Source organism: Balaenoptera physalus (genome assembly GCF_965194825.1).
Source record: "Balaenoptera physalus genome assembly, chromosome: 10".
Taxonomy (NCBI): domain Eukaryota; kingdom Metazoa; phylum Chordata; class Mammalia; order Artiodactyla; family Balaenopteridae; genus Balaenoptera; species Balaenoptera physalus.
In genome coordinates this window covers 61,388,594-61,510,489 of record NC_138889.1, presented here as the reverse complement: position 1 = coordinate 61,510,489, position 121,896 = coordinate 61,388,594, and the positions used below count along the sequence as shown (strand labels likewise).

At 40.0% G+C, this 121,896-nt stretch overlaps 3 protein-coding genes and 1 pseudogene across 7 annotated transcripts; 2 read left to right on the top strand and 2 right to left on the bottom strand.

The window, feature by feature from the left end:
- Nucleotides 1-12,863: 12,863 nt before the first annotated feature.
- MRPL48 (mitochondrial ribosomal protein L48) lies at nt 12,864-62,701 on the top strand. 4 transcript variants are annotated; one of them, XM_082411332.1, is made up of 8 exons: nt 12,865-13,020; nt 22,985-23,037; nt 24,048-24,085; nt 35,697-35,785; nt 50,070-50,239; nt 59,557-59,659; nt 61,150-61,239; nt 61,788-62,701. In XM_082411332.1, exons 1-8 carry the CDS (start codon nt 13,000-13,002, stop codon nt 61,860-61,862), a joined length of 639 nt encoding a protein of 212 aa, XP_082267458.1. In that variant the 5' UTR covers nt 12,865-12,999; the 3' UTR covers nt 61,863-62,701. The 4 variants fall into 4 exon arrangements, with proteins under 4 accessions (XP_082267461.1, XP_082267458.1, XP_082267459.1 ...); XM_082411335.1 differs by lacking the exon at nt 61,150-61,239 and having other exon boundaries at nt 12,864-13,020; XM_082411334.1 differs by lacking the exon at nt 22,985-23,037 and having other exon boundaries at nt 12,906-13,020.
- On the bottom strand, nt 25,187-28,393 carry LOC309637169 (large ribosomal subunit protein eL13 pseudogene; annotated as a pseudogene). Its single transcript has one exon. The product of its transcript is annotated as a large ribosomal subunit protein eL13 pseudogene (transcript).
- Nucleotides 62,702-70,356: 7,655 nt separating the features above from the next.
- COA4 (cytochrome c oxidase assembly factor 4 homolog) lies at nt 70,357-73,344 on the bottom strand. The gene is made up of 2 exons (XM_082411347.1): nt 73,205-73,344; nt 70,357-71,009 (listed from the first exon to the last, which is right to left on the bottom strand). The coding sequence occupies exon 2, from the start codon at nt 70,995-70,997 to the stop codon at nt 70,743-70,745; it is 255 nt and encodes an 84-aa protein (XP_082267473.1). The 5' UTR covers nt 70,998-71,009; nt 73,205-73,344; the 3' UTR covers nt 70,357-70,742.
- A 15-nt stretch (nt 73,345-73,359) lies between these two features.
- Nucleotides 73,360-118,477, top strand: PAAF1 (proteasomal ATPase associated factor 1). Its single transcript, XM_082411305.1, has 12 exons — nt 73,360-73,525; nt 74,690-74,730; nt 77,653-77,756; nt 81,696-81,785; nt 94,251-94,349; nt 94,978-95,128; nt 102,722-102,916; nt 108,121-108,212; nt 109,550-109,665; nt 111,213-111,295; nt 116,527-116,609; nt 118,017-118,477. The coding sequence occupies exons 1-12, from the start codon at nt 73,479-73,481 to the stop codon at nt 118,092-118,094; spliced, it is 1,179 nt and encodes a 392-aa protein (XP_082267431.1). The 5' UTR covers nt 73,360-73,478; the 3' UTR covers nt 118,095-118,477.
- The last annotated feature ends 3,419 nt before the right edge of the window (nt 118,478-121,896 follow it).

Below are 121,896 nucleotides of genomic sequence, written 5' to 3'. Positions count from 1 at the left end.
GCACTTCACACGAACGCCCCGGTACCAACTGGCAAACCGCCCTTTCCTCTGGGTCCTGATAACCCGAGACTAAGAGAAACACTGGGAGGATAAAAGCGGAGGCCAGGGCTTCCCTGGTGGCGCAGTGGTTGAGAATCTGCCTGCCAATGCAGGGGACACGGGTTCGAGCCCTGGTCTGGGAAGATCCCGCATGCCGCGGAGCAACTAGGCCCGGAGCCACAATTACTGAGCCTGCGCGTCTGGAGCCTGTGCTCCGCAACAGGCCCGCGATAGTGAGAGGCCCGTGCACCACGATGAAGAGTGGCCCCCGCTTGCCGCAACTAGAGAAAGCCCTCGCACAGAAACGAAGACCCAACAGAGCCAAAAAAAAAAAAAAGTTTGCTGCAAAAAAAAAAAAAAAGCGGAGGCCAAACAGCGAACTGCCCCCTCAGCCCGTCTCGGTCCCGCCACACTCAGTATGGCTGCTACTGTCGGAAGTGGGGGAGGGATACACCACCTCTCGTACGCCCCAGAGGGGCGGGCCCTAGGAGCCAAATGAGCTTAAGCGGACCAATGGGGAAAGGCAAGGGGCGGGAACTCGCCAGGGGCGTGGGCCAGAGGGCCGCCGGGGTCCCTTGGGTGAGGCGGGTCTTGCTGGCATGTTGTGGTTGCCACGTTATTCCCAGTTCTTGTGGCTGGATGAGCTGATCAGTCCTCACCCTATCCAGTGCTTGTCCCTCCCCTTCAAAGCCAGCCCTTGTCAATGCCCAGCTGGCCCCTCCCTCGCCTTTGAGATGACTCATCTCTATATCCCAACAATAAGTTGGCGGCGCCAGGTGTGGCCTAACACGTTTGAACTTAAAACATTCTTTTTCTGATTATAAAAATATATGCATAATTTAGAAAATTGGGAAATTTGGGAAAGCATAATGAAAAGAAAAATGCTGATACCCCACCGGCCAGAAATAATCATGACTGATTTGTCATTCTTCCTTTTTTTTTTTTCTGTGTATCTATTTTAACACAATTGGGGTAATGTTATATAAAGTCATGTATTCTTTGTTACAAAGTAAGTATTTTTCTTCGTCATTTTAATTGAATACATAGTATAAAGTATTCCATGGATGAACGTGCCATAATTTTTGTATTTCTCCAATGGGCAATTAAATACTTGGAGATTTAAGTGAATAGCAGATTAGGGGTGGGGCAGGTAGAGAAGGAGAGACAGCTAAGAACTGGCTACTCCACAACTTCATCTTCCCTTTGTAGAGTTGTTCCACAAGAATTACAAGATTTTAGAGCCTTTAGACACTTTACAGTCTTAGGATTCTAGAGTATTACAATCTTTTTTTTTTTTTTTAATCAGTCATCAGTTTTATACACATCACTGTATACATGTCAATTCCAATCGCCCAATTCAGCACACCACCATCCCCACCCCACCGCAGTTTTCCCCCTTTGGTGTCCATACGTTTGTTCTCTACATCTGTGTCTCAACTTCTGCCCTGCAAACCGTATTACAATCTTGAGAAACTCAGAATCATAATATCTTGGGGTGGTAAGGATCTCTGAAGAAACAAAACCAAACTTTCACCAAATGTAGGAGTATCTAATAATCAGAGCCTTCTCAAAAGTTAGGTCCTTTTGGACTTCCCTGGTGGCGCAGTGGTTAAGAATCCGCCTGCCAATGCAGGGGACACGGGTTTGATCCCTCGTCTGGGAAGATCCCACATGCTGCAGAGCAACTAAGCCCCTGCGCCACAACTACTGAGCCTGTGCTCTAGAGCCCGCGAGCCACAACTACTGAAGTCTTCGTGTCTAGACCCCGGGCTCCGCAACAAGAGAAGCCACTGCAATGAGAAGCCCTCACACTGCATCAAAGAGTAGCCCCCGCTCGCCATAACTAGAGAAAGCCTGCGTGCAGCAACGAAGACCCAATGCAGCCAAATAAATACATACATACATTTAAAAAAAAAAAGTTGGGTCCTTTACATTTAAGATGTCACCTCTTACTAGATGTACTCAATCTTTCTCCTGTGTTAAAATGGCTGTAACAACTCTTCACTGCCTGGTCAAGAAATATGTTAGGTCTTCCAGCCCTAACTTCTGGTAGGAGCTTTCCTAGTTATCTAAATGTTGTCTTGCACTACAGTTTCTAATTAGGCAGATAAGCAGGATAGAGAAGGGGGAGTTTTCCATGATTTTATTCACTTATTTATTTACTTGACAGGAGAGAAATAAGTTTTGATTTCTTTTGTTCTCTCCCACAGGACTTTCCAGTCATAAAGGGACTGACTGCTCAGGGGGCCTGTAATAATGATAAACTGGCCTGAATGTGGGTCTCCAAGTAGCAATTATCAAATGAGATAATGTTGAGAGGTAGAGGCTGGATGAAAAGAGCATTGGGCTAGGAGACTAAAACCTGAGTCCATTTTCTAGCTGTGTGATGTTGAGCAAGTCATTTCGATCCTCTGAGTCTTAATTTCCTCATCTTGTGATGAGGATGTAAGTCCCTCTTTATGTTCTTTATAAGATTGTGGTGAAGAATAATTAAGAAAATGTCTGTGAAGGTGTTTTAGGAAAAAGAAAGCATTGTGTTGCTGTTATTATTAGATGGCATAAACATTTTTTAAAGAAAGTTTTGAAACTTTTGAAGAATCATAATCCAGAAAAATTGGGGGAGAAGATATGGCAAAGGTCAAGTGGCATAGTAACTCCCCTAGGCCTATATGGCTGTGCATGTAGGGGAGTCCTTCATGAGGTCAGTGACCACTTCTTACTTCATGACAACATTATCAACAAAGGGTGACTTCTGTTTTACTCAGAAGAATTTACCTCTTTGGCTTGGAAGGAACAGAGTTACCTCAAGTGATTTAAGGTGGAGATTTGTTGAGCATTTCATGGTAGGGATATACTTGCTGGAGGACCCTGAAATGCTGAGCAGTCCAGTTTCAGGAAGAGTTGGAATTCAGGAAGAGAGGGTGGTTCTAGATTTGAGAAGGGGCTAGGGCCCACAATAGAGTTGGAAGGTCTGGCCTCCTCTTAGCCAGACTTGAAGAATAATCTGTTCACTTGGATTGAGCTTTAGTTTCCTCATCTATAAAATGGAAAGAATAACGAACTGCCTATGTATGGCAGAATAATGGAATCCAAGACCATTAGAGATGGAAGGGCCTTCAGAATTGTATATACATATAATGGATTAAAAGGGAGCTGTTCTAATTAAAGAAGAAGGCAGGAGTTTTGGAGGGTAGCCCTATCTACTTGGCCTTTCCCTTGATCTTAGAGCTCCTAGTGTATCATCCTTATTGTACAGTTTTGGATATTGAAGTCTACAGAGAAGTGACTTGCTCGAGGTCACATAATGGTAGTGCTGGGACTTGAAAACAGGTTTCTTGAACCCCAGCGTGATTTTCTTCCCTGAATATAAGCTGCTTCCTAAAACATGATAAGAGTATGTATAAAAGGCTGAAACTGACAGAAATAAAAGTATTAAGACTCCAAAGGATAAATGGGTAACCAGCAATTCAGAAAGGAAATAAAATTGTATAACAAAGCATGGGAAAGGTTCAATCATACTAACAACAGAAAATGAAAATGAAAACTATGCAATTTATACTCTATCAAATTTGAAAAGATTTTTGATATGAAATTTTTTACTTAAAAAAATTTGGAAAGTTTTCAAATATGTTAATATTCAGTGTTTCTGGAGGTGTGGTAAAACAGGAAATACAGAGAAATAAAGTGATAGCAATTTCACAAAATATATCAAAAGCCTCAAAATGAATCTATCTGGAAGTAATTCTGCTTCTCATGATAGCTATCATTAGGAAGTAATTTTAACATGAAAATTTAGTATAATCTATAATATTAAAAGTAGACAATTTAGGATACAATGATACATCTTTGTAATAGAATATTATTCAACTACAATATGATATTTGCAATGAGTTTTTTTAGTAAACTAGGGTATAGATTATGTTATATTATACTGGAAACAAAACTACCTCTAAAATTGGATGCAGACCATATTAAAATTATTTTTTAAACACATGGATAAAAGAGAAATATAATGAAATGTCACTGTACTGGCTGTCTTTGGGTAGTGTTGATTTTGTTTATTTTTTTTTAATAAATTTATTTATTTTATTTATATTTATTTTTGGCTGCGTAGGGTCTTCGTTGCTGCGCGCGGGCTTTCTCTAGTTGTGACGAGCGGGGGTTACTCTTCATTGCGGCGCGCGGGCTTCTCATTGCAGCGGCTTCTCTTGTTGCGGAGCACAGACTCTAGGCGTGCGGGCTCCAGTAGTTGTGGCATGCAGGCTCAGTAGTTGTGGCGCGCGGGCTCTAGAGCACAGGCTCAGTAGTTGTGGCGCATGGGCTTAGCTGCTCTGCGGCATGTGGGATCTTCCTGGACCAGGGTTTGCACCCATGTCCCCTGCATTGGCAGGCGGATTCTTAACCACTGCGCCACCAGGGAAGCCCTATTTGTTTATAATTTTCTATCTTCTCCAAATGTTTTGCAGTAAGTATGCCCTCCCCCCCATTTTTAAGAAACAGTCCTCAGAGACTCAAATAGGAGTAGCATATCATGAGAACTATTTATATTTTGATTAGGAAACTTGGGGCCAAAGATGTTAGTATTCTTCAGCAAGCCCAGTGTTTGTCCACAGATATTTTCTGGTGCCTCCAATATGTACATGCAATAAAGATGCTGAGAGAAACACAATGCTGAATCACACAGGGATTCTAAAATCAAAGAGCATGATCTGGGGGTCAGACAAACACATCTGTAAAGAACTATAATACAAGTGGTAAAGTCCAAAAGGGAGGTATAGGAAAATAGGTTGAACGGAGTTATCAGTGTAATAGAAGCAATGGGTATATAAATAGGAGTGGTTGGAATGGTAAATTGGAGATAGATCCAAGGAAGATAGATGAATTCCAAGGAAAGGAGTATGTTGTTAAATTGGAAGGCTATAAGTAGCTATTGAAGGTTTTGGTTTGTTTTTTAATGTTGTTTTTTAAATCATGATCTCCATGATATATACTTCAGGAAGGTAGCTTTTGGAAATAAACCTGAGTGGGGATGAGACTGAAGGCTGTAGATCAATTAGAAGCCAGCACAATAGTTCAGGTGAGAGACAGTGAAAGTGGATCTTGGGAAGTAGATGTGGAGGTAAGGAGGAGGAGGCATTCAAATAAAGTCAGATAATTGGAGGATAGGATAATTGGAGATGAAGGTTAGAAGTTCCTATCTCAGTAGGTCAAGAAAGTATTCCTATCTTCTGAGGAGTTTATTTCAAAATGAGCCTCCACATCATGATTTTGTAAAATCTGCACTTGTGTCTCCTATCCCAAGCTGCCAGGAAGGAAAATTACACTAGCAGCTATGAGTAGGTTGCTAGCGTGAAATTATGGTTTTTCTGTTTCTGTTTTTTTAGTACACATGTGATATCTGGGGCTTGGGCAGCAGCAACACAAAGGATTCTTCCTAGTCCATAAGAAGAGTTTTTCGTATGTTGAGTAATGGTGTACATTAAAAAGGTGGTTTAGTGCAGGCCAACCTGAAAGGGATGGGAGGAGGCGGGAGAGGATGGCCTCTCAGGTATCCAAGTACCCCAGTATCCCTATGCTGGAGGAGCTTCGTGCTGCAGGTACTCTCCCAGTACCGCTGTGCTGGAGCCCAGGCTGGACCAACCTGAACACAGGTTCTGGGCTTCTAGAAAGATTCTCAACTGAGTTGAACATGTAGCTGCTTGGTGAGAGGTTCTTTGTACCCTCTCCCTCTCTTCTTGTGGGCTTCTAAGATCTCACTAACCACTTGAGCTTCCCTCTTGCAGCCTCTTCCATCATCCTTTCTCCCTCTCTCCAGAGTTAGGTAATCCCCACTCACTCGGCCCAGCCCTGCACAAGCAGAAAAATCCTGGTAAAGTACAGGCTGGGGAGTCAGCACCATTTCTTTCTGGCTTTTTTTAGGTAGCCAGCTCTCTTCCGCCTCTGGCCTTCTATCTTTTTTTTTTTTTCCTTTTAAGTATGATTTTCTTTGTACCAAAACTATACCAAAAAATAGAAGCAGAAGAGTCCTACTTGAAGCTAAAATAGTTTTCAGTTGGAGGTAGCTTAATGCATATATTTTCACTTAAGCCAAAAATTAGAGCTATTTGACACCCTTGGGAAACTTTTTATAATAGGTACCACAGAATTATTACTTTAAAGGAAGTTTAACCTGAGATCAAACATATTCTTTTAAAGGGCCTCCCTTTATTCTCTCTTGTTCCCTAAAGCTTTCTCTGATGTGGTTGTGCTGAGGGCTGGAACAGATATTTTTAAAAGCTTTTAAAGACAACTGGCTTGTAAAAATAAAGCCAGAAAGGCAAAAGTTTCTCCATGCTTTTGTGTGTGTGTGTGTGTGTGTGTGTGTGTGTGGTGCAAGATCTGGAAAAAAAATCTAAAATCCACAATTATATCTAGGAACCTATAAATATTCACTCATTCATTATTCCATTTAACATTTTAGGAACCTCATTGTGTTCTACAAACTGTGCCAAATGCTGGGGATACAAAGAAAAATGAAGAATATTCCTTTAAGAATGTGCTACACAGGACTAAGTATAACATTAATCGGACAAAGATTGGGAGACATCTGTCTTGAGGGGGAGGAGATATTTACAAAGCTGAAGAAGTTGGTGCTTCAGTGCATTTAGCGTCCATTCTTATCTGGGAAAAGACTGACCTCATTGTTAGTTCCTCAGTTAAGTTGCTCGGGGCCGAAATTCATGTGTGTTGTGTAAATGCCAATTCACCAAGTGTTGGTTTGAGATTTAGGATTGGCAATGGAAGGATCTCAGAGCTTCCAGTTTGCTTTTTGCTGTTGTTGACCATAAGAATGGACTTCCACAGCTAATAAAATCTTTGTCATTACCTTGTTTTTGCCATGTACAAGGTGTTTAAGCTTAGGCAAGCCACCTATCTTCTTCCCTTAGTTTTGTCATCTACGAAGTGAGAAAACATACCTATCATCCTACCTTTGGTAAAACTGCATAATGTTCATGTAGGTGGTTTGATTATCTGTGTTAATCTTTGAGGTGGAAAAAAAAAGAATACTCTTTTAAAAATGCTCACATTTGGGACTTCCCTAGTGGTCCAGTGGCTAAGACTCCAAGCTCCCAATGCAGGGGGCCCGGGTTTGATACCAGGTCAGGGAACTAGATTCCACATGCCACAACTAAGAACCCGCACGCCGCAACTGAAGATCCCACACTCGGCAATGAAGATCCTGCATGCCGCAACTAAGACCCGGCACAGCCAAATAAATTAATTAATTTTAAAAAATGCCCACAATCTAGTGGGAAAGATATACAAGTGAGCAAATAGTTACAATATGCTGTGTTGAGGACATGAAAAATAGGCCAGAGAAGTATAGTGGAGGGACCATACCATTCCTGTGAAATGCATGCAAGAGGTTAAATGGGAAAGGTAATATTCGACTTGTGTCTTGAAAGAGAAGTAGGAGTTTTCCAGGTGGATGAGTAAAGAAAGGTCATTTCAGCAGAGAAAATTGCTGGTACAAAGGCAGGGAGGTGTGAGAGAGTATATCATGGTTGAAGAATTACAGGAATTTATGTTGACAGGGGAGTACTATTTGTGTTGAAAAGGGTGGCAAATGAGGCTCGATAGGTAGACAAGTTCTAGAGAGTGAAGGACTTGGGATGTTGTATCCAGGAGTTTGGACTTAATCCTATAGACTACTCTAGGGAGCCACTAGCCATATGTTGCTATGTACATTTTAATTAAAATTAAATTCAAATGCAGTTTCTAGGTTGCACTAGTCACATTTCAAGTACTCAATTGCCATAGGTGGTTGGTAGCTACCATAGAGGACAGAGCAGATAATAGAACATTTACATATTTGCAGAAAGTTCTGTTGGATAGCACTGCTACAGGTAGTGTGTGGGAAGCATTAAACACATTCCCTGTCCTTGGGCAGGGAAGTGACATGGTCATATTTGTCATATTTGTGATTGGAAATATCACTCTGATGGCAGCATTAAGAATGGCACGGAGGAGAGGGAGAGAGAGATTTGTCAAATCATTTTAAAAGTGAAGTGATCATAATTTACTATTTGGTTACCTATTCCTTAGCCCTACTGTCTTAGCTTCCTCCCCTCCAGTATCCCCGCATCAAGAAGGCAAAACTGTCCAGAATTTAGGCCTAAAGAATTTACTTCAGGCAGCCCTTACAGGTGGCATTCAAATGTTCCATCCCTTTTCTTCTATTTCTCCCAATGGGGAGGTCACAAGAGATTTGTTGAGCCTCAATCTATTTCCTACTCTAGGCTGATGGCCCAAGAGGCTTCTAGAAAATAAAGAGAGGGGAAGCAGCATATCATATGCCTGGGAGAATGGGAAACTGGCTTATCTGCCACCTATTTGTAGACGGGTACTCAGTACTCATCCCAGGATATAACTCAGAATGTCCCTTACTGCCCACATCTAATCAGGCACCATTCCTGGTCATTATACCTCCTTAACATCTCTTATATTAATTCCTCTCCATCTCTATCAATGCCTTAATTTAGGCCTTCCTTCTTCTCTCTTATATTACTCCCTTAGGGAGCTTCCAGGTTGATGAACACCTGAAGATTTGGGGAGAGTGATGTGCTCAGAGAAAGTACGGAAGCTCCTCCTCCTTTCCCCATACTTTGCCCTATGCATCTCTTCCATCTGGATGTTCATCTATAGTCTTTATCATATCTTTTTATAATAAACTGGGAATCCAGTTTAAAAAATTCCTCCCTTAGTCTTCTGGCTGGACTCCCTGGCTCCATTCTCTCCTCCACTATTCCACTCTTCACTGGCTGCTGACTGGTCAAAGCTTCCCCGACCCTTTGGCCTAGAATTTAATGATGTGACTCTGTTCTTCCTCTCTAGTCTCTTTTCTCACCATTTTTTCTCTATGTCTACATTTCAGCCAAACTTGAAGTTCCCCAGACATTCATCACTCCCTCTTTTTCAAAACCACATAGTGAGTAAATGGCTGAAGCAGGATTGGATTCAATACATATTCTCCCATCCTTATGTCTCTACTATGCCACTTGTGAAAGTGCAGACAGAAATGCCATTGTAGAGATGGGTTAGAGGTAGGAGAAAAAAGAGCTAGAAGAAGAGGAAGATTTCAATCAGTTCACCAGATGCATATTACCATGGTTCAGGCCCTGGAGTAGATACTGGAGATACAAAGACAAGTCTATAGAAGGATGAAGCAAGAAGGTAGGAGCCTTAGTACCTGGAAAGTAGCCTGTGTTGAGGTGTGTCTTGGTATCCCCAAGAGAGTTTTAGTTTTTAGAGTCTGGAGAAAAAATAAGTCAGAGAAACTACAAAATAATGGATAGGGAAGGATATCTGATCATATCTGTATGAAAGTGTCCTTCTGGAAAGTTCAGTAAGCTCATATACCTTTATAACTCAAGACATAATCCACAAAGCTTGGCAACAATAATATAGGTTCCAATACATTAATAGATATTGCTAAGGTATCTTTACATCCATGTATGCTGATTTCACCTCCCTTTTGGGTCCTTGATTCCTGACCTTTTAAAGTATTCTAGTTTAAAAGGGAAGCCTTGTACTTCGATACATAGAACTAATTGTCCTCTTCTTTTTACCTCTTCCCTTCAGCTTCCTCCCTCCTCTGAGTGTATGAACAACACAAAGGTGGATTTGTATCTTACCAGATAGCATTTACCTGGACTAGACAAGGAAAAAACTCTCTGGCTTAGCCAACTTGCCCTTTTGGAAACCTATATTTGCAGTCCTATGGAGCAGAAGGAGCGCAGGTGCTGAAATTAGCCAGCTCATCACGTACAGTGTGCCTTATGTTAATTAGGTAACTTCTTTGTGCCTCTGTTCCGCATCTATGAAATAAGTATAATGATCCCCAGCTTCACAGTGTTATCGGGAGAATAACATGAAAAGATCTGACCTGACACATTAAGAACTTGAAGCGTTTTGTTTTGTTTTGTTTTTTCCATTTAAAAATTCACTTCTGGGACTTCCTTGGTGGCACAGTGGTTAAGAATCCGCCTGCCAATGCAGGGGACACTGGTTTGATCCCTGGTCCGGGAAGATCCCACATGCCGTGGAGCAACAAAGCCCGTGCACCACAACTACTGAGCCCACGTGCCACAACTACTGAAGCCCGTGCGCCTAGAGCCCATGCTCCGCAACGAGAAGCCACCGCAATGAGAAGCCCGCACACCGCAACAAAGAGCAGCCCCCACTCGCCGCAACTAGAGAAAGCCCACGCACAACAAGCAATGAAGACCCAACACAGCCAAAAATAAATAAATAAATTTATTTTTTTTTAAAATTCACTTCTAAAAATCCCAACAGCTTTTAGATACCCATGCAGACAATAACCTGTGGTGGAGCTATGACTTGTCTGCTATTTCCCCAGGAAGAATGAATTGCAATCTCTGTGTTGCCCCCAATACTTTACACACAATTCTGCTATTTCATCTGCCATACTACGTATTAATTATTTGTTACTTTCTCTTTCCCATGTTTGTGAGTTCCTCAAGGACTGACATCCTGTCTGATTAATTCATTCCAGCATCTGGCACAAGATGTGTAGATCCGACTTCTAACCTCGATGTAAAAGCTGATTGACCCTAAGTGAATTTTCCGACATTCAATTGCCCCATAATAATTGATAATAACTATTTTTTATTTGAGTGGCTGCTATGTGCAATGCATTATGCTCAGTGCATCATTTAACTGTGAATTTCTCTCTTTAGATGGTGTCTTAGCAACTCTTCTCCACAGGGGTTAAGGGCTACCTTTGGGGGACGTAGATTTACCTACATAGCCCTTTGTAGCTCCTTGAAATTTCATCATAGGAAGGATCGATAAAGCAATAGGACAAGGTATCTTGGCAGGGTTTCTGACAACAAAGGAAACTCCCTGTTACTGAAGACCTATTCATATTTACCAGTTTTTACACCTTTTCCTTGCTAAGTACAAAAATAATAACAAAAAGAGTAGCAGCAGCAATAATAACAGCAACAATAAAAATAACTGCATATTTGTTACTTCACTTGACGTTGACTTTGTAACCATGCACTCCATACAGAGTTTATATGTATATCTCTGTAACTCCTCATTGCTTTATAATTGTTTACAACTTGGCCTCCTTACTAATCTCTATGAGCAACTTAAAAATTGTATATATTTAAAGTGTAAAATATGATGATTTGATATACATATACCTAGTGAAATGATTACTACAGTCAAGCTAGTTAATATATCATTTCCTCACATAGTTAGCTTTTTTTTGTGATGAGAGCACCTGAAATCTACTCTCTTAGCCTATTTCCAGTATTCAATATGGTGTTATTAACTATAATCATGCAGTACATTAGATCTCTAGATTTATTCATCCTGCATAACTGGACATTTGTACCTTTGACTAACATCTCCTCATCTCTCCCCTTCAACCTCACTTCCCCAACCCCTGGTAACCACCATTCTGTACTCTGCTTCTATGAGTTTGACTATTTTACGTTCCACATAGGTGAGATCATGGAGTATTTGTCTTTCTGTGCCTGGCTTGTTTCATTTAGCATAATGCTAACGTCCTCCACGTTCATCCATGTTGTCACAAATGGTAGGATTTCCTTCTTTTTAAATGCTGTTGTAATATTCCATTATACATATACGGTTTATACTGTTTTTGATAGTGGCTGTACAAATTTACATTCCCACCAGCAGTGTGCAAGGATTCCCTTTTCTCCACATCCTCACCAACACTTGTTATCTTCTGTCTTTTTGATAATCGCCATTCTAACAGGTGTGAGATGATATCTCGTGGTTATGATTTGCATTTCCCTGATGATTAGTGATGTTGAGCGTCTCTTCATATACCTATTGACCATTTGTATGTCTTCTTCTGAGAAATGTCTGTTTAGATCCTTTGCCAAATTTTAAATCAGGTTATTTGTTTTCTTGCTATCAAGTTGAGTTCCTTATATATTTTAGATATTAACTCCTTATCAGATGTATGATTTGCAAACATTTTCTCCCATTCCATAGGTTGTCCCTTCACTCGCTGATTGTTTCCTTTGCTGAACAGAAAAACTTGTAGTTTGATGCAATCCTCTATGAGCCACTTAAGGGCAGGGACCATGTAAATATTCATCTCTGTCTTCCCAAGGTTCAAAGGATTGGCACAAAAAGTCATGCTAAGTAAATGGTTGATGTGTGTAAAATAAGTAAATGAATGTGTGCTGTGACATTATCTCATGTGAGAAGGGGTATGTCAGAGGGAAAACACTTTGTATAAATGAGACAGTTTGAAACTCAGCTCTGCCTCGGTCGGTTGGCCCTAGACAAGTCTCTTAACCTCCTGCAATATCCTTACATGTAAAATCCAGTGATAATATCTCACTAACAGGCTTGTTATGAGGAGTAAATTGATGCTCTGAGCATAATGCGCTGCACATAGTGGTCACTCAATAAAAAATAGTTATTATCAATTATTATGAGGCGACTGAATGTCAGAAAGGCTCACTTAGGGCCATTCAGCTTTTAAATAGAGGTTAGAAGTCAGATCTCCACGTCCCGTGCTAGACGCTGGAATGAATAAATCAGGCAGAATTTCAGTCCCTGAGGAACTCGCAATCAAACACGGGAAAGAGAAAGTAACAAATAATTAATATATAGTACGGCAGATGAAATAGCAGAATTGTGCGTAAAGTATTGGGGCAACACAGAGATGGCAATTAATTCTGCCCGGAGAATTCGCAGTGAAGGTGACACTCGAGCTGCAGTGGGCGATTTCTAGACACTGAGTCAGAAGCTGCCGGAACCAAGGTGCTGCGGGAGTTGAGTGAGTCTCGGTCGGATATTGTTACAGGACCGGATTGAGGCCGTTCCGTCAGTGTTTTCGGATGCCCAGCGGTCGCGGCTTCTTGGGCCGATCTTCAGCTGGCACAATTACAGGCCGCGCAGCAGCAAAGGATGAATGGAGCTCTGGGAAAGGTAACGTAGGTTCCACGCAAGCTGGGCGCGGGGGAGGTGGTGAAAAGAGCTGAGCTACGAGGTGGCCGCGGGGCTCTCACGCTGCTTCAGACATCCGGGTAAGAGACTTGGGAGAGAACAAGGCTCTTCCCAGCAGCAAGTGCGGCGCCTTGTCAAAGGGTTGCGCTTAGTCGTCTGCTGCCGGGGAGTTAACCCGCGCGCCACGCCCCCCTTCGCGCTACCCTCGCCTCGCATTGGCCTGGAAAGAAAGGAGCCCCGCAATGGGAATTACAGCGGAATAGGTCCAAATAATATGTACGACCTTGAGGAAGTCATTTTATTTTTGCTTTAGGTCATCAGCTTCCAGATTTTTTTCTAAGAATACCGTTTTGACTCGATGAACAGATTGGGATGTGAGGCTACTTGGCGACAAGGGAAGGGTAATAATAAAAAAAATTTTTACTTACAAAACCTTAATTACGTGACTGCAGTAAAACCGTGTGAACCACGTGAAGTTCCTTGTGAAAGTTCCTTGACTTTCCTTTGTCCTCTTAACAGATTTCAGCTGTGCTTTTTCAGTTGTACCATGCTGCTTAGAATAATGACTTTTTTTTAGCAATTTATGTTAAAATTTTATTCGAGGCATTAATTTGGAGACTGTACTCCATGATACACAACATGATCATTGCTGCTCATGGATCTACTGGTCCTAACTTTGGGGCAGCCTCTGAATGTCTCTAGGTTTGTTTCCTTAAGGTCCCAAAACTCACTTCATCCTTAATGAAGTAACTCTCTGTTGTTCACTTTAGCCAAATTGTGAGAATTTAACTAGATCTGGTGAAAGGATAATAGAAAAAAATCAAAGTTTTAAAATTTAGCTGTTAAAGATGGTCAGATTGGTGGCTCCACGCTCCTGCTCTAAGAGCCTTGATTCTGAGGAATGCTGAAAGGGAGGGATCATTGTTCAGGGAATACTGTTTTTGGCCATTCTATACTCCTGAAGAGCCCACGGAAATCTGTCATAGGCTATCACCTAAAGATACAAGGGCATATAGGGCCCCTCTGGGTCTGATGCCACTGTTCCCTTCCACGCTCCTTTGTTACTGACTTCACTCTTCCGTTCTGCCCTATTGCTTTGGCCAGGTAGTCTCTTCTTTATTTACCAAATGCTGAATTCCTAATCTTTCATCTTGTGGAGCTCTCTCACTTGGAATGCCCTCACCTTTTTCACCACCTATCCAAATGCTCCATGGTTTAAGGCCCAGCTCAGGTCTCATCTTTTCCTTAAAACCTTTCAGACCATTCCAGCCAAAGTGCTTGTTTATTTTTTGAACTCTTAGCTGGTATTATCTTTTGGCATCTAATCATATGCAGTCTTGTGACCATCCTTGTCTCAGCCTCTCTGGAAGTGTTAGTTAATGCTTTACGTTTATAAGGAAAACACATGGGATTTGCATCAGACCTGTGTTCTATCTCTTGCTAGCTGTGTGACCTTAGTTAGGCAGGTTATTTGACCTCGATGTGCTTCAGTTTCTTATCTGTAAATGCAGATAATGGTGCCCATCATATGGAATTGTTGTAAAAATTATAGAAGATAATGTAAGTAAGAGTATTTTCTAAGTGTGAAGGACTATACAAATAGGAATATTGATATTATTCTATAGTTAATAAACTGCTTTCATTTCCATAATTTTATTTGAGCTTCATGATATGAGATAATCCTGGCAGACACACAGATAAGGAGGTGGAAGCTACTGGTGCAGTGTCTGATACATAGTACGTTCTCAGATGCTTTACCAAATGCCCGAATGAACGAATGCCTCGCTTATAGGTCAACAGTCTCTTTTGTGGTAGTGCTGAACTGGAGCCTAGATTTTCTACACCTCCTAAAACCCCACTGCCTTTCCTCTTCTGAGTACCTTGCATCTCCCTAATTTGATAATAATCTTGGTTTCTCTCATCTGTGAAATGAGGAATGAAAACCTTCCTTGACCTTCCCAGTTGTCAGTCCTTCCCTTCTTTGTGACCTGTGCAACCCATTATACTGATCTCATTTCAGTGTAATAAATAATTTGCACATCTACTTTCCTCATTAGAAAGATTGAGGGTAGGGACTTCCCTGATGGCCCAGTAGTTAAGAATCCGCCTGCCAATCCAGGGGACACGGGTTCGAGCCCTGCTCTGGGAAGATCCCACATGCCGTGGAGCAGCTAAGCCCGTGCGCCACAACTACTGAGCCTGCGCTCTAGAGCCTGCGAGCCACAACTACTGAGCCCACATGCCACAACTACTGCAGCCTGTGCACCTAGAGCCCATGCTCCGCAACAAGAGAAGCCACCGCAATGAGAAACCCACGCACCACAACAAAGCGTAGCCCCCGCTCGCTGCAACTAGAGAAAGCCTGCACGCAGCAACGAAGACCCAATGCAACCAAAAATAAATAAATAAAAATAAAATAAAATAAAAAATTAAAGAAAAAAAGAAAGATTGAGGGTAGGCAACTGTATTTTCTTCATGTCTGTATATACGCAGCCTACAGTGTACTTGACCTGATAAATATTGAATGAATAAGTGAATGAAAAAATGTTGACATTATGTGGTAAGTACACAGTAGAGCTGGGACTAGAACTTCAAACTCTTAGCTCAGTGCTTGGGACCCTAAGAAATCATCTCAAATTTTAGATGAGTGAGAAGCTCAGCTTTACTGGAATAAAACTGGGTGGGATCACATACCTCTTTAGGTCAACAGAAGTAGTAAAACAGGGTTGATACAATTAAGACACTAATGCTGATAGTCATCAGACTTCAGAAAACATATTGTTTGATCAAGATGGAAAGATGGTGCCTGTGGAAGTCAACATGCACAGGGAATTGGTAGTGACTCACCTGCTGAGTTACTTTGCAGAGAAAATGGATGGTCCTGGAGCGTCAAGCTCAGGTCTGGATGTCACTCACCCTCAGATTACCATTCTTTTCAGGGATTACCATACCCTTGAGCCACAAGGATATGATTAGGGGAGTGGTGGTGATCACAAAAGATATGCTAGCCTTACCAGCCCAGAAGGAGCAACCCTGGGGACTGATCTCATAGTAAGATGTTTTCAAATGAAAACACTGAAGGCTAACATGGAGCAGAGTTCATATGAACAAATAGAAGTGAGGATTGAAAAAATGACAAATCAACAGACATGAATTAGGAGGACATAAGAAGATGTGAAACAGGAGGACAGAAATTTCAGAGGGCCTAGCAGGGCAGGGAGTCCAAAAGCCCAGCAAAATGGTCAAGAAGTTGGCTATTTTCTGGTCACTACTAGACTGTAAGTTCTGGAGGACAGGAACATTTCTCTATTTTGTTCATGGTTTTATCTTCAGCACTTGTCACATACTAAAGTACATATTGTTTAATAAATGAGGAACTGAACAATCACCACTGTTATTGTCACTGCTCCCAATTTGACCGTTAACAATATGCCTTGCACTTGCTGAGTCCTTTTCATATTATATCTAATTTAATAGTATCAACAACTCTATGAGTTGTTTTTTGTTTTTTTGTTTTTGGGTTTTTTTTATTTAACTTATTTTTTTATACAGCAGGTTCTTATTATATGAGTTGTTTTATAACCTCTTTAGAGATAAAGAAGTGAGGTTTGGAGAGATTTACTAATTTGATCAGCAAATATTTATTGAGCACTTGCTATGTGCCAGAGAGTATGCTAGATGCTGGGATGTAGTAGTTCCTGTCTTCATGGAGCTTATATTTCCAGCAAAACAGACTAATTAAACATATAACTACCTTTTGCTGTATACCTGAAACTAACACAATATTGTAAATCAACTATACTTCAATAAAAAAAAGTATAATTACTTAACTGTGATAAATGCCTCAAAAAAAAAAAAAGATTCTGTGTGCTATGTGGTGTGTATAACAGCAGAATTCAAGTAAGTCTGAGCAGTCAAGAAAGTTTTCTTGGTGATGTTACACGACTAAGACTTAAAGAATGATAGAATTTAGACTGGGGAGCATGTGCAAAGGCCCTGAAATGAGAACACGTTTGGAGCTCCAGAGGGCCCAGAGGAAATTGGAAGGGAGAGAAGCAAGGGAGCTTGTATCAAGGGAGAGTGTGCGGAGAAGTATGGGGATGAGAGTTGGGGAGATGGTAGGGGATTGGGCTTACATTTCAGTGACCACAGTTGTTTTGAAACATTTTAGTCCTGGAGGAAGGTAGGGAATTGGGCTTAACAGAGCTCAGCTGTGGCCTAGAAGTGCCATCCAGCAGTATGGTGTGAGGCCAGATATTCCTTTCTTCCTCCCTTCCTCTCAATCTCTCTCTCTCTCTTTCTTTCTTTTTAAAATCGAGATATAATTCACGTACCATGATATTTACCCTTTTAAAGTGGATAATTTAGTGGTTTTTAGTATATTCATAAAGTTGTTCAGCCATCACCACTAATTCCAGAACATTTTCATCACTCTAAAAAGAAACGTTGTACCCATAAGCATTTACTCCTCAATTCCCCCCTCTACCCACCCACTGGTAACCACTAATCTACTTTATGTCTCTATGGATTTGTCTGTTCTGGTCATTTTATATAAATGAAATGATATAGTATGTGAGGCCAAGTATTTCTTAAGTGACTTGCCAAAGATCATACAGCTAGTAACATGGAGGAGCTGATATTCAAACCCAGGTCTGTGTGAATCTATAACCTGTGTTCCTAACTGCTGTAAAGACTCAGTACAAAGACAGGCTTTGATAGTCACCATATTAAACACATTCAGAAGAGAATGGCCAAAGGAAAAATTACAAACATAATCAATTTCGAAAGAACTTAGGAAAAGGTCAGCTCGAACACCACTTATTAGCTGTGTGCATCAGACATATTAATTAATATTTCTGAGCTTTGGTTTCCTCACAGTAAAATGGGGGTAGAAATATCTACTTCACAGAATGGTTGTGAGGGTTAATGCAAATGATGCTTGGCATAAAGCAGGTGCTCAAATGGTAAGATTATTTAGGCTATTATTATTATTATATGAATTTCGCTGCTATTAAATTGGTATTGTTCTTTTGAGAGGTAGTATGGCAGAATGGAAAACATGGGTTTTAGAGTCAGATTTGGTTTGAATTCTTGACACCTCTTACCAAACCTATAACTTTAGGCAATTTACTTAAGCCTCTGTTTTTTCCTCTATAAATAGAGACAATTATTTCAATGCCTCTATTAGAGGATTGGTGTAAAGATTGAGCAAAGTGCTTAGCACAAAGGATGTACTCAATAAGTGATAGTAACAATGCTATTTTAAATAATATTTGTTAATATACAAATATATTCTGTTAATATTCATAAGACAGTTGCTTGCCTCATGGGCCCCTTACCCACTTCTGTCACCATCCACCCCAGGGCTCTGGTGTCTGAAGCTACTCACACACCATAGATTTTGCCCCGTGACTTCAGTTCTTAAGTAGCTGTGTAGTCCTTTTCTGGTTCCTGACTCCCAAGCTCATGGGACAAGTATTTCTGTAACCCACTGCAACAGCTCTGTCCTCATTCATTCATTCAGTAGAGTCACTGGCCTTCTCTTCCATTTGGTCCGGAGCTGGAGCTACTCTTCATTTGCTGACTGTGGGGAGAGAGTATTTGTGGATACAGTCCCAAAATAGATTACTTTTGTCCTGATAAATAATGCCGAGCATTGCAGGGGAGAGGAAGCACATTTCCCAGAGCTGAAAGGGAGAGTTCACACCACAGTTTGAATGTCTTCCAGACAGTTGTCAACCCTTAAAAAGGTTTGGCTTTTAGATAATTAAATCCATAGCTATTGTGGAGACTCAGAAATCTGAACAATTAAAGTGAGGGAAAATCAGTCTCATCTAGATCTTTCTTCCCATCCAATACCTCTTCTGTATGAAGTGACCCATTTAAGAATACATTCTGTTCACTCTGATTTCTATTCTGTTTGTCGTGGTTGATAGATCTTGTACCTGGAGGGACGTTAGAGTCATCTGTTCTAACTCCAGAGAGGGGAAAATTACTAGCCAATCACTAGTATGGTGACCAGTGTGGGGGGAGCCAGCCAGAGCTCCTGTGTCCTGGGGCTTCCAGTTGCCTGCTCTGTCTTTTATGCTGGCCAATATAAGGTTAAGCATATTGTACACATGTTTACAAAGTCTTTTAGTATCTGATTTAATTGTCATTTTTAGGATTGTCTGCATACTTTGTCCTTCCTTCTGTTACTCATATCCTTCCCAATCTTCATGACCTCACATTCTCTGGGAGACTTTTCCTAAATTTGATCATTTTCCCCCCTGAATTCCTAAACACTAACACATTCATTTATGGGAGAGAGGGTGTAGAATAGTGGGAAAATTATAGGCTTTGGAGTCAGAGAAACCTAAGATCCTATGCTAGTTCTGATAGTAGCTGTTTGACTTTGGGTAAATTACTTAATCTCAGTTTCCCCAACTGTAAAATGGGATAATAATACTTGTCCTGTAATGGAATTATGATTTAGACACATGGTAGGTGCTCAACAAAATAGATGTGGGTGGTAATAAATGGTAGCAATGATTATCACTCATTCACTTCTTCGTAATCATTTATTTATTTACTAAAACAACAGGAAGATATGACTCTTGCCCTTGAGGATCTCTTGGTTTAGCATAGTGGCCTATGGGTGATGTTAAGAGTTTCAGTGAATCTCTTGAAGTAATATGCAAACGTTTTTTCCCCCTTACTTACTTAATTTATTTGGTTCTACATACTACATTTTAATTTTTTTTTTTTTTTTTGGCCATGCCATGCGACATGCGGGATCTTAGTTCCCCGACCAGGGATCGAACCTGTGCCCCTTGCATTGGGAGCATGGAGTCTTAACCACTGGACCACCAGGGAAGTCCCCTACCTGCTACATTTTAAAAAATTGAAGTAGAGTTGATTTACAGTGTTTCAGGTGTACAGCAAAGTGATTCAGTTATATATATATGTATATATACCCATATTATATATATAGATTCTTTTTCACATTCTTTTCCATTATAGGTTATTATAAGATATTGAATATAGTTCCCTGTGCTAAGTATGCAAACTTTTGTATATTCGTGTCTATATGTATTTGTCTGGGGAGAAGGTTCATGACTTTGGGCAGATTATCAGCAATATCTGATCTGTAACACCCCAAAAGCTAAGAACTTCTCCTGGCCATCAACACCTGGATTCCCTGCCAGAGGTGCTTGTTGTTTGTGCCACCTATTTTGACTTAATTATATAATACTGTGATATTGCTTAGCTGTTTAGTACAAATGTGTATTCATATCTTCAGCCATTCAAATTCCTATAAGATGGGTTGTGCTTACATTTTTTAAACAGCTTTATTGAGATATAAGTCATATACCATACAATTTGTCCATTTAAAGTATACAATTCAATGGCTTTTAATATCTATAGAGCTGTGCAACCATCACTACAATCAATTTTAGAACATTTTCATCACCCCAGAAAAAAACCCCATATCCCTTAGTTGTCATCCCCAGCTCCCCAGACCCCCCCAGTCCTAGGCAACCACTAGTCTTTCTTTCTCTATAGATTTTCCTATTCTGGCTATTTCATATAAATGGAGTCATACAATATTGGCCCTTTGTGACTGGCTTCTTTTATTTAGCATAATGTTTCCAAGTTCATTCATGTTGTTATATTTTGTTTTTACAGTCCGTTTCATATTCAGCACAGTAGTTGACACATAATAGGCTTTTTAAAATTTTTATTTTTATTTTTTAAAACTTTATTTATTTTTGGCCTCGTTGGGTCTTCGTTGCTGTGCATGGGCTTTCTCTAGTTGTGGCGAGCGGGGGCTACTCTTCGTTGCGGTGTGCGGGCTTCTCGTTGTGGTGACTTCTCTTGTTGTGGAGCACAGGCTCTAACACGTGGGCTCAGTAGTTGCAGCACATGGGCTCTAGAGCACACGGGCTTCAGTGGTTGTGGTGTGCGGTCTTAGTGGTTGTAGCTCGCAGACTGTAGAGCACAGGCTCAGTAGTTGTGGTTCACGGGCTTAGTTGCTCTGCGGCATGTGGGATCTTCCTGGACCTGGGATCGAACCCGTGTCCCCTGCATTGGCAGGCGGATTCTTAACCACTGCACCACCAGGGAAGTCCAGGCTTTTTTTTCTTAATTTTAAAAAAATATTTATTTATTTATTTACTTATTTTGGCTGCGCCGGATCTTAGTTGCAGCATGCGGGCTCTTAGTTGTGGCATGCAGGCTTCTTAGTTGTGGCATGCAGCCTTCCTAGTTGTGGTATGTGGACTCTTAGTTGCGGCATGCAAACTCTTAGATGCGGCATGCGTGCAGGATCTAGTTCCCCAGCCAGGGATCGGACCCAGGCCCCCTGCATTGGGAGTGCAGAGTCCTACCCACTGGACCACCAGGGAGGTCCCCATAATAGGCTTTTAAAAAATAAAATTTAGAACAGTTTTAGAATTACAGAAAAGTTGCAAAGATAGTACAAAGAATTCCCATATACTTCATATCCAGTTTTCCCTATTATTATCTTACATTAGTATGGTACGTTTTTCATAATTAATGAACTGATATTGATATATTATTATTAAGTCCATACTTTATTCATATTTCTTTCATTTTTTAAAATCCAGTGTCCTTTTTCTGTTCTAGGTAGGATCCCATCCAGTATATTATATTACATTTAGTCATCATGTCTGCTTAGGCTCCTCTTGTCCATGACAGTTTCTCAGACTTTCCTTTGTGTCTGAAGGCTTTTACACATAATAGGCTTTTAACACGTAAATGTTGAAGGAACTGAAATTGTTCCTCATAGTGGACAGGATTTTCTGTTTGTGTTATGGGACCTTAAGGGCATTTATTATTTATTATCTAGTTACTTTATAAAAAGAACTCCTCTATGTTAAGCACTCCCTTAGTAAACCTATAGCAGTGATCTTTTGAGTGGGTGCCAGCAGGGCAGAGTGAGATTAAAATAACTGGGTTGTTGGGGGTAAGATTGTGGGGAGTGGGGGAAGCTGCCACTGCAACTGCCTCCTCTCATTATTATTGTTTTGTTCATGTTGGTATATTATCATTATTATTATTATTATTATTATTAAGAGAGTGTGGTGTGATAGAGGCATAGTCTTTGGAGTAAAACAGTCCTCTTAGCCACTTATTAGCTATAATTTTTTGGAATATAATTTTTATGGGCCTCAGTTGCCTCACCTGTAAAATTGCCTTGCAGTGTTTTGAGAATTAGGGAAGAGTTCAGAAAGTCCCTTGCATGGCGACTGTGCTTGACACGTACATAATAGTTGTTGATTGATATTAGAAAATATAAATCAGGGACTCCCCTGGTTGTCCAGTGGTAAAGAATCCACCTTCCAATGTAGGGGACGCAGGTTCAATCCCTGGTCGGGGAACTAAGATCCCACATGCTGTGGGGCAACTAAGCCCACGCGCCACAACTACAGAGCTCATGTGCCACAAACTACAGAGCCCATGCACCCTGGAGCCTGTGTGCCACAACTAGAGAGAGAAAACCTGCATGCCACAACGAGAGAGAAGCTCCCGCGCCACAACTAGAGAGAAGTCCGCATGCTGCAACGAAAGATCCCACATGCTGTAACTAAGACTCGACGCAGCCAAGAAAATGAATAAATAAATAAGATAAATAAGTATTTTAAAAAAAGAAAATATAAATCAAATTAGAAAGGGGAAATAGGGTGAAAAAAAAGCAACCGAAGATGTGTGGGGTGGTTGGGCTGCTGTTTTTCGAGCATTTTCTGTAGTGGGTAGAATAGGAAAGAAGATGGCCTTGGTTTGCCTGCATGTTTGGTATTAACTGTAGGGCAGTTTCTTTGCTAGACAAGAGACTTTGGTTCCATTTTGGTTTGTGTACTATGGGTTTCTAGCCTCTTTGTGAAGAGGTACTTGGATATCTGTGAATTCTTACAATTGTTCTAACGTGGCTGTTTTGCTGTAGGCGCTGTGTCTGAGGAATGATACCATTTTTAAGCAAGCCTTTTCCCTCTTGAGGTAAGGATATTAATAACAGTAAAAATATAGCTAATATTTGCATTCCACTAGGTAGTTCACACAGCATTCTTCTTTCATCATCTCCACTTACATGTTTACTAAGCATCTCAAGCATTAACTCCCCTGCCAACTTACTCCTTCCCCATTCTCACTAAATGACAGCTCCATTCATCTAGTCGCTCAGGACAAAATCCTTGGAATCATCCTTGACACTGTTGTTTCTCTCACTCTACATCTAATTCTTAAATAAATCCTGTCAGCCTTGCTTTTGAAATATGTTCTAATAATGCAAGGCTATTGCAAGAACCACTTCACTGGTTCTCTTCCCTCAGTTTCACGTCTTCCTATTCATTGCTCACCTATTGCCAGGGTTAACTTTCTAAAACTTAAACTTGATCATATCACTTTTGTGATTAAACTGCCAGGAGCTTCCCACTGCCTACACAGAGTAAAGACAAAACTCCTTAGCACAGTGTTTGAGGTTTTCATAACCTGACTCCTGATTACCTCTTTTACCCTGCCCCCTTCCCTGCTGCTTAAGTGCCACTCACATCCACCTGCTTGCTGTTCCCCAGATATACTACTTTCATACCTCTGCCTAGAATGCTTTTCCTGTGGGGCTAAATAATCGAGAATAGTTCTTAATTTTTAAAACCTCATTTCAGATAGTTTCACCCCTCTGGTGAAATGAGCACGCTTTTCTTTGTATTCCACCAAATCTTGTACATGTTTTTGTTCTGGATCAGCACTGTATTGTGGCTCGCATCTGTTTACATATCTCTCTCCCAACTAGACCATAGATAGAGACATTTTACTTACTTTTGCATCCTCAGGACCTAACAGACTGACCCACAGTAAGTACTTAATAATGTTTACGGAAAGAAGAGAAGGAGGAAATAAGGAAATATGTAGCATTGATATATACTAATGAGGAGCATACAAGTTTTGGTAGCTTTGCAAATAGATGTGGGTATCTAATTGTATTCAACATACTTTCTTCCTCTTTTTAGGTTCAGAACATCAGGAGAGAATCCTCTCTGTTCTGCAGGTAAACAGTTATTTCCTGATGTAGTCTTCCTGCTTTAAGTGACCCTCTAACACTATAATAATTTTGTCTAAAAAGATGCTTAACATATCTTTGAGAAGAGTGCCCGGGACCAAATCCTACCCCTCACATGGAACAGGACAAAGGGCAAGAACATAAAGTAATGGGTTAAGAGCAAGAGTTCTGTAGTAAGTTTGGATTCCAACTCTACCACATACTATTCTGTGACTTTTAAGTACCTCTCCATAGCTTGGTTTCCTCACTTTAAAAAATGAGGAGAATTATAGTACAAACTACAGTGAATTATTTGAAGATTCAGTGAGATAAAACATATAAAGTGCTCAAAAAAAGTTAGTATTATTATTATTCTTGCTACTATTTCAGACCTTTCATGTCCATTATCTACAAGGCTAAGGCTTTTCTTCCAGTATTTTATCCAAAATGAATGTTCATTCAATCTGGTTAACTCAATGAATTTCAATCTGTTTCAACCCTATTATTTGCCATTTTTGCTTTGTCTATTATGTGACAAATTTCAAAGCAGCCATTGGATAGTAATGACATCTGTTTTTTGAGTGAAGAGTATCAGAAACAGGGAATTCCCTGGTGGTCCAGTGGTTAGGACTCTGCACTTCCACTGTAGGGGGCATGGGTTCGATCCCTGGTCGGGGAACTAAGATCCTGCAAGCCACGTGGTGTGGCCAAAAAAAAAAAAAAGTATCAGAAATAAAGGAATGGGAGCAAGGAAGGGAACTAACATTTACTGAGTGCCTAGTATGTGCCATGCAGTGCATAAGAAGCTTTACATCCATTAATTATTTCAGAAGATGGTGGCAATGTGTAGAGAATCACCACTTCTACCAGGCCTAAAGCCCAGCTTCTCAAAATATGTGCTTCTTTTTATTTATTCATTCTCTCAACAAACATTTATTGGACCAGGCTGTGTTTTAGGTGCTGGGGGTACAAAATTAAGATGATATAGTCCTTGCCATTTGGAACCTTACAGTGTTATAAGAAATATTTTTTTCCCAGAAGAATAATATAATGAACACTTCTATACCCATTACTTAGATTCAACTGTTGTTAACATTTTGTCATATTAGCTTTCTTTTTTTTTTTTTTTAATAACAAGTTGCCAACAGCACTTTATTTTTTCCTTTCAACATCCTGTTCTGCAGCTTCCTTGGCCCTTTTTGCCCAGATGCCAAAGAGCCAGGCATTGGCCAGGCCATGTGGAGACTGGCGAAGGCCTTGAAGTTCTTCTCCTCCTCTGTGATGACTCTGGCCTTCTCCTTCTTGTAGATGTTCCGTATGGGCATGACTGGTCCGGTCAGCTGGATGGCCAATTTGAGCTTTGCAGCAGAGCTGTCTCCCTTCTTGGGGGCTGAGGGCTTCCTGCGGATCTTGTGCGCCAGCTGGTTGAACCATGTGGCCACGCGCCGCTGCCAGTTCTTGTGGAAGTGGGGCTTCAGGATCATATCATTACAGCTGGGCGCCATGGCTGCGGCCGACTGGCCTGGGGAGCAGGGAGGACGGGGAGCGAGTTAGGGCCCGGGCACGGCGGCCCGCCGGTGCGCGCACCCATGTTAGCTTTCTTGATCAGGTGTTATGATACTTCACCCCTGAATACTTAAGCATGCATTTCTAGAAACAAGGATATTCTCTACATTCTATTAAAGAACCACAAAAGCATTATCTCCCTGAAGAAAATTAATAATAATGCCCCAGTGTCATCTAATACTCTATCCATTTCCTCAGTTGTCCCCCAAAAGTCTTTTATGGGGTTGTTTATAACCAAGAGCCAATGATGGTTCATGCTTTGCATTTTGCTATGATGTCACCTTTAATGCAGAACAGATCTTTCACTATTTTATTTCTACAACAGTTGCTTTTTGATTAGGCTAGACCATTTGACTTATAAAATTTCCTCCCTTTTTAATTTGATTATTTCTGTGCGGTATTTTTATAATATGTTCTTCTGTTCCTTTCCTGCAAACTAGAAGTTATGTCTAAAAGCTTTTCTAGATTCAAGTTAAACAATTTTAGCAAGAAAACTTAATAACTGATGCTCTGAACTTCATATTGCATCCTATCAGGAGAGGAAAAAAAAAAAACTAAGAAAATCTGATCATAAAAGTGAAAAGCAGCCATTTTAGAGAATATGGAAAATAAACACACACACACACACACACACACATGCACAATACACACACGAAGAAGCTGAAGGAGATGAAGAAAATAAAAATCACTTGTAATCCTACCATCCAGAGATTATTGCTTAACATTCTGGTGTATATCCTACCAGGCCTTTTTCTAGGCATTTCTTTCTCTCTGTGTGTGCGTGTGCGTGCATGTGTGTGTGTGTGTGTGTGTGTGTATGTATTTTTGTCTTGCAGTAATGGGAACAAATTATATATAATGCTTCATAATCTTTTTTTCCTACTTAATCTATGGTGAACATGTTTCTACTATAATAAATAAATAAATATCTACATAATTATTTTGAATATACTGCCTTAAATGGAACAACTTGTAGGGTAAGAACCTGAGTCTGGTTTTGAACATGTTGAGTTGGAGTGCTTGTGAGGAAGATATACTAAGTAGTCCGTTGGAGACACTGATCTTGAGCTCAAAATATAGGTCTGGGTTGAAACTGTGAATTTGGAAGTCATCATATTGTTGATTTTAATTGAAGTCTTGGGAATGAATGAGACTACCTGAGGAGAACACGTAGAGAAGAGGCCCAAGGATCAGGCCCTGAGGAACTCCAACATTAAAAAATTGGGTAGAGGGTGCAAGATATGGCTAATGAGCTTGAAAAGGGAGGCCAACGTGGTAGGAGAACACCAGGTTAGTATAGTTTCTTGGCAGCCAAAAGGAGAGTGTTTCAGGAAGGAAAGAGTGGTTAACCACGTTACAGTTTCAGCTGTGTGCTTCTGAGAGGGGATCGCAAAAGACATGAACTAACAATGTTCCTTGGTTTCGACAACATAGAGGTGACCTTAGGGAGAGTAGTATCTGTGTGGGTGTGGTGAGGTCTGTTGTGGAAATCAACTGCATTGACAGGTGAATGGGAGTTCAGGAGTTAGAGAAAGCTATTACAGACAGTACGTTTAAGAAGTTCGTCTTTGAATGGGAGGAGAGAGGATTGGCAGGAGCTGGAGAGGGATGTGGGGTTAAGGAAAGATTTTTTTTGATGGCTATTTTTCTCTTAATTATACTTTTAATTTTGAAAGATATAAAAAGTTATAAAAAAGTGAAAAGGGTGGTATGTCAAATAAACCCAGATTTGGCAATTATTAACATTTTGTTAGACTTTCAATTTTTTTCTTGTATATTAAAAAATAAGGATTATGTTCAAGTCCCATTTATTCCCTACTCTTGGTATCATCCCTTATCCCATAACCAGAGAAAAAGTTCATTTTGAACTGGTATGTATTCCGAGGAAGGTTTTAAAAATATACTAAAATTATCAACTGTTAAAAATTATAAAAGCATGCAAATGGTAAAAATAAATATAAATTGACAAAAGGGTGTATGATAAAAGATTGAATTTTTTTCTATTTCCCACCTAGTCTCACTCCTCAGTGGTATGCATTGATAGCAGTTTCTTGTATATTTTTCAGGAAAGTTTTATGCGTATATGAACATATATGTTATAATGCTGGACATTTAGGATGTTTTTAGTTTTTGTTATTTCAAAAAATGCTGCAACAACTGTTTCTATACATCTTTATAAACTTGTTCTGTACATTTGTAAGATAAATTCTTGGAATTGAAATTGCTGAGTCAATGGGTTGTCAGTTGAAAATTTTGGTAAGTATTGTCAGATTGCCCTTCAGAGAAGTTGTATTAATTGACATTTCTATTTTCTGGCCAAAACTGGGTTTTACAAAACATCTTACTTTTTCGCTGGTGAAAATTATGTCTCATTTTAATTTGCATTTCTTGAGAAAGTTTATCATCTTTTCATATTTCTTTGGCCATTTGTATTTCTTTTCTTGTGAACTGCCTGCATATATTTTTTGCCCATTTTTCTTTTGAATTGTTTGCTTTTTCATTTTTGATTTGTAAGAACTTTTTATATAGTTCCTTTTTTTTAATGAAATTTTTTTAAAATTTATTTAATTAATTTATTTATTTTTCGCTGTGTTGGGTCTTTGTTGCTATGCGTGGGCTTTCTCTAGTTGCGGCGTGAGGGGGCTATTCTTTGTTGCGGTGCGTGGGCTTCTCATTGCCATGGCTTCTCTTTGTTGCAGAGCACGGGCTCTAGGCACACGGGCTTCAGTAGTTGTGGCATGTGGGCTCAGTAGTTGTGGCTCGTGGGCTCTAGAGCACAGGCTCAGTAGTTGTGGTGCATGGGCTTAGGTGCTCTGCGGCATGTGGGATCTTCCCGGACCAGGGCTCAAACCCGCGTCCCCTGGATTAGCAGGTGGATTCTTAACCACTGCACCGCCAGGGAAGTCCCATAGCCAGTTGTTTTAACATTTATTGAAAACATCCATCTGTGCCCCATAGATTTGAGAATGTCACTTTATCATATACTAAGTTTCCATATGGATCTAGAACTATTGTATTGTAACTTAGTATTGTTTTATAGATCTGTCTGTATATTTGATACCAGTACCAAGCTGTTTTAATACTACTGGTTACTGTAGTTTTGAGGTATATTTTAGTATCTGATTCTGAGGTAGTTTTTTGTTTTATTTTGCTTTTGAAACTGGATTAAATGGGGCATGTTAAATGCTGTTGAAAAAAATCCAATTGAATAAAAGATCCTTTTGAAAAGAGAGGTAAGGACAATAACAATTTACTCAAACAGCTTCCTATTTGGAGAAATTTAAGTTGTCTCCAAAATTTTGCAATGTAAACAACACTACGATAAACATGCTTGTACATTAGTATTTGTGCCCTTGTGTGATTATTTACATAGGATATATTTCTAAAAGTCTAATTGTTGGGTCAAAGGAAATGCACATTTTAATTTTTTTTTTGGCTGCACTGGGTCTTTGTTGCTGCACGCAGGCTTTCTCTAGTTGTGGCGAGCGGGGGCTACGCTTCGTTGCGGTGCGTGAGCTTCTGATTGTGGTGGCTTCTCTTGTTGCCTAGCACGGGCTCTAGGCATGCAAGCTTCAGTAGTTGCAGCACACAGGCTCATTAGTTGTGGCATGTGGGCTCAGTAGTTGCAGCGTGCGGGCTTAGTTGCTCCGCAGCATGTGGGATCTTCCCGGACCAGGGATCGAGCCCGTGTCCCCTGCATTGGCAGACGGATTCTTAACCACTTTGCCACCAGGGAAGTCCCAAAATGCACATTTTTAAAGCTATTGATGTGTATTGCCAAATTGCTCTTCAGAAAGATTGTACCATTTTATAGTTTTTTTGGTATTTGAGAATCCCTTTTTATACACTCATCAACATTGTTATTTTTTTAATATTTGCTAATATTAATAAGTTTAAAAATGCCATCCCTTGTATTTGTAATTTGCACGTCTTTGATTACTAGTTGGTTGAACATATTTTCATACATTTACTGGCCATTTATCCTTTCCTTTGCCCATTTCAATTGTGGAATCGCAGTGCCTAGAAGGCTCCAAGGCCCAGGGTAACTCACCAATATCAGCATGCCAAGGTAATTCTCTTTGAAAGGACACAGCTTTGTTGGCATTTTTCATGGGTCTTTGAGATTTCTTTAAAGTCAGAAATTTCAAAATTGAATTATAATGGTGTTCGGAAAAGAAGAGTAGGAAGCAGTGTCCTGTTCCTACCTTTACACATCATACTCTCTGTGGCCCCTGGGTACCATCCCAGCTGCTCTCTCTAAGGGATGGGTCTCATTGTAGTGACCATCTTTTTCTTACTGATTTAAACGTACATGGAGAGGTAGAAGTAAATATATAAAGAGGTCTAAAGAGGTTAAATGAAGGGAACTCAGACTCTTCTTATTATAGCATGAGCAAAAAGGTGGAGTCATCAAAACATGGTACATTCGGGACTTCCCTGGTGGTGCAGTGGTTAAGAATCCGCCTGCCAATTCAGGGGACACAGGTTCGAGCCCTGGTCCGGGAAGATCCCACATGCTGCAGAGCACCTAAGCCCGTGCACCACAACTACTGAGCCTGCGCTCTAGAGCCCGCGAGCCACAACTACTGAGCCCACATGCTACAACTGTTGAAGCCTGCGTGCCTAGAGCTCGTGCTCCGCAACAGGAGAAGCCACCGCAATGAAGCCCGCGCATCACAAAAAGAAGAGTAGCCCCCGCTCGCCGCAACTAGAGGACGCCCACACGCAGCAACGCAAACCCAACACAGCCATAAATAAATAAATTAATTAATGAAATAAATATATTTAAAAAAAAAAACATGGTACATTCAAGTCCAAATAGTTCGGTGTAATTAGAAAAACTGAAAGAAGTTTGAAAAGAGATTTTGAAAAAAGTGGGTAGCTGCCAGGGCCAAATCATTGCAGATTGTCTTGGTAAAATATCTCTAGAATTTCAAAACAAAACAAGCAAACAAAAACACCCCAACACTTACTGAGCACATACCATTTGCCACGTGCTGGGGTGTATCTGCCCTTCAGCAATGTGTATTGGATGGAGAAAATATCCTGTAATTAGACTCTTGGCTGGGGTTACCCCAGCTTTTTCCTCGTTCCCTCCTGCATAGCCCTGCCAAAACGCTTGTTCCAATTTTGAAGGAGAAATAATTAAAATGAAGTTGTTTATCCCCATCCTGGATTGATGGGTTTAGTTCCTAGTTTAGTAAACAAGGACATTGAAGGACAGTTGGCTCTGGCATATATAAAGGGAAGGGATGTGTTGTGGGAGAAGTCAATACATGATTACATTCTATAATTGTACTAATTGAAAGATTTTCAAAGCCTCCTTTTGAAATCATGGGGTTTTGTATCTTCTTCAACGAAAAGAGTTGCCTTTTCTCTCAGGAGGCTGCAATGTTAATATGACAGCAGGAAACCAGCTTAATGACACAAGCAGGGGAAGAAATTCAGTTGAACTTAATGGAAATCAGAGGCTTTCAAACTTGTAAATTTTATAATTAAAACAACTGGCTAATTAAGCAGTTTAACCACTGGTAATTTGACCAAAAACCTTTCATTTAAGAGGGAAAAGGGTTAATTTAACAGTAGTTTGAACCAGCTTCTTAATTAACCAGCTGCTCTAATTATAGGAATTGCCCCAAACTAAATTTGAAAATGCCTCCTTGCCAAGGAATTCCATTAGATTAGACGCTGAGGCAAGCATTTGTGGCATTTTCACCTGAGATGTGTCATCATCTCAAAGATCACTTTTGGTTCTGCTACTTGAAACCACTGGTGGGTGATTGAGTTTCTGTGTACTTAAAGATGGTGACGAGTGCCTGGGTTGTTGTTGTTTTTTAATTTACACAAAATATTTTACTATATAATGGAGGCATGGGAGAGCTGCAACTGTAAACTCTTGATGATGTTTGTATGTTTAGGGCAGCACAGAGACGACATTTAAGCTGGCCATGGAGGCTGTGAAGGATATCACCAGTCAGAGAGGTGCAGTCCCAGCATGGGGGACAGCCCAGCACCACACAGAGGCATGAGAACTGCATGGTTTATACAGAATGGCAAGTGTAGCTCTGTGGCTGAGAAGCAAGGTTTTAAAAGTCTGGAGGATGGAGAGTGAGGACGTGAAGTGGTTGGAACTAGATTATAAAATTGAGACTCTTAAATGCTTGCCTAAAGAGTATGAACTTCAGGCAGTGGAAAATCATCAAACATTTTGAAATATAGCAAGGACCTTCCTTGTCTCATTTATTGGTGTTACTGTAGTGCTGATACAGTGCCTGGCACAGAGTAAGTCCTTTTTAAAAATTGTGTGTATGCAGTGAATAAATGGTTGAATTAATGAAAGAGAATAACATGATTAGGTTTGTGTTTTAGAAGGATTAATTTGTCAGCTTTAGAGGATGGAATAGAGAGGAGGGTGTGGATACAGGAAGACTAACAACAACAACTCAGCCAAGGATACTACTTGCATCTTTGCTTGAACTTCCATCCACACTCCCCCTCCCACCACTTTCCACCCACAACAACCAAAGTGATCTTTTAAAAACACATTAGACATATAATTTCTCTGCTGTTCAGCATGAAATCCAAACCCTTAACATGGCTCAAAGTGGTGGGTTCCAATCCACTGCCCTAATCTCTGGTGCACCCAGCCCCTCTTGCTTTGCTTCAGCCACATGGACAGTCTTCTTGTTCCTTGAATGTGCCAATCTGTGTCCCCGTCTGGGGCCCTTGCACATGCTATTCCCTCTGCCTGGAACATTCATTCTCTATCTTTTTACGTAATAAACTCCTATCTGCCTTTCAGGTCTCAATTTATTTTATTTATTTATTTGAGTAGATAATGCATGGAACAAGTACATGGAACAAGTTTTAAATGATACAAGAGTATAAAGTCGACAGTAAGTCTCTCTCTCCTGCCGTCTAGCCACTTCTCCCTGGGGATAACCACTATTACTATTTTCCTCTGAAATCTGGTTTCAGTTCACATGTCATTTTTTTTAAGAGGCCTTTCCTGATATTCCAATCTAAAATAGATCCACTGATTGTATTGCCATAGCGCTTTTTATCATTCATCACAATTTGTAATTTCATATTTATTTTGTGACTATTCCCTCCTCCTACTAGACTATAAGCTCCATAAGCAGAGTTTTGTTGGCCTTGTCCCCTGTTATATCTCCACCTCTTTGCATCATAAGTACTGAATAATTAAGCCCTTCCTAAACCTTTTGCCTGTTTCTGTAAGCTCATCTCTTGCCACCCTGCTGCTTATACTCTGCCTTGAAATTCTCTCTCTGGGTCTTCCCCTCCCCATACTGTGTTCTCTCTAACTCCTAGTCATCTGTCAGGTTTTACTTAAAAGCCACCTGCTCTAAGAATCCTTTCCTGACACCACAAGTCCAGCCTTAGTGCCTCTCTCATGTATATAGCCCTTATTGTAGGTAGCCCTTATCACCTGCATTGATATTACTGTCTCGCCACTAGATCATAGATTCTGTATTGCAGGGACTTTGTCTTTGCCCATTGTTACAGCTCCAGCGTCTAGGGCAGTGGTTGGTACCAACCCAAGCCTGCCATGGATATTGGGTTGGTTGTACATTGCACAGCTCTAGTGTGTGCCATTCACATGGTTGTGAGGGTATAATTGTTTCTGGCTACCCCGGTGGGTAGTAATACATATTTGTTGAATGAATAAACATGCTTTGGAGAGTTCAGTGCTTTTTAGGAGGTCATGTTTTAAAGTCATAGTAAAATCTTTTTGGATGGATTAATTTTCAAGGCTCTGATCTGAGGATGATTGTGTACCCAATCAAGGGGATTTGGATATCAGCTCTTTGGGTGGGGCCCCAGGTTGCAGAGTCTGGAAACTAAAGCCTCAAAGAGTCAGCTGGGGCTGTGGCCAAGACGATACCTCAGTTATGTTCAGTGCTCTTTGGAAGCCTCTGCCAAAAATACCTCCTTCTTCCATGCGTGGTAAACTCTTACTCCTCTTTCAAGAATCAGCTGTTGGGACTTCCCTGGTGGTCCAGTGGTTAAGAATCCGCCTTCCAATGCAGGGGACACGGGTTCGATCCCTGGTCGGGGAACTAAGATCCCACATGTCGTGGGGCAACTAAGCCTATGCGCCACAACTAGAGAGAAGCCCATGCGCTGCAATGAAAGATCCCGCGTGCCGCAGCGAAAATCCTGCGTGTCGCAACTAAGACCTGATGCAGCCAAATAAATAAATAAATAAAAAAGATGGGAAAACTGACTTAAAAAAAAAGAATGCAGCTGTTACCTCTCTGAACCTATTCCCCTGTACCGTCCTCCACTTCTCCCCGCTCACCCCTAAGGTGGAGTTAGTTGTTCTTTCCTCTAGGTTCCTTGCTCTCATCTCCATTAAAGTATTTTGTACACTATAAGGTAATTATCTGCTTTCCCATCATCCTTCCCCAGTACACATTGAGTGTCTCTAGGGAAAGTAGTATATTTTAGTCATCTTTGTAACTGTCCCAGTATCTATTCAGTTGTTGGCATAGAATAGTAAATGCGGACTACTGCACATCATGGAAGTGATCCATGATATACCAGGGTTGTCTTGATGAAATACTGTGGATTGTAAACATAGGGAAAGTCTCTGAAGCCACGGTTCTTGATTGGCCTGGCACAGAGCAGACCTGCTTGGAAGCACATTTTAGAAAAGAGAAGCTTAAGAAACATTTCACTTGATGTCATTAGACTTTTCCATACCATTTTGTGTTTAGCCCCCCACAAAGTGGTGGCCCTGGGGAGATGCAGGACCACAGGAGCTGGGAGGAAAGGGAGCATAACCTAGGACTAGTACTTTTCCAGAAGGTAGGGAACAAGCAAGAGAGACAGACAGACATAACAGAGCTGTGTAGGGCTGGTTCCAGTGAAGGGTAGAGATAAGGAGCTGATATCAGATATGGGAGCGATCAAGTCTAGCTAGATTTTTTTTTTTTTTTTAATTTGGCTGCATCGGGTCTTAGTTGCAGCACGTGGGATCTTCGCTGTGGCATGCGGGATCTTTCGTTGTGGTGCGTGGGCTTCTCTCTAGTTGTGGTGTGTGGGCTCTCTAGTTGTGGCACGTGGGCTTCAGAGTGCAAGGGCTCAGTACTTGTGGCGCGCGGGCTTAGTTGCCCTGCGGCATGTGGGATCTTAGTTCCCCAACCAGGAATCAAACCCACGTCCCCTGCATTGGAAGGTTGTTTCTTAACCACTGGACCACCGGGAAAGTCCCTAGCTTTCGTATTCCAGAAATTCAGATGTTATAACACATCTGAGAACAGCCTGTTCAGTCACATAGACCTGGGTTTAAATTGCAGTTCTGCCTTTTACTTGCTGGTTAACCTTGGCCAATTCCTATTTTTTTGAGCTGCAGTTTCTTTATTTGTAAATGAAGATAAAAATAATGAGGATTAAAGGAGAATATGTATATATCAGCAAGTCCTTCTTTGAAGGGAATCTGGGTGGCATATCTCTGGGTCTACCACAGTGAATATGTGTATAGAGATCCTATTTTTTACATACACACTGTTCTGTACCTTAGGTTTTTAGTTTTTATTGTTATTCACTTAACAAAGTCTGTTGGAGATTATTACATATCAACACAAATAAAGCAAATTAGATAGGTTAAAAAACTGTGGAAATCTGTGATTGTCCTTTTTCCTGGTTGTATTTGCCACCTGTCTCTTTCTCTGAACAATCCTCATTGGAAAACTTCAAAAGGATTATTGCCTGTTGAGGAACAGAGAAAATGAGAGCCCTGTGAGAATGTATTTTGTCCCCCTACCACCAGTGGCTCTAGCAGGAGAGAATTTCTCAGTGAAAGATGGGTGGTGGGGATTAGATATAGTCCAGGGGCCAAACGGAGAGAAAAATGGGGTAAACCGAGTGTCAGCTCAGGATCAAGAAATAGCTCTGGTTCTTTAAACCAGCAAGAGGCTCACTATCCCCAAATATTCCATTTCACGATGGAGAATTTGTCTCCTCATGTATGATCTATCTGTCCCTGGAGGAGCTTTGAAACAGGTTTGTCTTATTTTCTCTCTTTTAGGTGGCATTCTGCTGAGCATCAGTCGGCACTACAGGTCACAGCCCACGCATGGCATTGGAAGATACAAGCACCTAGTTAAAGCACAAGAGGTAAAAGGGGCAGGGGTCCTTTAGAAAAGGATAGTGTGCAGCTTTTATAAAGACCCCGAGGATCAGATGTGTATAGGTTGGATTATACTGGAGCTAGAAAGGATAGAGGGTTGTCCCTCAGTCCTCTCCAGTTAATTAGTTTGGATATGATCCAGAGTGCCAGTTCCTAATCTTGTCCCTAGGCCAGGTTATCACAGTGAAAAGCAAATGATTTGGTTTTATTATTTGTGACACTTAAAGAAAATATCTTCTTAGTACTTAGTTCAATATGGACCTCACAATGGAAATGATATGTTCAGTTCAGTTGAATGAATGGTTTGTGGCACATAGAGGTGGATTAACATTTTCAGCCAAATAGCTGATTTTTACAGTATTTACAGATTTAAAATATGTATGTGTTTCTTGAATCCATTATCACAGATAACTGGGAGTTATTTCTAAACATTGTAAGATTATTGAGCCTATTTCTTTGGCTCCAGCTGAAGGATTGCTTCTGTGGTGGTTAGATTTTTTGTGCATTTGCAGAGGATTTTGTAGTGGGATGGACACAAAACTGGCTTGAAAGTCAGACAGTCTAGCTTTGAGTCATGATTCTATCACTTCCTGTAAACAGTATAGCTAGGAAGATTTTGCTGTTCTACTTGGAGAGATTTCAACATCGCTTTTGGTTCTTTGGCTTAGTTCAATGCTCCCATGCAACCCTGCACATCTCCCATTGCCTCTCACCCTGGCAGAGGTCCAGTACCACTGCATTTGGGCCTCAGAAGCCACTAAACTTGCCACGTTCTCCTGAGCAACATCCTTATATCAAGGAATTTCATGACAGGAATGTTGCCACACCTGAGGCGTGTATCAGGCACCTTCCCAGCAGGAAACAGCCCTACTAAAATTGTTCCTTTGTGATGAGAAGAGTACTGAATTGGGAACAAGGAAACTTGTGTTCTCGGCTTGGTTCTGCCAGTTATTAGCTTCGTGATTTGGGGTAAGTTAACCTAACCTCTTTGGGCATAGCAGGCCCTGAAATTATATGTAAAATGTTTTCTATGTGTGATTTTTCTGGGAAGAGAGTCCATAGCTTTTGTCAGACTCTTCACAAAGTTTGAGAAACTCTGGATTAGAATATCTTCAAGAGTCTTTCAGCTCTGATATCATGTAACTCCATAATGCTATGATACATTTTTCAAACATCTATTATGTGCTAGGTACTGTTGGGGGTGCCTTGCCTATTCAGACTGAGTTGCAATAAAATTTTATAGTATGAATGAACAAGACCTGGTTCATGCTCACAGGGAGCTGATAAACCACTAGAGATAAGACACAAATAATTATGCTCCCAAGCAGAAAGTGACAAGTGCTAAAAGGAAGATACAAAGTGCTATTTAAAATTCAGATGAAGGAGTGATTTACACACTTTCTGAGTTGTGACACCTCAGAGTAAGTTCTTGGAGTTGTTTTATTTTAGGATATCCCCCTTCTAAAAGTCTCACATAAATTTAGCAGGAAATAAAATTAGTTTTGTTTGGGTGTGGGTTTTTTGTTTTTTTTAATTTCTTGGGATCCTCCCTCATAGATAATTTTCTGTATATACCATGCTCTGGCCCAGTCCTTGGCTTGTTATAAAAGGAAGCTTAATGGCATGTCTAATGCCATCTGTCCCATCTTTCTCTCCATCCTCCTCTCCCATCTCATGGATACCATACTCAAATCATCATACTGTTTTGAGACCTCTCACATGCTCTTCTGTCTACTTGGAAGACCTGCTCTCCTTCTTCACTTGGCTAATACATTCTGAACATCTAAATCCCATTGAGGAAGCAGGATGAGGAGGGGAAGAACAAATCTCCCTTTCTGAGAAACCACTGATTGCCTGCACTGGGTTACTTGTCCTACCATGAGCTGCTGGAGTTCCTTGTGCTTCCTCTATTCTAGGACTTGCTGCTCTGTTTTAACCACCTGTTTTGATGACTGTTTCTCCTCCTAGATGATGAGCTTCCTCAGGGTAGAGGCCATGTCTCATATTTTTTCTGTATCCTCAGTGTCCAGCACAAAGCCTGGCATCAAGTAGAGGACAATAAATATTGACTGAGCTGAACCTAAATGTGGTTATTGGAGCTGCCCGGAGGTTTTGTAAATCAGAGCTGGCAAACAACCCATTCTCTGCAAACAGCTGCCTCCAGATGACCTTGGTTGCTTGAAGGGAGTGATGCTCCCTTTTGTTAGGGCTGTAGGCTTTTCTCTGATGTCATTCATTGTTCCAGGGTGGCTAGCACAATAGGGCTGGATAGTGATGGAAGCTGCTAGAGGCTCCTCACTTCCCGCACGGAACAGCACAATGAAAACTTTCATCCGCCAGCTTACAGAGGCTCTGTCCCAAGTCCCTGTCCCTTTTGTACCCCTGGGGAACTGGACTGGAAAAGCTAGAAGTCATCTTTTGGCTTCCTTTCTCTCCCTGAACTTAGAACCTAGAAAAAACAATGAACAGCCATATTCCCATTTTTTCTTCTCTGACTCTCAGGCTGGCTCCTCTACTCTCTTGAGCCTTACATCCCGGAGACAAGAGTTAATTCTCATGCACAGAGTGGCCAACCCTTGTCCCTTTTCTGCTGGTATAATCTCTTCACTCCTCCTTCCAAAGGTCCCACACTCAGCCTTATGACTCCTGAACCTTGGGAAGGAAAAGGCACATCTACCTCACCTCAGCTTTCCTTGTCAATACTGGTTTTATCTCTATCTTGCATGGCCTGGTTTATAACTCTAGGTTGGTTCCCATCCCTCCATCCTGTGCCCTTGTCCTTGATGCTTCTCTGAGGAGTTAGTGAGAAGAGAGATGAAAACGAAGCTTCCTCTTGGGTGGCAGCATGGGGGATGATAGCAAACCATTTTTTCTGTATCCTCAGTGGGATTCCGGGTCTCTCAGCACAGACCCAATCTCCTTCTCAGTGATTTCCCATTTTGCACCCTATACTTCAGGCACATTTTCTCATACACCCATTCTGTCTCATGCTTCTGTGTCTTTGAACATGCTCTTTCTTCTTTAAGACATGATACCTTCCTTTTTCTTCTCTCATCATGTAAGACCCACATTGACTCATGGCAGTAAGGGATCACACTTCAGAGCATATCTGCAGCCATAGCACTGTGTCTCAGTGTGTAATCTCATTATTCCTTCAAGGGCCCTGCATCATTCTGTTAAATTTAAAAGGCTTCAGATTGTTTGGAGTGATTTTTATTTGATAAAAATAAAAAGAATATAGTCCTTCACATTCATATAGTGCTAGGTCATATCTCCCAAGACCACTTACTTACTTGCCCTCAGCTGTTGTTCAGCCTCCAATTTTAGGGTAATAGCAGCCCAAGAATAAAAGCATTGCCAAGAGGAAGATGTGGGAGGATGAAATGGAGACAACATAAATTGCTGTCAGTTTTAGCTGTTATATGTTCTGTTTTTCAGGCTCTGGGGCAAGAGAGTAAGGTTTTTGGACTCAGACAATTTATTTCCTCTTTGTAGAATGGCCACTAGGAATCAAGATACCTTTTCTCTTGGAAACTTCATGCTGTTCTGACTGTTGACATAGAGGAGGTGTTTGTCATTTCTGACACCTACTTATTTTGTTGTAGCACTCATAGATTGATCAGCTCTAACAGCCACAAGTCTGTGAGGAGACTGTGACATCATTCCCAGAAAAATCAGCAGATCAGAATCACTTTGTGGTGATAGTCCTAGCTTCCTGGAAACAGAAAGATTGGTTTTGCTGGCCTGGTGACTGTAGGGCTAGACATGGATTATAGGACTGGCTTACAGAGAGTTGTTTTAAACTAGCATCCATGTTTTCCCTCAAGTCTGCCTCTTGTAACTCATTGAAAAGAACAACCGTTATTGAGTGTCCGCTATGTGCCAGGCACTGTGCTTTGCACAGATGCTGCTGTGGTGAGTGGGACACAGTCTCTTCCTACAAAAAGTGTGAAGTGGCCTGGGAAGGATAGTGCTCAAAAATGTAACTAAAATACACGTGGGAAGTGCTTTGCTAAGGAAATGAACTAAATATCAAGAGAGCAAAGTTAAAGATGCAGTTCTCCCTGAAAGGGTCAGTGGAAGTGTTATAGAGTTCAGCTCAACAAACATTTATTAAATACTACCTGTATTCTTGCACTGAGTATGTAAAGTGAACTGACACTCATCCAGGAGTATGCAGTCGCTTGGGGTAGCTGGAAACACTGGGGCTGTAAAAACTATAAAAGAGTTTCCCAGAGCTTTTCCAGGCACAGAGCGATTCCTGTGAAGACCTGACTTGTAGCCTGTGCCATTAGAGCACCCTGGTCTCCAGCCCACTGGGCTCTCATCCTGCCTTGCCTGTTCTGCTAAGTTACAACAGTGTCAGAGTTTTAGAGAGATTCATATTTGATATGAGTAAAAGTAATGATCTCTTTCCATTTTCAAAGTGCTTTCACATCCATTATCTCAGTGCCTCTCAAACCATAGGCCCTTGGAACACTGGTGATCCTAGAATGGAACCTCTCCTCAGGTTTAATAATGGCAATCTTCCACATTTTAGAAAGACAATTAAGTTAATGGATAGAATTTTCTAAATTTCAAGTTTTTCTCCCATCAGTTTTACTTGATGAAAATAAATGTTAACAGAGAAACTCATATGTTTTCATATTTTTTGAAATGCAGAGAACTCCATTTATATAATATAACCATATTTTCTGCTAGTTAAGTCATTCTTGTTTTATACAATGAAAGCACATTGATGAGTATTTCATGTGCTTCACAAAGGGAAATGTGAGTTTTTTCTTAGGCCCTTTGTAACCAACAGATTTGAAAACCATGCTTTTTGCTTCACCAACTATCCTGTGAGGTAGACTGGGCAGAAAAGGAAACTGAGGAGCGTAAGTGATTTCTCTATGACCATATGGCTAGTAAATAACAGAATTAGAACCAGAATTTAATTCAGCTCAACTCAACATTTAATATTGCTGGGCTCTAGGAATAGAGAAATGAATGAGACATAATACTTTCTTATTGAGGTAGTGGTTTGGCTGCCGTAAGAGGGAGATCCACTCAATCAAGGGGCTTAAACAAGATAGAGTTTATTTTTCTGTCATATAAAGTATAGGTAGATATTCCTGCCTTTTGTTTTGCAACACTTATCATACTGCTTCTATCTCATAGTCTGAGATGGCTGCTTGCACTTAAGCCTTCATGTCCACATTCCAACCAGCAGGAAGGGGAAAGGGAAAGCAGTATGCGTTAGCTCGTATCCCACTGGCCAGAACTTGGTCACATAACCATACCCAGCTGCAAGATTGGTTGGGAAATGTAATTTTTTTTATAAATGGTCATGTGCCCAGGTAAAATTCAGCAGGTCTGTGATTAAAGAGAAAAGAGAGAATAGATATTGAGGAAACTGGCAGGCTCTGCATACCTTCCTTAAAGAGAAAGACGGAGATTAAGAGAAATGTTTTAGAATTAGGCAGACCCAAGTTAAAGATTCAGTTCTTATGCTTACTAGTGTATGTCCTTGGGTAAGTTACTTAACTTTACAAGCCACAATTTTCTTGCCTTTAAATAACCATGTTATTTAAATGCTTTGTGAGAAGTAAGTTAAAAAAGAAAGTTTTAAGTACTTAGCACAGTGTCTGAAACATGGAGCCCATAAGTAGTTACTGGTGGTGATAATGATGATGCTGATGATGGCATTAGTCCTTCTTTTTACAATCCCATAGCACTCTATTTTCCTCCCTCAAAACATGCATCTTCTTATAATTGTTCTATGTATGCCTTTCCCAAGTTTCAGCAAGCAGAGACTATGGCTGTCTTATTTACTATCATATCCCCATTGCTAACCCTGGTCTGGCTTATCACTATTGGTTAGAAAATATTTGTTGACTAAATGGATACATGTGATAAGTGATAGTGGTGTATAATGGGGAGGGGGTTGCTATGGGAACACATAGGAGTAGTACCTAACTCAGCATGAGGAATGAGGGAAGGCTTCCTGGAAGAGCATGAACAGAGTCTTAAAAAATGACTAGGAGGGACTTCTCTTTCGGTCCAGTGGTTAAGATGCCACGCCTCCACTGCAGGGGGCACGGGTTCCATCCCTGATCGGGGAACTAAGATCCTGCATGCCGCGTGGGTGCCGCAAAAAGCAACAACAACAGCAACAAAAAATTACTAGGAGTTAACTCACATTGAGGATGTTGGGTGAAGAGTCAGACTCTGCAGGGAGGGGAAACATTCTGGGCAAAGGTGGAAAGTCATTGATCCTGGAGATGCAGTTGGGAAACTTTTAGCAGTTTGTTAATCCTGGAATCTCAAGTGGGCACTAGAGGATGATGGGACATGAGACTTGAGAAGTAGACAGGTCTAGATCAACTTTTTTTAAAGTTGCCATTTATTGAGGAACTACTATATACCCTTATATGTCACGCAAAAAACCTAGGAGTACTGACCTGATCATTGCACTTTCAGCTGCGGCCACCTGAGGTCATTGCTCTTGGGTTTTAATTGACATGGTGCAGCAAGGTAGCTTGTGTTGAACTTGCCATGGGAGGTGGGCTGCTTGTTATGATTAAATTGAGAGCATTGGTTCTTTTTCTTCTTTTTTCTTTTAAATTAATTTATTTATTTTTGGCTGCATTGGGTCTTCGTTGCTGCGCACGGGCTTTCTCTAGTTGCAGCGAGTGGGGGCTGCTCTTCGTTGTGGTGCGTGGGCTTCTCATTGAAGTGGCTTCTCTTGTTGTGGAGCACAGGATCTAGGTGGGCGGTCTTCAGTAGTTGCGGCACGTGGGCTCAGTAGTTGTGGCGCACAGGCTTTGTTGTTCCGCGGTATGTGGGATCTTCCCGGACCAGGGCTCGAACCCGTGTCCCCGGCATGGGCAGGCGGATTCTTCACCACTGTGCCACCAGGGAAGTCCTGGGACGACTGGTTCTTTCACGTGTGTCTTCTCTCTCTCTCTTTCTCTGAACTGTTAGCCTCTTTAGAGCTGGGACTGTGTTTTCTCTTTCTTTGGTCTCTTTCCTTAGAGTGGTTGAATCAGCACTTTGCACACAGCAGGTGCTTAATAAATGTCTCATTCTGTAAAGCATACCAATAGGATACTAGGAGCATGCTTACCTCCAATTTGTAGTAAAAATAATGTCCTATCTGTGTACATTACTCAATCTCTCTTTAAAGATACCACTTACTGAGCAACTACTATATACCAGACGTGTAACCACTGTGTGCCAGGCTTTAAAAGCATTATTTCATTTTACAGTATTACAAATGGTATGTTTTATTTATTTATTTATTTTTTGGTATGTTTTATTTAATCCTCAGATATGCTGTGGTTATTAAGGACCCTGTTTAAGGAATCTAAGACTCATTAAATAACTTGCCCAAGTGGCTAGTAATTTCCAGAGCCATTATTTGAACTGACAGTGGTCCGAATCCATCTAATGTCCATGCTATTTCCATTTCACATAAATTCACTATTTTGAGCTTCACAAGAACCTTAGGTGTTACAGATGAAGACACTGACACCTAGAGAGGTCACTCAATGTCATGTAGTGACTAAGACAGTACTTGAGCCCAGATTTTCTTTTTTTTTTTTTTTCGGCCATGCTGTGCAGCATGCAGGATCTTAGTTCCCCAACCAGGGATCAAACCCGTGCTCCCTGCAGTGGAACCGTGGAGTCTTAACCACTGGACTGCCAGGGAAGTCCCCCAGATTTTCTTTGGCTTCCATCTTCAGTCTAGGGCTCTTTATGCAGCACCAGGCTGAGCCTCTCTGCCATCCCAGTCAGGGTCAGGCCTTCTGTTTGGTGTACATTTCTTGAGTGTGCTACACTGAGTTATAAACATAACCACTTGATTTCTGTGCACCCTACGGCTCATTATGGACTGTTCAGAGTACCATCACCAAATCATTTAAGTCCCCAGGTGTAGCTTTTAAAATTTCCATCAGCAGAATTTCTGGAAGCTGCATATGCTGCAGGCCTGTCAGCTTTTCATTTGAGGATTAAGATGATACAATTTCTTCTCAACTTTCCCACCCTAGAGAATGCCACCTATAGTGATAGGCAGCTACTATCATCACTTTTGCAGAATCTAGAGGAGAGAGCCTGGGTTTGGGGCCACAGACTCAGCTTCTAGCCATGGCTAGACATATAGCGGTTGCCTTTTCCATTTCCTTACTGTTGTAACGTTTAAACAAGTCATTTCCCCTTTCTGGACCTCGACTTCCCCCTTATATAAAATTAGGGGAGGAAGGAAGGAGAAACTAAGTTATCTCTAAGTTACCTTCCAGCTATAACAGTCTGTGATTCTAATCTGAGTCCTTTCTCTATCTGTTCTTTGCCAGCAAAGTTTTCCAGTAGCCTTGGCCAAATAACATCCTTCAGAGGACCTCAGTTTTCTGTCTGTAAAATAGGAGTAATATGGATATTTCTGTACAAAAATGGTTTAGTGATTTATCCCATGGCCCATTTTGGGCATCATATTGTGCTTCTACAGGGATCCAAGGATGGCCGCCCTGGGCCAACTCACGGTGAATCCAGGTCAGTCACAGGAGTACCAAAGTTTGATGGTGGACAGTAGTCCATCTTCCCTGCCGTCTTTCTCGTAGCCTCCATTCCTTTCCTGCCTAGCTCTCCTTCCTGGGCAGTCAGGGTGGCCTTCCCAAAACACAGCCCTAGTCATGTACAACCCTTGCACAGATATCTTTAATAGCTCCCCATGGCAGTCATGAAGGTCTGAACTCAGGCAATAGGAATAAAAAGGAGGGGATGAGAAAAATTGAGCAGGTAAAATTACAGGAACTGGTGTCTGAAATCTCATGCACTCAAGCTCTTGCTGGGTATGCTGTGCCCTGGCTCAGAACTGAAATATAATATCACAGTGGACTCCTGATGGTGTGGATTGGTCCAGACAGATCTAGGCCAACATGGAAAAGCAAGTGAGATGCCAAGAGGGATACTAGAATCAGCTTTCTTCTTTTTGTTCTCCTAAAGTGACACCTTTGAAGAGCCCTGGCATTTTCCCTGGTAAAGAAAAGCCTCCTGCAGGCTTCAAAGAAGCTCCTCCCTTCCCTGCTGGAAAATTTCAGCCACTCCCCTTTGCATTCTGACTTTAGCATTCTTCACAGCTCTGACTGCAGTGCTGTCATGATGAGAAGTCTGGATGGCTGCATTTGGCCTTTGGTATGGTGGGCTCTGCAGGAGAGCCAAACCCCTGCACCTTTTTTTTTTTTTTTTTCCACACACACACACACTGTATTTTATTTTTACAAGAGATAAATAGACTGACACCAAGCATTGTACATGGATGACCACAACAAAAGCAACAATGATTGCAATTACCAAACATGAAACACACTCATACTATGTCATAATATTGACATTCAGTCCAGTAATCCTCCACTGTAACAGCTCCTTTACTTTGCAGTGAAAATTGATTTGTATATTCTTTGCCTCTGAGTCCTTGTGGGATTTTTTTTTTTGATTCAAACAGAAAGTCACAAAAATTATACTCATCCTCATCAGTTCACTCAGTCCCATGTAATTAATTTTTTTTTTATCTTGATCTTTTGTTAGCACTTTTATGAGTTCATCAGTTTTTCATTAGAGTTCTGAAAATGCTTATTCATTCAGTTCAGCATTACAGTCAGTTACCAGAAACCTGTACTTGTCAGAGTCTTTTCCATGAATTTCTTGAAGATGAAACCCTTTTATAGGAACATATTTGCAAAAGCATCAGAGTATACCCAGAACTGTCTGTAAATGACAAAAGACTTAAAAATGACCACGGTTAAAGATTTGATGAAAGTTCATAATAATGCAGTTGACAAGAAAATTAGTTATTTCTGAGATATACATTTTAAAGTAATAACTAGGATTATGACTTATAACATTATACCAGAACACATAAGATTTTTAGAAATTTCATGTAATGTCTGAAACATTTATATTAACATATTTCCATACAAATAACCCAATGAAAGTTTAGTATTAGTTGTTTTGTTTGTTTTTTTTTAATACTGCAGGTTCTTATTAGTCATCAATTTTGTACACATCAGTGTATACATGTCAATCCCAATCGCCCAATTCAGCACACCACCATCCCCACCCCACCACAGTTTTCCCCCCTTGGTGTCCATATCAAACCCCTGCACCTTGATGGTTGGTTATAGAAGTTGGCTTCTCACTCATAACAAAGTCTAGGACCCTGGGGTGACTACCACTGTTAAGAACTTTAATAATGCAGAGGCTTCAGTGGAAAAATTTCTGCATTGGGAGTCAGGAGGTCTGGGTTAGTTCCTAGGATCTGTCCTGTGTGGCTGTGTGACTCTGGGGGACATATTTAATCTCTTTGGGCTTCATATTCTTCCCTGCAAGGATGAAGAACTGGGAAAAAGTTATCTCTAAATGCCATCCTATTCTAAAATTCTAAAATAGTGATTCACTGCATGTTGTCTCTCTGCTGGGCCCTGTGCTAGATGTGAGGAATATGAAAATGAAAAAATAATAATAAAAGTTAATGTTTATTGAGTGTTTAAATATGTGCCACAGGTTGAATTAACTATATACAGTGTTTTGTTCAGTTCTCAGAATATCCCTGTGAGGTCAGGTTTGTCATCAGTTTTACCGGCCTTGTGAAAGGACCATTTCTTGGTCCTCCCTCTGTTTCCCCAGATTGGGCCCCTGCTCTCTTAGACTGACCTGGAGAGCATTGATGTGAGAGAACCACTCTAGGTGCTCTGCCAGGAACACCTCTGCTGTGGCAGTAACTAGGCTGTTGGCTGTTAGATAGGGGTGACTTAAGACATGTAAATAGATCCCCACCCCATTTTTTTCTTTAAAAAAAATGTCTACCAAATAGCAAGATTTATTCTAAATCTCCAATAATTAAGACAGTGTGGTATTAGCTCAAGAATAGACAAATAGCCCAATGGAGCAGGATAAAGAATATAGAAACAGATCCAGGTAGCTCTGAACATTTATTATATGACATAAGTGACACTGCATTGCAATGGTGCTGGGGTACTTGGGTCAATTGGATTGACTAGTCAGGTGGAAAAAACTGACTTGACTCCTATTTCACACTGTACACAAAAATCACTTAAAATGATTGTAGATCTAAATGTAAATATTAAAATAATCAAACTTCTAGAAGATAACATATAAGAATATCCTCATGATCTTAAGGTAAGCAAAGATTTCTTAAACAGGACACAAAAGTCACTATAAATATAAAAGAAAAAAATGAGTAAATTGGACTACATTAAAAATAAGAATTTTTGCTCATCAAAATGCACCATTAAAAAGTGAAAAAGGAAGACACAGGGAGGAAGAAGATATTTGCAACATGTACGTTTAACAAAGGATCATGTCTAGAATATAGAAGGAACCTCTGCAAATCAGTAAGGGAAAGGAAGACAACCCAATCTAAAAAATGGGCAAAATACTTGAATAGGCAGGTTATAAAAGAGAATATCCAAATGGCCAGTGGACATATGGGAACACGCTCAGGTTCAGTAGACTTAAAGGAAATGCAAATTAAAGTCTCAATGCATTACCACTTCATACCAACCAGAATGGCTAAAAGAAACCGACCAGAAAACCTGACTATACTAAGTTTTGCAAGTATTGGCAAGAATGTAGAGCAACTAGAACTTTCGTGTACTGCTGGTTGGAGTCTAAATTGGAAACCACTTTGAAAAACAGAGAACTTATTAAAGATGAACCTCTACATTGTCTGTAACTCAGTAGTTCAAGTTCTGGGTATATCCCCAATAGAAATACATACATATGTTCACTGAAAGATACATGCAAAAACATTGGTAGCAGTACTGTTCATAATGGCTCCACACTGGAAACAACTCTAATTTCCACCTACAGTAAAAAGGGTAAATAAACTATATAACATATTCATATAATAGACTTACTGCGGCAATGAGAAGGAAAGAATTCCTGTTTCACCTAAAACATGATGAATCTTACAAACATAATGAGTTAAAGAAGCTGGACACAAAAGAGAACATAGTATATTATTCCATTTTCACAAATTTAGAAAAAAGGCAAAATAAGCATATGGTATTAGAAGTCAGAATAGTGGTCACCAATTTGGGGGTGCTGGTAGTGGTCTGTTTCTTGTTCAAGATACTGTTTATACAGGTATTTTCACTTTGAAAATTCATTGAGCTGTGTACTTATTTATGCATTTTTAGTATGAATATTGTAAAAACATTTTTACTAAAAAATTTTTAAAAGCAAGGTAGATTTTAAGATTCTAACTTTGAATTGATAAAAGATTCATATTATTAAAAATTCAAAAAATATAGAAGGGAAATAGTTAAAAAGTCTACTTCCCATCCCTGTGCCCCAGCCATACAGTTCCCTCCCTCATAGGCAGCCAATGGTATTAGTATTTTTGTGTATCCTTCCAGAGTTATTTTTTTGATATGCAAACAAATAAATATGTAAGTAATTAAACACACACATCTGTTCTCCCCCACCCACCCTTTGTATATGTATGGCAGTATTCTGAAAACATTATTCTACAGTCTGCTTTTATCATTTAATTTATCTTAAAAACCTTTCTGTATCAGTACATAAGGAAGTTCCTTATGTCTTCTTACAGCTGCATAATGTACTATTGAATGGATGTGCCATGTTTTATTTAACAAGTTCCCCTCCTGATGGGCATTTAGGTTAAATTATTTCTGGTTGAGAAGCTTTCTTGATCCTGATCTATGTTGTGTTACATATCTGTTTTCCCAGGGCTCATACTTTTTACAGCAGTTTGCACAGGTTGATATGTAGTGAAGCAATACTTTATATGAAAGAGAAGGGTAGAAATAAAATAATTTGTCTGCCTCTAAGTTTTTAAAAGGAAGGCTGTCTAAATAATTGGACTGCAGAATTTCAAAGCTAGGAGGGCTGGAAGAGAAGTAATTCTGCACTTCCTTGTGATTGATTTCTTTAAGATTCCGATGAAAGTTAAGATTCTCTCCTTAGAAAAAATGTGCACACATGTAAAATTTTGCATATAAGTTTTGGGGTTGACACACCCCTTGAAATTCCTTTATGGATTCTAGATTGAGAATCTGTTGGGAGGGCTTCCCTAGTGGCACAGAGGTTAAGAATCCGCCTGCCAATGCAGGGGACACGGGTTCAAGCCCTGGTCCGGGAAGATCCCACATACCACGGAGCAACTAAGCCCAAGTGCCACAACTACTGAGCCTGCACTCTAGAGCCCGTGAGTGGCAACTACTGAGCCCGCCTGCGTGCATAGAGCCGGTGCTCAGCAACATGAGAAGCCACCGCGATGAGAAGGAGCCCGCGCACCGCAACGAAGAGTAGCCCCTGCTCTCTGGAACTAGAGAAAGCCCGTGCGCAGCAACGAAGACCCAACGCAGCCAAAAATAAGCGAATAAATAAATAAATGTATTAAAAAAAAAAAAGAATCTGTTGGGAATTCCCTGGCGGCCCAGTGGTTAGGAGTCTGTGCTCTCACTGCCAAGGGCCCAGGTTCAATCCCTGGTCAGGGAACTAAGATCTCACAAGCTGTGCGGCATGGCCAAAAAAAAAAAAAAAATCCTTAAGAATCTGTTATCTAGCATAACCCCATTAATATAAAAATTGAGGGCTTCCCTGGTGGCGCAGTGGTTGAGAATCTGCCTGCCAATGCAGGGGACACAGGTTCGAACCCTGGCCTGGGAAGATCCCACATGCCGCGGAGCAGCTGGGCCCGTGAGCCACAACTACTGAGCCTGCTAGTCTGGAGCCTGTGCTCTGCAACAAGAGAGGCCGCAATAGTGAGAGGCCCACGCACCGCGATGAGGAGTGGCCCCCGCTTGCCGCAACTAGAGAGATTCCTCGCACAGAAACGAAGACCTAACACAGCCAAAAATTAATTAATTAATTAATTAATTAAAAAAAAAAAAAAGAATCTTTAAAAAAAAAAAAAAATTGGGAAACTGAGGGCCAGATTTGGAAGGTGAGTCTCAAAACTAGTTAATGGCAGAAGACAGTCACATGTATTTATGTTAAATAATGCCAGCAATATTCCCTCTCCTTTCATTGACTGATGCTACAGCCCAGAGTGTCAAGGGAGGCTGCCCATTCCTTCCCAGGAAAAGTTCAGTTTATAGGTAGGGTAACCTGAGAGAAAAATGGTAAACAAATTTAATTGAAAGATTGATTTTTTTAATGTATATATATATATCAAGACGGTATGGTTAGAATTTCTTGTACAATACTTTGATTTAGTTTCTTTCTCTTTTGTTTCCTGTTCAGCCCAGGAAGAAGAGGGGAAAAGTGGAAGTGAGACCCATTAATTTGGGGACAGATTATGAATATGGGGTTTTAAACATTCACCTGACTGCATATGATATGGCCCTGGCAGAGAGTTATGCCCAATATGTTCACAACCTCTGCAACCATCTCTCCATTAAAGTCGAGGAAAGGTATGAAAGATGCCTTTGCATGGGATGTTCTTGGTGTGGGTAGTATGCTCTGCTTTATTATTGTTAAATGAAGTTTTGAGATATAATTTACATGTAGTAAAATTCACTCTTTTTAGGTATATAGTTTGCCACAATCAAAATATAGAACAAGTCCATTAAGTTCTTAAAACAAAAAGTTCCTGGGTGCCCAAGGTGTAGTCAATTTCCTCTCTCTTTCCTCTCAAGTCCCTGGCAACCACTGATTGATTTTCTGTCCCTATTGTTTTTTTTTTGTTTTTTTTTGTCCCTATTGTTTTAAGTTCTCCAGAATATCATATAATGGAATCATAACAGTATGTAGCCGTTTGTTTCTGGCCTCTTTCACTTAGCATAATGGGTTTAAGATTCATCTGGGCTTTTGCAAGTATTCTGTTGCTGAATAGTATTGCATTAAATGGTGAACCTTAATTGGTTTATGCATTCACCAATTGATATACATTTGGATTGTTTCTAGTTTATTGGTAATTATGAATAAAGCTGCCATAAGCTTTCTCATACCAGTTTTGTAGGGGCATGTGTCTTCCTTCCTCTTCAATAACTACCTAAGCCTGGGATTGTTGGGTTGTATGGTGAATGTATGTTTAACTTTATAAGAAACTGCCAAACTTTTTCCAGAGTGGCTGTCCTATTTTGTATTCCCACCATCAGTATATGAGAGTTTCAATAACTCCTTACCCTGGTCAGCACTTGGTTTGTCACATTTTTTTAAAGCTATTCTAGGAGCTATATGGTGGTATTTCATAGTGGCTTTATTTTCTTCTTCTTCTTTTTTTTTTTTTTTTTGGCTGCACTGCGCAGATTGTGGGATCTTAGTTACCTGACCAGGGATTGAACCACTGCCACGACAGTGAAAGCGCCGAGTCCTAACCACTGGACCGCCAGGGAATTCCCCATACAACACTATCTTGATTACAGTAGCTTGATTACTGAAAAAGCAACTTTGTTCTTTATTCAAAATTATTTTGGCTATTTTAGGTCCCTGGGTTTTTCATTAAAATTTTAGAATTAGCTTGTTGATTTCTAAAGAAAAGAGCCTGATGGAATTTTGGTGGGGTGTGTTGAATCTGAGGATCAATTTGAGGAGAATTGACATCTATTTTGAGTCCTCTGATCCATTAATATGGTATATCTCCCCATTTATATAGATATTCTTCCCCTCCTCTGCTTTTTACATACTCTTTGGGTTTGCTGGAAAACGTAGGGGAGGAGAACTAACATTTACTGACCAGCTATGCCAAGCCAGGCACTTTACATATCTTATCTCAATGTTTGAGAAAGTGTGGGATGCCCTGTGGTTTGCCTTAGATAACATTAAATCACATGGCGAGAAATTTCTTCCCTTTTTAATTCTTTTTAAACCTAATTATGTCAAGCAGAGATTCTTCGTGTTGTGCTGGTATGTCCTTAACACCGCTGAAGTACTTCCTTATCTTTATAAGAAAGAGGGGACCTCAGGCTCAGAGTCTTTGGCAAGCACCACCATCTAGCTAGAATTTTATAACATTGTTTCGTTTTCACTCTATTTATTTTTAGCTTACCTTCTATTTATGTCAACTGATACTTGTTTTTCTATTTATTGTAGTGATATAAAGTCAGGCTTATTGAGGTATAATTTACATTAGTAAAATTCACCCTTTTAATGAACAGTTTCTGTGAGTTTTGACAAATGCATGCAGTAGAATAAATACCATCATAATCAGGATATAGAACATTTTCATCATCCCAAGATGATGAAAATCTCTCCCTTTGTAGTCAATCCCTTGTCCCACCCCCAGTCCCTGCAACTATTGATTTATTTTATGTCCTTGTAGTTTTGCCTTTTCCAAAATGTCATATAAATGGATTCATACAGTATTTTTCCATTTGAGTCTGGCTTCTTTCACTTAGCATAATGTATTTGAGATTCATCCATGTTGTTGCCTGTGTCAAGTAGTTTGTTCCTTTTTGTTGCTGAGTAGCATTTCATTGAATGGATGTACCACAGTTTGTTTATTCATTTGAAGGACATTTGTGTTGTTTCCAGTTTCGGGCAGTTACAAATAGAGCTACTATAAACATGTACAGGTGTTTGTGAGAACAGAAGTTTTCATTTCTCTAGGAGTGTGATTGCTGGGTCAAATGGTAAGAGTTGTGTATTTTTATTTTTATTTAGTTTTAAAATAAATTTATCTATTTATTTATTTATTGGCCGTGTTGGGTCTTCGTCGCTGCACGCGGGCTTTCTCTAGTTGCGGTGAGCAGGGACTACTCTTTGTTGTGGTGAGTGGGCTTCTCCTTGTGGTGGCTTCTCTTGCTGCGGAGCATGGGCTGTAGGTGTGTGGGCTTCAGTAGCTGTGGTGTGCAGGTTCAGTAGTTGTGGTGCGCAGGCTCAGTAGTTGTGGCGCACGGGCTTAGTTGCTCTGCAGCATGTGGGATCTTCCCAGACCAGGGCTCGAACCCGTGTCCCCTGCATTGACAGTCAGATTCTTAACCACTGCACCACAGGGAAGTCCTGTACTTTTAAATGTGTAAGAAACTGCCAAGCTGTTTTCCACAGTGGCCATACCACTTTTCACTCTAACCAGCAACATGAGTTCCAGTTGTTCCACATCTCAAGTTTCTTTTTTTTAAAATTAATTAATTAATTAATTTATGGCTGTGTTGGGTCTTCGTTTCTGTGCGAGGGCTTTCTCTAGTTGCGGCAAGTGGGGGCCACTCTTCATCGCAGTGCGCTGGCCTCTCATTATCGCGGCCTCTCTTGTTGCGGAGCACAGGCTCCAGACGCGCAGGCTCAGTAGTTGTGGCTCACGGGCCTAGTTGCTCCACGGCATGTGGGATCTTCCCAGACCAGGGCTCGAACCCATGTCTCCTGCATTGGCAGGCAGATTCTCAACCACTGCGCCACCAGGGAAGCCCTCAAGTTTCTTTTTAAAATTAATTTTTAAGTGAGTTGATTTAAAGAAAAATATTTAATAAATAATAGTTTGGGTGGTTGGTTTGCCATTGTAGCAAGGTAATACGTGGCATAATATGTGGATATGGCAAAAATTATACTTTCTTACTCACTAGATATTAGTATATTCCCATTTTATAGATGAGTAAACCAAGGCTCTGAAAGGCCAAAATTCACAGAACCAGTAAGTTGCCTGGATTTAACCCAGTTCTCCCTGACTCCAGTATTTTTAATTATATAGCATTTTATTTTAAGTCCTTAAGCCAAATTTGAACTTTTAAACCTTTATTACTTAGAGTATAACTGTGCTAAATGTGCTCCTTAGAAGACTGGATAATCAGCTGTGACTTTAGCTCTCACAGCTGATAGTACTTCAATTGTTTTAGGCCTAAAGATGTGCTTTATCTTTTTCTGATGCCCCAGAGACTTGGTTGCTCTTTCAGCACTTGACACATACCTCTGTCATGTCACTTAGTGCTCTGGGCTATAATGATCTATTCATGTGCCAGCTCCCTTCCCCCCTGACTAAACAGGGACTTGTGTTCTTCTTCATTTCTTTAGTACCTAGCATAAAGCCTGCCACATGGGGAACATTAAGCCATTCTTGAAAGAATGACAGGTTCTTGAATATGACTACACAATCCAGTTGTGTAGTATACATTTCCTAAAGTTTAATGAAAGTGCTTTTAAGTACTTAATTAAAGAACTGCTGGTTGAGCCTCTTCTTGCTCTGTGGTAGGCATTGGACTAGACATTCTGACTGGAGGATACAAAGGTAAATGCCCGATTTCAAGGAGAGTATGTGTGATGTGTGTGTGCACACATACACACGCCAAAAAAAAAAAAAATTATAACATAATGTGGAAGTGATAAGTGAAAGATAAAGTTTAATATAAGTTCAAGGAGGCAGAGTAGCATAATAATTTAGAGCAATGCTTCTCAAAGTACCACTCTGCGAAGATATTAGGAGCTTATGCCAAAATGTACATTAACGCTTTGCTTCCTTCATCAAGAAACTCTTGCTATTGAAAACAAAATGTTGATTGAATTAAAGTGTGTTTACTGACTGTTTCATGCTTCTTATCTTGTCTTGAACTGATAACAAGCAGTTTGCTTACCAGCAGCTTGTCTTTGGATCACACTTTGAGTAACAAGTGGTTAAGAGTAAAAGTTCTGGAATCAAACTGTCTGCATTTAAATCCTAGTTCTACCAGTTATTAGCAATATGACCTTGAGAAATTCTGAACCTCAGTTTCTTTGTCTTCATAATGGGGATGATAATTTTCCTATTTCTTTGAGTTCTGAAAATTAAATAAGAAAATATATAATAGCACTTAACATTATAAACACCCTGTAAATAATATTATTGTTATTAGTAATTAATGAGATGTTTTTCAGCTGGCAGGGATTAGGGGTAGCATCTCAGACGTGGTGGTGGCAAAGAGGCATTAAATGCCATTTACAGAATGTTATCATACCTACAGTGGATCAGCTCCTTGGAATAGTGTTTTAAATTTTCAGAAGGACTTTTAAAAATATTTTGTTTTTGATACCCTACTGTGAAAAGCTCTGGCTGCATTTGAGTAAAGGCAGGCAAGCAGTAACATTTGTTGAGCACCTACTATCCTAACAGCCAGCCACTCTGCTAAATATGTTTTTTGTATATTATTTTACTTAATTCATACAAGCACCTTGCCATAGTGGATCAAAACATTGATTCTGGAGCCAGACTGCTTAGGTTTTGCTCTTGTTCTGCTACATTCTTACTGTGTGACATTGGGCAGTTTCCTTAACCTCTTTGTGTCTTGGTTTCCTCATTTGTAAAATGAGGTTAATAAAAGTACCTATCTAATAAAGCTATTGTGAAAATTAAGGGAGTTAATATATTTAAAATGCTTACAACTAAGTCCAGAAACTGTTGGCTGCTATTATTATTGTTGTTATTATTATTATTAATATAATAAAAGCTTGCCTATAGTCATAAGTGGCAAGGTCTGGATTTGAACCCACTTCTTTTCCTCCAAATTCGTAATTCCCTCTAACTGGTCCTCCACACTGCTTTTGGTGTAATCTTACTAGAATGGAAATATGATCATGTCACTCTCATGCTTAAATTCCTTCCATGGCCTCCCATTCCTTTAGGATCAAAATAAAAGTTTCTCACATACCTTGCTAGGTGCTCCATGGCCTGGGCTTGCCTCTCTCACCTTAACTCACACTTCTCTCTCCCTCTCCTTCTATCTCCAGTTACACTGACTTTGTTTTTTGTCCTTTCCCACCTCAGGACCTTTGCATATGCTCTCTAAAGCCTAGAATACTCTTTCCCCTTCAGCTAATCAACCCCTATTTTTTTCTTAGGCTTTATTTTAAATGTCACTTCTTCAGAGAACCTCATTAAGTTAGGTCTTTATGTTATATATTTAGGAGAAGTAAAGGGTATATGCTTCCCTGGTGGCGCAGTGGTTAAGAATCCGCCTGCCAATGCAGGGGACACGGGTTCAAGCCCTGGTCCAGGAAGATCCCACATGCCGCAGAGCAACTGAGCCCATGTGCCACAACTACTGAGCCTGCGCTCTAGAGCCCGTGAGCCACAACTACTTAGCCTGCGTGGCACAGCTACTGAATCCCGTGCACCTAGAGCCTGTGCTCTGCAACAAGAGAAGCCACCGCAATGAGAAACCCGCGCACCACAACGAAGAGTAGCCCCCACTCGCTGCAACTAGAGAAAGCCCACGCGCAGCAATGAAGACCCAACACAGCCAAAAATAAATAAGTAAAATAAATAAATTTATTTTTTTAAAAAAGGGTATATAACTTCCTTTTCAAAATGCTCATTCCTTACCCTCATAATTACTTGACTATTATTGGACTCTAAGATATGTAAGGCAGGGATTGTTTCTGTCTTCATCAGCAGTCACGCTAAGACCTTGCCCAGTACCTGACACATAGTAGGCACTGAATGAATATTTGTTGACTTGGATTGAGTTCCAATAGGCATGAACATGAATTCTAGGTTAACAGAATGAATGACGTGCTGCTTTTTGCCTCTTTCCTGGTTCTTTGCTCCAAATAGTAGAGCATAGAGATGTTCATTTTTAGCAATTCACTTCTCTGCACTGATTGAGGTTTTCAGACCATCATATCAGGCATTCTTACTGCCCAGCTTTTCAGAGATAAAATGATTTTCTTTTCTTCTGATTTTCATTTTATCTTGATCCATTTTTCCTTTAGTAGTTGGGGGTAGGGCTCTGACCTTGAGATGGAATTGAGCAGGGGAGCTGTGTGCTAGCTTTTGTTCTATAAATGGTCTGCCTTGCTGCAGCTGCAGCTCACCCAGAAGATGAGAGGAAGGGGCCTCTCCTGTGGGTCCTTTAATTTGCCTGCATCCCTTGCTGAGCAGGTGTCTGGAGAGATGGAAATCTGACTCATCTGGGAGCAGTTTCCAAGCCTGAAGCTGACCCAGCTCCTGTTCTCTGTGGAGAGTAAAAGCATCATTCATCATCATTCTCTGTAAGGCTGCTCTTTCCTTTTTTTTTTTTTAATCCACTTACATTTTTTAAAATGGACGTATAACATATATAGTAGAGTCCACAGATTCTAAGTTCCCTAGGATCCCAGCAGGGTCCCTTGGGTCCTATCCCAGCAGTACTCTTAAAAGCTAGCACTATTTTGTCATGTTAGGTTGACTTTTGAAATTCAACTACTTCATTTCTTCCCTTCTGCTTTTTTGTTTTTTTGTTTTTAAATATTTATTTATTTATTTATTTATTTATTTATTTTGGCTGTGCTGGGTCTTAGTTGCAGCATGCGGGATCTTCATTGCGGCCTGTGGGATCTTTTTTTAGTTGCAGCGTGTGGACTTCTTAGTTGTGGCATGTGAACTCTTAGTTGCAGCACACATGCGGGATCTAGTTCCCTGACCAGGGATCAAACCCGGGCCCCCTGCATTGGGAGCGTGGAGTCTTACCCACTGGACCACCAGGGAAGTCCCTTCCCTTCTGTTTTTACTATCTGATCATCCAAGTAATGTTTATTGCAGAAAATTTGGGAAGTACAGAAAAGAGTAGATACTAAAGAAAAAGATACCTATACTCTTACTACTCAAAGGCCTATTCTACTTTGAAATGACTAGAGTTCTCAGTATTTTTTTTTATCGAACTATGTCTGGTTTTTCTGTTGGTTCTCTTTGAGGGCCTCATGCCTCCTTACTTTTGTAGAATGCCGTTTTTTGGAATGGCAAACATCTATGTTCATTCTTTACATCTTGATAAAGCCCTACCTCACCTATGAAGCCTTCCCCAAGCTCTCCCCCTTCTCTCCCTCTTGTCCCTGTAACGTTTGGTACATACTTATATTGCCTTTGTCTTCCTGTAGTGCAGATGTTTGTGTACATACCTGTCTCTCCAAAACACTCTTAGCAAGCTCCTTGAAAGCATAGACTGCATAGTGCCCACCAGACTGCCTAGGACAGAACAGGATCTCAGTAAATGTTTGTTGAAAGAGTGAATGAATGAATAAACAAATCAATGGAATCTTGTAAGTGTTGAGGAATAAAATGCATGTTTAGTGGCAAGAATGAACAATTCTCACTTTATTCAGTCTTATCTGTGGAATGTCAAAAAGGAAAAAGAGCATTTTAGAGTGCTGTTTACTTTTCTGAAAGCTTTTACATAATTACCTTATTTGATTTTCCATAACAAGTCTATGAATGCATCCCAATTTTTTTTTTTTTTGGCTGCACCACATAGCATTCGGGATCTTAGTTCCCCGACCAGGGATCGAACCCATGCTCCCTGCAGTGGAAGCATGGAGTTTTAACCACGGGACCGCCAGGGAAGTCCCCAATTTTTTTATATAAGGAAGTTATTACCAAAGGTAAATTTGAAGAGATTGTTCTATAAAATGGAAGGGGATGTTACTTAGGGAGGCTTTCTGGAAGTTTGCAGTACCTGGCATTTACTCACTGTTTATAAGGGCAAGGAAATTGGCATTTGTAGGCACAGTATGCCTGGCAAATTACTTATGTAATCTTATTTAATTATTGCTACAACCCTATGAACTAGGTATTATTATCTTCATTTAATAGCTGAAGAAACTAAGACTCAGAGAGCTGAATTAGTTTGTCCAAGGTCAAATAGGTAGTAAGTGGCAAAGCCAACATTTAAATCCAGTACTGACTCTCATGTTTCTAATCCATTTTCCGTTACGCCAAACTTCTTTTAGTAGCAGTCTGTAGAGGGCCATGCTCCTTACTCTTAATTGATGAAGCTTTGTGTGGCATGAAAATTCAGCAATCCTACTGTTGTTATTATTATTCCATTTATCTTCAGTTTGAGGAATTTTTGGTAAGATGAACACAACACTAATACCATATTTCTGTGTAGCCATCAGTCCTATCTCATCACCATATCTGATTCTCACAATAGTCTATTGATATAAACCTAGATTGTAATCCCCTTTATACATGGAGAAACTGAGGCCCAGAGTGGGAAGGGACTTGCCTAAGTAAATATTGCTAATAAGTGACAGGGCCAAGACTTGACCCCAAGTCCAGCACTCTTTACTGTGGCATGTAGATCTGCTAAAGCCAGTTGTAGTGAGCAGAGACTCTACAACAATGGTTCTCAACCTGGGGACGTTTAACAATGTCTGGAGATAATTTTGATTGTTATCACTTCGGGGGTACTACTGGCACTTTCTGGGTGTAGAGGTTAGGGATGCATACTCCAGCCCCACAACAAGAATTATCTGTTCTAAAAGGTCAGTAGTGCTGATGTTGAGAAATCCTGCTCTAGAACTGGAGCAGGGGACTTCCCTGGCGGTCCAGTGGTTAAGACTCCACGCTTCCATCGCAGGGGGCACAGGTTCGATCCCTGGTCGGGAACTAAGATCCCACATGCCGCACGACACGGGCAAAAAATTTAAAAATAAAATAAAAATAGAACTGGAGCAGGATTGGGTTTCGTGCCTCGTTTCTTCAGAAGAGGTGAAATACCCAAGGTTAGCCTCCAAAGTGTACCTAGTGATGAGCTTGATTCTTTTAGAACTGGCTATTCTTTAGTAGCAGTAAATACTTAGTAATCACCAGGTTTTATTCAGAGTGTTATATTAGGCATGACTGGGGATGCAGAAAAGTATTAGACATGGTCTGTCCCCTCACGGAGTTTAGAGATTTCTGAAGGAGGCATAAGAGGATCTGGTTACTTTGCCCCTGGCTGAAGATAAACAGCCTTAGATTGCAGGAGCTACTGCATGCAGTAGTGGCTGTACTCAGGGACTACCCTGACTGAAGTGGTGCTGCTGGCTTAAGGGAACCCTCCCAATAGCTGACTCTTCCTTCCCACAGTTATGCGTTGCCCACCAAAACCGTGGAGGTGTTGCAGTTGCAGGACCAAGGCAGCAAAATGCTCCTGGACTCAGTTCTCACCACCCATGAGCGAGTGGTTCAGGTAGGTACTCTGGGAGAAATTTGAAATGTATTTGCCTCTCCTGGTTCTTTTCTCTATCCCGATCTCTTGGTTGAGCTTCAAACCTGCTATCCAGTTGTCTACCGGGTTTCTCCACTAAGATGTTCCACAGGTGCCCTCATTCAGTGTATACAAAACTAATTGTAGAGGGACTGATGTTTTTTTCCTGTAATCCTCCTCACCTTTGAGCTTAATGCTTGACCCTTCTTTGGCCTTGGGTATCTATTCATTCTCCAAATTCAGTGGCTTCTACCCCTTAAAATCTTTCAGATCCATCCACTTTGCTTTACGCTCATATCAATGTGATCATGTCATTTTCCCGCCTAGAACCCCTCAGTGGCTCCCCTTTTGCTCTGTACCCATTAGCAGTCACTCCTCTTTCCCCATCCCCCCAGATCTTGGCAACCACTAATCTGCTTTCCATTTCTATGGTTTTATCTCTTCTAGGCATTTCTTCAAATGGAATTATATAAAATATGGCCTTTTATATCTAGCTTCTTTCACTTAGCATAATGTTTTCAAGGTTCATCCATGTTGTAGCATGTATCAGTATTTCATTCCTTTTTACTGCCAAGTAATATTCCAATGTATGGACATCACCCCTTTTTGATCCACTCAAGAAACATATCAGGAAGGTAACCAGAGGGATGTTAAGGTAGTAACACCCTAAATCTATGTTAAATTTTTAAATAATTAAAATACTTACAATCTTGGTTCTTTAAATATTATCAGGAATAAATTATTTGAGCTACATTTTATGACAGCTCTAACTTGCTACTGAGGCTCACAGGATAAAGTCTGAACTCTTTTGATTAGCACCTAAGTGCCTGCATGTTACTCCTCCTGCTTTTCTTCTTCACACCCCCTTTCATTCGGGCCACACATGGCACTAGTTTTAATTCCCTAGTACTGTGCTATTCCTCCATGTTTTACTGAATATTGCTTCCTCTGCCTTAAAAAAAACTCCACACTACTGTTGAATTCTCCCGATTTACTCCTGTATTTCAAGACTCTAACCAGATGTTACCTCTTTTGGAAGCTTTTTCTGACCCTCCTGATTGTTAGGTAGGTGTTTCTCTTGTGGGGTCTTACAGCCCCCTGCATGCCCTTCTACCACATATCTGATTTAACTCTGGATTTTCAGCACAGGGTCTGACAACAACAGGTCCTGGTCTATGTGGGTAAACCTGAGTTGATTCAGAAAGTCATCCTGGACTTGACCTCTTGATCCAGTTATGACATTCATTGCCTACAAGAGCAGATATTGGCCATGACCATCTTAGTAACCAGACAACTTGGCAGATCAGCAAGAGAAATCCTGGAAAGTCTGGGCTCCAAAACCAGCTCTGGGTGTTAATCCTTCACCCAAAGGCCCTCTAGCTCTGCTGGAGCTGACATTTGAGCCCTTGCCATGTCTGCCCAATCACCTAGGTTTCAGTGCCTCTCTTAGAGCATCTTCTTTCCTTTTGCAGATCAGCGGTTTGAGTGCTACATTTGCAGAGATTTTCTTGGAAATAATCCAAAGCAATCTTCCTGAAGGAGTCAAACTGTCAGTGAGGGAGGTAGGTGCTAATTTGAGAAGAGGCCCGCTGGTGGGCTCAAAATATGGAATAGAAAATCTGGACTGGCTGGCTTTAGAAACAGAAAGACATGTGAATAATTTAGCCCAGATAATAATAATCAGGAAAGGTGTGCAGGCTGCTTTACCGTGATCATTATTCTGGCTTTTCCAGTGCATCAGGGATGATGCTTTATAGACCATGGAAGTGGAACTCCATCGCAGCATCCTGATGTTAGGGGTGAGCCCATTACACCCACAAATTCCCTCCCTTGAGGCAGTTGTATAGCAGAAAGAACATGATTTACGATCACATACAGTGTAATTAAACATAACACAAATAGGGAAACGTACTTAAGGCAGGGAGAAAGTCCAATTCAACTTTGAATCCTTGATACCTAATATAAGTCTGGTACATAGTAGCTACGCAGTAAAAGTTAGTTGAATCTAAATCATTTTCTACAGAGCTGGCTGATGGATCCTTTTCTGATGCTGGGCATATCTGAGTAACTCTGTAGTAATTCCCTCTTATCTTCTTTTTCTTCTCCTCAGCACACTGAAGAAGACTTCAAAGGAAGGTTCAAAGCTCGGCCAGAACTGGAAGAACTGCTAGCCAAGTTGAACTAGCTCACTGCAGACCCTTTCATGCCAGCACTGGTGATACTGAGTGGCAACGGGAAGAGCTTCCTGGGTGGCCAAAGTTAAGCAGGAGACCCTGACCCTCAATATCATAAGTACCCATCTCCACAGCCAGGAGTGCCTCCTCTCCTCTGTGGAGGAGTGCTTGCCGATTGTCACCACTTTCCTTTGAGCCAACCCTAGGTATCTTCCATCTAATAAAAATCTGCTGTTGATGGATGTGTGTGTATGTGAGAAGTCAGTCCATCCTGTCGAGTATATTTAACTAAGGGATTCAATTTCTCTTTGCCTGGTGCTTTAGCACATAAGCATGTCCCCCTTCAGTATTTCTCCAATTAGAGTGAACTCATCCTTTAAATCAACCTGGCATGGAGTCCCTTTAGTGAAGCAGACAATCATAAGTAAACTCTCTGTGGATAGAAGGCATAGGGAGGGAGATTTTGTATATGAAAAAACCCTCCAGATAGGATCAGGGTCTGTCCATAAGTGAAAAAAAGTACCTTGTGGGGTAGTGAGTGACCTGTCACAAGTATGCAGGTAGATGTTACATAACTGCAAATTAGGGTTGCCTGGAATGAGTTTAAGCAAAGAATTAAAGGTTGATCTTGGTCACGTGTCAGAAAACTACTACTTGTGAGCCAAATCCCAACAACTGCCTATGTGCTTTTTAAAAATAACTTATTGAGGTGAAATTCACATGTCACAAAATGAACCATTTTAAAGTGAATAATTCAGTGGTATTTAATGCATTTGCAGTGTTGTGCAACCTCTATCCAGTTCCAAAACCCCATTGCCTGTTTTTGTAAATAAAGGTTTATTGGAACAGAGCCCTGCTCATTCATTTACACATTGTCTGTGGCTGCTTTTATGCTACAATGGCAGAGTTGAGTGGCTGTGACAGAGACTGTTAAGCTAAAACATTTTTACATGGTCCTTTATAAAAATAGTTTGTCAAACCCTGATCCAAGTCATTGGTTCTCAAACTTAAGCATACATCAGAATCACCTGCAAGGCTTTTTTAAAAATTTATTTATTTATTTATTTATGGCTATGTTGGGTCTTCGTTGCTGCACGGGCTTTCTCTAGTTGTGCTGAGTGGGGACTACTCTTCATTGAGGTGTGCAGGTTTCTCATTGCGGTGGCTTGTCTTGTTGTGGAGTATGGGCTCTAGGTGCACGGGCTTCACTAGTTGTGGCACATGGGCTTCAGTAGTTGTGGCTCGCGGGCTTTAGAGTGCAGGCTCAGCAGTTGTGGCACACGGGCTCAGTTGCTCCGTGGCATGTGGGATCTTCCAGACCAGGGCTGGAACCCGTGTCTCCTGCATTGGCAGGCGGATTCTTAACCGCTGTGCCACCGGAGAAGCCCGTGCACGGCCTTTTTTTTTTTTTTTTTTTTTTTTATAATATCTCTGTTTGGATCCAAGTTTCTCACAATTTTTTTAAAAATTAATTTTATTTATTTATTTTTGGCTGTGTTGGGTCTTCATTTCTGTGCGAGGGCTTTCTCTAGTTGTGGCAAGCGGGGGCCACTCTTCATCGTGGTGCGCAGGCCTCTCACTATCATGGCCTCTCTTGTTGCGGAGCACAGGCTCCAGACGTGCAGGCTCAGTATTTGTGGCTCATGGGCCTAGTTGCTCCGCGGCATGTGGGATCTTCCCAGACCAGGGCTCGAACCCGTGTCCCCTGCATTAGCAGGCAGATTCTCAACCACTGCGCCACCAGGGAAGCCCCCCTGCACGGCTTTTTAAAACACAACTTACTAGGCTCCATCCCCAGATTTTCTGACTTAGGAGATCTTGAGCAAGGGTGATGCTGCTGCTGGTCCAGAGTTACCTCTTTCAGAACCACTAGTCTAAGTTGACCTCTAATGTTTTTCCTATTCTGAGCATTAGTGCATTCATACTTTTGTACAGAATAGCTATAATTTATTGAGCTAGACCCTATGCTAGGTACTACATTAGCTCTAATCCTCACACCAGTTTTTCAGGGTGTATATATGAGTGTGCGTGTGGATAGTAACCGTGAGTATCTGAGTGTGAGTGTATCTCACTCACATTTATTGAGCCCTAATTTGCTATATACTTTATACAGATTATCCTTGATATTGATGGTATTATCTCAGTCTTACAGGTGGAGAAACTGAGGTTTGGAGAGATGAAGTGACTTCCTAGGGTCACACAGTTATTAAGTGGCAGACCCTGTCCCCCACTACTTTTCTGGGATACCCCTGCATAGAGGTCTGTGGGAGCATAGAGCATTCTTAGCATTGTGTGTACTTTTCTGAAACTCCTCAGTTTCAGTCCTGAAGTTATTTTGTTTTTTTCGACTTGGTTTCCAAAGGCAACAAGAGGAAACTCAGATTTCCTCTCAAGGTGTAACACTAAGGGAGGGCTGTCAAGATAGCAGGTGCCTTCAGTTAAAATGCTTTTCTGAATTCAAATTGAAGGCTCAGCAGGCCAGGACTTACAAGTGAACCCCATTGGGAGTGTGGGCAGAATTTGCCAGGTGAGGACTGATATTTTGGTTGCAGAATTGCTCATTGCTGAGTCTCCTTTAGGGAAGATGAAAGAGCAGCAGCTAATGGATGAGTGTAAAGTTGGAGGATGTGTAGGAACTTGAAGATAAAAAGGTGAATAAACGCATGTATACACACAGACACAAGCTGCCTCCATATCATGTGGGCAATGGGCAATGTCATGTGGACCCCATTTAGGAGTCTGGAATACAGTGGTATTTTCCAGTTGCCCATCTTTCCTTGTTATTAACTTGTGAAAGCAAGATGTAAGGTTTCATAAATTGACAAGATATTAGAGCTAAGGGACCTTGGAACCCAGCCAGCCTAAAGCAAGTGCAGGTTAGGGGCCCAGGAAGGGCAGTGCTTTACTCAAGGTGACAGGGCACCTCATTGGCAGAGCTGGGAGCAGGATTCAGATCTCTTGATTCCCAGTGCATCCCTTTCCATTACATCACTGAGGGATGAGTCAGGCTTCTCTCTTAAACAGGAGGCTGCTGGGTTCTGTCACCTTGGAGCTCTTGTGTCACTGACCTAGTTGATTTATCCTCTCACCAGAGCCAAAGGGCTTTTGTTGCTCATGATTAGTCTGACCTGAAACAAATGGAAATTGCTCATAATGCCTTATCCTGGTAAGAGGGACAGATATTCTGATTGCTAGAACCTCAGAGTTACAAAACAATTATAAGCTTCATTTGATTTTCCAGAGGGAAATGAACTTCCCTAGGATCACATGGCAGTGAAATCAAATGGAATGCAAATCTCTGGGCTCTAGGTTGAAAATACCGTCCCCTCCCTTCCTGAGACAACCTACAATATTAAAAAGAAAAGAGGCAGACAAACCTGAGCTATTCCTAATTTCTACATTTATTAGTTTTGAGGCCTCAGGTGAGTTGTTTTAACCTCATTAAGCCTCAGTTTTCTGATCTGTAAAGTGAGGATAATCCCTTGTAGGAGCTTGAGATGGAGATGATGTATAAAATGGGCAAGCATGTGCTCAGTAAATGTTAGATTACTTTCCCATCTAAACTTCACTATACATTTTTTTTTTAAAGTTTGTTTATTTATTTATTTATTTATTTAGGCTGCGTCGGGTCTTAGTTGCAGCACACGGGATCTTCCTTGCAGCATGTGGGATCTTTGGTCGCGGCGTGCGGGCTTCTCTCTGGTTGTGGTGCACAGGCTCCAGGGCATGCAGACTCTAGAGCACGCAGGCTTAGTTGCCCTGTGGCATGTGGGATCTTAGTTCCCTGACCAGGGATCGAACCCGCCTCCCCTGCACTGGAAGGTGGATTCTTAATCACTAGACCACCAGCGAAGTCCCTCACTATACTTTTTTAAAAGATTATTTTTTCATTGAGGTATAATATATCTATAGTGAAACACACAGATCTTAAGTGTATATTTGATCAGTTTTGAAAATGCAGTCACATATGAAACCTACACTTAATATCAAGTTAAAGAACGTTTCCATCTCCCCAGAAAGTTCCCCTACATTCTTTCACAGTCATTCTTCCCAGAAACAACCACTAATCTTATTCCTATTGCCATAGGTTAGTTTCGCCTATCTAGAACAATATATAAATATCATAGAGTTATAACCTTTTGTGTCTGACTTCATTCACTTACCCTGATGTTTTACCCACATTGTTGCATGTAACCATAGTTCATTCCTTCAGCATACTTTTAGTTTTGAACCCAGTTAGGGTTAAATTATGCCTAGTACCACTGCAAAAACATGAGAGCTAGGCAAGAGAGAAGAAAAGGAAGGTCAGTGGATTAGGAATCAGGGTAGCTAGGTTCTAGTTTTGGCTCTATCAATGCATAACCTTTGAGATAATCTGTTTTGATCTTCATTTTACAGATGACTTAACTGGCCCAGGAGGGAAAGAAACTTGTCCAAGGTCACTCACAGGGATCGCTCCAGGTCACTCGATTCCTGGTTCAGTACACATTACTGAGATTTTTAGAAATGGATTTTTATGTGGATCAGTAACTTTCAAGAAGGACCAAATGTCCAGGTTAAACGGGCAGTTTTCCTATTGAAGGCCAGTGGATTCCTCGGCTTGTTAGTCCCTTTCTTCTGGCTGGGGATGCCTTGTTCCTCCACCATCGAGCCTAAAAATTGCCAGCTGTGGATTCTGAAAGGGTATTTTTTAGTTGCAGAGAAAGAGATGGAATCTGGATATTCTGGCCATTCAGACAATGTAGCAACACTCAGAGACCCCAGTCCCCACTGTTCTAGGATGTAAAGTATATTTAGGGAAGGAAAGCTCTCTGAGCATGCATTGGATATGTCTGGAACTAGATCTGCTGACAAGGCACTACAGACAGAAGCAGCCAATGTGTCTTGTGCTTGTTTAATCTGTACTTTAATCTTTGTGCCATTTTTGTCTTCAAATGTCTGATCTCCCTGGAGAATTTGAAATGATTCATTTAGTTCTTATACCCCCTCTGGAATAACTTTCATTCTCAGACATTTCAGGTTTAGAGAATCAGCTCCATGTTTAGACAGAATAGCCAGGCTCTGAAAGATGTCCAGGCTCTGAGGAATGAAAACTCTTCAGAAGATAACTGCTAGAGAAGGAAAGAATCCCTCCTGCTTCCTCTGGTGTTTTAAGTCCCTGCTGGAGCAGAGCAGGGAACCCTACCATTCCATACAGTGGAAAAGTATATAAGGTTTCAACCTGGACTTCCTCCAGTTCTCCTCGGATTTCTGAAGTCAGCAGCCCAGGATTTGGTCTGGCAACTTTACCTGAGGGAGGAAGAGTGGGAGGAGTATCTCATTACTCATCTAGTAAAACACTTTACAGTGCACCTTTGTACTGAGCACTGGCCATATCCCCAGCCAAGGAACTTGCAGGGAAGAGCCAAATCATGAGTCTGCCCTAGGCCTAGACAACGGTGGCACCCAGCCAATAGATCTCTCCACTCATCCCTGGCACCAAGCCTCTCTGCAGAGGTAGATGTAGAGTGTATAGGGATAGGCATGGACCACCCTAAACTCCAGGTCCATGGCTGTGGGCTACAGAGCTGAGAGACTAAAAACCCATACTAATCTAAAACACTGTGGGGAACTTGCACTAGTTAGTTTCCTTTTTTATAAAGTACTAAAAAAAAAGTAAAGTAATTATGTATTTACACAGTAAGTATGTTTACTTACTGTGTGTTAAGCACCGTACTAGGCACTACATGCTTGTGAGAGAGAACAGAGCAGAGAATAGCATAGGCTTTAGAACACACACTTGGGAGTCTGATCCCCAATCTGTCCTTTATTTCCTCCTCTGTAAAGGGGAGTTAGTAGTGTTATGAGGATTAAATGAGATAATGTGACTCAGGACAGTGACTAGCACACAGTAATAATAATAGCTAACATTTAGTGAATGCTTACTATGTGCCAGATGCTATTTCTAAGCTCTTTACCAATATTGACTCATTCTTTCAACAACCCTATGAGGAAGATCTACATTTATTAGCTTTGATGCCTTTGAGGAAGGTATTTTTACAGAAGAAAAAACAGATCCTGTGATGTTAAGTAGTTTGCCCAAAACCACACTGCTAATAAGTGGCATAGTGGAATTTGAAAGCAGCATATCATAGGGATTGAGAGCACAGACTCTGGAACCAGATAGCCTGAGTTAAATGCTTCATACATATTAGTTATAGTAGTTTAATAAATACTAACAACTTTTATTACCAGGTATTTATATATTACCTCTCATTTAATTATCTTAGTGTGCCTATTAAATAGGAATTATCCCCATTTATTGATACTTGAGGAAACAGGCTTGGGTGGCAATAGAGCCCTCTTTGCCCAAACATTCTGTGACCGTCCCAGTGTTAGCTCCCTGTCGACTGGAGTCCTTCCAAACCTGCTCCCTCCACTTAGCTGGTTTGAAAGCCATTCCTCCTGCTGAGGTCCTTCCACCCTTTCCCTTTGCTAGAATACCCTGCCCCCCATGACCTATTATTTCTATTAATTATACAAATTAATATATAGGTACATTTCTGTTGTAACATATTTGAATATATAAATACAGTCCTTACTGATGGAACTTCACACTGTGACCACTTATTCACTATTATAAACAATGCTGCAATGAACATAATAGATGTTTAAGCGGATTCCTACAAGAGGAATTGCTGTTTAAATATTTAAAACAGTTGTAGATCTCACCAAATTGCCCTGAAAAGCTTTACTAATTTATGATCCCTTCAATAGTGTGAATGTGTCTGTTTCTCTCCATCCCCACCAACTCTGGTCATTATAAATATTTTTAATTTTTGTCAACAGGATCATCTAATAGTACTTTTATTTTTTATTTTTTTTAATTAATTAATTTATTTATGGCTGTGTTGGGTCTTCGTTTCTGTGCGAGGGCTTTCTCTAGTTGTGGCAAGCGGGGGCCACTCTTCATCGCGGTGCGCGGGCCTCTCACTATCGCGGCCTCTCTTGTTGCGGAGCACAGGCTCCAGACGCGCAGGCTCAGTAATTGTGGCTCACGGGCCCAGTTGCTCCGTGGCATGTGGGATCTTCCCAGACCAGGGCTCAAACCCGTGTCCCCTGCATTGGCAGGCAGATTCTCAACCACTGCGCCACCAGGGAAGCCCGTACTTTTGTTTTTTAAATCTGTATTTCTCTGATTATAAGCGATGTAGAATATATTTACAGTTTCCTATGTTTGGGGGGCATATTTAACTTTGTTCACTTCTCAGTTGGGCTATTTGTTTTTTCTTACTGATTTCTAGGTTGGTTTGTTTTTATTTTTGCCGCACCATGCGGCATGCAGGATCGTAGTTCCCCGACCAGGGATCGAACCCGTGCCCCCTGCAATGGAAGCAGTGTCTTAACCACTGGACCACCAGAGAAATCCCTGTAGGGACTTTTTATTTGTTGCAGATGGTAATCCTTTCTGCTATATATGTTAAAATATGTAGTGTCTACTTCATCTTTAATGGTGTCAACTCAACTACCTCCCTTCTCTTTGAAATTCTTGCTGACAGCTGCAGTCCACACTGCTACCTCTGATGACCCACAGCACTGGGTACACATGGCCCAACAGAGATTCATTCATCCTTTTATATATATATACACACATACACACAATCATCCCCTTCTGCCTGAAGGCTGAAATTGGATTTTATTGTTCTTTGAACTCGTATTCCTCGTATCTTCTCCCCTTCTCTCTTTCTCTCCTTCCCGAATACCAACACAAAGGCTCAAAGTAGTTTTAGGGCCTACTATATTTCAGACTTGTGCTTCTAATATATATATATATATGCTTAAGAAATGTTACTGATGATGATGAGAGCACATGCCCCTTTGCATTCCAGTTCTATAGCAGGGGTCACCCTCCCAACTCCCTTACCACTCCCAAATGTTAGACAGAAAGTAATAGAATGGGTAATGCAGTTCCATGGAAGAAAATGAAAAGTGGTGGCAACTGTTGTGAACTGGAAAACACATCCACCTAAAAGAGGAATTGTTAATTCAGCTCCAGCAAATTGTTAAGTAGGAATATAAGCTCCATGTTGACAGCTTCTCCAATTTTCAAAAGCTGAAAATCTGTATGTTAAATGTACTTTCAAAATGTCAAGCCAACATTGTGTGTTTTTTTGTTTGGGAACATGTTGAGGTCAGACTCTTTATCTGTTAATGCAACAGAGTCTGGCATATGAGAGGCACTCAGTATTTGTTTTCCCATTTGCCTTCTTCCTTCCATTAGACTGACTGAAACATCCAGAACAACTGATGAAAGAGAAAGTCATTTACATCATTGTCAGGAATTAATTAGTTGTTCTAGTGTTGTTTTGTTTCTCTCTTAAACCAGACTAAAGCAACATAAAGGCAGAGATCATATTTTCATCATATCAATTTCGTACACAGTGCCTGGCACATGAGAAGGTCTCAGAAAAACTTGATGTTTCTGAACCAATGACTGAATAAATGAAGAACTGACTAGGTAACCAATTTACCTTTAGATTGTAAATTTACTTTAAAATTAAATGTCCATGTAATCAGCGCCGTACTTGGCACACTGACCCAAGATGTAGCATAGGAGAGCATCCTTTAACCCATTTCTTTGTTTTACGTGGCAAATACCGGTCAATATTTAATATCGGTGACATAAGATGGGTGAGGATGTGTAGGATCTCAACATGATAATATGACTGCTCTTTATGGCAGTCATGTCCAAACCCATGGCTGCCTGGCTCTCAACCCCAGGCCCAAATACTATCCCCAAGTCTTACACTTCTTGGCCCACACTTCCACTGTGGAAGGATTTCTTTCTCCCATGATCTCTCTGGGTGCTAGTTTCTGTAGGGCCATCCTCTGGGGATAGGTGGTGTGGGGTCTCAGCGGTGGGCACTGCTTTGCTCTTTCCTCCTCTGCAGCTCCTCCCGTCGCCTTGCCTGCTGTTCACTCATGCAGTCCCTAAAGGCCTGCACCTGTGGCTGGCACTGTCGCCAGTCCTGGTGCTGGGCCATGCACTCCTGCACTGCATAGTGGGAAGCAGCACAGCCAGAGCGGGAGATCATCTCGTCCAGTGGGTCCTCTTCTTCATCTTCTTTCTTCACCTGTCGGGACCAGGTATGGCCTTGAGCTGACATCTTTAGGAGTCTCTAGAACATCAACGGAGGCAAGGTTAGAGTAGGGACATGATTATATATGACACTGTTCCTCTGTTGTAAATAACATTGACCACTGCATTGTTATAGCCTATTTAAGCATATGTCTCCCCTTGAAGGTTGTAAGCTATTTGAGGACAGATACTGGGCCTGATTCACCTTGGTACCCCTAGCACTAGGCCTGGCAGAGAGCAGGCCTGCAAAATGGTCTGAACTGAACATAATGAGATAAAGTATATGAGAATGCTTAGCACAGCACTAATAAGCTCAAATGATTCTACTAATGGAATCTGAATTAAGTGAAATGTTTCCTTTCTGGAAAAGCTATGTTCTTTTCTCCAATTAGCCTTAATCTATGGCTGGAGAAGAACAAAGTTTAGCACTTGGGAGAGTATCCAGATATGTGTAGAGTTTGACATATGAGAGAATGGAGAGAGTTGTGTGGCTGTAACACAGAGCATACAGGGTCCAGGGCAAGAAATGAGTCTGTGAGGTGTGAGAGTATTTAACGTGAGGTGTATCTGCACAGACTGTCTTCCTACAATCATCTGCTTCAGAACACCCAGCACAAGGTAGCATACAGAAGGAACTTAAGAAAGGTTTGTACAAATTTTACCATGACAGACTGTAAATGAGCTAAGACTACTTAATGTTTTTCCTGGGTCTCTGATTCATTCAACAATTTATCACTGAGTACCTATCATGTACCAAGCACTATGCTAGATTTGAAGATACAGGAGTGACCTAGACAAGACACAGTTTCTGCCTTCACAGAGTTTACAATCTAGATAAGTAAATAGGCTGTTTACTTGTGTACAGTGTGTACAGACAGCTAAGATTGGGAACACAGTGGAGGAATACTTAATCCAGACAAGGGCAGGAACAGGCAGGGAAGGCTTCTTGGAGAAAGTGATTTCTAAACTGAGGCTTAAAGGATGAAAAGGAGTAAGCCAGAGATGTAAAGAATATTCCTGGTCAATGGAACAGCAAGGTGGGGGTTTGAGACAGAATTTGACATGAGAGGAACTGAAAGTTCTACATGACTGGAGAACAGAGTAGGAGTACAGGAAAATTAATGAAATTGGTGAGTTGAGAAAGTGTCTGATCATAGGAAGGCCTCATATTAAGGCGCCCAGAGGGCAATGGGGAAGTCACAAGATGGATTTAAGAACTCTATAGCCCTACACGAAACTCATTTGCTTTAGACGCAGTATAACCTAAGGGAGGAGGGGGAAACTGGGCTTTGAAACAGACTTGGATTGGAAACTTAGCTTTGTCACTGACTCACTGGGTGACTTTGAGCAAATCACTTCATAATCTCTCTTGAAAAATAGAGATCAAATCTACCTCACAGGATTGTTGAAGACTAAATGAGATAATGCGTGTAAGGAGCCTGGCACGTCCAAAGAGTTGGATAAGTAATAGCTCCTATGTTTTCCTCTTCTTAAATACACTGTGAGCTCTTTAAAGACAAGGGCAGGGACTTCCGTGGCGGTCCAGTGGTTTAGACTTTGCCTACCAATGCAGGGGGTGTGGGTTCCATCCCTGGTCCGGGAGCTAAGATCCCACATGCCTAGTGGCCAAAAAACCAAAACAGAAAACAGAAACAATACTGTAACAAATTCAATAAAGACTTTAAAATGGTCCACATCAAAAAAAAAAAAATCAAATAAATAAATAAAGACAAGGGCAAACCTCTTGGAACAGTGCGGTGGAAAGAACAGTGCCTTGGATCCTAAGCCAAGAAATCTGGGTTCAAATACTTTACTCACTTTACCATGCACACGCCTTAGCGTGCAATCTTTTTTAGTTTCTTTCTTAAGGTAATATTTAACTCTTAGAATTGCTGTAAGGATTAATATCCTAATAAGTCACAAGTGAGTGCATGGGCTACAACAGGACTCAAGTAAATGCTGCCTGAAGTACTCAGTCTTCCCTAGAGTAAAAAAAGGAAGACCCTCGCTCAGAGATCAAGACAGGCTAAATGGTCGGTAGCTGGTTCGCGGAAACCGGCCTGGCAGAGGAAGGCACGGAAAGGATGGGAAAGCAGAGAAACCCAGGTGGCTAAGTCACCTACGGCTCCTCTCCCACCTTCAGAAGAGGACGCATGCGCGTGCGCGGCCGCTGGGCACACCCCCAGTTGTGCCAGCTAGGCTTCACGGCGCAAGATCGCGGCACACAGTGCTCACCGAACACGCGGACAAGAGGACCCGAACGCGCGCTCCTGCACAGCTGCGTCGGTTTTGCAGGCACTTGGAACTCTTCCGACACTCCTGTCAGGAACCAGCCTCCTGTAGGAAGCGCGGGCGCACAAAGGGGCGGGGAGGGGAAGAGGATCCACCGCGCATTTTCATTGGTGGCCTCTCGGTGTAGATCCCGCCCTTCGTTCTCGACGCAGCGCCTAAGCAGGGACCCACTTCCGTGAAAGAGCGGAAGACGCGGGCTGGTGGAGGCGGGATCAAGATGGCGGCGCCTTTGAGGATTCAGAGCGACTGGGCCCAGGCTCTCAGGTGAATCTAGGTGCAGAACCGGGACGGAGGAGGCGGGTAGCGGATGTTGCCTTTACGTTAAGGAGAGCCATGCCCGATCCAGGATATCCGTAGGGGTTACCTCATCAGTTGTTGAGGGAACCCTGGGTCTAGAAAAAGAAGTCTCAAACCCACATGGTCATTGTTTTTCGTTCTCGCAAGAGCTGGGCTGAGGCCAAGGAAACACATATGCACCGTGTGATTTCAGAGACAGAATAGGATCAATGAGTTGGAGAAAGACAGGAAAACTGGGAGGCAGGAAGACTCTTGGCCAAGTAGTCATGGTCATTTAGCAAATATTTATTGGTCCTCAGTTATTTGCAAAAGTCCCAGTACTCTCCACCACCACATTGTCTTTGAGTGTGTGATGGAGTCTTTGTATGCTCCTCGACCTCTAGTGGTATATTAGTCATATTGTACAGTTCTTTTCAGGAAACAGTGTAACGCCTACCATGTCCAGACTCTGACCTAGATAGATGCTTGGCGGAGTTCAGATGTGTACTCTAAAGTTAAGGGGTGGTTCCTGCCCTCCAAAAGGAAACAGCTTAATTGGAATGCACAGCAAACCATTCATTTATTTAACATATATTAATCATATACTGTGCAAGTTATTATGCTAGGCACTAGAATGAGTACAGCAGTGCCGTGAATGGCAACTATTATACTAATAAGTTTTTCAAATTGAAACAATGGTGACGATGAATAAAACATAGTCTCCTGCATTTAAGAAACTTCCACTTTTCTAAGTGGGCTGAAATAAAATACACATTGCTTACTACAACACAGAATGTGTAAAAGGAAGAACAGTGACATTTATTGAGGGCCACCAAGTGCCTTTGAGAGAATACAAGACCAGAATCAAGAAGTAACTTTGACCAAGATTGTGCAACTAATAAGTATTTCATGAAATGTTTGATGAAATACTTGAGCTTCATTTAACCAGCAGATCTAGGCGTTAAACACTTAGTCCACAAATATTTCTTCAACAAATAAACAAAATTTGTCTGTGCCTGGATGAGATGTTAGACTAGATCATGTCTAAGTGCTGTGGCCAAACTAGAAATTATATGATCTTTCTCCCTTGCATCAGTGCCATCCTTTTTTGACATTGAGTGAGCCTAATTAGGTTTTTGTCTCTCTTCATAGGAAGGACGAAGGGGAGGCCTGGCTGAGCTGTCACCCCCCAGGTAATGTCCTTAAATCTATATGCCTTCCCTTTAGAGAAAGAGGATTTACTACCCCTAGGAGAGAGCTTCCTTTCTCCTAGCCCAAAGTTCTCTTGCATAGTGCTAAGAGTCTTCAAATGTTCTTGACCACTCTGCTGTAATGATTCTGCAACTCCATTCTAGGGGAAGGCCTTCAGATTGGTTTTCCATTTGGAAGCCACAGACTTATTCATGGAGACATTACTGATGCTTCTTAATCAGTCTCTTAGCCATATATTATTGTATTCTAAGCAGTTCTATAGCTTCAGTTGTGACCTTCCTGATTATGATTCCTAGAGCTTTAGCTCTAGTTCTGACCTCTCTTCAATTTCAAGCAGACATTGAGTAGTTGTCTGCTATGCGTTTCTGCTTAAAGCTCTCACTGTCGTCTTGAGTTTATCAAATCCAAAACCTGAAGCTGAGCACTTCTGTTGTCAAACAGGTTCTCCTTGATTGTCTCAGTTCTTAAGTTACCACCATTCTAGGCATCAGAGTAAAACACCTGGTCACCTCACCCTGCCATTTATCGTTCCCAAGGTTTATAAATTTTCCTTTGTTTTACTGATAATTTGTCATTTCAGAGACCTTTGATATCTTTTTATAATAAGATATTTTATTTCTATGAGAACTAGAGTTTTAAACAGAATTTTCTTTTGAGGAAATTGATGCTGCATCGAAGAAGACAGGGTAGCTAGAAGGTCTCCAAATCAAGGGTTTTTTTTTTTATTTTTAAAGATGGGAACTAATTGGAGAGCAATTAAAATATAGGTTGTAGGTAGAGAAGAGAAGGACTAATGGAAAAACCATTGTCTTAGAGGAGAGAGAAGGAGATTGAATTAAGTCTAAAAGCCTAAGATGAAAGAAGGTGAGGGTAAGTGTAGATGTAGATAAATGCAAAGACATGAGTATGGAAATGTGAGAGTATCTTATAGCCTCAGTTTTCTTTGTGATGTTGGAGGTAGGGTCAGCTTTTTCTTTGAAATAAAATGTGCGCTATGTTCTAGATGCTTTACGTACATTATTTCTATTCCTCACAACCGTATCAGGTAGGTACTATTAGCATTCTAATTTTTTTTAGATAATAGCTGTATTGAGATATAATTCACATATGATAAGGTTTATCTTTTTAAAGTGTACGATGCCGTGGATTTTAGTATATTCATAGAGTTGTATGTCTGTCACCACTAACTCCATACATTTTCATCACCCCTGAAAGAAACCCTGTGCTCTTTAGCAGTCACTCCACATTTTGCCCTCTTAGCTCCTAGCAACCACTAATTGACTTTCTGTCTCTATGGATTTGCCTGTTCTGGACATTTCATATAAATAGAATCATAATATGTGGCCTTTTGTGTCTTTCATTTAACATAACGTTTTCAAGGTTCATCCATTTTGTAGCATTCATTTGTTTTTGCGGCCAAGTAATGTTCTGTTGTAAGGATATATCACATTTTTTGTCCATTCATCAGTTGATGGACATTTGAATTGTTTCCAATTTTTGGCTGTTATGAAGGAAGAAGGTTTTGATGGCAGACTAGGTGTCATGAGAATTGGCTGCTCTGGGGAACAAAAGGGGCAAAAGGACTGCAAAACTGTGCAGAGTTTGGAAACTGGTAAATTGTAGTGGTGCCAGTCTGCACAGTTGTGTCCTTTTCTGTATCTGCACTCAGCAGCCTACATGTAGAAATGTAGAAGGTGAGTAGTTGGATCATTCCCACTTTTGTTATATAAACAAAATACTGAGACTGAGATCATTTCAGAGACTTTACAAGTGTAGAGAGGTCATTGAGGGTGATGACAGGGGATTGGTTGAAATATTGTACCAAAAGGGCCAGACTTCATAGGATGGTTGGTGAAGTCAGGAGGGAATCATGAAATGTGGCAAAAAGCAGAGTTCACTCAATCCTATTTTTGTGGCATCTTTCTGAACTAGAATTTCATGCCATTTCTCTGCAAAACCTACTTCACTAGATCTTCTCTAGTCCATACTTCTACCCTAGATTGTGAGTTACTCCATTAGTATCTTTCAGCTACCAAACTGGTATATTAATTGATGCCTCCTTCCCCCTTGTTCTTTGTGGCTTTTTTTTATTCTTAACATGCCCCTCCCTGACTTGGGGTTTCCTTTCCCTTATCTTTGGCCTAGTCCTATCTTTCTTTCAAGATCCTACTTAAGTCCCACCCTCTCTAAGAAGCTCTCCCACCCTGCATGAATCCATGATGGTTTTTACTTCCCTCTTACTCCTAGAATTGCAGTTTGGTGCAAGTTACTTACTGAATAATTTGTAGCACCTTGCTAGTTTCTGAACTCAAGGACTTCACAGTCTGGTGGGGAGGCCAGAAATGTAAACAGCGTGTTATGGGCTGTTGCAGAAGTGTATATATAAAGTGCAGAAGAAGAATAGAATGTTTTTAACTCCATTCTACCATCTACATATGTTTATGTGTAGGATAATACCTTATTTAGCCCATATCACTGCAAAAGCAGTGTCCTACTTAAGCAAATTTTCCAGTTATTGAAGCTTAACTCTTTACTCTGAATTATGTGTATATACTGTGGATAAATGCATATGTTCATGTTCATCTTCACCTTTCATCCTGGTAGAATTCCATTTCACAGCCAGTAAAACTGAGGTTGAGATTACTCCAGTAGTTTTCTCTACAAATACTATATTGTATCTCAAAATCTTTGTTCCTGGCTTTTAGTCCTTGAATTTATTTCTTCCAAATTAGGTTTGCCTAGACTAGCGCTCTTTCTACTTCACCTCACTTTTAACACAAGTGCCTGCTTTTCTTTCATGAGCCAATTTCCTCGCATTTATACAGATGCCTGAATTGGGTCTTCAAGGAGAAAAATGTTTAATTCTTGTATTTTTTTGAGACATGCTTTTTTGTGCTATATAGGGAAACCAACTTTGTATGGCAGCCTGACTTGTCAAGGAATTGGCCTTGATGGCATCCCAGAGGTTACAGCTTCAGAAGGATTTATTGTGAACGAAATAAACAAGGTAGGTTTTCATGTGTTCTAGATAGCACTGTGTCCAAAACTATGGTAGTACCTATATACGTACTTTAAATATTTATACTGTTATCTGCATATCAGTGTCATCTCCATTTCATTTGTATAATAATCATAGTTTTTACTGCCTTTGAATGTCAGGAGTTTTCTTTTTCTTTTATACATACATATGCTTTTAGATGCAAACTTCCTCTTACTTCCCTTATACCAGTGCTGTCCAGTAGATGAATAATGTGAGCCACATATGTAATTTTTTTTATTGAAGTATAGTTGATTTACAGTGTTTCAGGTGTAGAGCAAAGTGATTCAGTTATGTATATACATATATATTTTCTTTTTCAGATTCCTTTCCATTATAAGTTATTATAAGATATTGAATATAGTTCCGTGTGCTATACAGTAGGTCCTTGTTTATCTATTTTATATATAGTAGTGTGTATCCACATGTGTAATTTAAAATTTTCTAGTAGCCACCTAAAAAAGGTAAAAAGAAACTGGTGAAGTTAATTTTAATAATGTATTTTATTTAACCCAGTATATCTAAAATATTATTTTAACCTGTAGTTAATATAAAAAATTATTAGAGATAGTTTACATTTCTTTTTTTTATTAAGTCTTTGAGATCCTCTGTATATTTTACACTTAGAGCACATCTCAATTCAGACTCTAATTTTTTTAAAAAATAAATTTATTTATTTATTTTTGGCTGTGTTGGGTCTTCGTTGCCGTTCACGGGCTTTCTCTGGTTGCGGCGAGCAGGGGCTACTCTTCATTGCGGTGCACGGGCTTCTCATTGAGGTGGCTTCTCTTGTTGCGGAGCACAGGCTCTAGGAGTGTGGGCTTCAGTAGTTGTGGCACGCAGGCTCAGTAGTTGTGGCGCACAGGCTGAGTTGCTCCACAGCATGTGGGATCTTCCCAGACCAGGGCTTGAACCTGTGTCCCTTGCATTGGCAGGCGGATTCTTGACCACTGTGCCATGACCCTTATTTTTTATTGGAAATACTTGATATATATTTAGGTTTTAAAAAATTTACAGTTGAAAACAGATTCACATACCTAAGTAGTTCCAAACGTACTTAAAAAGTTTTCCAGTAACTGAATCAAGTATGTTTTTAAACTAAACTTTAAATAAAATTAAAAATTCATTTACTCATTTGCATTAGCCACATTTTAAGTGCTCAGTAGCTTTATGTGGCTAGTACCCACCATATTGTACAGTGTAGTTTTATGATGTGTCTGGCCACACCTTGGTGAAAACCTGTATTAGTAGTACTTAATTGTTTTTCTCATTGGTCTTTGAGGTGAGTAGGTGGCCATGTAAGTGTTGCAGAACTCATGATCTGACTTTCCTTCCTCTTTCTGATGGCAGCAGTCAGTGTGCTCTGGTGAGATGATTCCCAAAGGGTGAAACAGCCTTTTTTGGTGTGTGTATAATTAAGCTTTTTTAGTTGTAAAATATTTCAGGTGTACTGACAATAGTAAAGAATACTTCGTTTTTTACATAAGATCTTTAGCAGATGTTCATTCATTATCCTCTGTGCAAAATAATAAGCTACATGTTATTATATATTTTATATTTGTTTTTCATAAACAGTATTGTAGAAAGTGCCAGAAGATCTGAGTCCAAGTCTTAGTTACTGTGACACTTACTAGCAATACGGTTTTGGACAAGTAACTTAGTTACCTGAGCCTCAGTTTCCTCATCTATAAAACAGAGACAGCCTCATAGGCTGATTAGTGGGGAGTGAAATTGCATATGAAAGAAACTAAGATATTTCAAAAGTGAGTTATTGTTTATGCTAACAATCCTGTGGGATTGGCATTTTAAATTTCCATTTTGCAGGTAAGCAAACAGATTCAGAGAGGTTAATTAACCCCTAATAATCAAAGCTAGTTAGACTATGTCAGAATTGAAACCCAGTTCTATTAACTTCAAGTATAACACCACCTTGCAAGCCTACATTTTTTCCAGGTGTTTGCCAGTATCCATCCACAGCCTGGGCGCTGACTTCCTTTCTTCCCTTTGTACTCAGGCTGTGATACAATCCTTATCTTTTCCAATATCATTACTAATTTCTGCAGTGTACTTGCTAAGTCAGACAGTAAATGCTTATGGTTGAACATCCATTTGTTTCCTAACTGCCATGAGTCACTTTGCTGTTTGATGTTGCTACATTGTTCTATTATACAGATCTGTCATTATGCTTAAAAACCTAACCTGGAAAGATAAAAAGTTTGACTTTTAATTTTATCTTAATGTGGAATATTCACACCTCCCCCTCACACTGAATTTTGTCTGTTTTGATATCTCCTGCAGCTTTTCTTTAATATCTTTTCATTAACAGCATAATTCTCTACTGCTGGAAGGTAATTCAACATTTATCTTCCTTCATAGTCTGTTTATGGATTAAAGGGTGATTTGCAGGATCGATAAGCAGGAGAAAACCACTGATTCTTGAAATCTTTTACATAATTAGCCCAAAAGAAATAGTCTTCTGAGAGCAAACCCAGTTCTTACAGAGGCGCGAACACTAAGCTTTCAGAGCTCCTCATGTCCTTGCTTGGTATGAATATTTAGCCAGGAAAGTTTAGCTGACACTTTAGTTTCGGGTACAGGAGACAATTCCAAATCCAGGTCAGCTCTCTTGCAGCTGTATGGGCTTTGTCATGTGGTTAGAAGCAAAAACTCATTTAATGAAAGGCCTGCAGGCAGCCAGGCATAGATACGCTGGCTAAGAAAGTACTGTTTGTATAGATAATCTAATTCTCTTTTTAAAGGAGAAGACCTGTAATAAGAGCATATTGATTTTCAGTGATGAGAATATTATAACTTTGAAACTGTTCTTTCTAATGAACTATGAGGACTGTGCTTGTTGTACATAGATTAGCCTTATAAAGAGGTTCAGAAAATCTTGATTATTGAAGGCATTTTCATTGTCCAGCAGAATTTTCAGAAACTTTCAAGTACTGCTGCAGAAGAGATAACAGGTTAGGGGCCATTTGGTGAGAGCAGCTCCTCGCTCTGTGTAGGAGATATACACGTAGGGGATGGTGTTAGTATTCTGCAAATTAGAGTAAGGGATTGTCGTATTGCAAGAATCCTTGAGGTGATGTTTACCAAGCCTTTTATACCTCTGCATTGAAACACCACCATGTTTACCCTAAATGGTTGCAGTCTGCCTTCAGCAGGTCATGTCACTTGAATCTAACATCTGGTTCTAGGTATAATTTACTACTGTGTCACTAGTGTTATCTTGCTATAGTAGCTGAAATATATGTGATAATGACTAGTCAAAACATGTGGGAAATCATAAGACAGCTATTTGGTGATGACCAGTCTATGAACACGTATAGTCAGTTTAAGTACTAGTTGGGAATGGGCACCACAAGCCTGACCAGGGCCTACACATTGTATGAGTGTACCGTAATTTACTTTACCTACTTTCTTACTCTGGTAACTATACATGTCAGTAGTCTAACATTTTTTCTGAAAGTTCTTTTATAGGCAACAAGTTTACTTTTAGACTAGTCTTTTCAGCCCTAGGCCCGGGAGCTGGTGCTGTTTTTTCACAACTGTTGGTACTATTCCTTGCCACACTGCTGACTAAGAATACTGGTATTAGATTTTCTTATGAAAATTAATGTTCTCGTGTTTGTCATTTGTATCTTATTGTTGGTTTGTCTTCTATGGAACAGTTTTCTTCAACATAAAAGCATAATGGCTCAGCAGTACCAAATTACATTGCAGCCCTCTGCAGTAAAAGGACTGCTGATCTGTAGGGGAGTGACAGTTTCTTGGGTTGGGGAAGGAGGATTAGGGTACACTTAAAAGGTAAGAGTGTTCTTTCGTCCTGATGTTTTCTTTAAGAAGCTTTAATTCCATTGGAGTAGCTTTACTGATGGATTTCATTTTTCCTTCTCTGTTTAGAAAAGCATTCATATTTCATGTCCAAAGGAAAATGCGTCTTCGAAGTTTTTGGCACCATATACTACTTTTTCCAGAATTCATGCAAAGAGTGTAAGTATTCTGATAAAATGAGGAGAAAATATAATAACATGTTAGTTTTTTATTTTATCTGCTTGTCTAGTGCTATAAACATATTCATAATTAATGTGTTTTTCATTTACTTTGCATTATAAGATGACACAGCTGATAAAGTGTGATATGTTTGGCAAAACTGGTACTTGGGTCCACTTAGAATAAATATACAAATCTACTCACTGGTAATCTCAAAGAAAGGAATTGTATGAAATTTCCTTATATATGTTTTACCAGAGCCACTTACCAGCTTTTGGATAATGATGATAGTAGTTGATGTTTGAGTAATTTGCCACTGCTCATATTTCTGTCCCTTTGCCTAACGGAAGGGGCATTTTCTCAAAATTCCAAGTACAGCATATTGAGGGATAATTTTCAAAGGTCTTTGTGATAAAGCCCTTTCTACTACCATAAGCTTTTTAGAAGCAGAAATGAGAAATAGGTGAATAAACTGATTATATTAAAGCCTACTGCTTCTTAGTGTGTGGTACATTTTCAAAAATAGCTGTTTTTATCCTTATTGCAAAACAAATATATATTTAGTGATGAAAATTTAGGAAATGTAAAAGTGAAAATCACTCATTTCTATAATCTGAAGATAACTATTGTGAGCTTTTGTTTTGTAACACTTACTAATAATAATCACAGTAATCTTGCCATTTGCAGCAACATAGGTGGACTTGGAAGGCATTATGCTAAGTGAAATAAGTCGGAGAAAGACAGATACTGTATGATGTCACTTATATGTGGAATCTGAAAAATAAAACAAACTAGTGAATATAACAAAAACAGACTCACAGATATAGAGAATAAACGAATGGTTACCAGTGTGGGGAGGGAAATAAGGAGGGGCAAAATAGGGGTAGGGGATTAAGAGGTACAAACTATTATGTATAAAATAAATAACCTACAAAGATATATTGTACAACACAGGTAATATAGCCAATATTTTATAATAACTCTAAATGGAATATAACCTTTAAAAAATTGTGAATCACTATTTTGTACACCTGTAACTTATATAATATTGTATATTAATGTATCTCGATTTTAAAAAGTTAAAAAATAATAATCATAGTAGTAATAGCTGACATTTATTGATCACCTGCTATGTGCCAGTACATGCTAAGCTTTACATATCATTATTTTACTTGATCCAGTCTTTTTTCTTTAAATATTTCACCACAATAGGTTTTTACAGTACATGCTGTTTTATAAGTTATTTTTTAATTCTTAATAATATATTATGTACGTCATTCTGTGTTTACTTTATGTGTATTATTTTAAGAGTTACATAGTATTCCACTGTTATGACTTAACTATAATTTATTTTTCTAATCTTACATTACCGGACATTCAGTCATTTCCGATTTCGTGACTTCATATTTTGATGATATAGCTAACCCTTTTCTCACAAAGATAAGAAAAAATTAGAGTACATTTATAAAAGTATAATGTTGAGTCACAGGAAATGTACTTTATAAGGCTGTTGGTATGTTCTAACTGACTTCCACTTAACTGATTTATTGAGTCAACTGTTGCTCTACATTTCCTCTGTAAACCATTCTGACTCACGCCCACAACACATTTGCAGCTTGTAGTCTCTGAGGTCTGCATACTGACACTCCCAGTTAAGCTGAATGCTTACCAAGGGTCAGTTACAATGCCAGTTGTGTTGTTTTTGAAATTATGTTAATTAAATATATTAAACCAATGAAATATGAGTGTGAAAGGCACAGTGACTATGTCTTTGAAAACTAAGTTGATTGCTTCATAGAGACTTGATAAAGAAGAGTTGTTTTTTTTTTTGTCTGCACCACACAGCGTGCAGGATCTTTGCTCCCTGACCAGGGATTGAATCTGTGGAGTCCTAACCACTGGACTGCCAGGGAATTCCTAAGAAGAGTTTTTTTAAAACCTTCTATTTTAGTATGTGTGGACAAGATAAATGTAGTAGAATATTAGGGGAAAGATTTTTTTAAAAAACCCTGTATAAATTTTTGCTCTTAGATTGCTTTGTAAGTGTGACTAAAGATTTGCCTTGCTTTAAGGAAATTGGAAGTTGTGTACCTTTTGCTTAGAGTATATTACAAGCAAGTCAAGATAAAGCTTCCTTATAGTAATTAGTGGACTGATGAAAAAATTAGTGAATATTAATGTACATTTATATATTTGAGTTAAAATAAAATGTAGGTATTTATGTATCATTTTTTATTATTTCCTACTCTAACTGAAGTTTTTGATTAATTGACCTGCTACTGGGCCCTGTCCATTGACTAAAAAGACTTTTACCATATTGCTTTTCTACCAGTCTGGCTTGACATTCTCTGCTGATACTGGGTATTTGAATTTTTTAAAGTTTTACCATTTTTAGGGATGGTGTTTCATTGCTATTTTAACTTACATTCCTTTGATTAATTATGAATTGACCACTTTTTCATATATTTATTGGCCTCTCTTCATGTCATTTGCCCATTTTTCTAAGTGTGAATTTTTTTCTTTATTGATAAGAGCTCTTCTTATAATAAGGGTATTGATCCTTTGCTATATATTTTACAGGTTTTTTCTAGCTTATTGTTTATTGTTATTTGTTTATTGTGTCTTGACATACAAAATATTTAATTTTCTAGATAATAAAACCTATCAATTTATGGTGACTACCTTTGGGACCCTGCTTAGGGTAGTCCATGATTTTATATAAATAAATATATATTATAAATATATATTTACTTGTAATTACACAGCATAATGGGTAAGAGCAGGGACTCTAGAGACGGATTCATTGGATTTGACCCCCTGGATTCGAATTTTGGTTCTGCCACTTACTAACTGTGTGACCTTAGGCCAGGTACTTAACCTTCCTGTGCTATAGGTTCCTAATCTGTAAAATGGGAGTAAAACTATTTATCTCTTAGGGTTGTTATGAGGACTGAAGCAGTTAGAATTGGGTCTGGAACATGGCAAGCACAATATAAATAGTGTTTGGTAAATAAAATTATAAATATAGTAATCTTTGAATTTTTATGTTTTATTTTTTACATTTCAAACTTTATTTTTGTTATTTGATTTGAAGTAGGGGTCTAACTTAATTTTTTAAAATTTATTCTATGGAAGTTTAGTTGATTTACAATGTTGTGTAACTTAATTCTTTTTGAAATGATTAGCTTGTTACAGCAGTACAAAGTAATCCATCCTTTATCTCAAGGACTTGAATTGTCATCTTTTTTTTTTTTTAACCTCTTTATTGGAGTATAATTGCTTTACAATGGTGTGTTAGTTTCTGGTTTATAACAAAGTGAATCAGCTATATGTATATCCCCATATCTCTTCCCTCTTGCGTCTCCCTCTCATCCTCCCTAACCCAGCCCTCTACATGGTCACGAAGCACTGAGGTGATCTCCCTGTGCTATGCGGCTGCTTCCCATTAGCTATCTGTTTTACATTTGGTAGTGTATATATGTCCATGCCACTGTCTCACTTCGTCCCAGCTTACCCTTCCCCCTCCCCGTGTCCTCAAGTCCATTATCTACGTCTGCATCTTTATTCCTGTCTTGCGCCTAGGTTCTTCAGAACCACTTTTTTTTTTTTTTAGTTTCCATATATATATGTTAGAATATGGTATTTGTTTTTCTCTTTCTGACTTAACTTCACTCTGTATGACAGACTCTAGGTCCATCCACCTCACTACAAATAACTCAATTCCATTTCTTTTTATGGCTGAGTAGTATTCCATTGTGTATATATGCCACATCTTCTTTATCCATTCATCTGTCGATAGACACTTAGGTTGCTTCCATGTCCTGGCTATTGTAAATAGAGCTGCAATGAACATTGTGGTACATGACTCATTTCGAATTATGGTTCTCTCATGGTATATGCCCAGAAGTGGGATTGCTGGGTCATATGTTAGTTTTATTTTTAGTTTTTTAAGGAACCTCCATGCTGTTCTCCATAGTGGCTGTATCAATTTACATTCCCACCAACAGTGCAAGAGGGGTCCCTTTTCTCCACACCCTCTCCAGCATTTATTGTTTGTAGATTTTTTGATGATGGCCATTCTGACTTGTGTGAGGTGATACCTCATTGTAGTTTTGATTTGCATTTCTCTAATTATTAGTGATGTTGAGCATCCTTTCATGTGTTTGTTGGCAATCTGTATATCTTCTTTGGAGAAATGTCTGTTTAGGTCTTCTGCCCATTTTTGGATTGTTGTTTGTTTTTTTGATACTGAGCTGCATGATGAGCTGCTTGTAAATTTTGGAGATTAATCCTTTGTCAGTTGCTTCATTTGCAAATATTTTGTCCCATTTTGAGGGTTGTCTTTTCATCTTGTTTATGTTTTCCTTTGCTGTGCAAAAGGTTTTAAGTTTCATTAGGTCCCATGTGTTTATTTTTGTTTTTATTTCCATTTCTCTAGGAGGTGGGTCAAAAAGGATCTTGCTGTGATTTATGTCATACAGTGTTCTGCCTATGTTTTCCTCTAAGAGTTTGATAGTGTCTGGTCTTACATTTAGGTCTTTAATCCATTTTGAGTTTATTTTTGTGTATGGTGTTAGGGAGTGTTCTAATTTCATTCTTTTACATGTAGCTGTCCAGTTTTCCCAGCACCAGTTATTGAAGAGGCTGTCTTTTCTCCACTGTGTATTCTTGCCTCCTTTGCCAAAAATAAGGTGACCATATGTGTGTGGGTTTATCTCTGGACTTTCTATCCTGTTCCATTGATCTATATTTCTGTTTTTGTGCCAGTACCATACTGTCTTGATTACTCTTGCTTCGTAGTATAGTCTGAAGTCAGGGAGCCTGATTCCTCCAGCTCCATTTTTCATTCTCAAGATTGCTTTGGCTATTCGGGGTCTTTTGTGTTTCCATACAAATTGTGAAATTTTTTGTTTTAGTTCTGTGAAAAATGCCACTAAGTTTGATAAGGATTGCAATGAATCTGTAGATTGCTTTGGGTAGTATAGTCATTTTCACACTATTGATTCTTCCAATCCAGGAACATGGTATATCTTTCCATCTGTTTGTATCATCTTTAATTTCTTTCATCAGTGTCTTGTAGTTTTCTGCATACAGGTCTTTTGTCTCCTTAGGTAGGTTTATTCCTAGGTATTTTATTCTTTTTGTTGCAATGGTAAATGGGAGTGTTTTCTTAATTTCTCTTTTCAGATTTTTCATCATTAGTGTATAGGAATGCAAGAGATTTCTGTGCATTAATTTTGTATCCTGCTACTTTACCAAATTCGTTGATTAGCTCTAATAGTTTTCTAGTAGCATCTTTAGGATTCTCTATGTATAGCATCATGTCATCTGCAAACAGTGACAGCTTTACTTCTTCTTTTCCAATTTGGATTCCTTTTATTTCTTTTTCGTCTCTGATTGCTTGGCTAAAACTTCCAAAACTATGTTGAATAATAGTGGTGAGAGTGGACAACCTTGTCTTGTTCCTGATCTTAGAGGAAATGGTTTCAGTTTTTACCGTTGAGAATGATGTTGGCTGTGGGTTTGTCATATATGGCCTTTATTATGTTGAGGTAGATTCCCTCTATGCCTACTTTTTGGAGGGCTTTTATCATAAATGGGTGTTGAATTTTGTCGAAAGCTTTCTCTGCATCTATTGAGATGATCATATGGTTTTTCTCCTTCAATTTGTTAATATGGTGTATCACGTTGATTGATTTGCGTATACTGAAGAATCCTTGCATTCCTGGAATAAACCCAACTTGATCATGGTATATGATCCTTTTGATGTGCTGTTGGATTCTGTTTGCTAGTATTTTGTTGAGGATTTTTGCATCTATGTTCATCAGTGGTATTGGGCTGTAGTTTTCTTTCTTTGTGACATCTTTGTCTGGTTTTGTTATCAGGGCGATGGTGGCCTCGTAGAATGAGTTTGGGAGTGTTCCTCCCTCTTTTATATTTTGGAAGAGTTTGAGAAGGATAGGTGTTAGCTCTTCTCTAAATGTTTGATGGAATTAATCTGTGAAGCCATCTGGTCCTGGGCTTTTGTTTGTAGGAAGATTTTTAATCACAGTCTCAATTTCAGTGCTTGTGATTGGTCTGTTTATATTTTCTATTTCTTCCCGGTTCAGTCTCAGAAGGTCGTGCTTTTCTAAGAATTTGTCCATTTCTTCCAGGTTGTCCACTTTATTGGCATATAGTTGCTTGTAATCTCTCATGATCCTTTGTTTTTCTGCAGTGTCAGTTGTTACTTCTCCTTTTTTCATTTCTAATTGTATTGATTTGAGTCTGCCCCCTTTTTTTCTTGATGAGTCTGGCTAATGGTTTATGAATTTTGTTTATCTTCTCAAAGAACCATCTTTTAGTTTTATTGATCTTTGCTATTGTTTCCTTCATTTCTTTTTCATTTATTTCTGATCTGATCTTTATGATTTCTTTCCTTCTGCTAACTTTGGTTTTTTTTTATTCTTCTTTCTCTAATTGCTTTAGGTGTAAGGTTAGGCTGTTTATTTGAGATGTTTCTTGTTTCTTGAGGCAGGATTGTATTGCTATAAAATTCTGTCTTAAGAACTGCTTTTGCTGCATCCCATAGGTTTTGGGTCGTCGTGTTTTCCTTGTCATTTGTTTCTAGGTATTTTTTGATTTCCTCTTTGATTTCTTCAGTGATCTCTTGATTATTAAGTAGTGTATTGTTTAGCCTCCACGTGTTTGTATTTTTTACAGATTTTTTCCTGTAATTGATATCTAGTCTCATAGTGTTGTGGTTGGAAAAGATATTGGACATGCTTTCAATTTTTTTTAATTTACCAAGGCTTGATTTGTGACCCAAGATGTGATCTATCCTGGAGAGTGTTCCATGAGCACTTGAGAAGAAAGTGTATTCTGTTGTTTTTGGATGAAATGTCCTATAAATATCAATTAAGTCCATCTTGTTTAATGTATCATTTAAAGCTTGTGTTTCCTTATTTATTTTCATTTTAGATGATCTGTCCATTGGTGAAAGTGGGGTGTTAAAGTCCCATACTATGATTGTGTTACTGTCGTTTTCCCCTTTTATGGCTGTTAGCATTTGCCTTATGTATTGAGGTGCTCCTATGTTGGGTGCATAAATATTTACAATTGTTATATCTTCTTCTTGGATTGATCCCTTGATCATTATGTAGTGTCCTTCTTTGTCTCTTTTAATAGTCTTTAAAGTCTATTTTGTCTGGTATGAGTACTGCTACTCCAGCTTTCTTTTGATTTCCATTTGCATGGGATATCTTTTTCCATCCCCTCACTTTCAGTCTGTATGTGTCCCTAGGTCTGAAGTGGGTCTCTTGTAGACAGCATATATACGGGTCTTGTTTTTGTATCTATTCAGCCAGTCTATGTCTTTTGGTGGGAGCATTTAGTCCATTTACATTTAAGGTAGTTATCGATATGTATGTTCCTATTATCATTTTCTTAATTGTTTTGGGTTTGTTATTGTAGGTCTTTTCCTTCTCTTGTGTTTCCTGCCTAGAGAAGTTCCTTTAGCATTTGTTGTAAAGCTGGTTTGGTGGTGCTGAATTCTCTTAGCCTTTGCTTGTCTGTAAAGGTTTTAATTTCTCCGTCGAATCTGAATGAGATCCATGCTGGGTAGAGTAATCTTGGTTGTAGGTTTTTCCCTTTCATCACTTTAAATATGTCCTGCCACTCCCTTCTGGCTTGCAGAGTTTCTGCTGAAAGATCAGCTGTTAACCTTATGGGGATTCCCTTGTATGTTATTTGTTGTTTTTCCCTTGCTGCTTTTAATATTTTTTCTTTATATTTAATTTTTGATAATTTAGTTAATATGTGTCTTGGCACGTTTCTCCTTGGATTTATCCTGTATGAGACTCTCTGCACTTCCTGGACTTGATTGACTATTTCCTTTCCCATATTAGGGAAGTTTTCAACTGTAATCTCTTCAGATATTTTCTCAGTCTCTTTCTTTTTCTCTTCTTCTTCTGGGACCCCTATAATTCGAATGTTGGTGCATTTACTGTTGTCCCAGAGGTCTCTCAGACTGTCCTCAATTCTTTTCATTTTTCTTTATTTTGCTCTGCAGTAGTTTTTCCCACTATTTTATCTTCCACATCACTTATCCGTTCTTCTGCCTCAGTTATTCTGCTATTGATTCCTTCTAGAGAATATATATTTTTTTTACTTATTTTTATTTTTTGGCTGTGTTGGCTCTTTGTTGCTGCTTGTGGGCTTTCTCTAGTTGTGTCAAGTTGGGGCTACTCTTCATTGTGGTGCACTGGCTTCTCATTGTGGTGGTTTCTCTTGTTGCGGAGCACAGGCTCTAGGTGTGCGGGCTTCAGTAGTTGTGGCTCGCAGGCTTCAGTAGTTGTGACTCGGGAGCTATAGAGCACAGACTCAGTAGTTGTGGCACACGGACTTAGTAGCTCCATGGCATGTGGGATCTTCCCCGGACCAGGGCTCTAACCGATGTCGCCTGCATTGGCAGGCAGATTCTTAACCACTGCGCCACCAGGGAAGCCCCCTTCTAGAGAATTTTTTATTTCATTTATTGTGTTGTTCATCATTGTTTGTTTGCTGTTTAGTTCTTCTAGGTCCTTGTTAAACATTTCTTGTATTTTCTCCATTCTGTTTCCAAGATTTTGGATCATCTTTACTATCATTACTCTGAATTCTTTTTCAGGTAGACTGCCTATTTCCTTTTCATTTGTTTGGTCTGGTGTATTTTTACCTTGCTCCTTCATCTGCTGTGTGTTCCTCTGTCTTCTCATTTTGCTTAACTTACTGTGTTTAGGGTCTCCTTTTTGCAGGCTGCAGGTTCATAATTCCCATTGTTTTTGGTGTCTGCCCCCGGTGGCTAAGGTTGGTTCAGTGGGTTGTGTAGGCTTCCTGGTGGAGGGGACTGGTGCCTGTGTTCTGGTGGAAGAGGCTAGATCTTGTCTTTCTGGTGGGCAGGACCACATCCGGTGGTGTGTTTTGGGGTGCCTGTGACCTTATTCTGATTTTAGGCAGCCTCTCTGCTAATGGGTGGGGTTGTGTTTCTGTCTTGCTAGTTGTTTAGCATAGGGTGTCCAGCACTGTAGCTTGCTGGTCGTTGAGTGGAGCTGGGTCTTAGCATTGAGATGGAGGTCTCTGGGAGAGCTTTCGCCATTTGATATTACGTGGAGCTGGGAGGTCTCTGGTTGACCAATGTCCTGAACTCTGCTCTCCCACCTCAGAGGTACAGGCCTGACACCCGGCCGGAGCACCAAGACCCTGTCAGCCACATGGCTCAGAAGAAAAGGAAGGAAAAAAAGAAAGAAAGAAAGAAAAAAATAAAATAAAATAAAGTTATTAAAATAAAAAAATTTTTAAAGTAATAAAAAAGGGGGGAAAAAAAAAGAAAGAAGAGAGCAAGCAAACCAAAAAACAAATCCACCAATGATAACAAGCACTAAAAACTATATTAAAAAACAAAAAACAAACAAAAACGGACAGACAGAACCCTAGGACAAATGGTAAAAGCAAAGCTATACAGACAAAATCACACAAAGAAGCATACACATACACACTCACAAAAAGAGAAAAAGGAAAAAAAAGTATATATCTTTTGGGAAGTCTGAGGTCTTCTGCCAGTGTTCGGTAGGTGTCCTCTAGGAGTTGTTCCTCATGTAGATGTATTTCTGATATATTTGTGGGGAGGAAGGTGATCTCCATGTCTTACTCCTCCACCATCTTGAAGGTCTCTGAATTGTCATCTTTATCCAATATTTAGGAATGCTGCATTGATCTGTCTGTTCTTTTGCTGTGACTAAGGAATAGATCTTTAGCTTTAGGCTCTGACCTAGGTTTGTATCCTGGCTCTGCTCTTTCACCTTGGGGAAATTAAACTACCTCTTAAACCTCAGATTTCACACCAATACTTAAAGATTTTTGAGTGGATTATATGAGAGTAGTGTCTGTTACATGTCTGGCGCATAATAGCTAGCTATTCAATAAATGTTGGTTCTCTTTCCTCTTTCTCTTTAATAAAAATCTGGAGGAAGGAGACAACTGGTATGAAGTATAATCTACTTTTCAGTGTTCTCACTTTGGAAGAATAGATAGTTCAGACTTAATTACTTTTTAGGTCTAGGAACTAGGGCCCCAAAGATATGTAACTGAGATAAATAACACAATATCCCTGTCCTCTCCAGGAAGAGTATATTAACTGAGAGGGTACCAAATAATATATCAGAGTTTCTCAACCTTGGCAGTATTGACATTTTAAGCTAGATAATTCTTTTTTGTAGGGGGCTCTTCTATGCACTGTAGGATGTTTAGCTGCATCCCTGACCTCTAGCCACAAGTTGTCCGTTGGACACCGCCCCCAGTTGTGACAACTAAAAATGTTTACACACATCACCAAATGTCCCCCCAGAAACAAATTGCCCCTGGTTGACAACCACTATGATATATTGGGTTGGCCAAAAAGTTCATTTGGGTTTTGCCATACGATGTTATAGAAAAATCCAAACAAACTTTTTGGCCAACCCAATATAAACATAGAAGCTGAAGACCACTGGGAAAGGAAGTGGTGAACTCCTTGGGGAGTTGGGAAAACCACTTACCTTTTGAGGAGTGGGTCATTTTTAAAAAAATCATTAATTGTTCCTTTATTCTATTTCTTATTCTCCCTTTCTCTTATTTGAGCTCATTATTAGGTGATTCACCTATTTATTAATCACCTACTATATTCCAGATACTCTTCTGGGCACTGGGGCTATATAGCAATGGATAGAACTGTGGTATAGAGCCTGTATTCTAGGGTGTGGGTCCAGACAGGATTTGCCAATGACTTGGATATGAGATGTGAGAAAATGAGGAGTTGGGATAATTCCAAAAATTTTGGCCTGAGAATTGGGAAAATTCTGGTGTCATTTACTTGGGGGACAAGTAGTTGCATTGGTAGGGAGCGGGGGAAATAAGAGTTCTGTTTTGGACATGTTAAGTTTCAGGTGTCCACTATAAAGCCAAAGATAGATGCCTAGCAGGCAGTTGGATAGATGGTGCCTGAGTCAGGAAAGAGGTTGGGCTGTATTGCTTTAGGGATTAAATTGATTTCAGAGTGAGTAGGAAAGTGTTTAAATATGTTTTGTTTCTGGGACCCTTGAAAGGAGACAGTAGCTGGTCTCATTGATATAGGTCAGATGGCTTTACTTTCTTATCTAGTGTTGATGAGCTGCTTCATCCCTCTTCCCAAACTGTTATTAGGTATTTGTTAAGTAGTTACTATGTACATAGCCTGTGATTTGTGTGAGAAAGTGCTGGACATGGTTCTGACACTTATAAAGCTCATCATGTAGTTGGGGAGCCAGAATAGAGTTGAACTTGACAGTACTGCTAGTCAGATTTAAGACCCAGGATTAGGGTGGTAGCAGTGGTGTTGGAGAAGAAAGATAGATCTGAGAAATGTCTCCTACACTAGAATGTGAAAGCAGTATCCACTGATGAGAAGCTAGGAGCAGATGGGATTATGATTCAGTATATTTGAAAATGTTTTATAAATGATAAAACATGATATAAATGTTAATTGTTGTCATAATCCTTAAAATTAAAAGAACTACAATTAAGTTAATGGTCCTTTTATTGAGGAACCAAAATAAAGAAGAAAAAGTCTTAGAAAGTGTTAGAGTTGACCCATATATCCCTTTAGTTTTTGCCAGACCTATTCATTAAGGCTTAATTGGCATAGAAATGTAGAGTGGAAGGTTGAATAATTAAAGGCAAAGTTCCTATTTTATTTTTGTTTTTTGTTTTTGAAAGTTCCTACTTTTTAAAAATAATTTAGGTCATATTGGAATCATAGCTGCTGGGAATATGACTGTGATTATATATCTCAGTCTTACATTTCTGGAATATTTGCAACTGGGTGTTTTTTAATAAAAAGAGGATATTATGTATGCATGTATTGATATATGAAAGAGACTTGGCATTCTGATCATGGCTTATTCATGAAGTGATTCCTAACATTGAAATTGTATAAGTGAATTTGAGAATTTTTCTATTACTTATTCTGAAATACACACACAGACAGTTAAGATTTTACAGAGGGAATGTAAAGTAGTAAATTGGAAGCATCTTTGCTTTTCCTTGAATCCTGGTGCATCTTGGAAGTCTGTCTTTTTGTGTAAGTGGGTTCCTAAGAATTAGGAGTGGTATCTTAATTTTAAAATAAAATAGCAAGAGATAGAAACTATGGAAATGATATGGGAATAAGTAACTTTATAGCTGAAGCAGGAGATTATAGATGACTACAAGAATAGTTTTTTGTTTCGAGAAATAAAGGGTTTTGGCTCCAGCCTTGTTGGGAGATCAGTGATGATAACTCAGCCTTCATATGAAACTCATGTCCTTTGTGTTGGGAAGCATAGGCTTGAAGAAGTCTTAGAGGAGTGTGAAATGAGAGAGGTTTATAACATATTTCAAGGGAAGAAGAGCATTTCGTTATTTGTAACACTGGTTGTTTTGTCGTTTAAACAGATAACATGCCTGGACATTTCCAGTGGAGGAGGCCTTGGTGTGTCTTCTAGTACCGATGGGAGCATGAAGATCTGGCAGGCTTCCAATGGAGAGCTCAGAGTAAAGGCTTTGGGTACACTTTTAGGGTGGTCTGAGAAACCTTAGACTGGGCCATGGAAAGAAGAGTGGCCCATTCTGAAAATGTAGGAACACTGCACTTCAACTGATCTTTGTTCTTCCATTTGTTAATCTGAGAACCATGCTCAAGTTTGGTGATTTGCCAGAACAAATTGGGGCTGGAACAGTGGAAGAGCCAGGCTAGTGAATGTCTGTAAGTGGATGGTATGAACTGCCTTCAGTGACCCATTTCTAAGACAGAGTAGCTAGGCTGTTACACTGACTCTATGGCTGAGCCCCCCAACCTGTACAGAGGATTTTAAGAAAAGACAAGTAAAAGAGCCCTCAAGCCTCCTCAGCTCCTTATTATATGTAGAACTAGACTTAGGGATGGCTATGAGAGCTTTGGAATTCAAATTCACAACATCTGCAGCCAAAGCCCAGGAAAGGGAGCCAGCAGCTCTAAGAACATTACCTGGTATACAGATGAACTAAAGAGATTCTTTGGACCTCTTTTGTTTTAAAATGCAGCATGTAGATATATCATTTATGGGACTAAGGATATGGGAGGTAAGAGAACATCAAGGGATGGACAAGAGAACTAGCATGGAATTTTCTTTTGTTTTTCCAGAGAGTATTGGAAGGACATGTATTTGATGTGAATTGTTGCAGGTTTTTCCCATCAGGCCTTGTGGTTCTGAGTGGGGGAATGGATGCCCAGCTGAAGATCTGGTCAGCTGAAGATGCTAGCTGTGTGGTGACCTTCAAAGGTCACAAAGGAGGTATGAAGAGTGGTTTCTCCTAAAGGTTTCTCTAATGATCCCCAGAAATGAATCACCAAAAAGATAGAAACAGAATCTAGTTATCCACAAAAACACAAGTAATTCATCCAACTGGCCGTTTAAATGAACTGGTATTTCCCCAAGGATTAGAAATTCCTTTCCTACTCAGTCTTATTATTGCTATCTAGAGTTAACTAACTTACATAGATCATTGTTTTCCACAATTGATAAGGGAAAAAAAGCCTCCATAGGAGATCATCTACTTGTGTGCTGGGAAAAAAAGAGAGAGAGGTGTGCCCACTATTTCACATTAGTCCTTTGGCTGAGGTGATAGTAAAAGCTGGGTTGCAAACAGCTGCATCACCAGACATCAGATAGACCTTGGTATTGATGGTCGATTCCTGTGGATTTAAATCACAGTTCAGTTTTTTTAAATGGATTAACCATATAACCTGTTGATATCAGATTGTAGAGACAGAGTGAGAACATCTTCCCTCTGTAACTGATTGGTTGGTTTGTTGGGGAAAAAGTTAATTTAGAGATGTTTTATCCTTAATTTGGAATGTTTAAAAAAAAATGATAAATATGTCATTCTTATTTTTACAAGTTTGGTTATTTTTGAAAATGTAATAACATCCCCAAATAATTTCTTACCTTGATCCCTCCTTTGGGACCATAATACACATCATCTACACCACTCATTTGGGAATTTATTATGTATTTGCCCTATACTTATGGTATTTAACCCAGTGTTTTTGCCTTGTGTACCTGACTATATTATAAATAGCTTGTGTGTAGAGGTTGATTTTTTTAAGTTTTAGTATTTCTTTATAATGGTTTGTCAGATTACATACAGATCATCTAGCAAACACACATGTTAACCTTAGCAAATAAATGGGTTTTCTTCTGAAACTTAAGTACATGGGTGCATTGAGAGGGAATAGAAGGGATATATAGAGCCTTCTTCACGTTCAGTCCAAAGAACTGACAGGTCTGAGGAGTCAAAGCAGCCTGCACTGTTGGGGAATCCAGGAGCCAAAGGAGTCTAGAACAACACTGGGGGATTCACCTTAGATCTGGCCACCTTGAAGATGCAAGGCATGGGGGACCTTTCCAGTGGAACAAGGCATAGCTCTGCATGTTGAACTTAACAAGATGCATATTTAACATCCGTGCACACTTAACTTCAGAATACCTTTGGATTACTACAGTTATTGACTGTGCCCTCCACATGAATCCTAAGTCTCCCAATGTTCTTCAGTTCTCCTTAAGAATCCATGTGTGTCGCTTAGCTTAGGGTGAACTGTAATGTTTGTTGATCTGATTTAAGCTTTTATTCATATAGTTGTTCCATTCTTTTGGCCTTGTGAGAAAGTTCTGGGATGGGGGTAGGCGCTTCTCCAGAGTATAACAACCCTTACTTTTTTTTCCTTGAGAGGGTTTGTTGTTTTTTTTAAAATTAGATTGAACAGAAATGATAAACTTTAGGGGAAATTGCATGAAGTCAGATCCAGGTTAATGTCTGTCAGGTCTTGAATGATTCTCTCCAGTTAGTTCTATAAAGGAGCCCTGGGTTTGGGGTTGCCCATTCTTCAAAAGTATGGAGCCAAAATCAAGATTAATCTCCAATAACAGCGGCATATATGTGTCACTGTCTTTACGTAGTTGACTTCCAAGTGGCTTTGTGTGGTTCCTTTTTTACAATCTCTTTAATTCTGAGATTTTGAAGCATTTTAATAAAAGTCATGAACCACATAAAAAACAGAATAAAGAATTATCATTTGCATTTGTGATCTTTAGTGTTTTCACAAGTGGTGACTAAATAAGAGAAGCAGAAGATAGTGTTGAAGTGAACATGGTCTTTTATTGCCTAGGTAAGTCTTGGCAAGCAAGACATAAAAGGAAGACTGGACTGAACATTACCTGATGCTTATTGCAAAGAATCATTTGGACACTAATACAGCAGCTCTGTATAAAGATCTGTTATAAAGGATAACCTTTAGTTAGCTTAATTAAGTCCCTGGCTTGCTTACTGCTTCTAGTATATGGAAACATGATAGTAAGGGAGCCAGTACAGTAGAGTGGGAAAGCATAGGATTTGGAGACATACAAATCTTGGTTTAAACCATAATTCTTCCATTTAAAGTCTGGGAAGCCTTGGAAAGTTGCTTAACTTTTCTGAGCCTTAATTTCCTAATGTGTAAAATGGGGATAATAGTATTAAATGAAATGGTGCATATGAGAGATTTAGTATAATCCCTGGTATATAATAAGTGTACATTGAATGCTATTATTGTTCATAAAAAATATGACACTATACTTTAAACCCTGCCAGGAAAGTTGAGCCTTGTGATGTTTTAACATACTTGTCAAATGTGAAAAGCAGAAATTATTATTTCTAATACAGTAGACATTTTTGATCTTAGTTGATATGTAATTGGTCTTTTCTAATACTTCTAGATACATATTTTATATTTATTTAAAGGATTAGTGTGTTCTTAACAAGCAGAGGTAAGATTTTTGTAAATCTGTCTAATGAAAAGATAAACTAAAAGTAGTGTTCTATTTATAATATATGAGTTTACTAAGTAGCTCTAAAGTGTACTTTAATCAGTTTGAAAATTTTTAATTGACCAGGCCATTTAATTAAGGTTGGTGAATTTGGAGATATATATTCATAATCTTAATTCTTTGTAATAAGCACCAGGTCTTTCATAATCTGTGAAAACATTGAGACCAAATGAAACAGCATTTCAGTTGATTGGTTGAGGTTTTTTGCTCACCAAGGTAGGAAAGATGCTTACATTTGAGAAACCAGGTTGCATTCTTTTCAAACTCTTATATACTTTCTCTGAAATAGGATATGCTGCCTCCAAGTAATAGGTGCTTCAAGGCTCATTATTTTCTGAAATCTGAATAGAGTAAACTTGTTAAATAACCTGCCTAGAGGGCTTCCCTGGTGGCGCAGTGGTTGAGAGTCTGCCTGCTAATGCAGGGGACGTGGGTTCGAGCCCTGGTCTGGGAAGATCCCACATGCCGCAGAGCAACTAGGCCCGTGAGCCACAACTACTGAGCCTGCGCGTCTGGAGCCTGTGCTCCGCAACAAGAGAGCCCACAATAGTGAGAGGCCCGCGCACCGCCATGAAGAGTGGCCCCCACTTGCCGCAACTAGAGAAAGCCCTCGCACAGAAACGAAGACCCAACACAGCCAAAAATAAATAAATAAATAAAATAATTTCAAAAAACAAAAAACCGCAAATGAGTTTAAAAAATAAAAAATAAAAAAAAAAACAAACCTGCCCAGAAATATGAAATTTGCTCTGTTTCTTACTAATACTTATTTCAGTCATAGTTTAATCTAACATTATTCTTATTTCCCAGACTTTGGCTAGGATGTTTATATGTGAATCAGCTGAATCTTTCCTTGAATGCAGATTTTTTTTCATCTTGGTTTATATGTTGAGGACTTCTGTCTGTTTGGTTTGATATCTAAAGCCTTTGCAGCTCTGCTAGGTCTTAGCTATGGCTACTTCTCTTACAAAGGCATTCCTGCTACTTTCATAGCTTCTTCTTAAGGTAATTCCTCACAGATTCCTGCTCCTGTAAGGCTCCTCTTTCTTTTATTCTTGTCACCTAAGAGTAAAGAGACCCACACTAGATGCCACTATGTTGTAAGTGACATTTTATTAGAGAGGGAGCGATAGTTTTCCACTCTACTTTAATAAAAAAGGAAAGCTTCCTAGATGGCAGCTCTTTACTGAGTATTAGTTGAAATTTGTACACAGTTAATACCATTCACAGCTCCCTAGCCACAGCTGTAGCATCCTGCCTTGGATACATATTTTTCAGAACCTTTTTTTTTTTTTTTAAGTTTGCGTCACTTCCATGGAACTCAGCATTTTTAAATAGTGGTTGGAACTTCCCAATAAAGACATAAACAGGTCTTTGATGGCTTAGTAAGAGTTGAAGCCCCTTCCTAATGTTCCTGTTGGTGATTCCTTAAGATTCTTGAAAGATCTAAGATCCTTTTCTAGCTAGAATGCTGAGTGTGTTATGGAGATAGAGTGGAAAGGTGGATTTTCTAAACTCAAGGTATTTTATGATTACAAAATATGTTGTAAATAAGAAACATAAAATAGCAACAAGATATGTTGCCTCCTTAGATCTGCTTCTGAGGGAAAGGCTACTTTTAAAAGCTTATCTAGGCTAACACAACATTGTAAAGCAACCACATTCCAATAAAAATGAATTTTAAAAATCAACATATAACCAAAAATAAATAAATAAATAAAAGCTTATCTATATGGCCTTTATCCATTAGATATATAAGTACAACGATTACATTTTATTTTTCCAACAACTATAACCAGCTATATAAATTGTATTTAGTTTTTATTTAAAATTGGATATATTTGGAAACTTAACCCTGTGAATTAGATCCCACATGCTGTGGAGCAACTAAGCCCGTGTGCCACAACTACTGAGCCTGCTCTCTAGAGCCTGTGCGCCACAGCTACTGAGCCCACGTGCCACAACTAGTGAAGCCCACCCTCCTAGAGCCTGTGCTCCTCAACAAGAGAAGCCACCTAATTCACAGGGGTAAGAAAATCATATTTTATGAAACCTGAGAAAATCATATTTTATCAAACAGGCCCTAAATTGGCTACTTTTAAAATTTGTGGCATTTTTATGAATTCATCTTTTTTCTGAAAAAGGCTTTCAAAGTGAAATTTCCACTGAGAGTTGAGGCATGTGGTTAACTGCATGGCTCATCCATCACTTGTACCTTATACTGAGTTTTTGTAGAGTGTTGTCAAGGTTTGTATATCTGAAGTCATCTCATCTTGAGCGGAATGGAAGCAAGCCAGGGCACTAGTTTACTAAGTAACCTTTGATCAGGTACTCTTATTACTCAGCCTGCAAGTGTTTATTGGGCACATATAATAGGATAATTAGATGGGTTTTAGTAAAGCAAGTACTAGCCCTGCCTGTATCACCATAGGGCCAGACTCCCTTTCTACTCTACAGTCCTGTGTTGTCACATATATGCCCCTGTAACTCTTTATGTCCTTGACTGTCTCTACGTTTTTACACTGTGTGCTCCTGAGGCCAGGGATCATAGCAAATAGATAAGGGGTGACAAAGGGCTTCAAAAGTTGTAAAATCTGTGGACATTTTGGATATTATAACACTCTGCATCTTACTTGATCTTTTTTAGCAGGTGGTCCCCTGTCGAGGTATGGTACAGGGGCCCAGGAGGTGTGTATACTCAGCTTCCTGCTGGGCTCCTCTAACACTGCTCTGGCAAAAGTGGAGCACTGCCTCACGCTACCTGTCTGCAAACAGGTGAGGTAGAAGCTCAGCTTCCCCTTGACCTTGCTGACGCCTTCCTGGTGAAAATGGGGCACCATCTTGCATCACCTCAACTTGCACCACTTCCTTTCCTCCAAGTGGGCTTGTAAGCTCTGTTTCCTGCTGACTGACACCAGGGGATGGGTTGGGGAAAGTGGAGTGCTACTTCCCTGTCCCTCATGTTTTACCTCTTTCCCCCATTGGTGCTGGGTGAGAATAGAGGCCCAGCTCCCCGCTGACAGTACCCTGCCGGGCCTGGTCAGCGTCGCTGGGTTGGGGGAATTGGAGAGCTGTCTCCTGCTTCCATGGGGGTTGAGGTAGAAATCACTCCCTGTTCAGCCCCACTGAATCTTTGGAAGAGGGGAGGTAGCAGTTTTTCTGTTGCTGTTTGAGTAAGGTGGATATTGCCAAAAAGGTTTTCTGTACTGTTAGGCCACCCTTTTCTCAGTCTTCTGCCTAGAGGCAACAGACTTTTCTTGGAGTTGTTTTTTGTTTTTAATTTGTGCCTGTTTTTGTTTTTGTTTTTTTAAATTAGTCCTATGTTAGAGGCTTCTGCATTGTCCTGTCTAGGATATATGGGAGGCAGTAAGGAAATCCAGGGAACTCATTGCCCTGTTGTTCTTCAAGTCCTGAGGTCCCTAGGTGGACTGCTTTCTTCTTTACATCTTTCAGCCTTCTTGTGCTTGTTTGTTGTCTTATGTCCACGTTTTTTTAGTTGTAAGGGTAGGATCTGGGAGGAATGGGACTACTCCATCTTGGCCAGAAGAGAAGTCACTCCTTTTTTATGATTAGTTCCCAATGGAAGCAGCAGGATCTTTTAAGACAGTGATTTTCACACTGAACTGTCTAGGATGTCTACTTAATTTTTGTTTAAAAAACAGGTTTTATATGACCCAGCAATCCCACTACTGGGCATGTACCCTGAGAAAACAATAATTCAAAAAGAGTCATGTTGGGCTTCCCTGGTGGCGCAGTGGTTAAGAAACTGCTTGCCAATGCAGGGGACACGGGTTCGAGCCCTGGTCTGGGAAGATCCCACATGCTGCGGAGCAACTAAGCCTGTGCGCCGCAACTACTGAGCCTGCGCTCTAGAGCCTGTGAGCCACAGCGACTGAGCCCATGTGCCACAACTAGTGAAGCCCACCCTCCTAGAGCCTGTGCTCCTCAACAAGAGAAGCCACCATAATGAGAAGCCCGCGTACCACAACGAATAGTAGCCCCCGCTCGCCACAACTAGAGAGAAGCCCTCGCGCAACAATGAAGACCCAATGCAGCCATAAATTAAAAAAAAAAAAAAAAAGAGTCATGTACCACAATGTTCATTGCAGCACTATTTACAATAGCCAGGTCATGGAAACAACCTAAGTGTCCATCAACAGATGACTAGATAAAGAAGATGTGGCACATATATACAATGGAATATTACTCAGCCATAAAAAGAAGCGAAATTGAGTTATTTGTGGATGGATGTATAGTCTGTCATACAGAGTGAAGTAAATCAGAAAGAGAAAAACAGATACCGTATGGTTAATATATATGGAATCTAAAAAAAAAAAATGGTTCTGAAGAACCTAGGGGCAGGACAGGAATAAAGATGCAGATGTGGAGAATGGACTTGAGGACACGGGGAGTGGGAAGGGTAAGCCGGGACGAGGTGAGAGAGTGGCATGGACATATATACACTACCAAATGTAAAATAGATCACTAGTGGAAAGCAGCCACATAGCACAGGGAGATCAGCTTGGTGCTTTGTGACCACCTAGAGGGGTGGGATAGGGAGGATGGGAGGGAGACGCAAGAGGGAGGGGATATGGGGATATATGTACGTATACGTATAGCTGACTCACTTTGTTATACAGCAGAAACTAACACCGTTGTAAAGCAATTATACTCCAATAGAAATTTTTTAAAATAAATAAATTAATTAAATGAATTAAAAAAAAACATGTTCTAAAGCCAAAATAATAACTTGAAAACCACTGCTCTAGAAAACCACATGCCACTAAAAATTAAATCCAAAGCTTCTTTTTCATGTCTGTCTCTTGCAGCTAGTCATTGGGAAACAGGGACTGTGTTCTGTTTATTTCTGCTTTTCTGGCACTTGGATGTGCCCAGCCTGTAGTACATATCCAGTACTTGTTTGTGAAGGAATAGAGTCATTTATGCAGATCCGTCTTCTCTGCCCTTGTAGTTCCTTTACTACCTACTCCATCTGAGGGTCTTTTTTTTTTCTCTTGCCAGGTATCCTGGATACAGCCATTGTTGATCGGGGAAGGAATGTGGTATCTGGTTCTCGAGACGGGACAGCACGACTTTGGGACTGTGGGCGCTCAGCCTGCTTGGGAGTCATTGCAGACTGTGGGTCTTCCATCAACGGAGTGGCTGTGGGTACTGCTGACAACTCTATAAACCTCGGCTCCCCTGAGCAGATGCCCAGTGAGTTGATAACAATATATGAATTTATTTTGTTTCCTTATATTCCTTCAGTGTTTGCCTTAGTTTCTCCTTTTCTTCCTCGTTTTCTCCTGCTCTGTAGCTGGTATTTCCATTTTTACCATAAGATTAATATTTGTTGCATATCTACTATGTTTCTGTTGCTTTGGAATCTACAAAGGAAGTATATGTCATAGTTACCGCATTTGAGTAAGTACAGTTTAATTTAGCGGATGAGACTAATGCCTATAAAACAGAGAACAATAAAATTTTGGCTGAAGCAACTTAGTGATTCACTTAATGCAAATATAATAGTTTTTTGGAAGAAGAGAGTGTTTTAGGTTAGTATAGATGAGAGGTGTCACAAAAGAAATTGAACCTTGAAGGATAGATTCAAGTTGAACAGACAAGAATGGGAAGGATGGGAGAATGGGAACTGGGGCAGGGGTAGAGGTAGGGGCAGTTCACATTAAAATAGTGTGGAGGTAAAATTGACTATTGGGTAGAGATATGCTTCGTTGGGCCAGAAGTTGGCATAAGCATAGTAGGGGGAAATAGGTGAGTAGAGTGATAGCTCTGGTTGAGTCAGAATGATAAAGGTCCTAATAAGGCAGCTTGCATTCTTTTCTTATTTTCCTATGATTATAACATACTTGCTTCTCTGTTTCCATAGGATTATTATTCTACCATCATCTCTGCTTCTCGCATTTTTTTAAAAAAACAGGCTTTATTTTTTAGAGCAGTTTGGTACACATGAAATTGAGCAGATAGAGAGTTCTTGTATACCCTCTGCCCACTCACCCGCACACCCTCCCCTGTTATCAGCATCCCCCACCAGAGTGGTACTTTTGTTACAATTGATAGACCTAAACTGACACATCATTATCACTCAAAGTTCAAGGTTTAAATTAGGATTCACTCTTGATGTTGTATATTCTGTGGGTTTGGACAAATGTATAATGACATGTATTTATCATTCTAGTATCATGCAGAAGTTTCACTGCCTGAAAAATCCCTTTTGCTGCACCAATTTGTCCTTTCATCCCCTATAACCTTTGGCAACCACTGATACTTTTACTGTCTTCATGGTTTTGCCTTTTCCAGAATGTTGCAGTTGAAATCATAAACTATGTAGCCTTTTCAGATTGGCTTCTTTCACTTAGTAATAATATGCATTTAAGGTTCCTCCATGTCTTTTCATGCATTGATACCTCATTTCTTTTTTTCCATTTATTTATTTATTTATTTATTTAAAAAATTTTTTCAAGGGGGCTTTCTCTAGTTGTGGCGAGTGGGGGCTACTCTTCGTTGCAGTGCATGGACTTCTCATTGCAGTGGCTTCTCTTGTTGCAGAGCACGGGCTCTAGGCACACAGGCTTCAGTAGTTGTGGCGCGCGAGCCCAGTAGTTGTGGTGCACGGGCTTAGTTGCTCCGCAGCATGTGGGATCTTCCCGGACCAGGGCTCGAACCCGTGTCCCCTGCATTGGCAGGTGGATTCTTATCCACTGCGCCACCAGGGAAGTCCTTGATACCTCATTTTTTTAAGCATTGAACAATATTCCATTGTCTGAATGTTCCTCAGTTTATCTATTCATTCATCTACTGGAGGATATCTTGGTTGTTTCCAAGTTTGGACAATTATGAATAAAGCTGCTATAAATATCACTGTGTAGGTTTTTGTGTGGATATATGTTTTCAGCTCATTTGGGTGAATTTTGCCCCTCACTGTGGACACACTGCAGGTACTCTCCTCACTCTCTTAAACTTCCCATATAGATACACTGTGGTCCAAGAACTAAAATGGTTGTGACTACCACATGTTGCCTGGCCCCTCTTTGGGAATTAATTGATTAATAGGAAGAGTCTATTTCCCAAAGTGTGATACATGTGCAGTGAGTGGTAAACAAGATCATTTCAGGCAGTACACATTTTTAATAGTTACATATTAATGCACACATATCTCACTTCAAACCTAAGATTTCATAGATACTACTTAAAATAAGGTTGAGTTTTTAAAAATTAGTTGGTTTAAAGTAATTTAAGTGAAAATATTCTTGTTTCCTCTATTTCCTCACTTCCCACTTACTCTTCAACCTGCCCTAGGATGGTTTGTGCCCCAGCTACTTAACCAGCAGCAGCTCTTGTCGAGGTCACCAGTGACTCCATGTTGCATAGTCCAGTGTTACTTCTCTGTGCTTATCTTTCCAAATTCTCAACAGGATACAACATAGTAAACTCTTCTCTTCAGGACACTTTTCTTTCTTGGCTTCTGTAATACCACACTGCACTGCTTTTCTTTCTATCTCATTGGCTGCTGCTTCTTAGTCTCCTTTTTTTAAAAAACATTTATTTATTTATTTGGCTGCGTTGGGTCTTAGTTGCGGCATGTGGGATCTAGTTCCCTGACCAGGGTTTGAACCCGGGCCCCCTGCATTGGGAGCGTGGAGCCTTAGCCACTGAATCACCAGGGAAATCCCAGTCTCCTTTTACATGTCTCCTTTATTCTACCTTTAAATATTGGAGGGCCCTCAGCTCTACAATTTCTCTCTTAGGTGATCTCATCATTTCCATGACTTTAAATATTGTATTTAAGCTGGTGATTTCCAAAAGTATATCTAAAGCATAGATCTTTCACTTGCATTTCAGACTCTATTTAGATGTCTAATAGACATCTTGAACTTATAACATGGAGTGTTTGATTTCCTCCCACCCCAAATCTGTTTTTCCCGATCTCAGTAAATGGCACCACCATCTTCTTGCTCAAGCCCAAAGCCTGAGATTCATTCAAGATCCACCCCCACCTTTCCTCATGTCCCGCATCAGCAAAGTCTGTCATCTCTACCTTCAGAATGTTGCTCATTTTTCCACCTCACCTTCAGCCTCCAGCTCTCCCTTCCTCCTGCCAGCATCCTCATCCATTCTACCATCATCTGTTGCCTGCACTATTCTATAATCTAGTCTCCTCAGAGGAACCATCGTGGTCATTTAAAAAACATAAATCCAGGGACTTCCCTGGTGGTCCAGTGGGTAAGACTCCATGCTCCCAATGCAGGGGGCCCGGGTTTAATCCCTGGTCGGGGAACTAGATTCCACACGCATGCCACAACTAAGAATCCGCATGCCACAACTAAGAGTCCATGTGCCGCCACGATGATCCAGTGCAGCCAAAATAAAAAAATTAAAATTAAAAAAAAGTAAATGAATAAAAAACATAAATCAAGTCATATCACTCTCCTTTGTCTCTACTCTCCTCTAGCAGCCTCCTTTTTGTATTTTTTTGTTTGGTTGGTTTTTTTGGCCATGTGGGATCTTAATTCCCCAACCAGAGATTGAACCTGCATCCCCTGCCCTGGAAGCATGGAGTTTTAACCACTGGACCGCCAGGGAAGTCCATAGTGGCCTCCTTTTATACATACGTTTGGCCCTCCATATCCATGGGTTCCTCATTCAGAACACAATCCACAGTTGGTTGAATCTACGGATGTGGAACCTTTGGATATGGAGGGCCAACTCTGGGGACTTGAGCATCTGCGAATCTTGGTGTCTGCGGCGGGTCCTGGAAGCAACCTTCTGTAAATACCGAGGGACAACTGTGTATTAAAATCCTAACCCCTTACCATGGCTTATTACAAATGCTTACACTTTCTAACCCCTGCAGTCCTCTCCAGCCTCAAATCATACCACCCTCTGCCAGGTCCACTGTGTCCCAGCCATAGGTCTCTGTTCTTTTAGCACAACAGACTGCCAGCCTCCCAGCCTTTGTCTTGTTCTTCCCTTAGCCTGGAATGTACCTCCCAATACTTTTCACATGGCTGGCTTCTGTTTACCATTCATGTCTCAGTTGAAAAATAACCTCCATGAAACCTTTTTAAAATTGAAGTATAGGGCTTCCTTGGTGGCACAGTGGTTAAGAATCCGCCTGCCAATGCAGGGGACATGGATTCGAGCCCTGGTCCGGGAAGATCCCACATGCCACGGAGCAACTAAGCCCATGCGCCACAACTACTGACCCTGCGCTCTAGAGCCCACGAGCCACAACTAGTGAGCCCGCGAGCCACAACTAGTGAGCCCGCGTGCCACAACTACTGAAGCCTGCCCACCTAGAGCCCGTGCTTTGCAACAAGAGAAGCCACGACAATGAGAAGCCCACGCGCTGCAACGAAGAGTAGCCCCCACTCACCACAGCTAGAGAAAGCCCGCGTGCAGCAACGAAGACCCAATGCAGCCAAAAATAAAATAAATTAAATTAATTAATTTAAAAAGTTAATTAATAAAACTGAAGTTTAAAGTTACCTTCCCCCACTCATTTTCCCACTATCTACTCCCTTTTGGTTATATTTTCCTATTTTATTTCCTTTGTGGAACTCATCACTGAAGATATCCTACTTGTTTATTTGCTTATTTTACTATTTCTACTAGAATCTAGAATCTAGAATCTACTACTCCTTGAGAGTAAGTACCTTGTCCCTCAGTAAATATTTGTTTAGTGAATGGATAGATCTCATTTCCTCCAGACCATAAGAGCCATGAGGGCAGAGACTATCTACTTTGTTCAGCCTTGTACTCCTGCTCCAAGTATGGTATCTTTCCATATTATAGATGACTTAATAATAATATTTTAAAGTTGGGTTTATTGAGATATATTTTACATGTAGTAAAAGTCATCCTTTTTTTTTTTTTTTTTTTTTTAAAATTTATTTATTATTTATTTATTTTTGGCTGTGTTGGGTCTTCGTTTCTGTGTGAGGGCTTTCTCTAGTTGTGGCAAGCGGGGGCCACTCTTCATCGCGGTGCACGGGCCTCTCACTTTCGCGGCCTCTCTTGTTGCGGAGCACAGGCTCCAGACCTCCAGACGCGCAGGCTCAGTAGTTGTGGCTCACGGGCCTAGTTGCTCCGCGGCATGTGGGATCCTCCCAGGCCAGGGCTCGAACCCGTGTCCCCTGCATTGGCAGGCAGATTCTCAACCACTGCGCCACCAGGGAAGCCCCATCCTTTTTAATTGCACAGTTCTGTGAGTTTTGACAAATATGTACAGTCATATAAACAATACCACAGTCAAGATATAGAACATAATAAATGTTTCTTTAAGATTAATAAGTGAATCACTAACAGAATAATTCAGTAAACAGCCATCAATAGTTGTGCTTTCTGGGTACTGCCAGCTGATCAGCCTAGCCCATTATTGACATAGCTCATTTGTCATGCAGGCGAACGGGAGGTTGGAACAGAGTCGAAAATGCTGCTGTTGGCCCGAGAAGATAAGAAACTTCAGTGCTTGGGACTGCAGAGCAGACAGCCGGCAAGTGGTTCCTCTAAGACCTTTGAACTCTGGGGCAACCTGGGTCACTCTGTTTCTTGGAAAGCTGTTTTGAAAACATTTCTAATTTCTCTGTATGTTCACCTTTTGAAGAAGCTGCTTGAGTGAGAGGCAGTACAGTATAGTGATTAAGAGCATGAGATATGGAATAAGGGCAACATTTAAATCCTGGTTCTTCCTAATGGCTATGACATTGGACAGGTTACTTAACCTCTCTGAGCCTCAGTTTCCTCATCACTGAACTTGTCATAGTAGGATTTACCACATAGGGTTATGTGATGGGATTAAATGTCCTACTGCTTTGTGACCTTTATCAAGTCACTGGGCCTTAGTGTGCTGTATGTAAAATGATAAGGTTCTATAGATTCCCTTCTTCCTCTAAGATAATGTGAAGATTTTCTGAGTAAAGGACTCACGCATTCAGGGCTCTAGATTAACTAATGACCAGAATATCTTTCGTAGAAGAATTGAATTTTCTTCCTTCATTCGCTGAGGTTTTGCCAAGCAGACTATGCTCTTAATTAAACTCTGAGTTTCTTGAGATTTTCTAAATTTCTTTCCAGCTCCTGTCATCATCACCCAGACAACTTGAATGATTTGGTTTGACCACAGCCTTTGTATTTTCATTTCATCTCATGACTTCATTGTGCTGGTGATGTTTCCATTTTCAGAGTTTGTTCTGGGAACATCACTATTTTTGATCATATTGCCTTTATACTCTGAATTTCCATGCTGGCTTTTACTTCCAAAGGGAAATCAAGGGTTTTTGTTTGTTTTGTTTCTTTTTTTAGAACTTTCAGTCTTTACTGTTTGAACTAACACTAAGGAATAAATAAAAGTCTAATAGTTTGGGGTTTATTTTTTTTTCAGGTACATGGGGTGACTTGTGATTCTTTAAATTGCCGCTTTGTTTCTTTCCCTTCAAAAGGTTGTCACAAGTGCCTTGAAGCAAAACTTAAATGTGTGAATTGCAAGTGTTTATCAAATGGAGGGTTGTGCTGAAAAGAGGGTAAAGGAGACTTTTTGGTTTCAAGGATCCCATGAGTCAATGTGTTAAGGGGAAATCGTATGAAACCTGCTGCCTCAGACTACGATATTATATAACCTGCTTAAGTCCTCAGCCAGCCTCAGGTTCCTGAAATCCTGGGAGTGCTTCCCCCTCAGTTGTTGATGAATGCTTAGTTTAGATCGGAAGTGCTTAAATGGGGAAGAAAGCAATTCTGTACTAAAAGTAGTAAAATTCTCCTTTTCTTGGTGCCTGTGTATTCCTGGAAACAAATTAATCTTTAAACAGCATCTTTGTCTCCTACTTGTTCCAGGTGTTCCTCTTTATTGGCTCAGATGCCTTCAACTGCTGTACTTTTCTTTCTGGCTTCTTGCTGTTGGCTGGGACACAGGATGGAAACATTTATCAGCTGGATGTGAGGAGTCCAAGGTGAGTCACCATTTGTTTGCATGATGCAGGTCTTCTGCAGAGTGGAAATTTTTATTGGCTTTCACAGTGATTTAGTCTGGCATACAGATGGCTATTGAATCAAGGGTATGTTTTTCCGTTTATAAAGGTTTTCCAGTGTGAATTGTCTGATTGTTCTTATTATTCCTGGAATCACATTAAAAGGTAATTTGATCATATTGTCATGATTGTCATGATTGCTTTGGAAATTAAGCTTAAATAATGAACTAACATTTCACTTACAATAATTGTGTAAAACTTTTCATTTTAAGGAGCTTAGTAATTTTCTTCATGGTATTAGATCTGGGTTGGCCTAGGATTGATCATTTTTAGTTCAGGTAAGCCAGCTCTGATTCTTTATTTGGCTGTGATCATAACCTATCTAAAATAGGCTTTATCCTGGTCTTAAAGATATCCAAAGGGAATCCACAACCTATTTGTCCCAGGATTTAACAGTTTCTACAATTCTGTCCCTTCCTCCTTCTGTTTCCTTCCTTTGTTCAACTGGTATTTATTGAATGGCTTCTGTAGGCATTGGGCTTTGGGCAGGGCAGTGAAAAACAGGAGTAAAAAATAAAAACTATGCCTTTGAGGCATTTGGAGTCTAATAGTAAAGATGAACAAGTAAAAGACTGTTATGACGCAGTGTGGTCAGTGGTCTGACAGGGCTACACACAAGAATTTGAGGAAACATCGAGAAGGAGCGGGAAGAAGGTGAGACTGCTTCTCCAAGGAAATGAGGCTTTAATTGGATCTGGTCTAGTAGAAAGTTACTAAGTAAAGAAGAGAAGGACCTGGCTTAGGTAGAATAGCATATAGAGAAGCATGAAGGCATGTGAAAGTATGGCACTTTAAGGGACCTCTGTGTAGTTTAATATGACAAGTATGTACCCTGCCGATGGAGCAGTGATGAGAAGTGATGCCAGACAGGAAAACAGGAATTTGCTTAGAAAGGACTTATATACCCTCCCAAGGAGTTTGGACTTTATTCCAAGAGCAGTGAAAAAATTTCAGCTGAAGAATGACTAACTTGTACCTTTTCTTCCATAATTTAAGTTACTTTATTTTTGTACTTGTTTTTGCCTCCATGGAGATAGGGAACCTGATTACTGTTATAAAGTCACATATATGTAATTGATTCTCACCTTCCTCTTTCATTTTACAGAGCCCTGACAATTTTAATATTTCACAATTGTCTTAATTCTGTCTATAAATAAAACGATTAACATATTGTTAACATTGTTATCTTAAACCCTTGTCAGGCCTCCCCTAAAAACTGGAAATATCGGAGGTGACTTAGTTCGTTCAGCTCAATAACATGTTTAGATTCACTCCAAGGTGGTTTTGAACGGACTACCTTGATCTACTATTCAAGGATTTTGCCAGGAAAGAAACCATATGAATGTTTAATTTCTGTCCACATTTGTCCTTTGTGCTGTTACGCAGTTAGTGCTGTATGTTGAATATAGTCAAGCATTGCTTTTGAAGGAAAAAAATTGTAAAATTGCCCCATTTATTCTGAATCCTAGGGCTCCAGTACAAGTCATCCACAGATCAGGAGCACCAGTTATGTCCCTGCTGAGTTTCAGAGACGGATTCATTGCTAGTCAAGGTGGGTCCAGGGGCCAACTGAGGGAGGTGATTTTATATAGTTCAACTAAACATAGGTTTAAGTTCCTGGTCTGTGGCAGGGCTAGGCTCATAGTCCTACACGATTCTTTGGCATACTGTACTTTTTACATAGTGTTTAACACCCTACTTGTAATTGTCTCTGCCCCCTCCAATTTGAGCTCCTTGAGAGTAATGACTGTGCCTTATTCATCGTGTTATCCCCAGCATTTAGTTCAGTGCCCACTATGTAGTTGGTGCTCAATAAACATTGTCAGAGTAAACGTACTGGCCCTTATTGCAAATCATTGAGAATTCAATAACAAATCAGTTACAGTCTCTGCTCTAAAGGAGCTCACAGTTAGTAAGGCAGACAGACATGTGGACATGTGATTGAATACCATTTGATAAGTACTGCAGCAGAAGACTATATGGGAACATGGGGAACAGCTAACTCGAGTGGTAGGAGTGCTGCAGGGATGTCTTCATGGACTGGGTGATGTGTAATCCAGTAAATATTTTACCAACTGGAGATGTAAAGATGCACATTGAAAGCCAAAGCTATAGTGTGTGCAAAGTCATAAATAAGTGAAGGGGGGCAGAAAGAAGGGATCTATCATTTATTAGGTGCCTAGCATGCAGTAGGTACTGTGTTTGATGTTTTATGTGCATAGTCTGGGTAAAGTGAGTACCTTGGTGTAGCCAGTGCAAAATATTTGGAATGGAGTTTGGGAGTGGGGTTGGGGAAAATACATGGAAGAAGGTGTCCATTAAGGGACACTGAATCCTCATAGGAATGATGTAGGTGAGGAGGACTGGTCTATAGGCCTGAAGGGACCACCTTATGTGAGTATTTTGGTGTATCAGTTAGGATGTTTTTGGCTGTTAGTAACAGAACACCCAACTGAAAATAGCTTCAGTAATTAGGAAAATGTACTACTTCACTTAACAAGACATTCAGGTTTATGGTGGCTCCACATTAGATTAATTTAGTGATTTGAAAACAAAGTCAACAGAGAGACTAAGAAAAGTTAACTAAGTCAGTTTGGTATCCTGGATTGCATCCAGGACATTAAAGACTGGTGAAATCCAAAAAAGTATAAAATAAAACCGGCCGAGGGGCATATGAGAACTTTTTGAACTATCTTTGTAACTTTTCTGTAAATCTAAAATTATTCTAAAAATATTGTTTAAATTTTTTAAATTTAAAACATGAATAAAAGCTTTAACAAGGAAAAAAGAAATAAAATCAAGAACCCAGCTTTGCTTCATCTTTTGGCACTCTCCTCCCTAGCATGCTGACTTTTGTCCTCAGGTTACAGCACAGGATAGCTGCAGCAAGTCTCATCTTCATGTAATATAAAAATTGTTACCCTTTTTAAGAATGAGGAACATTTCCTCAGGAGCAGCCCAGCAGACTTACTCTCCTATGTCATTGGCCAGAATTATATAATATATGACGTGCCCAGAAGACCTAAATAGACATTTCTCCAAAGAAGATATACAGATGGCCAACAGGCACATGAAAAGATGCTCAGCATCACTAATTATCAGAGAGATGCAGATCAAACCCACAATGAGGTATCACCTCACACCAGTCAGAATGGCCATCATCAGAAAGTCTACAAATAATAAATGCTGGAGAGGATGTGGAGAAAAGGGAACCCTCCTACACTGTTGGTGGGAATGTAAATTGGTACAGCCACTATGGAAAACAGTATGGAGGTTCCTTAAAAAACTGAAAATAGAGTTGCTGTATTATCCAGCAATCCCACTCCTGGGCATATATCTAGAAAAGACAGAAACTCTAATTCAAAAAGATACATGCACCCCAGTGTTCATAGTAGCACTATTTACAATAGCAAAGACGTAGAAACAACCCAAGTGCCCATCAACAGACGATTGGCTTAAGAAGATGTGGTGTGTATATATGTACAATGGAATATTGCTCAGTCATTAAGAAGAATGAAATATTGCCATTTGCAGCAACATGGAGGGACCTAGAGCATATTATACTAAGTGAAGTAAGTCAGAGAAAGACAAATATATGACATCACTCATATGTGAAATCTAAAAAATAATACAAATGAATCTATCTACAAAACAGAAACAGACTCACAGACATAGAAAACAACAATAGGCGACCAACAGTATCCAGATTTCCATGGTCATCTCTCTGATATAGGTACCCTTCGTCCCTGTCAAAACTGGTGCCTTATTTCCCTAGCCCTTTGATTTCCAGACCATAGCAAAGAGTAATCAGGAATCTGTAGACCTAATTTTTCTAGCTGTCTGCACTCCCTCTCTCTCAATCTCTTTCTCCCACATGGCTGGGCATCAGATAGTGATGCAGTTGTACTCTATATAAAACCTTAAAAAGAGTACAGCTGGCATCACCTTGTGACAGCTTCCCTTGATGCTGCTGCCAGCACTCACGATCCTATTTTTTTTTATTCCTTTTGCTGCCATACCACACTCTTCCCTTGAAATCTCTGCAGTGTGCCCTCCATCCCTATCCCTCTGTTCAAACTGCCCTCTTGAAGGCCACCAATCATGAGCCTCTTGCTAGATCCAGTGGCCTTTTATGTGTACAGTCCTCCCTTGTCCAGTAGTCCCTAAGCTTCCTTGAGGACAGGTGGCATGTCTTCTTCGTCTCTGTAACCCCAGCTCTTGCACAGGACTGAAGAATCTCAGCAAATGTTTGTTGAATGAGTGAGTACATATGTTTCATCTTTCATGATTCTTAGTGATAATGGATTCTGTTATTTCTTTCTTTAAACTATGGGGTCTTTTGACTTTGGTGATACTAATTAATCTCCTGATCATTCTCTTTCTCCAGTTACTGCTCCTTTCCCTGATTTCCCTGGTATTTTGCCTAGCATGATTCATGGTTTACTGTAGGTTCTCTAATTTTTTGTTGACGTTGAATCCTTTTGCTCTTCCTAGTATTGTTGCCATCCCTAAACCAGAGATATTTCCTGAGTTCAGCCTTTGTCCTTCTACCTTTTCTTCTCCATGCTTCCTCAAGGACTGACTGTACTCATGGTGTTAGCTGTTAATGATTGGAATCCATAGCTCTAGCCCTGATCTCCTACTTAGCCTTTATTTTATTGGGCAGTTGCATGATATAGAAAAAGCATAGATTTTGGATGCAAACTGACAACCTAATCAATGAATTTATATCCTCACTCCATCACTTACTATTAGATTCAGCTCTATGAAATTCCTAATATATGGCCATTTTTGATTTATAAAAATGGCAGTTGTATATCGTTTAATCTAATAGTCCTATGACCTTTGTAAACCACTTCACTTTTCTAAGTCTCAGTTTACTTAGAGATAAAATAGGTACTCGACATATAGTAGACATTCTATAAGTAATAGTTTCTTCTTACTCCTATAACTACCCCTCGCCCTATAAGCCCTCCTAAAAAGTGTTTCTTCTCATCATGATCCAGTGAAAAAGCACACACTCACAAAAAGTAGAATTATGCTATAGGGAAAGATATGTGGAAGTATCAAAGGAATAGTAAGTGTTACAAGAGGTTGATGGGAGGAAGGGTTTACTATATGGGGTGGTTAGAAATGGCTTCCTAGAGGGAATGGGAATAGAGCTGGGGCTTATCAAGTAGATTTGTGTATAGAAACTTGAGTGCAGAAGAAGAGCTATGGTAATCAGACTTTCTTATCTCCCCTGTCAATATTTCTGTATATGTCTCTAAAATATATAAGAATTCTTTTTTGGAAAAGATTATTTTTAATAATAATAATGCAAGAAAGGATAAATTCCTCCTGTATGCTGCTGGTTGCAGTATAGATTAACAGATAAATTAAAATTGATTAACATGTAATTTGGAAAGCAGTTTTTCAGATTTCCAAAAAGTTTCAAATGGTTAATTAATATCTTTTGATTCTTTTCCAGGGTTCTATACAAAGTCATAATCTTAATATAGAAAAAACCTTATGCATAAAGATATTTTTTTATGCAGTATGCTCTCAACCATGTAAAATAAAAATTTACACAGAAAAGGTTGGAAAAATACATTAAAATGTGAACAGTAATTATATTTAGTGGTAGATATGGGTGATTTTTTGCTTCTCTGTTTCTTTACTTTTATTTTTAATTTTTTTTCTTTTTGGCTGCACCGTTCAGCATATGGGATCTTAGTTCCCCAAACAGGGATTGAACCTGTGCCCCCTGCATTGAGAGTGCGGAGTCTTAACCACTGGACCACCAGGGATGTCCCTGTTTCTTTATTTTTAAAGTTTTCTTCAGTGAGCACGTGCTACTTTTATATTAAATAAAACAGGAACAAAAAAGTCACCCATTCAGCAGTTTATAGATCATTCCAAGTTTCATTTGACCATGCTCTTCTGAGAAAATTAAGTTTAAAAATTAGATATACTTTTATTTTCTTGGTATAACTTTTCTCCTTTGCCTGATTTATGTGGTCAAGTTTATAGATTGAAGAATAATTTGGGAGCATAGTTGTTTTTTATATATATATATAAATTTATTTATTTTTGGCTGTGTTGGGTCTTTGTTGCTACATGCAGGCTTTCTCTAGTTGTGGCGAGCGGGGGCTACTCTTTGTTGCGGTGCACGGGCCTCTCATTGCAGTGGCTTCTCTTGTTGCGGAGCACGGGGTCTAGGCACACAGGCTTCAGTAGTTATGGCACGTGGGCTCAGTAACTGTGGCTTGTGGGCTCTAGAGCGCAGGCTCTGTAGTTGTGGCGCACGGGCTTAGTTGCTCCACAGCGTGTGGATCTTTGCGCACCAGGGCTCAAACCTGTGTCCCTTGCGTTGGCAGGCGGTTTCTTAACCACTGAGCCACCAGGGAAGTCCCGGGAACATAGTTTTCTTAAAGAAAACATTTATTCAGGCAAATTCCCTGTTAAAAATCATTGTTTAGGATAAGTTTGCAAATATATGTGTAAGCCTACAGTTGCTTGCTCTGTGCCCTTGGCAGTTATTGCTAATCAAAGACAACTCTTCTTCCCACTGAGCTTGCACTTGGCCTTCAGATCCTCTCAAGCCCAGCATTTTAGGCAGTCACTGTAGGTCCTCATATTTGGCCCACATAATGAGTCCTGTCTACCATTCTGTGTCTTAGGACAATCTTCTTTAGGCTAGTGATGTACAGAAATAAACTAAAATGTTGAGGGGTTTGTTTTTTTTTAACTTTGCATGCAGCTATCTCTTCAGTTATCTTAAGTTTTCTTTCTGCCTTTTAGGTGATGGAAGCTGTTTCATTGTCCAGCAAGACTTAGACTATGTCATTGAGCTCACTGGGGCTGACTGTGACCCTGTGTACAAGGTACGGACCTGAGAGGAGACCAGGCCTGGGTGATTCTCACCTGGGACCTAGGGCTTTTGAGGGGACTGAATCCAGCTACTTTGTGGTTATTAGGGGTAATACAATACTACGGGGTGGGATAGGAAGAAATAATTTTGAGTCAGAAGTGACTTCATCACTTACTGGCTCTGGAAACTTAAAAAATCACTTTACCTCCTCAGTCTGTCAATTTATCTGTAAAATGAGGATAACAGTGAGATAATGCATATGAAATTTCTTTGTATATTTTAAATATTCTGTAAATATTAGCTATTATTACTATTGTTGTTGTTATTATTATTATTTAAGTTCAAGACTGATTTGGTTAGAGTGAAAAGAGAAAAATGAAAGGGGAAAGAGTATTTGTTGACCAGACATTGTTCTAGATGTTTTTACATATATTATCTTATTTAATAGTTGCTATCATCCCTTGAGGTATAATATTATTATTCCTGTTTTTTCTTATAATTAAAAAAAAATGTATAATTAATGCATACATATAAAAATTCAAACAATACAGACTTGTACAGACTTAAAAGTCTGCTTTAAGACTTTTTTGGTTCCACTCTTCTTTCCTGAAGTAACTAGCATTAATAGTTTGGCATGTATCTTTTAAGACTGTTTTTGGAGAATTTGCACTTACATCTTTGTGTATTTATGTAAACAATATAGTTTTGTCTTTACTTTGTACATAATTGGGATCATTCTATATGTATTGCTCTATGACTTGGGTTATTTTACATGGCATTTTGGAGCTCTTTCCAGACAAATGAATATATAATAGATACATTTCATTTTTTAAAATTCCTGCATATTCTGATTGTGAATTAACGTATCATTTTCGTTTTACAAATGAAGAAATGGGCCCAGAGGGGTTGAGAAAGTTGCTCTAGGTCATGCAGCTACATATTAGCAAACCTGTGATTAAGCTGACTCCAGAAATCGTGCGATTTCCATTAAATTAGTGGTGCTTAGCCTTCTTTGAGTCTCAGACTACTTTGAGAATTTGATGAAATCCTCCTCAGAAAAAAAAAGGCACATTTTGAGAACTTCTTTGCATATAATTTTATGAGGTTCAAGGATACGCAGGCCTTTCTATGGACCACCTGTTCCTCCAGTACACACTGTCTGCGCTACACCATGCACAGTGCTAGTGGGTTTGTTCTCCACTTGGTCACTTAGTTTCTCTGTTCTACAGAAGTAGTCATGAGCCCCCTTGATTCTGGCCAGCTATTTTTTTTAATATATATCATGGATGTAAGTCTTGTCTTTGGAGTCAATAAAGCTTCTCAGACCCCTTTGTACTAGTTGGGGTCAATGACAAGCCTCTATCTTTTTGAAATGGAAGAATCCTGGGCTTCCTTTGAGTTGTGAACTCTTGTGTTCCAGGTAGCCACATGGGAGAAGCAGATCTACACGTGTTGTCGAGATGGTCTTGTGCGACGCTATCAGCTCTCTGACCTCTGACCCCTTGGGAAGAGGAGTCACAGTTAATGAAAAAGATTGACTCTGATCAGCAGTGAGCAGAAACATCATCAAGGACCATGGAAGGACCATGGGTGCCCTTTATTGTATTGGGTACCCTTTGGAAGCAACAAAAAGTCAGCTGCATTGGCCCATGTGGAGCTATCATTCCATGACAGGACCCACTTTGAAGTGAGTAAGAAGCTCACGTGTGCTCGCTGCATTTGTCCCAACTTCTCCCTTAAACTCACCCCAGCAACGTAGGACAAGGAGATGGATGCTTATAGTTTGATCTCACACCGATTATGTTAAGTGTTTACAAGGACCAGAGGACTGAAGCCTGTTCTCTGGAGGAAATAAAGAAAATATGTTTGGAGGAGTCTGAATTTGAGAATCTTTGTTAAATACTCCTGGCTCTAGCAAAAAGTCAGTCACGGTGATGGGATTCCCTTCTCAGGCACTTCCTGTTAGCCTGCCTATAGGGTAGGACTACTTGACAGTAGCAGTAAATATCCCATATGCAACCTGGGAAACATTGTTAGAGAGGTAGGGTAACCAACCTTCCCAGTCTTCCTCGGACTGAGGGGTTTTCTGCTACATGCCTTCTGTCGCAGGCAAACTGACATGATTGGTCACCCTTTATACAGGTGACGAAGTTGAATCATATAATTGTAAAGGCAGCGTCTGTCAAAGTGTGGTCCCTTGAACACCTGTATCAGATCACCCGGGAACTTGTTAGAAATAGAAATTCTTGGAAACCACCGCCCCACCGACCCTTTCAGACTTAAATCAGAAATTCTATGGATGGGGCCCACAATCAGTATTTTAACAAGACTCCCAGGTGATTCTGATTCTTGAGACCTAGAGAAAAAAATGGTGAAGGGCAATTTAGTCATAGATGGAACTCAGGGCTCAAGGGATGGCCAAGCTGGTCTATAGGAGATGAGGCTGGAGAGGTTGACAGGGTCCAAATAGTGAACAGCCTTGAATGCCAGGTAAGGAGCTTGAACTTCACTTGATTGGCTATGGGGAACCACAGAAGGGTTTTAAGCAAGGGTACAACATGGTCACCTCTTTTTTTTCCTTAAACATAAAAATGGAATCATAATGTATGTATTCCATGGTTTATTTTCACTTAGTATCTCTGAGTTCTTTCCGTCTTCGTACATTTAGACGTTCCTCATTCTTTATTTTTGGCTGCGCTGAGTCCTTCCCACTGTGCACGGGCTCTCTCTAGTTGTGGCGAGCGGGGGCTACTCTTCGTTGCGGTGTGCGTGCTTCTCATTGCAGTGGCTTCTTTTGTTGCGGAGCACGGGCTAGAGGCACATGGGCTTCGGTAGTTGTGGCACACGGGCTCTAGAGCATAGGCTCCGTAGTTGTGGCACATGGGCTTAGTTGCTCCGTGGCATGTGGGATCTTCCCAGACCAGGGCTCGAACCCGTGTCCCCATCATTGGCAGGCGGATTCTTGACCACTGCACCACGAGGGAAGTCCAGACCTTTCCTCATTCTTTTTTTTTTGAATTTTTGAATTTTATTTGTTTTTGTATACAGCAGGTTCTTATTAGTCATCAATTTTATACACATCAGTGTATACATGTCAATCCCAATCTCCCAATTCATCACACCACCACCGCCTCCCACCCCCGCCGCTTTCCTCCCTTGGTGTCTATACGTTTGTTCTCTACATCTCAATTTCTGCCCTGCAAACTGGTTCATCTGTACCATTTTTCTAGGTTCCACATACATGCATTAATATATGATATTTGTTTTTTCTCTTTCTGACTTACTTCACTCTGTATGACAGTCTCTAGATCCATCCACATCTCAACAAATGACCCAATTTCGTTCCTTTTTATGGCTGAGTAATATTCCATTGTATATATGTACCACATCTTCTTTATCCATTCGTCTGTCATTGGGCATGTAGGTTGCTTCCATGACCTGGCTATTGTAAATAGTGCTGCAATGAACACTGGGGTGCATGTGTCTTTTTGAATTATGGTTTTCTCTGGGTATATGCCCAGTAGTGGGATTGCTGGATCATATGGTAATTCTATTTTTAGTTTTTTAAGGAACCTCCATACTGTTCTCCATAGTGGCTGTATCAATTTACATTCCCACCAACAGTGCAAGAGGGTTCCCTTTTCTCCACACCCTCTTCAGCATTTGTTCTTTGTAGATTCTCTGATGATGCCCATTCTAACTGGTGTGAGATGGTACCTCATTGTAGTTTTGATTTGCATTTCTCTAATAATTAGTGATGTTGAGCAGCTTTTCATGTGCTTCTTGGCCATCTGTATTTCTTCTTTGGAGAAATGTCTATTTAGGGCTTCTGCCCATTTTTGGATTAGGTTGTTTGTTTTTTTAATATTGAGCTGCATGAGCTGTTTATATAGCTTGGAGATTAATCCTTTGTCCATTGATTCATTTGCAAATATTTTCTCCCATTCTGAGGGTTGTCTTTTCATCTTGTTTATGGTTTCCTTTGCTGTACAAAAGCTTTGAAATTTCATTAAGTGCCATTTGTTTATTTTTGTTTTTATTTCCATTACTCTAGGAGGTGGATCAAAAAAGATCTTGCTGTGATTTATGTCAAAGAGTGTTCTTCCTATGTTTTCCTCTAAGAGTTTTATAGTGTCCGGTCTTATAATTAGGTCTCTAATCCATTTTGAGTTTATTTTTGTGTATGGTGTTAGGGAGTGTTCTAATTTCATTCTTTTACATGTAGCTGTCCAGTTTTCCCAGCACCACTTATTGAAAACTGTCTTTTCTCCATTGTATATCCTTGCCTCCTTTGTCATAGATTAGTTGACCGTAGGTGCGTGGGTTTATCTCTGGGCTTTCTGTCTTGTTCCATTGATCTATGTTTCTGTTTTTGTTCCAGTACCATATTGTCTTGATGACTATAGCTTTGTAGTATAGTCTGAAGTCAGGGAGTCTGATTCCTCCAGCTCTGCTTTTTTCCCCTCAAGACTGCTTTGGCTATTCGGGGTCTTTTGTGTCTCCATACAAATTTTAAGATTTTTTGTTCTAGTTCTGTAAAAAATGCCATTGGTAATTTGATAGGGATTGCACTGAATCTGTAGATTGCTTTGGGTAGTATAGTCATTTTCACACTATTGATTCTTCCAATCCAAGAACATGGTATATCTCTCCATCTGTTGGTATCATCTTTAATTTCTTTCATCAGTGTCTTATAGTTTTCTGCATACAGGTCTTTTGTCTCCCTAGGTTGGTTTATTCCTAGGTATTTTATTCTTTTTGTTGCAGTGGTAAATGGGAGTGTTTCCTTAATTTTTCTTTCAGATTTTTCATCATTAGTATATAGAAATGCAAGAGATTTCTGTGCATTAATTTTGTATCCTGCAACTTTACCAAATTTGTTGATTAGCTCTAGTGGTTTTCTAGTAGCATCTTTAGGATTCTCTATGTATAGCATCATGTCATCTGCAAACAGTGACAGTTTTACTTCTTCTTTTCCAATTTGTATTCCTTTTATTTCTTTTTCTTCTCTGATTGCTGTAGCTAGGACTTCCAAAACTATGTTGAATAATAGTGGTGAGAGTGGACATCCTTGTCTTGTTCCTGATCTTAGAGGAAATGCTTTCAGTTTTTCACCATTGAGAATGATGTTTGCTGTGGGTTTGTTGTATATGGCCTTTATTATGTTGAGGTAGGTTCCCTCTATGCCCACTTTCTGGAGAGTTTTTACCATAAATGGGTGTTGAATTTTGTCAAAAGCTTTTTCTGCATCTATTGAGATGATCATATGGTTTTTATTCTTCAGTTTGTTAATATGGTGT

What these genes read in the sequence shown, in the direction of transcription:
- COA4 (XM_082411347.1), bottom strand. Translation starts at nt 70,997, where the DNA reads ATGTCAGCTCAAGGCCATACCTGGTCCCGACAGGTGAAGAAAGAAGAT.
- MRPL48 (XM_082411332.1), top strand. Translation starts at nt 13,000, where the DNA reads ATGAATGGAGCTCTGGGAAAG. An exon ending in CAAGCCTTTTCCCTCTTGAG is followed by an intron (nt 23,038 to 24,047) that starts GTAAGGATATTA and finishes TCCTCTTTTTAG; the next exon opens with GTTCAGAACATCAGGAGAGA. An exon ending in TCAAACTGTCAGTGAGGGAG is followed by an intron (nt 61,240 to 61,787) that starts GTAGGTGCTAAT and finishes TCTTCTCCTCAG; the next exon opens with CACACTGAAGAAGACTTCAA.
- PAAF1 (XM_082411305.1), top strand. Translation starts at nt 73,479, where the DNA reads ATGGCGGCGCCTTTGAGGATTCAGAGCGACTGGGCCCAGGCTCTCAG. An exon ending in CCAGAATTCATGCAAAGAGT is followed by an intron (nt 81,786 to 94,250) that starts GTAAGTATTCTG and finishes TCGTTTAAACAG; the next exon opens with ATAACATGCCTGGACATTTC. An exon ending in CTTCCAATGGAGAGCTCAGA is followed by an intron (nt 94,350 to 94,977) that starts GTAAAGGCTTTG and finishes TTGTTTTTCCAG; the next exon opens with AGAGTATTGGAAGGACATGT.